This window comes from Mercurialis annua, linkage group LG2 (assembly GCF_937616625.2).
Source record: "Mercurialis annua linkage group LG2, ddMerAnnu1.2, whole genome shotgun sequence".
Classification (NCBI taxonomy): domain Eukaryota; kingdom Viridiplantae; phylum Streptophyta; class Magnoliopsida; order Malpighiales; family Euphorbiaceae; genus Mercurialis; species Mercurialis annua.
The window spans coordinates 27,262,670-27,406,848 of NC_065571.1; the positions used below are offsets into that span (position 1 = coordinate 27,262,670).

Below are 144,179 nucleotides of genomic sequence, written 5' to 3' on the forward strand. Positions count from 1 at the left end.
GTTTGTAAACGTTTGGTTTAAATCACTAAAAACATGAAACTTTTGGTTTTGTTTCGTAATGTTTGTAAACGTTTGGCTTAAATCGCTAAAAAGATGAAACGTTTGGATTTGTTTCATAACGTTTGTAAACGTTTGGCTTAAATTGCGAAAAAGTTGAAACGCTTGGATTTGTTTTGTAACGTTTGTAAACTTTTGGCTTAAATTGCTAAAAAGGTGAAACGCTTAGATTTGTTTGGTAACGTTTGGCTTAAATTGCTAAAAAGGTGAAACATTTGAATTTGTTTCATAACCTTTATAAATGTTTGGCTTAAATCGCTAAAAAGGTAAAACGTTTGGATTTGTTTCGTAACGTTTGTAAACGTTTGTGTAATATCCCGTAAAAATCCTTAAAATTTCCGATGAATTTCCGATTTCATTTTAGGATTTTTTTTAGGTTTCGTTGTTCGGTTCGGTTTAGGTTCGGCTAAAAAAAATCCTTGGGTTGTGTTTCAACCAAATGGTTCAACCACAATCATGTAAATCAGGTCTCAATCAAGACCTAAAAAACACGCAAGGTCTCGTTCGAACCTTGAGGTCTCGAATGAGACCTCATGTGTTGCTGTTGGTCTCGTACGAGACCAGCAGCGAGACCGGCTGAAATTGATGCTTAGCATCTTGACTCACGTTTCCCTCCACTTTCCAACTCGATTTTAACCTAGATTCTTCGGTATTTAAATACGCTTTCTAAATAGAAAATCTTCACCACACTTCACATAAACCCTAGCCATCACCCTCTTGCTCATTCTCTGAGAAACATAGCTGGTATCGTCCTTCAGAGTCGCTGCCTCGGTAAGTTCCTTAATTCATTGAATTTCAGTTTTGGCATTTGAACGACATTCCGTAATTTGAGTCGTTCTCCTTCGTTTCTAGATCGAAATTGATTCTGTTTGATCCCAGAGATTCTAGACTCATGTATCTACGATTCCCCATCTCGATTTCGCAAAACGGTACGTGATCGACCTCGTTTCAATCGCCGTTCGGTTTATCGTCTAAGATTGTATAAACTGTTTCTTGTGTATATAGTTTTTGCCGATCCTTTCTTTCCCTTGGACTCTTACTTTGATATGTTTGTGACTATAAATCCCTAAGTATATTAGTTGTTACTTGATTTAATCTTAGTTTGTGATTAGTCTCTCGGCCGTAGTTATCGTTTTGGCTTTGTTTCGATTCTTAATCGTTATATCATGTCTCTTTTTATCAAAAGTTGTACTCTTGCCTTATCGTGGATGATATACCTTGCATGATTCATGAATTGTTTATCTTGAGTCCTTGATTTGTTATTAATGAATTGTTGAATTTGGGGAAGCTTGAGTTTGATAGATGGTTACTGCAATTCGTAGGTTAGAGGGAATTTGGTTTTCCAAATGGAAGGAGATGGTCAAATATACATTTTGATCATTTAATTGTTTAGGCTAAATCAATTAAACCCTTAAAGTTAAACATTACCTAGTAACTTGGATTTCGTTCTGATTTATAATTAAATATTATAAACGATAGCAATTTAGAAATTTAGTTAATATAATTACTCGATTAATTATATTTGTTTTCGAATATCAAAGTGGTTAAATTACAATTTAGCCCTTGGACATATTTTATCTTAATAAGTTGTGGGTTATAATATTATATTTCATTTTGAATTATAATAACTATAATTAATTTCGAATATCAATTTGGCATGAAATTGGCTAAATTACAATTTAGCCCTTAAACGCTTTTAAAACTTATTTAATTAAGTTTTTGGTTTGTAAACCTATACTTTGTTTTAATTGTAAACAAAAGTAATTAATTTGATTTCGAATATCAAATTGGCTAAAATACAGTTTAGTCCCTAAATTGGCTAAAGTACAAATTAGTCCCTAAATTAGCTAAAGTACAGTTTTGTCCCTAAACTTTTATGAACTTAAAATGGTTAAATTTTGTTTGTAACTCGGGTTACTTGAAATTGAAGTTATTGAGTTCTGCTTTTAAAATGGATTATTATTTTATCGAATTATTTTATAAATATAAAATCGGGTTTATATTTGATAAACGTTTTGAGTCGGGTTAGATTTGGGTCACTCGACAAGTGAGATTAGCTTGTTAGTTATTGGTAACTCGGCTAACCTACTATTTGGAAACTAATTATTATTTAAAGATTATTTAAATAATATTTTCTAAATGGATTTTAAAGCATGGACTCAATAGACTTGTATTAATTGTGCGTTTCTACCTATTGGGTATTTTATTCCGACGTGTTAATTGTGCTAGTCCTATATGGTGTCTAGTACTCTCTAGAGTTAAGGTCTCACTACAAAAAGTTTGGCTTGTTAGGACGAACGAAATTTATCACGTTAAGCCCAAAATTTATCACAACAACGTTATTGTGACTACTTTGTGACAAATTTTGTTGGTCAAAACAAACAAGTCACAATAAGTCCATTTTATAGTTTGTCACCATAAATTTTCTATTGTGATAAAATTGTTTTGTCACATTCATATTTATTGTGACGAAAATGTATATCACAAGTAATCAAATGTTGTCAAAATTTGTCGTAATATACATCGGCTTCTAGTGACAAAACGCTAATATCGTGACAGAAAAATATTTATCACAATTCATATAAATTTGTCACTACATACACCGAGTTATTAGTGACATTTGATTTTATGGTGACAAAACCATATTTATCACAATTAATATACATTTGTCACTACATACGCCGAGTTATTAGTGACAAAAAGATGTGAAGTAACAAAAAATATTTATCACAAGTAATATTTCATAACGTGACGAAATTAATTGTCATAATAATCAATTTGTTGTGATAAATTTAATTTATCATAAGAAGTAATTTAACATGACGTGACAAAATTAATTGTCATTATAATTTGTTAGTTGTGATAAATTTAATTTATCACAAGAAGTAATTTAACATAACGTGATGAAATTAATTGTCAATATAATTAATTAGGTGTGATAAATTGAATTTATCACAATAATTAATTTATCGTGACGTGACGAAATTAATTATCATTATAATTTGCCAACGGTGGCAAATTTAATTTATCACAACAAGTAATTTATCATAACATGATGGAATTAATTGTCATTATAATTAGTTAGCTGTGACAAAATTAATTGTCATTATAATTGTATTTTATTATTTTCATTTGTATCGATACTAAAATAATTAAATACAGTAAATCGTTGCTAAAATCAATGAATAAAAAACAAAATCAATTCAAAAATTACATAAAATTATAAATGAATAAGTCTTCAATAATACTAAAATAACCGATCGTATGCAATCATGTAAAATATTTGCTAAAAAAAGAAACTGAATTAAGCCTAACTTTTGATATAGGTAGACGTCCATCTTCTTTCATTCCAACAATTATCATCTGCAAGAAAAAGAATACATTTATGATATACACTTTTATTTTTAAAGTGACATATTTAAGTGAATAATTTTGAAATTATAAAGGAAAATAAAAGTGTAAAGAATTAAAAAATATATTTAAGTCGTCACGTACTTAAAACTTTTGTTAGCAGTATCTCTCAAAATAAGGCTAGAACCCTTCCTAGAGACAGCCATAGTGTCACCAGTCTTCTTACCAGAGCATTGGTCCATGATAATGACATGCAAACCTTTACTCTGCGTATGTGAATTCTCTTTTCCTCCGACAAAAGAGAACATAGAGAGTTCAACAATTAACCAAAGCTGCATGTCAATCATCAAAGCAGTTCAATATGCGCAAACTAGCATAATCGAAAAAGCAAAGCAACAAAACTATCCTCCACAAAACTATCCATCACTCCTCTAAATTATTCATTAAAACTGTTGCAATTTCAACTATTAATTATGGTATTGCAACATAGCAAAAGATGAACAACCCACTAAAGGTAAGATAACAGGCTCATTGCAGAAAATCATTGAGATAAATATGGAAACAGAATCAATAAAAAATGAGAAATTAAAATTGAGCTGAGAAATTGAATCAAAAACCAAAAATCAGTTTTGATATAAGCAAGCAGATGGGCACCAATCAATGAATAATTTCAGTTCCAATGAACTGATTTATATAACATGCTGAGTAACTAAATTTGGCGTCAAATGTTAAAGCAACTCTAGTAGGGATAAAAAAAACTAAAATATGATCCAAGAGAAGTTCAGTTATAAAATAGATAACATGCTGAGTAACTAAATTCATTCTCTATATTACATAATTTCTTTTCAAAAGAATGAAAAAACCATCAACCAAAACATTTTTCTTTCCAGCACACCCACCAAACATTAAGAAGAACAAATTATTTTTGGACATCACAAATACCTTAACACCAGTATTTTGGCATAGTTGAACAGCCTCTTTGACTCCAGGTCAACAAGGGTCTTGCATCCAGTCTCAACACAAATTAGCATCTTATGCACCTATTGATAGTTTAGCATGGTGCCCAAATGAGTGCAACTTTTTATCAAAACCATGTTACATTCATAATCTATATTTCCTGGACCTCAAAATTCCATGTCTATCAATTTTGCTTTAGAAGAAATTTAATAACAGCCAAATTTTCAATTAAATAAGAAGTATGACATATGGATTTGGAAGAGCTTGAAAACTATATTTCCAACAAATAAAACTTTCAGAGAATAAGCATTAAAAGGGACCTTTTCATCATCCAGTGACACTACTTGACCATTTAGGTTAAAAATTTAAAGCATAATTCTTATAAATGCATGAGCTCATAATAACTCATTCAATCTCAAGAATCCCTCAAAGTTCATCATTTTCTTATAATCTTTTTTCCTTTTCCGCATTTAGGTTGAAAAGCGAGAAAAGCAGATTTCGACGAATTTCTGACTAAACACACTAAATTGGTAACCAAATTTTGGGAAGTTAAGAATAGTTTACAAGTTCACTAACATGATACTAGAATTTGCTTCCTTGGCAGTGTACCAAGAAATAAGCAAGACATTACAAAATTGCCAACAAACAAATGAGAGCATTGAAAGCAGCTTTCTCAAACAATATTTCTTAAGATGCAAACTATAACTTCCTGCATTTCCTATAACGCACTACGGAAAACTGCTTTTTCAGAAGGATAAAATGCTATGGTTGGAAAGAGAAAGAGATAAAAACATACCAGCATAGTGCCACTGCCATCTGCTACTTTACAGCCAGACATTAGAAATGGCTCCCTTGAATTCTTGTATACATGCAGAATCAATAATCATACTTAAATAACAAAGGCAACATTAAGCAATTGGCCAAATTTAAGGATGAGTCGCGAGGCCTACAACATTTCTTTCTCCGGTCATGCTTGATTCATCAATAGCAAGAGAGTGACCAGTGATTAGAACTCTGTCAGCAGGTACCTAAAGATGTGTTTACAAAATCAAGAAAATACGCTAGAAAAAATTGGAAGAAAAATACATTAGAAAAAAGGGAGAGCAGAAATGATTTACCTACCTGGTCACCAATGTTGAGTGGCACAACATCTCCAACAATAAGATCATATATGGAAACATCAATTCTTTTTCCACCTCTGATAACCTGCACGGACATGTTATAGTACGATTAATAAGAAGAGAAAAGATTAGAGGAAGACAATAAATTTCAAATGCATAGTTATTGTGATGTTGTGAAAATCCACCTCCATATGTATGTTTCTCTTCTCCTCATTCAAATTTTGGAACCGAAGAGACTGTTTATAATCACTAACAGCTGACGGAAAAAGGAAAAAAATGTTAAGACCGTAGACATAGAAATAGTATACACTGACTTTTTCTTATGGCTTCTTAAAGTTGGGATTACTTAATGGAGAACATAATAATAAAACTGATAAATTAATTTAGAAGTAAAAATGACGCAAAGCTTCTTTGACCATCAAATATTAAGTCAAAAAAAACTTTTACTACTACCTAAACTTTGTATCTGACTGTCATTGGACTAATCCTTAAAAACAATTTCAAAACAATAATATCCCAGTGAAACAAGAAGATCGGATTAAGTCTTTGCAAGAGGAAGGAGAGGATGGGCCTTATTGTAAAGGAGAAAAAAACAGATGTAAGATACCTTGACTCCCCAAACAAGAATAGCTTTTTCTGTTGGTGACCAAGAAAATTCTGGCTCTCCTCCACCCTTCCAAAACAGAAGGAAAAATATCAGAATCCATTGATGATATAGTAGTTGTCTTAACCAAATTGCTCTTAATAAATAAAATCTAGTAGACATTCAAACCTCATGAGTATAGACACTTCCATTTGTGTTCTGTGCAACATCTTCTATCAGTAAAGAGGATAGCTCAGGAGACAAATTCGACTTGCTGTCTGGTGGATCAATTTTTTGACCACTAACATAAGCATCGACAACACTCATATGCGAATAGGAAAAAAGAAAATGTTGCTCACTCAAACAGATGGAAGAATTTGAAAGATCTTATTTCCATCACCCTATGGCCCAAAAGAAAAACAAATTCAAGATGAACCATAACATTAACTTTCCAGCACACCCACCAAACATTAAGAAGCACAAATTATTGTGGATGTGTAAGACCTGATCTGAACTCATAGGTATATATCTAAACTAAAATCTTATAGCAGAAACATATTTACATTTCCATACCATGGCTCTAATGAAATTCAACGACATAAAAAGAAGGAAACTTATTAGCAAATTGATGCATCTCTCTACACATCTCCAACCAAACCTACACTCTACGTGCGCAACCCACATTAAAATGAGAAGTTGTGAACCTAAATAAACACTAAATCAGCGCTTTCTTTTAACTATAATCAATTTCAGTAAATATTTGACTTTTTAGGGCAAAATCTGTAATCAATTTCAGTAACAAAAAAATGAGAAACATGAAAATGAGAAACTAATTAAGCTTTCTATTTGTAATTGTATGAAAATAAGCTTACGTTAAAGGTTTAATATCAACGTCGTATCGCCTAACAACAATAAACGAGAAACGCCTTTGAAAAATGGAGATTGATTTGCAGCAATGGAGACTATTCCTGCGGATCATTATCATCTGAACAATGCATCCACAGCGGCGTTTCTGGTAGCAGTAGACCATACGTGGAATGGTAAGAGACAGAGGCTACGACGTTGCAAATTCGGAGCTCATTCGATTGTTCAATCAGTCTCGCCTCGTTTCTGCTGAATAATGGAGATTCGAAGATTCAGAAACACGGAGAGTAATTAGGGCGATTGAGAGATTTTGTGACAGAGATTGAGAGGTTAGGGCGGATGATGATGGAGGTGGAGGGTGGAAATGAAAAAAAAAAAGAGTTTTCCTTTTAGAGGAAAATTTCATTAATTAAAAAAATTAAATAAGGAAGAAGTTGGCATTAAAAAATCTGAAACTAGTTTTAAGTAAAGGCGGGTCAAATAAAAAATTTGGCATTAAAAAATCTGAAACTAGTTTTGGTTTCCCTCCTTTTTAATTTCGTTTGCCTCCTATTTTAGTTTAATTTTTTTAATTTAATTTGCCATGATTTTAACAAATCAAATCTATTTCAGATTTGTCAAGATTTCGTTTTATATCATTTGTAAATAAATTATAAATTATATATAAAAAGTAGTACATTTTAAATTTTATAAACAGTAAATTTTAAATAGAAAAATTAAGTAAAAAAAAAATTTAAATGTGTCTAAATTTCTGCGAAATTGATTTTTGAGCAAAAAACGCATAAAAACCCTAACAATTTAAAAAAAAATCGTTAATATGTTTTTCGTAGGTCAAACACGAGCCATTAAAAATTGCGGGAAAATTGTAAAACTACCTTATTGTAACGGTTTTCGTAGAGTTTGAGCATCAATAAGTAAATTTTTAACTTTTGATAAAAATTAGGAGAACTTAAAATTTATGTTAAATGTGCCTCAATTTACGCGAAATGTGTCTCGATTTATAAATACCAGAGTTGTCAATTTCTGAAAGAATTGTCTTGATTTAAAATTGAAAATCTTCAACAAACGTCTCGCATAAACTAATTATAAACTACTTATAAACTGCTGGAAAAACTAAACTAAAGAGCTATTTAATAAAAATTAAATAATAACTAGTGTATTTTGATATGGTTTTCTAAGATATAACAATGCCTTTTTATAGTGGAGGAAGCCCTGTAATAATATAACTGTTAATACAAGTCGAAGTTGTATTAGGAATTGCGTCGAGGTCGAAATAAGAGAAACAATCCAAATCCAAGTCTGATTTTGAAATTTAACCATATGTCTCGTTTGAGACATAACTTTAATTTTGAATGTCTCGTTTGCTCCTTGAAGTTTCGAACGAGAATTTGCACTCAGTAACTTTATTATGCCTAGGTCCCGTTCGAGACACTAGGGTCTCGATCGTTCGAGACCTAGCACAAATAAACCCGGGTTTCGATGCTAAGATGAAAGTTTCGTTTCAGACTTAGGCTTGATCATCAATTCCTTCTTTAAAATCCAATAGGTCTCGTTCGAGACACATATGTCTGGTTCGAGACCGGCCTTGATTTTTTCTTGGCTTTGATTTCTTCATTCGCAAGCTATTGATTTGATTCCATTCTGTCATCCCTACTCAATATCGCTCAAAATACTCGATAATCACTTAATAATCCCTGAAACACTAACACACATCATCAAGCATTACAAAACAGTGATCTTTAACATTTTATATACATTATTTATGTAACTATTTTCTATTTTTATAGTACACCGTGTAATTTCTTCAAAGTTATATCATTTTGAGAAATTGCGGAAGTATGTTGAGGAAGATGAGGCTTAATTTCCAATTTGAGCTATAACGCTTATTTTCATTATTTTTCCGTCCAAATTTCACTTTAATAAATATTGATACTCAATTAATCGATATTATTTTCTTGAATACTAATTCCCGTCAATAATTTATTTAATTTATATTTTTCGGAATTAAAATATTATTTTCCAATTTTAGGACTTAAATGTACTTTATTCCAAAAAGATTTCCTTATAACTTTCCTTATGGATTATAATATTGAAATTCTCTTATTATAATTTCAATAACAACCTTCTCGGGTCCTCTTTTATTTAATACACCCGATAAATCCTTTATTCTATCATTTTGACGATTCAAAATGAGACGCAGCGTTTGCTTCCGACATGTCCAATTTTCAGGGTATTACAGAGTCGCTGTTGAGAGAGATACGTTTAAGTAAGTTTATGCATCTCTGGCAAAATCCAATTTACGTTAAACGTGCCTCAATTTACGTTAAACGTGACTCAATTTACGTGAAATGCATCTAAATTTCTACGGAATTAATATATGAGGAATATGTCTCGATAATGTGTTTTTTGTAGTTCAAACTCCAGTCGTCAAAAATAGCGAGAAAATTTTAAAAACTAGCTTATTGAAATTACTACAAGAAAAAAGTTCATTAGCCATCAATATTTTGCGAAAGGTAAAAATTCCGGTCGCAGTTAATTATAAGAGCGGGAAGAATGGCGCTCTTTTTTTGGGCTAAACAAGTGGCTCCAACTATCACTTTTCACGTTTTTTGTTGATAATTTCATTGAGGTAATTTATATAAAATTGAGTATTTCAACCTTACAATAAAATTATCTCTGAATCCCTAATTAATCTTGCGCCACAAATGGAGAAGACGATGATTGTTATCACGGTGATGAGTACGGTGGATTTCGCGATTTCTCAGGTGACTAGTTAAACATTCCTAAGAAATCATTATCAATTTAAATTCATATGTACAAATTTCCTAAGTACTTTATCATTTCGAAACTAAAATGTTAAACCCTACAAAAATCTTAATCATACTCTTTAAGCTTAGGGAAGTTCTAAGGTTACTTTTTTTAATTGTTTTGTTAATATGTAAAGTGATGTTTATTTTGTAAAAGATAAATCAGAGTAACCACCTTAAACCTAAATTTTTATTATCTACATTTTGTATCTAATGCAGTTATGAGGATGAGCCAACAGAGCCTGAGATTGAAGTAAGGATTGAATTAACTTTGTGAATTGATTATTGCCGCATGTGTTGCTTGCTTTGAATCATCTATTATTAATTTTCTAAAATAAAATGTCTTGTGGAATGAATGGATTATAAAAGGAAGGGGCGGATGAGGATATTGAGAACAATAATAATAAAGATATTAATGGGGAACCCATTGAAACTGATGATAATGGAGCTGAGGAACCAGTGGAACGGCTTCGTAAGACATCCAAATTTATGACATGGCTGCCGGCACACCGAAGAGTGAAGAAGATGAAGAAAGGTCTTTCACTTATTTTTGATGATTTATCAGTTGGGTTTTATTGTTTCCTTAACTTTATAGATAGAAGGTTTTGCTTTACAAGGTTTTGAGTCTACTTCTATTTTTAAAGACAAAGATATTATGCTTGAACTAGTAGTAATTAACTCTTAAACTCTTAAAGTTTGGTGTTTTCAGTAGTAAACATCACGGTTAGACTATTATTATATCAGATTTTATTATAGTAAAAGTTGTGAAGTTGTATAATGTGAATCGTTATGTCTTAAGACATCCTTCAGTTAAAAATGATTTGATATTTTGTGAACCATTAAGAATACTAATGCTGTGAAAACTCCAGATTATGGAGCTTGACGTGTCTAGGAAGAAAGCAGATGCACAAGGTTGCACTACTAGAGCCGATGGTGTGAGGTGTTAGCTACTTGTCTTGTTTGAATAATTTGTGCGTGCCATCCTGATAAGATGTATTATTTAACTTTTAATTGTAATTTTGTCCATGTTCCCTGCGATAAAGATAATTCTAGACTAGCTAACTTATGATAGTGATATGCTTTCTCATTTCCTTCAGGTAAACAGAAAAATTTCTTGTTTTTAGACTCTTTTGCTTTGCTCTTTCCCTCGCTGCCACTATAGTTATTTTGGAATTTTGTTTCTTTGGGTAGGATTATAAAAACGGGCGGAGTGGTCTGAATCTGTCTCTTAATTTGTTTAGCAATCAGACTTTGTGCTGATTAGATTTTCCTTGATGCAGGCCAAATGGTACTTGTAAGCCGTTGCTGGCGGGTGTGTGGGTGCGATGTACAATGTTGCACTTTGTTATTCAGTTGGGAAAAGTTTGGCCCACAGCCATCGGCAAGCAAGAATTGTCCGAGATTGAGATTGGAAATCAGCAGTGCTACTATAAAATCGCTGAAGGGTGGAAATCCAACGCACTCAATCTCTTCAGACATAACAATTCATATCTTATGCAAATTGGTAAGTAACTATTTGCATTTGCAATATACTATGTCATCATGATGGCTTGCGTTTATTGTAATGTTGAATTGTTTCTGATTTAGATGAAAAGTTGTGACATTAAACTCTTCCTTTTAAATTTAGGTAACTGAAGAGAGGCTTGCTGACTTTGTATTTTTGTCTTGAGTACCTTTATTTGGTGATTGTTTGGCTTTAGAGCATCTTGATTTCTCTTCCAATAGGTTTAGTGGTGATCTTTCTGATGCAATTGGTTTATGTGGTAAGTTAAGTTGTTGAACACTCTGCTTATGAGGTTTATGTGGTAAGTTAAGTTCTTGTTCTTGTAGGTTGATCATGGTCCTAAACTTGCTATTAGAGATGTAGCTTTTAAGTTGCTTGGGGATTGAAATTTCAGACCAATTTTTAATGGTTTGATTTTTGGAGCACGCCAACCTCACTTAGATTTCTTGGGTGTTAAAATGTGCAAATAAGTTTCTTCTTTTAGAACTTATGCTTTAAATGATTCCCTAATAGGCTGTGTGACATTATTTATTTCGTAAGAACTAATTTTGATTGATGGTCTTCTCGCATTTAAATTATGACCTTGAAGTCCTTAAATACAAAACTGATAAGTGTACATTTTTAGTTAGTTTAACTGTTAGTTACTTTATTTTCTCATCTCAGTGTTCATTTTCCATCTGTCTTTTATTCTTTTACAAATTCTGCTTATTTTTTATTTTCTAACTGAAAGAACTTGCCTGGAATAACTCTAAAACTGCATATGAATATACATTTTTTTAATCTGCCTGTATTATTAAATTCAGTATCCTTCAGACTATTCCGCCGTAACTGCTGACGTTGCCCTTTTTCCGCTGCTGCTCTTGTTGTCATTCTTCCATCTCTACTGTTGTATCATCGATTAAAAGACCTATGCCCCAGCTCATTGCCGATTCCTAAAAACCAGGCTGCAAGGGTAAATGTTATCACCTCAATGCTAGAAAATGTTTATTTCTGCATTAAATTTTTCAAGTTTGGTGTTGGCTTGTATTTTTTTTGATAGTTGCTTCTATACCTGTAAAATCTATAAGGTTATATACCAGTTTTATGTTCGCTATATCATGCATATCCTGTATATGGTTAGGCCGACTGATCTTACTATAATTTTGCCAAAAAGAGACAAATGTCTGATTGGTTAATGAACAGTATCTGAAGCAAAAAAAATGATGGGATACATGTGTTCTTGTATTCATGGATGTGTGCTTATGCAAATGATTTCTATACTTGCATTACGTTCTTACCTCTTTATGGGTTAGTGTTAAAATGGTATTTGCGGGTGGAAATTAGAGTAAGAGAAGGAAGGGCGGTCAATATTCACATGTTTTGTGCTTGTAGACCGGGCTTACTTCTCTGCACTGTGAGGGCCTTGGACAACCTTGATTCAGTTGGTTACCATGGAATGATGCGATTTACAATTCGTATGTAAAATCATATAACAAACTGATCAGGCGCTAACCTTAGTTTTTTAACTCAATTTGTCTGTAGCGTAGCAACAAAGTTATGTTCTTCAATGATTTTTCTTTATTATTTAATTTTTTTAGTATCATACATTCTTATACGCTCTCTTTCTATTTATTTATTTTTTTTACAAATGAGAGTGGAAGTTTGAACTCGGAAATTCGGAGTTTGAACATAATATCTCGACCATTCGACTATTTTGAACTCGAGACTCGAGTCGGGTTTGTGCCTCTAATGCTTTGTTTAGTGTCATCAACTCATAAAATTAATGGTTTTAAAAACTGAAATTTCCGAAATAGAATATTTAAAGCTCTACCTCGAGTTTGTACGAATCAATTGAAAATTTAAATTATCAATTGAAAAAAGAAGCAATTTGAATGTGCAATTCATTCTTCATTAATCAATTTAATATTTTTCTTAAAGTAAAAAAAAATACCTGGGAAAATAATCAACAACAAACACAGCAATGATGGAAATGCGCGGTGGCAAAAGTACAATAAAAAAATGGCTTAATCACCAAAAAATGCCAAACCTATACGTTTTGTGTCAATTATAGCCAAACCTTTAAAAATCACCAGATTTAGCCAAACCTTATATGTTCTGTTTCTTTTTTAGCCATTTTTGAATCGAACCGGTTTTTTTGACACCGTGTCGTCCACGTCACCGCCAATTAAGCAATTGGCTGGCATGTCAGCTGAAATATTTAAATAAGGTTTGGCTATAACTGACACAAAATGCATAGGTTTGGTATTTTTTGATGAATAAAACTAATTTTAAAAGTAAATAATTAAATGATTAATTATATTATAATAAAATTCATATATATTTAAAAAATAATATTTTTATTTAAAGCTAATTAAAATTAATTAATTTTTACTAAATTTAAATAATTATAATATTTTTTTTACATATTTGAGGGATATATAATTAATTTAAATTCTAATAAAAACAAAAAATGTCATATTTATCCTAAAATTTATTTTTAAAATTCCAGTCGTCGATTCTTTAACACCGCCGCCGTTTGAGACCCAATTGTTCGTCTTCCGACGAACAATCTGAGAGTAATATACACAACAAACATACGACAGTGTTCATAAGTCAACTATACACATATAAATATAAAAATAATTATTGAATAGACTGTTTATTTATAGGACGAGTTTAATTATTTTCTCATTTTTTTTCTTTTAAAAGTGAAGCTCATTGTGGTGTAATCAATATATATCATGATGTTTATAAGCATAAACGCATATGTCATTTTACTCGGCATAGCCAAAAAATTACCTTAATTTATACATAACTATTTTATTTATTACCTAAATCCAGTCATAACAAAATCTCAACAACATTAAAAATACTAAATCAAGTTCAAAATCATCATAAACATTAAATCCTTTCACCAAATTTAATTCAATATTAATTCCTAAGTAATACGTTAATTCATTTTTTTAATTACATATTCATTAAAATTTATTATAATATAAATTTATTAGATTTAATTAGGTTTAATAAAAAATTAAAATTAATTACAATTAGTATTAAATAGGAAATATTAATTTTTTTTAAATATATAAAAATTTCATAAATGATATAATTAATTTACTAATTATTAAATTTAAAAATTGGCTTGAATTTAAAATTAGGTTTATTCACTCAAAAAATACCAAACCTATATTTTTTGTGTCAGTTATAGCCAAACCTTACTTAAATATTTCAGCTGCCATGCCAGCCAATTGCTTAGTTGGCGGTGATGTGGACGACACGGTGTCAAAAAAACCGGTTCGATTCAAAAATGGCTAAAAAAGAAACAGAACATATAAGGTTTGGCTAAATCTGGTGATTTTTAAAGTTTTGGCTATAATTGACACAAAACGTATAGTTTTGGCATTTTTTGGTGATTAAGCCTAAAAAAATTGATGCGGTAGTGTGGTGTTAATATTCAGTAAAAAAAAGTTTTGCCCTATCTTGATTTTTGTTTTAAAGAATAAAGAGTGTTTTGATAAAATAAGAAGTTAACCTAATTTGGATACTTTAATTTTACTTGCCACATATCTTTTTTATCACAATAAAATACAATTTCATGACACATTTAATCTTGTCCTCATTAATATTTTTCCAATTGCATAGTGACACAATATTTATTTATCACAATATCATTTAATTTAACTTAATTGCTACCAAACTAAATTTGTCATAATATTTTTACATATTATGATAAAATTTATTTTTATCATAGTAACTGTATTTTTAATATACAGTGATAAATTTTTTACATATTATGATAAAATTTGACACAATAAACAGTAGTGTAAAGATTGTTTTTCGAGTTATTTTTTAACATATATTTTCTGCAATTCCTTTTTGTTTTTCTATTTTGTGTTTTTTTGTGTTTCATAAGGTTGACATAAGGTTCATATTCTGTCATTATAACTTTATTTTTAAAATATGGGAACAAAACATTCGTTTTGGCAAACTACTTTGTCACAAAAACATATTTACTTTTTTTGCAGTAACAAATAAATTTGACACAATATTAATTTATTACAATATCATCTAATTTCACTTAATTGCTGCAAAAATAAATTTGTCACAATATTTTTACAAATTATGATAAAATTTATTTTAACATCATAACTTTATTTCTAATATACAGTAACAAAATGTGTTATTTTGTCACAATAAACATAATTAATTTTTATAGTGACAAAATATATCTAATTGCTGCAAAATAAAATTTGTCACCACTTTTTCAAATATTATGATAAAATTTATTTTGTCATAAAAAAAATATTTTAAATTACGGCGACAAAACATTTTTTTGTCAAAATAGTTAGTCACAACAAACATAATTAATTTTTATAGTGACAAAAATGGTTGACACAATATGTATTTGTCACAATATCATATCATTTCATTGAACTCTCATTGTGACAAAATATTTTTTTTTTGTCACAATTAACCTATTTATTATGACAAAATATAGTTTGTCACATATTTTTTTTTCATAACAAGCCAAATTTTTTGTAGTGTCTGTTTTTAATAATTTTTTTATTTGTCTAAACCCGTGTATTGTTCGTGCTTTAGAGGCGAACAAGGATTAGTTGCTTGCCGGTTATCACGTGGATTAGCAAGCTGTGAATTTGTAGTTACTATTTACCGCTTTATTAAGTAAATTGTTATTTTAATATTAAATATATATATTGTACGTATATTGCGAACTGTTTTTATATTATGGCTCTTAGTTGGAACATGCTACCTAATGGGCATCATTAGGACTGCGTGCGCACTAGTAATGATCTGGGTAAGGTATATATGGAAATGTGGTAACTCGGTGTGAGCATAGCTCTCGGGACCAAATAGAGTAACTCGGTGTAGCACAGCTCTCGGGATTCTGGATATGGTAAAAGTATGGTCAGTGGTAACTCGGCTCTCGGGACTAGGCCTATTGGATTATGTTTATTATTTAGAATTGTGGATTAGGGTTCAAACTATTATTCGTAATATCGTTATTAAATGTTTTAAACAATTTTAAAGGTTTTCCACTTGATAAATGAAATAGTTGTATAAACTCATCTCAGTATATCTGACCCCGTTGTTTTCCCAATTTTTCCCAGTGTTATGATCTGAGAGAGTCTAGTGATCTTCATCTTTACTTTTCTCGGAGGTTTCATTTATTTTAGTAAGACTATCAAACTGTTTTATTCTTAGACCGCAGCAGTTGACTCGATGTCTTTATTTTTATTACAGTTGTTTGTCGGATTGGTCCGACTGGATATATTGCTTTGGCATGTTTATACTGTTTACTCTGTTTACTTTTATGCCATATTGGGGACTCGTAGTTGAACAAGTATTTATTATATTAAATGTTGAATATTATAACTGCTAAAATTAGGCTGAAGTCTCGGTTGCCCCCGAACATTGGTTTTCTTGCAGGTTTATTATAATTGTATGTTAACCGAAAGGCTAGCTACGGGTTTTGGTACTACATTACCCATACCCTAGCGCCGGTCACGATTCATGAAAATGGGTCGTGACAGTTTGGCTTAAATCACTAAAAAGGTGAAACGTTTGGATTTGTTTCGTAAAGTTTGTAAACGTTTGGCTTAAATTGGTATAAAGGTGAAACACTTGGATTTGTTTCACAACGTTTGTAAACGTTTGGCTGAAATTGCTAAAAAGGTGAAATGTTTGGTTTTGTTTCGTAACGTTTGTAAACTTTTGGCTTAAATCGCTAAATATGTGAAACGTTTGAATTTGTTTCCTAACGTTTTAGACGTTTGGCTGAAATCGCTAAAAAGGGGAAACGTTTGGATTTGTTTCGTAACGTTTATAAACGTTTGGCTTAAATCGCTAAAAAGGTGAAACGTTTGGATTTGCTTCATAACGTTTGTAAATGTTTGTATTGAATCGCTAAAAAGGTGAAACGTTTGGATTTGTTTCGTAACGTTTGCAAATGTTTGGCTTAAATCGATAAAAAGGTGAAACGTTTGGATTTGTTTCGAAACGTTTGTAAACGTTTGGCTTAAATTGCTAAAAAGGGGAAACTTTTGGATTTGTTTCGTAACGTTTGTAAACGTTTGGCTTAAATCGCCAAAAAGGTGAAACGTTTGGATTTATTTCGTATCGTTTGTAAACGTTTGGTTTAAATCCTTAAAAACGTGAAACATTTGGATTTGTTTCGTAACGTTTGGCTTAAATTGCTTTAAAGGTGAAATGCTTGGTTTTGTTTTGTAACGTTTGTAAAGATTTCGGTTATATTGCTAAATATGGGAAACGTCTGGATTTGTTTCGTAATGTTTTTTAACGTTTGGCTTTAATCGCTAAAAAATGTGAAACGTTTTGATTTATTTCGTAACATTTGTAAATGTTTGGCTTAAATCGCTAAAAAGGTGAAACGTTTGGATTTGTTTTGTAACGTTTTAAACGTTTTGCTTAAATTGCTAAAATGGGAAAACGTTTGGATTTGTTGCGTAACGTTTGTAAACGTTTGGCTTAAATCACTAAAAAGGTGAAACATTTGGTTTTGCTTCGTAACGTTTGTAAACGTTTTGTTTATATTGCTAAAAAGGTGAAACGCTTGGATTTGTTTCGTAATGTTTGAAAAACGTTTGGATTAAATTGCTAAGAAGGTGAAACGCTTGGATTTGTTTCGTAACGTTTGTAAACGTTTTGTTTTGTTTCGCGACGAATGGATTTGTTTCGTAACATTACTAAACATTTGCCTTATATCGATAAAAAGGTGAAACGTTTAGATTTGTTAATAATTTTTCTAAACGTTTGTAAAAAGGTGAAACGTTTGGATTTATTTCGCAACGTTTATATACGTTTGTCTTAAATTGCTAAAAAGGTGAAACGCTTGATTTTGTTTCGTAACGTTTTAAACGTTTGGTTTTGTTTCGTAATGTTTGTAAGGATTTGGCTTAAATCGCAAAAAAGGTGAAACATCCATTTTTGTTTCGTAACGTTTGTAAACGTTTGGCTTTAATCGCTAAAAAAGAGAAACGTTTGGATTTGTTTCGTAACATTTGTAAACGTTTGGCTTAAATCGCTAAAAATGTGAAGTGCTTGGATTTGTTTCGTAACGGTTTTAAACGTTTGGTTTAAGTTGCTAAAAAGGAGAATCACTTTGTTTTGTTTCGTAACGTTTATAAGAATTTGGCGTAAATCGATAAAAAGGTGAAACATTTTGATTTGTTTCGTAACGTTTTAAATGTTTGGTTTTGTTTCGTAACGTTTGTAAACGTTTGGCTTAAAATCACTAAAAAGGTGAAACGTTTAGATTTATTTCTTAAAGTTTGTAAACGTTTGGCTTAAATTGCTAAAAAGGTGAAACGCTTGGATTTGTTTCGTAACGTTTGTAAACGTTTGTCTTAAACACTAAAGAGGTGAAATGTTTGGATTTGTTTTGTAATGTTTTAAACGTTTGGCTTAAATTGAAAAAATGGGGAAAAGTTTGAATTTGTTTCGTAACGTTTATAAACGTATGGCTTAAATCGCTAAAAAGGTGAAACATTTGGATTTGTTTCGTAACGTTTTTAAACGTTTGGCTTAAATTGCTAAAAAGATGAAACGCTAGGATTTGTTTCGTAACGTTTGTAAACGTTTGGCTTAAATTACTAAAAAGGTGAAACACTTGAATTTGTTTCAGAACGTTTGTAAACGTTTAGCTTAAATTGCTATATAGGTGAAACGCTTGGATTTGTTTCGTAACATTTGTAAACGTTTGGTTTAAGTTGCTAAAAAGGTTAAACGCTTGGTTTTGTTTCGTAATGTTTGTAAGGATTTGGCTTAAATCGCTAAAAATGTGAAATGTTTTGATTTGTTTCGTAATGTTTTAAATGTTTGGTTTTGTTTCGTAACGTTTGTAAATGTTTGGCTTAAATCGCTAAAAAGGTGAAACGTTTAGACTTAAATGTTTGTAAACGTTTGGCATAAATTGCTAAAATGGCGAAACATTTGGATTTGTTTCGTAACGTTGGTAAACGTTTGGATTAAATCGCTAAAAAGGTGTAAAATTTGGACTTGTTTCAGATCGTTTGTAAACGTTTGGCTTAAATCGCTAAAAAGGGGAAACGTTTGAAATTTCATAACTTTTGTAAACGTTTGGCTTAAATTGCTAAAAAGGTGAAACGCTTGGTTTTGTTTCGTAATGTTTGTAAACGTTTGGCTTAAATCACAAAAATGGTGAAACATCCATTTTTGTTTCGTAACGTTTGTAAACGTTCTACTTACATCCCTAAAAATGTGAAACGTTTATATTTGTTTCGTAACGTTTGTAAACGTTTGGCTTAAATCGCCAAAAAGGTGAAACATTTGGATTTGTTTCGTAACGTTTTTAAACGTTTGGCTTAATTGGCTAAAAAGGTGACACATTTGGATTTGTTTCCTAACCTTTATAAACGTTTGGCTTAAATCGCTAAAAAGATAAAACGTTTGGATTTGTTTTGTAACGTTCGTAAAGGTTTGATTTAAATCGCTAAAAAGGTGACATGTTTGGATTAAATTTGCTAAAAAGGTGACATGTTTGGATTTGTTTCGTAACCTTTGTAAACGTTTGGCTTAAATTGCTAAAAAGGTAAAACGTTTCTAATTGTTTCGTAACGTTTGTAATGGTTTGGTTTAAATCGCTAAAAAGGTGAAACGTTTGGATTTGTTTCATAACATTTGTAAACGTTTGACTTATATCGCTAAAAAGGTGAAAAGTTTGGATTTGTTCCGTAACGTTTGAAAACGTTTGGCTTAAATCGCAAAAAAGTGGAAACGTTTGGTTTTGTTTCGAATCGTTTGTAAACATTCGGCTTAAATTGCTAAAAAGGTGAAACGTTTGGATTTGTATTGAAACGTTTGTAAACGTTTGGCTTAAGTCGCTATAAAGAGGAAACGTTTAGATTTATTTCGTAACATTTGTAAACGTTTGGCTTAAATTGCTAAAAATGTAAAACGTTTTGACTTGTTCTGTAATGTTTTAAACATTTGGTTTAAATTGCTAAAAAGGTTAAACTTTTGGATTTGTTTCATAACGTTTGTAAACGTTTGGCTCAAATCACTAAAAAGGTGAAACGTTTGGTTTTGTTTCGTAACCTTTGTAAACGTTTGTCTTAAATCGCGAAAAAAGTGAAACAGTTGGATTTGTTTCGTAACGTTATAAACGTTTGGATTTGTTTCGAAACGTTTGAATTTGTTTCTTAACGTTTGTAAACGTTTGGTTTCAATCACTGAAAAGGTGAAACATTTGGATTTGTTTCGTAACGTTTTGCTTAAATCAATAAAAATGGGAAACGTTTGGATTTATTTCGTAACGTTTACAAACATTTGATTTTATTTCGCAATGTTTATAAACCTTTGGCTTAAATCGGTAAAATGGGAAAACGTTTGGTGTTGTTTTGCAGCGTTTGTAAATGTTTGGGTATGTTTCCTAACGTTTTAAACGTTTGGTTTTATTTCGTAACGTTTGTTAACGTTTGGCTTAAATCGTTGATAAAGTGCAACGTTTGGTTTGATTTCGTAACGTTTTTAAACGTTTGGCTTAAATCGCGAAAAAGGTGAAACGTTTGGATTTGTTTCGTAAATTTTGTAAACGTTAGGCTTATATCGCTAAAAAGGTGAAACGTTTGGATTTGTTTCGTACGTTTGTAAAAGTATGGCTTAAATCGCTAAAAAGGTGAAACGTTTGGTTTTGTTTCGTAATGTTTATAAACGTTTAGCTTAAATCACTAAAAAGGTGAGACGTTTGGTTTTGTTTCGTAACGTTGGTAAACGTTTGAATTTGTTTCGTAACGTTTGTTTCGTAAAATTTTAAACTTTTAGTTTTTTTTGTAAAGTTTTTAAACGTTTGGCTTAAATCGCTAAAAAGGTAAAACGTCTGGTTTTGTTTTGTAACGTTTGTAAACGTTTGGCTTAAAAAGCTAAAAAGGTGAAACTTTTCGTTTTGTTTCATAACGTTTGTAGACGTTTCGATTTGTTTCGTAACGTTTGTTTCGTAAAGTTTTAAACGTTTGGCTTAAATCGCTAAAAAAGTGAAACGTTTGATTTTGCTTCGTAATGTTTGTCTCGTTCGAGACCAACAAGTAACTAACGTGACCTTCATAATTTTATGAAGGGTCTCGTTCGAGACCTGAAGTTTCGAACGAGACTTTCGTTTATTTGGCTGGTCTCGTTCGAGACCAGCGTGGGATATCAAGTCCCTATTTTTTTGCCTTTTCTGTTAGCCGATTCCACCCTGATTTCTTCATTATTTAAACACGTTTCCTAAACCTAAAATCCTCACCACACTTTGAAGTAAACCTAGCCGTCATCATACTCTTGAAATTCCGAAGGAAAACGCTGTAATTCCCTTCTCAAAGTTGCTGTCTCGGTAAGTTTTTGAGTTCTTAAATCTCAATTTTAGCTGAAAACGACCTCTTCGTATTTTGATTCGTTCTTGACCGTTTCAAAACCGAAATAAGTTCCGCTTCCTTCCAACGATAGTAGACTCATTAATCTTCGAGACCGAGCTTTGTTTTCGTGAAACGGTACGTTATCTTTTCCGTATCATTCGCTGCCGTTTTACCGTTTTAAAGCTAATTTCTGTTTTGACTCTAAAACGATGCTTTCGTTTTTCAATTCGTTATCCAGCCGTTTGGAGATCGAAATCAGTTCCGTTTATTCCCCGTGATAGTAGACTAGCTCCTCTTCGATTCTACGCTTTTCATTCGCCAAACGGTACATAGATTATCTCGTTTTAATCGTCGTCGTCTTATCGCTTTATGTTTGTTCTTAACTGTTAAGGTTTTAGTATGTCACTGCCGAATTCATTCTTTTGTTCTTGACTATGATTTTGGTTATAATCTCTAGGTTGTTATTTTTTAAGCTCTTAGTAAGTTTGTTAGACCGTTTCAAGTTGTTCTTCGACGTTCTCGGAACGATTAAATCCGATGATGTTCATGAGTTGTTCATGACGTCGATGTCAAATTTTGTGTTGATTGTGTTGGTGTTAATTTCTGGATTGATGTTGTTGTTAGTATGAGCTAGAAAAACTTTGTTTCCATGTTTGGTTTTATGATTGAAGTTCTTGGTTGCTATTGATTAAGAATGACGGGTGTAGATTGGAGTTTAGGATTTGAAAATGAAGAAGACGGTGATTTGTCTATGTTTGATTGACTTGTTTTAATTCTTATTGGTTTAAGGGTCTTTTAAGCCACTAGTTTTGTTGATGTTAATTTGTTTAATCCCTTAAAGTACCTTATTAACTGTTATATATTGATTTTAATATTAATCTACGAAATTGGTTTCGACTTATTATTTTATCAATTTAAATAATATTATTATTTATAATTTGAAATTTACTTTGGGCATTAATATTTTAAATTTAAATTAATATTAAATTTATTATAGTTTATATATGATTTTATATATGACTATACTAAATGAGAATTGGGGATTTCATTTAAATTTGAAAGTTGTTAAATTAGTTATATTATTTTTAAGACCTAAAAATAATATTTGGGTTATTTTAAAAAAATAAAATTAATAATTATTATTTAATTGATAAATTGAATTTTTGGCTTAAAATGCCTTTGTGATTAAAGTTATATTTTAGCTTTATTTGGTTATTTAATTATTCGAGATATTTTTGCCGATAATTATGATTACTTGGCTTTCAAGCTATTGAGTTCATTTTGATATTTAATTTATATTGTTTTATTAAATTATAATTATAAACTTGGTTTATAATTCTGGAATATCAATTGTGTCGGTTTTGACTTGGGTCACCGACATGTGGTTTTAGCTTGGTCGTTTAATAAAACTCGGCTAACCCACTATTTGAGAAATATATTTTATTTATTAATTAAATATTATTTAATGAATATTTTCAAAGTGGATTTTAAAAATATGAACTCAATAGGTTTGATTTTTTTCGGCATTATAATTTATTTGAGGATTGTGTTTCTCTGTAATTTATCTGGTTATTTAATTGTGCTAGTCTTACGTGGTGTCTAGTAATCTTAAAGTTAGGGGTCGTTCGAATATAAACTTATTTATTATTTTAGACCCGTCGACTGCTCGTGCTTCGGAGTCTACGCAGGGTTAGCTGTTTGCCAAGATCACGTGGATTATGGATCTGGATTGAAACGAGCTGCTCGATAGGCTTGTATCGAGACTGTGTGCACCGGTAAGTACTTTGGGAAACGGCAGACTAATGTCTTGCTTACGCTGGTATATATATATGACGAGGATTTGTTCCCATCCGCTCTAGGTTTATCAGTATGCTATGCCATACTTACGCTGGGATCATTTCAATACTGATTTCCATAACCATACTATATTAGTATAAACTGTTTTGATTTAAGGGTTTTAAACTTAGTAAATGTAAATAGTATTGCGAACTCATCTCAGTATATCTGACCCTGTTGTTTTCCCAAATTTTCCAGGTTTATGATTTGAAAGCTGGTCCACTCCGATTCTTTTGATTCCTCGGAGGTTTTTATGTTATTTAAACTAGTTACTGTTTTCGAACTCTTTGACCGCAGTAGAACTAGTTTATATATTACTTTTGTTATTACAGTTTGAGATTGTCGATTTGATCGATCATTTATTATTGGCATGTTTACTCTGGAATATTTTATTATTATATTTAAGGCATGCTGTTGAGCATTCCAGATGTTTAAGTTATTTATATTAGAACTGTAATATAAATTGCTTGACTTAGGTTGGAGTCTCGGTTGCCCCCGAGCAGTTTTCTGCAGGTTTAAATGTTTATTTGTTTTCCGCAAGGTTTGCTACGGGTTTTGGTACGACCATACCCATACCCTAGCGCCGGTCACGATTCATGAAATTGGAAAGTTGGTATCAGAGCTTTAGTTTCGAACTAAGGCCAAATTTTTGCATGTTATGTGTTTATCGCTTTAAGGCATGATAAGTGTTACTGTTGTGTCATAGGATCTACTGCGGAATTAAGATTCAAGTCTTGTCTTTTGAAACGTCATCATTTGTTTTCAAAACCTTCTACCTTCACCTTTAGGAATGTTTGAGTCGGTCTTATGTGTTACTGATGTTTTATTATGCGAAGTTATGCTTTACTTTGGAATGTTATTGTTATTACTTTGGATAAATTGTTAATTTCTGAGATATTAAATTATACTTTAGGTGTTGCCATGTGGGCATTGTTTGAGATTTGTTGTTTCATTCTTAGGAATGAATACTCGTGTGCGTGCTGAGGCTGAAGCTGACGACGCTATGTCGATTGAGGTTGACCAACATGAACCAGAGGTTCAAGTTGGCAGGGGACGTGCAGGTGGAGTTCAGGCTGGCAGAGGCCGAGCTGGCAGAGGTCAGGCTGCTGGAGGCAGAGGTAGGGGACGTAGTGGTGCAGGCTTTTAGGAACCAGGTGTACCACAAGCTCCTAAAGATCCATTTGACTTCACAACGTTTCTGGCTGGGATCACTGCACTCCAGAATAATCAAGTGCAACTGCAGGCAGGACAGATCGCCATGCAGAACCAGTATGCTATGCTACGACAGATTGTGCAGCAGCAGGTACAGCAGGCTGGTGGTGTTGCAATTGGTGGCGGCGGAACCAATGACAAGGATTTGGTGTTGGCTTATGCGAGGCTAAAGTCGACTGAGTTTTCGGGCGACGGCAATGCCCTATACTTTCTGGAGGAAGTTGAGCAGAATGCTCAGAGATTGCAGGCTACTGAGAGGCAGACTCTTATGTTAGTGGAAATGTCCTTAAAGGGTCTTGCAAGTGATTAGTTTCGTAGTGCCATTCGTGCTGAAATGGCTACTATTACTTAGGCGGATTTTGTGACTCGATTCAAGAATTTTTACTTGCCTTTTTCGGTGACTGAAGGTCATAGAGACAAATTGCTGGTTTTGAAAAGGGAAGACATGTCGGTAAACGAGTACACTACTAGTTTGTGAGGCTGAGTCGTTTTGCCCCAGATCTGCAGACTGAGCAGTAGAGGGTGAACGACATGTATGTGAAAGGTTTAGGCTCAGATTTTATTAGTCTTCTGATTGAGACGAACTAGGAATTTCCTGTGGTAGTGGACAGTGCCCGTCGGATGGAGGCAAATTTACTGCACTTTGGGAAAATGACTGAGACCAAGAAGGCGAGCGGTGTTGTTCAGAGTATTGGGCAGAAGAGTGGTAGCAACAGCTATCAGTTCAAGCCTTCCAGTACAAGAGTCAGAAAGGGGGTGGTCGAAAAGGGTATCAGCCGTATTCTCATAGTTCTGGTTACAGTGGGAGTAGCTGTGGATCTGGTCGCGGTTACAGTGGTACTTCTAGTGTTCCGTTTTGTCAGAACTGCAGGCGCAGACATCCGGGACAGTGCCAAGTGGCACCAGGTAGTTGTTATGCTTGTGGCCAGCAGGGTCACTTTGCTAGGGAGTGTCCGACATTTGGACAGCATATGTCATCAGCTAGTGTTGCTCAGCCGTTCTTTCAGCAGCAGAGACCTGCTTTCACTCCTTCGGTGGGGTATTCTCAACCTGCCGCTTGGTTTGGTGGCCAGCGGGGCCGTGGTTTAGGAGGGCGTGGTTTTGGTGGCCATGGAAACGGTGGTAAAGGATCGTGTAGTTACAGTTTTTCTCAGGCACCGCAGCATGGACAGGGTCAGGCTAGAGTGTTTGCTTTGACTTCTCAGGATGCTCGTGCATCAAACGCCGTGGTGCAAGGTACTATTCCCATTTCATTTGTAGATGCTTTTGTCTTATTTGATGCGGGTGCAACCCACTCTTTTGTTTCTTCGAGTTTTGTTGCTAAGTTGGGTGTGACACCATCTAGGTTGTTAGAGCCTTTATCTGTATCTACGCCTTTGTCTGACTGTGTTGTAGTGGACGTGGTTTATCCGTCTTGTTCTGTGGTTATACATGGTAGAGATCTTAGGGCTGATTTGATTATGCTTGACGTGTTATCTTTTGATGTCATCTTGGGGATGGATTGGCTTTCACGCCATTTTGCTTCTATCGAATGTCGAGGGAAGTTGGTTGTGTGGGATTCCTGGTGATATGCCTTTTTCTTTCCAAGGGGAGAAGGCAGATGCACCTAAGAATCTAATTTCGGCGATCAAGGCCAAGCGTATGATGGGGCAAGGGTTGCTAGGCTTTCTTAGCGGTGGTTCGTGATTTAGAGGCTGACAGTGGTGATGTGCATACTGTTCCGATAGCGAATGAGTTCGTGATTTAGAGGCTGACAGTGGTGATGTGCATACTGCTCGATTGGCTTGTATCGAGACTGTGTGCACCGGTAAGTACTCTGGGAAACGGCAGACTAATGTCTTGCATACGCTGGTATATATATATGACGAGGATTTGTTCCCGTCCGCTCTGTGTTTATCAGTATGCTATGTCATACTTACGCTGGGATCATTTCAATATTGTTTTCCATAATCATACTATATTAGTATAAACTGTTTTGATTTAAGGGTTTTAAACTTAATAAATGTAAATAGTATTGCGAACTCATCTCAGTATATTTAACCCCGTTGTTTTCCCAAATTTTCTTGGTTTATGATTTGAAAGCTGGTCCACTCCGATTCTTTTTGATTCCTCGGAGGTTTTTATGTTATTTAAACTAGTTACTGTTTTTGAACTCTTAGACCGCAGCAGAACTAGTTTATATATTACTTTTGTTATTACACTTAGAGATTGTCGATTTGATCGATCGTTTATTATTGGCATGTTTACTCTAAAATATTTTATTATTATATTTAAGGCATGCTGTTGAGCATTTCAGATGTTTAAGTTATTTATATTAGAACTGTAATATAAATTGCTACACTTAGGTTGGAGTCTCGGTTGCCCCCGAGCAGTTTTCTGAAGGATTAAATGTTTATTTGTTTTCCGCAAGGCTTGCTACGGGTTTTGGTACGACCATACCCATACCCTAGCGCCGGTCACGATTCATGAAATTGGGTCGTGACAAAGTTGGTATCAGAACTTTAGTTTCGAACTAAGGCCAAAAGATGAAACACTTGGATTTATTTCGTAATGTTTGTAAACGTTTGGCTTAAATCACTAAAAAGGTGAAAAGTTCGCATTTGTTTCGTAATGTTTATAAACGTTTGGCGTAAATTGCTAAAAAGGTGAAACACTTGGATTTGTTTCGTAACGTTTGTAAACGTTTGGCTTAATTTGCTAAAAAGATGAAACGCTTTGTTTTGTTTCATAACATTTGTAAAGGTTTGGCTTAAATTGCTAAAAATGTGAAACGTTTGGATTTGTTTCGTAACGTTTTAAACGTTTGGTTTTGTTTCATAACATTGTAAACATTTGGCTTAAATCGCTAAACAGTGGAAACGTTTGGATTTGTTTTGTAACGTTTGTAAACGTTTGGCTTAAATCGCTAAAAAGGTGAAACGTTTGGATTTGTTTCGTAACGTATGTAAACGTTTGGCTTAATTCGTTAAAAAGTTGAAACGTTTGGAATTGTTTCGTAATGTTTATAAACTTTTGGCTTAAATCGCTAAATATGTGAAACGTTTGAATTTGTTTTCTAACGTTTTAAACATTTGGCTGAAATCGCAAAAAAGGTAAAACGTTTGGATTTGTTTCGTAACGTTTATAAATGTTTGGCTTAAATTGCTATAAAGGTGACACGTTTGGATTTGTTTCATAACGTTTGTAAACGTTTGTCTTAAATCGCTAAAAAGGTGAAACGATTGGATTTGTTTCGTAACGTTTGCAAACGTTTTGCTTAAATCGATAAATAGGTGAAACATTTGGATTTGTTTCGTAACGTGTGTAAATGTTTGGCTTAAAGCGCTAAATAGGTGAAAGTGTTTGGATTTCTTTCATAACATCTGTAAACGTTTGGCTTAAATCGCTAAAAAGGTGAAATATTTGGTTTTATTTCGTAACGTTTGTAAACGTTTTGCTTAAACCGCTAAAAAGGTGAAACTTTTGGATTTGTTTTTTAACGTTTGTAAACGTTTGTTTTAAATCGCTAAAAAGGTGAAATGTTTGGATTAGTTTCGTAACGTGTGTAAACGTTTGGCTTAAATCGCTAAAGAGGTGAAACATTTGGATTTAAATTGCCAAAAAGGTGAAACGCTTGGATTTGTTTCGTAGCGTTTGTAAACATTTTGCTTAAATCACTAAAAAGGTGAAACGTTTGGATTTGTTTCGTAACGTTTGTAAACGTTCGGCTTAAATAGCTAAAAAGGTGAAACGTTTGGTTTTGTTTCGTAACGTTTGTAAATGTTAGACTTAAATTGCTAAAAAGGTGAAACGTTTGGATTTGTTTAATAACGTTTGTAAAACGATTGGTTTTGTTTCGTAATATTTGCAAACCTTTGGCTTAAACCGCTAAAAATGTGAAACATTTGGATTTGTTTTTTAACGTTTTAACATTTTGGTTTTGTTTCATAATGTTTGTAAGCGTTTACCTTAAATCGCTAAAAAGGTGAAACGATTGGATTTGTTTCGTAATGTTTGTAAACGTTTTGCTTAAATAGTAAATAGGTGAAACATTTGGATTTGTTTCGTAACCTTTGTAAACGTTTGGCTTCAATCGCTAAAAAGGTGAAACGTTTGGATTTTTTTCGTAACGTTTGTAAACGTTTGGCTTAAATCGCTAATAAGGTGAAACGCTTGGATTTGTTTTGTAGCGTTTGTAAACTTTTGGCTTAAATCGCTAAAAAGATGAAACGTTTGGATTTGTTTCGTAACGTTTGTAAACGTTTGGCTTAAAGCGCTAAATAGGTGAAACTTTTGGATTTGTTTCGTAACGTCTGTAAACGTTTGGCTTAAAGAGCTAAAAAGTTAAAACGCTTGTATTTGTTTCGTAACGTTTGTAAACGTTTGGCTTAAATTGCTAAAAAGGTGAAATGCTTAGATTTGTTTCGTAACGTTTGTATACAATTGGCATAAATTGCTAAGAAGTTGAAACATTTGGATTTGTTTCATAACCTTTGTAAATGTTTGGCTTAAATCGCTAAAAAGGTAAAACGTTTGGATTTGTTTCGTAATGTTTGTAAACGTTTGTCTTAAATCCCTAAAATGGTTTGGCTTAAATTGGTAAAAAGGTGAAACGCTTGCATTTGTTTCGCAACGTTTGTAAACGTTTGGCTGAAATTGCTGAAAAGGGGAAACGTTTGGTTTTGTTTCGTAACATTTGAAAACGTTTGGCTTATATCGCTAAATATGTGAAACGTTTGAATTTGTTTCCTAACGTTTTAGATGTTTGGCTGAAATCGCGAAAAAGGTGAAACGTCTTGGTTCTGTTTCATAATGTTTGTAAGCGTTTGCCTTAAATTGCTAAAAAGGTGAAACAATTGGATTTTTTTCATAACGTTTGTAAACGTTTTGCTTAAATTGCTAAAAAGGTGAAACATTTGGATTTGTTTCGTAACCTTTGTAAACGTTCGGCTTAAATCACTAAATAGGTGAAACGTTTGGATTTCTTTCGTAACGTTTGTAAACTTTTGGCTTAAATCGCTAAAAAGGTGAAACGTTTGGATTTCTTTCGTATCGTTTGTAAACATTTGGCTTCAATCGCTAAAAGGTGAAACGTTTGGATTTGGTACGAAACGTTTATACACGTTGGGCATAAATCGCAAAAAAGGTGAAATGTTTGGATTTATTTCGTAACGTTTTAAACGTTTGGCTTAAATCACTAAAATGGGGAAACGTTTGGATTTGTTTCGTAACGTTTGTAAATGTTTCGCTTATATTGCTAGAAAGGTGAAATGTTTGGTTTTGTTTCATAACGTGTGTAAACGCTCGGCATAAATTGCTAAAGAGGTAAAACGTTTGGATTTCTTTCGTAACGTTTATAAACGTTTGGCTTAAATTGCTAAAAAGGTGAAACGCTTGGATTTTTTTCGGAACGTTTGTAAACGTTCGGCTTAAATTACTCAAAAATGTGAAACGCTTGGATTTGTTTCGGAACGTTTATAAACGTTTGGCTTAAATTGCTAAAAAGGCGAAACGCTTGGATTTGTTTCATAACATTTGTAAACGTTTGGCTTAAATTGCAAAAAAGATGAAATGCTTGGTTTTGTTTTGTAACGTTTGTAAAGGTTTGGCATAAATCGCTAAAAATGTGAAACGTTTGAATTTGTTTCGTAACGGTTTAATGTTTGGTTTTATTTCGTATCGTTTGTAAGCTTTTGGCATAAATCGCTAACAAGGTGAAACGTTGGATTTGTTTCGTAATGTTTGTAAACGTTTGGCTTAAATCTGTAAAAAGGCGGAATGTTATGATTTGTTTTGTAACGTTTGTACACGTTTGGATTAAAGTGTTAAAAAGGTAAAAAGTTTGGATTTATTTCGTAATGTTTGTAAACGTTTGGCATAAATAGATAAAAAGGTGAAACATTTGGATTTGTTTCGTATTGTTTGTAAACGTTTGGCTTAGATCGCTAAAAAGGTGAAACGTTTAGATTTGTTTCGTAATCTTTGTAGACATTTGGCTTAAATTGCTAAAAAGGTGAAACGCTTCTATTTGTTTTGTAGCGTTTATAAACATTGGCTTATATTGCTAATAAGGAGAAATGCTTGCATTTGTTTCATAACATTTGTAAACGTTTGGTTTAAATTGCTAAAAAGGTGAAACTTTTGGATTTATTTCGTAGCGTTTATAAACGTTTGGCTTAAATCGATAAAAAGGAGAAACGTTTGGATTTGTTTTGGTAACCTTTGTAAACGTTTGGTTTAAATCACTAAAAAGGTGAAACATTTGGATTTGTTTCGTAACGTTTGTAAACGTTTGGATTAAATTGCTAAAAAGGTGAAACGCTTGGATTTTTTTTTGGAACTTTTGTAAACGTTTGGCTTAAATTGCTAAAAATATGAAACACTTGGATTTGTTTCGTAACGTTTGGCTTAAATTGCTAAAAAGGTGAAACGCTTGGTTTTGTTTCGTAACGTATGTAAAGGTTTGGCATAAATCGCTAAAAATGGGAAACGTTTGGATTTGTTTCGTAACGTTTGTAAAGGTTCGGCTTAAATCCCTAAAAATGTGAAACTTGGATTTGTTTCGTAACGTTTTAAATGTTTGGTTTTATTTCGTAACATTTGTAAACGTTTGGCTTAAAGCGCTAAAATGGGAAAACGTTTGGATTTTTGTCGTAACGTTTGTAAACGTTTGGCTTAAATTGCTAAAAAGGTGAAACGCTTGGATTTGTTTAGTAACGTTTGTAAACATTTGGCTTAATTTACTAATAAGGTGAAACGCTTGGATTTGTTTCGTAACGTTTTAATAGTTTGGTTTATTTTGTAACGTTTGTAAACGTTTGGCTTATATCGCTAAAAAGGGGAAACGTTTGGATTTGTTTCATAATCTCTGTAAACGTTTGGCTTAAATTGCTAAAAAGGTGAAACACTTAGATTTGTTTGGTAACGTTTGTAACCGTTTGGCTTAATTTACTATAAAGGTGAAACGCTTGGATTTGTTTCGTAACGTTTGTAAACGTTTGGCTTAAATTGCTAAAAAGATAAAACGCTTGGATTTGTTTCGTAACGTTTGTAAACGTTTGGCTTGAATTGCTAAAAAGGTGAAACCTTTGGATTTGTTTCATAGCCTTTGTAAATGTTTGCCTTAAATCGCTAAAAAGGTGAAACATTTGGATTTTTTGCGTAAAGTTTGTAAACATTTGGCTTCAATCGCTAATAAGGTCAAACATTTGGATTTGTTTCGTAACGTTTGTAAACATTTGGCAGAAATCGCTAAAAAGGTGAAATTTTTGGATTTGTTTGATAACGTTTTAAACATTTGGCTTAAATCGATAAAAAGAGGAAATGTTTGGGTTTGTTACGTCACGTTTGTAAACGTTTGGCATAAATAGCTAAAAAGGTGAAATGTTTGGTTTTGTTTCGTAACGTTTGTAAACGTTCGTCTTAAATCGCTAAAAAGAATAACATTTGGATTTGTTTCGTAACGTTTGTAAACGTTTGGTTTAAATTGCTAAAAAGGTAAAACGCTTGAATTTGTTTCGTAACGTTTGTAAACGTTTGGCTTAAATTGCTAAAAAGGAGAAACGTTTGGATTTGTTTCGTAACGTTTGTAAACGTTTGGCTTAAATTGCTAAAAAGGTGAAACGCTTGGATTTGTTTCGGAACGTTTGTTTGGCGTAAATTGCAAAAAAGATGAAATGTTTGGTTTTCGTTTCGTAACGTTTGTAAACATTTGGCTTAGATTGTTAAAAAGGTGAAACATTTGGATTTGTTTCATAACCTTTGTAAACTTTTGGCTTAAATCTCTAAAAAGGTGAACATTTTGGATTTGTTTTGTAACGTTTTAAACGTTTGGTTTTGTTTCGTAACGTTTGTAAAGATTTGGCTTAAATCGCTAAAATGTGAAACTTGGAGTTGTTTCATAACGTTTTAAACATTTGGTTTTATTTCGTAGCATTTGTAAACGTTTGGCATAAATCACTAAAATGGGGAAACGTTTGGATTTGTGTCGTAACGTTTGTAAAAGTTTGGTTTAAATTGCTAAAAGGTGAAACGTTTGGATTTGTTTAGTAACGTTTGTAAACGTTTGGCTTAATTTACTAATAAGGTGAAACGCTTGAATTTGTTTCGTAATGTTTTAATCGTTTGGTTTTATTTCGTAACGTTTGTATTCGTTTGGCTTAAATTGCTAAAAAGGTGAAACACTTGGATTTGTTTGGTAATGTTTGTAAGCGTTTGGCTTAATTTATTAAAAAGGTGAAACGCATGGATTTGTTTCGTAACGTTTGTAAAGGTTTGGCTTAAATTGCTAAAAAGATGAAACCTTTGGATTTGTTTCTTAACCTTTGTAAATGTTTGCCTTATATCGCTAAAAAGGTGAAACGTTTGGATTTGTTTCGTAAAGTTTGTAAACGTTTGGCTTAAATCGCCAAAAAGGTTAATCATTTGGATTTGTTTCGTAACGTTTGTAAATGTTTGGCAGAAATCGCTAAAAAGGTGAAATGTTTGGATTTGTTTGATAACGTTTTAAACGTTTGGTTGAAATCGATAAAATGGGGAAATCTTTGGATTTGTTACGTAACGTCTGTAAACGTTTGGTATAAATTGCTAAAAAGGTTAAATGTTTGGTTTTGTTTCGTAACGTTTGTAAACGTTCGACTTAAATTGCTAAAAAGGTGAAACGCTTGGATTTGTTTCGTAACGTTTGTAAACGTTTGGCTTAAATTGCTAAAAAGGTGAAACGCTTGGATTTGTTTTGTAACGTTTGTAAACGTTTGACTTAAATTGCTAAAAAGGTGAAACGCTTGGATTTGTTTTGGAACGTTTGTTAACGTTTGGCGTAAATTGCAAAAAAGGGGAAACGTTTGGTTTTGTTTCGTAAGTTTGTAAACATTTGGCTTAAATTGCTAAAAATGTGAAACGTTTAGATTTGATTCATAACCTTTGTAAACGTTTGGCTTAAATCTCAAAAAAGTTGAAAAGTTTGGATTTTTCATAACGTTTGTAAAGGTTTGGCTTAAATTGCTAAAGCGGTGAAACGCTTTCTTTTGTTTCGGAACGTTTGTAAACGCTTGTCTTAAATTGCTGAAAAGGTGAAACGCTTGATTGGTTTCGTAACGTTTGTAAACGTTTGGCTTAAATTGCTAAAAAGGGGAAATGCTTGGTTTTGTTTCGTAATGTTTGTAAAGGTTTGGCTTAAATTGCTAAAAAGGGGAAACGTTTGGATTTGTTTCGTAACATTTGTAAACGTATGGCTTAAGTCAGTATAAAGGCGAAACATTTGGATATATTTCGTAACGTTTGTTAACATTTGGCTTAAATCGCTAAAAAAGTGAAACGTTTGGATTTGCTTCTTAACATTTGTAAACATTTGGCATAAATCGCTAAAAAGGCAAAACGTTTGGATTTATTTCGTATCGTTTGTAAAAATTTGGCTTAAATCGCTAAAAAGGTGAAACGTTTAGATTTGTTTCGTATTGTTTGTAAACGTTTGCTTTAAATCGCAAAAAGGGTGAAACATTGGATTTGTTTCGTAGCTTCTGTAAACGTTTGTCGTACATTGCTAATAAGGAGAAACACTTGGATTTGTTTCGTACCGTTTGTAAACATTTGGCTTATATTTTTAAAAAGGTGAAACGTTTTGATTTGTTTCGTAGCGTTTGGCTTAAATGGCTAAAAAAAGGTGAAACGTTTGGATTTTTTGTAGCGTTTGTAAACGTTTTTCTTAAATCGCAAAAAAGGTGAAACATTTGGATTTGTTTCGTAGCATTTGTAAACGTTTGGCTTAAATTCCTAATAAGGGGTAACGCTTGGATTTGTTTCATAACGTTTGTAAACGTTTGGCTTAAATTTCCAAAAAGGTGAAACGTTTGGATTTGTTTCGTATCGTTTATAAACGTTTGGCTTAAATCGCTAAAAAGGAGAAACGTTTGGATTTTTTTCGTAATGTTTGTAAACATTTGGTTTAAATCGCTAAAAAGGGGAAACGTTTGGATTTGTTTCGTAACGTTTGTAAACGTTTGGCTTAAATTGCTAAAAAGGTGAAACACTTGGATTTCTTTCGGAACATTTGTAAACGTTTTGCTTAAATTGCTAAAAAAGTGAAACGCTTGGATTTGTTTCGTAACGTTTGTAAACGTTTGGCTTAAATTGCTAAAAAGGTGAAACACTTGGTTTTATTTCGTAACGTTTGTAAAGGTTTGGCACAAATTGCTAAAAATGTGAAACGTTTTTATTTGTTTCGTAACGTTTGTAAAGGTTTGGCTTAAATCGCTAAAAATATGTAACTTGGATTATTTTCGTAATGTTTTAAACATTTGGTTTTATTTCGTAACATTTGTAAACGTTTGGCTTAAATCGCTAAAATGGGGAAACGTTTGGATTTGTGTCGTAACGTTTGTAAACGTTTGGCTTAAATTGTGAAAAAGGTGAAATGCTTGGATTTGTTTAGAAACGTTTGTAAATGTTTGGCTTAATTTACTAATAAGGTTAAACGCTTGGATTTGTTTCGTAACATTTTAATTGTTTTGTTTTATTTCGTAACGTTTGTAAATATTTGGCTTATATTGTTAAAAAGGGGAAACTTTTGGATTCGTTTCATAACCTTTGTAAACTTTTGGCTTAAATTGCTAAAAAGATGAAACACTTGGATTTGTTTCGTAACGTTTGTAAACATTTCGCTTAATTTACTAAAAAGGTGAAACGCTTGGATTTGTTTCGTAACATTTGTAAATATTTGACTTAAATTGCTAAAAAGGTAAAACGCTTGGATTTGTTTCGTAACGTTTGTAAACGTTTGGCTTAAATTGCTAAAAAGGTGAAACCTTTGGATTTGTTTCATAACCTTTGTAAACGTTCAGCTTAAATCGCTAATGTCACGACCCATTTTTATGAATCGTGATCGGCGCTAGGATATGGGTAATGTAGTACCAACACCCGTAGCTAGCCTTTCTTATATCATACAATTCGATTAAACTTGCAGAAAACCAATGCTTGGGGGCAACCGAGACTTCAGCCTAATTCTAACAGTTATTATATTCAACAGTTAATATAACATACTTATTCAATTCCGAGTCTAAAATAGATATAGCATAAACCAATGTAAATAATGTGTCATGCCAAAGCAATATATCCAGTCGAACCAATCCGACAAACAACTATAATAAACATAAAGACGTCTAGTCAACTACTGCGGTCTAAGAATAAAATAGTTTGATAGTTCTACTAAAATAAATGGAACCTCCGTGGAAAAGTAAATGCGGAGATCACCAGACTCTCTCAGATCATAACCCTGGGAAAAATTTGGAAAACAACGGGGTCAAATATACTTAGATGAGTTTATACTACTATCTACATTTATTAAACGGAAAACCTTTAAAACCGTTTAAAACATTTAATAACGATATTAGGAATAATAGTTGGAACCCTAATCCACAATTCTAAATAAATAATATAATCCAATAGGTCTGGTCCCGAGAGCTGAGCTACACCGAGTTACCACTGACCACACTTTTTCCATATCCAGAGTCCCGAGAGCTGTGCTACACCGAGTTACTCTATTTGGTCCCGAGAGCAATGCTCACACCGAGTTACCACATTTCCATATATACCTTATTACCGGTGCGCACGCAGTCCTAATGATGCCCATTAGGTAGCATGTTCCAACTAGAAGCCATAATATAAAAACGGTTCGCAATATACGTACAGTATACATATTTATTATTAAAATAACAATTTACTTAATAAAGCGGTAAATAGTAAGTACAAACTCATTGCTTGCTAATCCACGTGATAACCGGCAAGCAACTAATCCTGGTTCGCCTCTGAAGCACGAACAGTAGACGGGTCTAGACAAATAAAATAATTATTAAAAACAGACCCTAACTCTAGAGAGTACTAGACACCACATAGGACTAGCACAAATAACACGTCGGAATAAAACAAGTCAGAACACAAAAAAATACCCAATAGGTAATAAAGCCCAATTAATAAAAGTTTATTGAGTTCTCGCATAAAATTCGATTTACAAATATTATTTAATAATCTTTAAATAATAATTAATTTCCAAATAGTGAGTTAGCCGAGTTACCAATAACTACCAAGCTAACCTTACTTGTCGGGTGATCCAAGTCTAACCTGACTCAAAACGTTTATCAAATATAAACCCGAGTTTATATTTATAAAATAATTCGATAAAATAATAATCTATTTTAAAAGCAGAATTCAATAACTTCGATTGCAAGTAACCCAAGTTACAACCCAAGAACCTAACCATTTTAAGTTTATAAAAGTTTAGGGACTAAACTGTACTTTAGCCAATTAGGGACTAAACTGTACTTTAGCCAATTAGGGACTAAATTGTACTTTAGCCAATTTGATATTTGAAATCAAATTAATTACTTTTGTTTATAATTAAAACAAAATATAAAGTTACTAACCAAAAACTTAATTAAATAAGTTTTAAAACGTTTAAGAACTAAATTGTAATTTAGCCAATTTATACCAAATCGAAATTCGAAATTAAATATAATTACCCGAGTAATTATATTAGCTTAATTTATAAATAACTATAGTTTTAAATATTTAAATTATAAATCAAAATAAAATCCAAGTTATTAGTTAAAGTTTAACATTAAGGATTTATTTGATTTGAGCTAAACATTTAGGTGATCAAAATTAGCAATTAACCATCTTCTCTATTTTAAAACCCAACAACCCGCCTAACACAACAATTCACCAACCACCATTTTTGTTACTGAACCTAATCTTAAACAAAAACAACATAAAATCACAAACCACTTAGAGCGTGATCATATGGCATAGATACAACCCATAAACTCAACTGAGGCAAACCACCAAACATTAAAAATGTTAACAGCAATAAGAATTTAGAATCGGCAATAACGAATCAAGGACCGGAACGATGGTACAAACTCAATCCGTAAGCTTTAGCTATTAACCACTACTCATACCAATGGATTCATAGCCATTAAACAAGAAACATCATGGACAAAAGAAAAAGAAATAATCGGCAGTAACTCAAAGAAACGAAACAGAGTATATATATCAACTAAAAACGATAACCATACGGCGATTGAAACGGGATCGATAGCGTACCGTTTAGCGTAAACGAGATAGGAGAAAGTAGGGAATTGGGTCTAGAACGTCTGAGATCAAGCGGAATCAATTTCGATCTAGAAACGAGAGAGAACGATCAAAAATACGGAATGCCGCTCAAAACCAAAACTGAAATCTGAATACAAACTTACCGATGATTTTCCTTGAACTTTGAGAGGGATTTTGATCAACGAATTCTCAGCGAAAACGGAAAAGAATGATTGCTATGGTTTCTTTGTTGAATGGAGAGTGAATTAGGGTTGTGATTTTGGTATTTAAGTAGGTCGATTAGGTTAAAAACGAAAAACAAAACTGCCCCCTCCCTCGGTGTATTAATTCTCGAACGAGACCAGCAAATTTGAGGCTGGGTCTCATACGAGACCTTGAAGTCTCGTACGAGACTTCACCATTTCGAATCAGGTCTCTTTTGAGACCTGATTCGAAAGGTGTGGTTCAACCCTTTTGGTTGAACCACAACCCGAACCGAAGTATCTTTAATTCAAAATAGTCACAAATCGAACCACAAAACCAGAAAAATTACCGGAAAGATTAAAAATAATAATTTAAAATTTTACGGGATATTACATAAAAAGGTGAAACGTTTGGATTTGTTTCGTAACGTTTGTAAACGTCTGGCTTCAATCGCTAAAAAGGTTAAACGTTTGGATTTGTTTCGTAATGTTTGTAAACGTTTAGCAGAAATCGCTAAAAAGGTGAAATGTTTTGATTTGTTTGATAACGTTTTAAACGTTGGGCTTAAATCGATAACATGGAAAAATGTTTGGATTTGTTACGTAACGTTTGCAAATGTTTGGCATAAATTGCTAAAAAGGTGAAATGTTTTGTTTTATTTTGTAACGTCTGTAAACGTTTGGCTTAATTCGCTAAAAAGGAGAAACATTTTGATTTGTTTTGTAACGTTTGTAAACGTTTGGCTTAAATTGTTAAAAAGGTGAAACACTTGGATTTGTTTCGTAACGTTTGTAAATGTTTGGCTTAAATTGCTAAAAAGGTGAAACGCTTGTATTTGTTTTGTAACGTTTGTAAACGTTTGGCTTAAATTGCTAAAAAGGGGAAACGCTTGGATTTGTTTTGGAACGTTTGTTAACGTTTGGCGTAAATTGCAAAAAAGGTGAAACGTTTGGTTTGTTTCGTAACGTTTGTTAACATTTCGCCTAAATTGCTAAAAAAGGTGAAACGTTTGGATTTGTTTCATAACCTTTGTAAACCTTTGGCTTAAATCTCTAAAAAGGTGAAAAGTTTGGATTTTTTCATAACGTTTGTAAACGTTTGGCATAAATTGCTAAAAAGGTTAAACGCTTGATTGGTTTCGTAACGTTTGTAAACGTTTGGCTTAAATTGCTAAAAAGGTGAAACGCTTGATTGGATTCGTAACGTTTGTAAACGTTTGGCTTAAACTGCTAAAAATGGGAAATGCTTGGTTTTTTTCGTAACATTTGTAAAGGTTTGTCTTAAATCGCTAAAAAAGTGAAACGTTTGGATTTGTTTCGTAACGTTTTAAACATTTGGTTTTGTTTCGTAACGTTTGTAAACTTTTCGTTTAAATCGCTAAAAAGGGGAAACATTTGCATTTATTTTGTAACGTTTGTAAACGATTTGGATTTGTTTTGTTACTTTTGTAAACGTTTGGCTTAAATCGCTAAAAAGGGAAAACGTTTGGATTTGTTTTGTAATGTTTGTAAACGTTTGGCATAAATCGCTAAAAAGGGGAAACGTTTGGATTTGTTTCGTATCGTTTGGAAACTTTTGGCTTAAATCGCTAAAAATGCGAAACGTTTTGATTTGTTTCGTATAGTTTGTAAACGTTTGGCTTAGATCGCAAAAAAGGTAAACATTTGGATTTGTTTCGTAGCGTTTGTAAACGTTTGGCTTAAATTGCTAATAAGGAGAAACGATTGGATTTGTTTCATAACGTTTGTAAACGTTTGGCTTAAATTGCTAAAAAGGGAAAACGTTTAGATTTGTTTCGTAGCGTTTGTAAACGTTTGGCTTAAATGGCTAAAAAGATTAAACTTTTGGATTTGTTTTCTACTGTTTGTAAACGTTTGGCTTAAAACTCTAAAAAGGTGAAACGTTTGGATTTGTTTCGTAACGTTTGTAAACGTTCTGCTTAAATTGCTAAAAAGGTGAAACGCTTGGATTTGTTTTGGAATGTTTGTAAACGTTTGGCTTAAATTGGTAAAAAGGTGAAACGCTTGGATTTATTTCGTAATGTTTGTAAACGTTTGGCTTATATAGCAAAAAAGGTGAAACGCTTTGTTTTGTTTCGTAACGTTTTTAAAGAATTGGCTTAAATAGTTAAAATGTGAAATGTTTGGATTTGTTTTGTAGCGTTTTAAAAGTTTGGTGTTGTTTTGTAACATTTGCAAACGTTTGGCTTAAATCGCTAAAAAGGGGTAACGTTTGGATTTGTTTCGTAACGTTTGTAAACGTTTGGCTTTGTAATATCCCGTAAAATTTTACATTTATTTTTCGATAATTTCCGACAATTTTCCGGTTGTTTTAAAGTAACTTCAATGATAGCGGTTTGATTCGAGTTGATTCGGGATTGGGGTTGATCTAGGTTCAACCATTTTAATTTTTATTTTTAAAAAACAAAAAAAAATAATGGAAGACAAATTCTCGTTCGAGAATTTTATGATTCTCGAACGAGAATCTTGTTGGGGGCCTGGTCTCGAACTTGAACGGGAATCGGGCCTGAAAGGCTATTCCCGTTCGAAACTTCTTCCACCCTTGCGTGGGGGCAGTTTCGTCACTTATTCTAACCTACTCCGACCTACTTAAATACGTAACTTTTAACATAATCTCTTCTCCATTCTACAAACAAACCCTAACCCCCATTCCCTTACTCATTCTCTGAAAAACGAAGCTGCAATCTTCATTCAAAGTGGCTGTCCCGGTAAGCTTCCATAACTCCATTAATTTCAGTTTTTGGTTTTGAGCGACATTTCGTATTTTTGATCGTTCTCTTTTGTTTCTAGATCGAAATTGATTCCATTCGATCCCAGAGATTCTAGACTCGCGTACCTTCGATCCCCCACCTCGTTTTCGCAAAACGGTACGTGAACAATCTCTTTCTAATCGCCGTACGGTGTACCGTTTTAAGATGCTATACACTGTTCTTGAATAATCATGGTTGCTGCCGAATCATTTTCTCTTTTGCCATGTTTTGTTGATTGATTTAAGGATATAATCTCTTAGTATGTTAGTCGTATATCGTTTCGAGCTATTGGTTGCGGTTTGAATCCATTATTTCGGACCCATCAACATTTGGCTATTCTCGGTTTCGTTTGCTAATTACTGTGTTTGTAATGCTAGAGTATATTGATTTAATCTTGATTAATAATGGTTTGATAAGGGTTGTGAGGATTCAAATTGTAAGATTGGTGTTGCATGCTTCTAAGTTAATTTGAATCCTTGATTTGGAGTTCCTGCAAATTGGTTGAATGGCTTGGGCGGGGAGTGTTCATTGTTTTGAAATGGAGATGATGGTTAAATGTCCTTTTTGGTTACCTGATTGTTTTGTTTAAATCAAACAAATCCTTAATGTTTAACTTTAACTTATAGCTTGGAATTTATTTTGATTTATAAATTAATTATTTAAAACGATAATTATTTATAAATTAAGCTAATATAATTACTCGAGTAATTATATTTAATTTCAAAATTTGATTTGGTATAAATTGGCTAAATTACAATTTAATCCCTAAACGTTTTAAAACTTAGTTAATTAAGTTTTTGATTAGTAACGTTATATTTTGTATTAATTATAAACAAAAGTAATTAATTTTTTTCTAAATATCAAAGATGGCTAAAGTACAGTTTAGACCCTAATTGGCTAAATTACAGTTTAGTCCCTAATTGGCTAAAGTATAATTTAGTCCCTAAACTTTTATAAGATTTATTTAATTAAATTTTTTGGGTTGTAACTTGGGTTACTTGAAATTGAAGTTATTGAGTTCCGCTTTTAAAATGGATTATTATTTATTGAATTATTTTCTAAATATAAACTCGGGTTTATATTGATAAATGTTTTGAGTCGGGTTAGACTTGGGTCACCCGACAAGTGAGGTTAGCTTGGTAGTTATTGGTAACTCGGCTAACCCACTATTTGAAAATTAATTATTATTTAAAGAATATTAAATAATATTTATTAATTGGATTTTAAAGCGAGAACTCAATAAACTTGTACTAATTGGGCGCATGTACCTGTTGGGTATTTTTGTGTTAATTTGGTTTATTTAATTCCGACGTGTTAGTTGTGCTAGTCCTATGTGGTGTCTAGTACTCTCTAGAGTTAGGGTCTGTTTTTAATAATTATTTTATTTGTCTAGACCCGTCTATTGTTCGTGCTCCATAGACGAACCAGGATTAGTTGCTTAACGGTATTCACGTGGATTAGCAAGCAGTGAGTTTGTACTTACTATTTACCGCTTTATTAAGTAAATTGTTATTTTAATATTAAATATATATACTGTACGTATATTTCGAACCGTTTTTATATTATGGCTTCTAGTTAGAACATGCTACCTAATGGGCATCCTTAGGACTGTGTGCGCACCGGTAATGATCTGGGTAAGGTAATTATGGTAATGTGGTAACTCGGTGTGAGCATAACTCTCGAGACCAAGTAGAGTAACTCGGTGTAGCTCAGCTCTCGGGACTCTGGTATAAGTGTGGTCAGTGGTAACTCGGTGTAGCTCAGCTCTCGGGACCCGACCTATTGGATTATGTTTATTATTTAGAATTGTGGATTAGGGTTCCAACTATTATTCGTAATATCGTTATTAAATGTTTTAAACAGTTTTAAAGGTTTTCCACTTAATAAATGTAGATAGTGGTATAAACTCATCTCAGTATATCTGACCCCGTTGTTTTCCCAATTTTTCCCAGGGTTATGATCTGAGAGAGTCTGGTGATCTCCGCATTTACTTTTCCTCGGAGGTTCCATTTATTTTTGATAAACTGTCAAACTATTTTATTCTTAGACCGCAGTAGTTGACTAGACGTCTTTATTTTATTTTAGTTGTTGTCGGATTTGTCCGACTGGATTATTATTGCTTTGGCATGTTATAATACTATTCAGAATTATTTATGTTAAACCGAATTAATATTATTATTGGAAAGCATGTTATTTTAATTGTTGAATATTATAACTGCTAGATTTAGGCTGAAGTCTCGGTTGCCCCCGAGCATTGGTTTTCTGCAGGTTTACGTCATTATATGCTAATTGAAAGGCTAGCTACGGGTTTTGGTACTACATTACCCATACCCTAGCGCCGGTCGCGATTCATGAAAATGGGTCGTGACAAACTTGGTATCATAGCTTTGGTTTCAAACCAAGGCCATTTGCTTGCTATGTGTTTACTCTGTTAAGTAAGGTTGTGTCTTAGGAACTACTGCAGATATAGGTTTCTGTCATGTCTTTAAAAACGTCATCTTCTGATTTTTAAAATATTCTGCCTACACAAATAGGATTGCGTCGAGTCAGTCATTATATGTTGATTTGATGTTGTTAAATGTTAATTTTATTTCACTTGGGTGAATGCTTTATTGCTGTTGATTTCTCGGGAAATCCTAATTTGTTACTTGTTTTGTTTCATACTTGGGTATGAATTACGTGTATCTAAATTGTTGTTGTTCAATCTTAGAATATGGACAACGTTGTTCGTACTCGTGCTCGTGCTGCGGCAGAGCAAGAAGCTGTGGCTGATGATGCGATTTCCATGGAAGCCGATTAGAACGTACCACCAGTTCCGGCCAATGCTGGACGTGGTAGAGGTAGAGGTGCTGGCAGAGGTAGAGGTAGAGACAGAGGAGCTGGTGCTGGTAGAGGTGGAGCTAGAGGACGTGGTGCAGCAGGTGTTCAGGCACCGAATGTGCAGCAGGCACCAGGGGTGCAACATGCACCGAATATGCAAGCGTTCGACTTCACTACTTTCTTGGCTGGCATTGTCGAAATGCAGAACAACCAAGCTCTTGTGCAGAATCAGTGTACTGTACTGGGTCAGTTAGCGCAGCAACAGCAACCTCAGGCTGGTGCTGTAGCTGGTATGGGTGGACTTGCTGGTGTTGGTCACATTCCGACAGACAAAGAGATGGTGATGACCTACACGAAGTTGAATCCGACTTCCTTTGATGGTACTGGGGATGCTCTTGACTTTTTGGAAGAGTTTGAGTACAATAGTCAGAAAATTCAAGCTACTGATCGTCAATCAGTGATGGTTGTGGAGATGTCGTTGAAGGGTCCAGCTAAGGACTGGTTTCGCGATAACATCAGGCCAGAGATGGCTACATTGTCTTGGGCTGATTTTGTGACAAGGTTCAGAGGTTATTATCTACCCTTCTCTGTTACTGAGAATTTCAGAGAAAAGCTGCTAAGTTTGAAGAAAGGGGATAGATCAGTGACATACTATACTACAGAGTTTGTCCGTTTGGGGCGGTTTGCTACAGATCTACAGGGTGATCGTGGGCGAGTGAACGACGGCTATATCAGGGGTTTAGGCTCGGAATTTCTTCCTTTGCTAATAGGGGCAGACATGGAGTTTGCTCGGGTAGTGGATAGTGCTCGACGGATGGAGAATTTGTTGATTCAGTTTGGGACGATCTCTGACCCTTTCCAGAATCAGAAGGGAAAGAGTGATACTCCTAGTGGGGGGCAACAAGCCCCAGTGCAGCATGGTAGTGGGAATTACTACAGTGGCTCTTCTCAGGCCAATAAGGGGAGTCGCCGTACTCATAACAAAGCGAGGCATAGTGCTAGGAGTGCTCCGTACAGTTCTAGTAGCAGTGGGAGTAACTGTGGTTCAGGACGCGGGTACAGTGGTGGATCGAACATTCTGTTCTGCCAGAATTGCAGACCCACGCACTATGGTCAGTGTTAGTTAGCTCCTGCATGTTGTTTCTCTTGTGGCCAGCCGGGTCATTTGTCCAGGGAGTGTCCGACATCTGCGCAGCAGATGTCTAACTCCAGTGTGGCGCAGTCGTCTTACCAGCAGCAGAGACCTGCGTTTACACAGTCTATAGGGTACTCTCAACCTGCAGCATTTTTGGTGGCCAGCGGGGCCGTGGTTCTGGTGGCAGAGGTTTTGGTGGCCGTGTTAACGGTAGTAGAGGTTCCAACAGTTATGGTACTGGGCAGAGTTCGCAGCAGCAGCCGCAGGGTCAGGCCAGAGTGTTTGCTCTTACTCCTCAGGATGCGCGTGCATCAAATGTTGTGGTCCAAGGTACCATTCCAATTTCTTTTACTGATGCTTTGGTATTATTTGATGCAGGTGCAACCCATTCGTTTGTGTCTACATGTTTTGCTAGGAAATTGGGTATGGCACCATCTGTTTTGAGTGAACCTCTAGCTGTGTCTACACCTATGTCTGAAGGTGTAGTAGTGGACATCGTTTATCCTTCTTGTCCAGTGGTTATTCAGGGTAGAGAATTATGTGCTGATTTGATTGTACTTGACGTTCTTTCTTTTGATGTCATCTTGGGGATGGATTGGCTGTCGCGCCATTATGCTTCTATTGACTGTCGAGGGAAGTCAGTCGAGTTCAGGATTCCAGGTGATCTACCTTTCTCCTTTCAAGGAGAGAAGGCGGAGACACCTAAGAATCCGATTTCCGCCATCAAGGCGAAGCGGATGTTAGGAAAGGGTTGCCAGGGTTTTCTTGCTGTGGTTCGTGATTTGGAGACTAGTAGTGGTGATATGCATAGTGTTCCGATAGTGAATGAGTTCACTGATGTGTTTCCAGAGGAATTGCCTGGATTACCACCTGATCGTGATTTCGAGTTTTGCATTGATGTGGTTTCTGGTACAGCTCCGATTTCGATATCGCCGTATCGGATGGCTCCTACAGAGATGAAGGAGTTGAAGGACCAGTTACAAGAATTGTTGGATAGCGGGTTCATCAAACCGAGTACTTCTCCATGGGGTGCTCCAGTTCTGTTTGTGAAAAAGAAAGACGGTTCCTTTCGACTGTGTATCGACTACAGACAGTTGAACAAGGCTACTGTCAAGAACAGATATCCTCTTCCTCGCATCAATGATTTGTTTGACCAGTTGCAGGGTGCGAAGTGTTTTTCCAAGATTGATTTGACGTCTGGGTATCATCAACTTCGGATCCGTGATGTAGATATGCCTAAGACTGCTTTTCGGACTCGTTATGGACATTTTGAGTTTCTGGTTATGTCCTTTGGTCTGACTAACGCACCAGCAGCGTTAATAGATATGATGAACAGAGTGTTCAAGCCGTTTTTGGATCAATTTGTTATTGTCTTCATTGATGACATTTTGATCTATTCTCGGAGTGAGGAGGAGCATGCTTACCATTTGAGGACTATACTACAGACGTTGCGTGAGCATCAGTTGTATGCTAAGTTCTCAAAATGTGAGTTCTGGTTGAATCAGGTTACCTTTCTAGGACACGTGGTGTCGAAAGATGGGATCAAGGTTGATCCGAAGAAGATTGAGGCGGTTATGGATTGGCAGAGGCCGAGGTCAGTTACCGAGATCAGAAGTTTTCTGGGTTTAGCTGGCTACTATCGTCGGTCCGTGCAAGATTTCTCCAGAATATCTGCACCGTTGACTAAACTGACACAGAAGGGTGTTAAGTTTGAGTGGACTGACAAGTGCGAGGCGAGCTTTGAGAAGCTCAAGGAGATTTTAACTACAGCTTCGGTTTTGGCATTGTCTTCTGGCATTGATGGTTTCACAGTGTATTGTGATGCGTCTCAGATTGGTTTGGGTTGCGTTCTGATGCAACATGGGCAGGTGATTGCCTATGCTTCCAGACAGTTGAAGAAGCATGAGGTGAATTACCCTACTCATGATTTAGAGTTGGCAGCTGTGGTTTTTGCGCTGCAAAATCTGAAGACATTATTTGTATGGTGCTACTTGTGAGATTTTCACTGATCACAAGAGTTTGAAGTATATCTTTGATCAGAGAGAGTTGAACTTGAGACAGAGGAGGTGGTTAGAGTTGCTGAAAGACTACGACTGTACTATTCAGTACCATCCTGGTAAGGCTAATGTGGTAGCCGATGCGTTGAGTCGCAAGTCTTCGGGCAACTTGGCTCATATTTCTGAGATTGGGCGTAGACCCATGGTTAGAGAGTGGCACAGTTTGATAGCTTCAGGCTATGGTTTTTAGGTTTCTCAGGCCGGTTGTTTGTTGGCACAGTTACAAGTGCAACCTGTTTTGATTGAACGGATCAAAGCTTTACAAGCTGAGGATCCACAGTTGAAACAGATTATTGAGGAGATTCAGCAGGACGGTAATTCTGAGTTTACTTTTGTGGATGGTGTTCTGAGACATGGTTCGAGATTGTGTGTTCCGGATTCAGATGGGTTGAGGGACCAGATTCTGGAAGAAGCGCACAAATCTGCTTATAGTGTTCATCCGGGTTCTAGTAAGATGTACCATGATCTTAAGGGTACCTACTGGTGGAGCGGGATGAAAAAGGATGTCGCGGAGTATGTTTCTAAGTGTCTGACGTGCCAGCAGTTGAAGCTGGAGCATCAGAGACCTTTTGGCTATCTGCAGCCACTACCTATTCCAGAGTGGAAGTGGGAGCGGATGGCCATGGATTTTGTGGTTGGTTTACCACGTACTCGACAGGGGTACGATTCCATCTGGGTTATAGTTGACCGTATGACCAAGTCAGCTCATTTCCTTCCGATTAAGGTTTCGTATACTGCTTCGAGGTTGGCTTAGTTGTACATCGACAGGATTGTCAGTTTGCATGGTGTACCGGTTTCTATTGTTTCAGACAGAGATTCTGTGTTTACTTCGAGGTTCTGGAAAGCGTTACAGGAATCCTTGGGTTCTCGGTTGGATTTCAGTACAGCTTTTCATCCTCAAACTAACGGTCAGTTTGAGAGGACTATTCCGACGTTGGAGGATATGCTCAGGATGTGTGTTCTTGATTTTCAGGGTAGCTGGGATACTCATTTGCCGTTGATTGAGTTTTCTTATAACAACAGTTACCACGCGAGTATCGAGATGGCGCCGTATGAGGCTTTGTACGGGCGCAAGTGTAGATCTCCTATCTGTTGGGAGGAGGTTGGAGAGCGTAAATTCTCGGGAGCGGAGATTATTCAGATTACCTCAAAGAAGGTACCGTTGATCAAACAGAGGTTAGAGACTGCTTTTAGTCGGCATAAGAGTTATGCTGATCTGAAGAGGAAAGACATTGAGTTTCACGTTGGTGATTTCGTGTTTCTTCGGGTTTCGCCTATGAAAGGCGTGGTTTTTTTTGGTGTCAAGGGAAAGTTGGCACCGAGGTATATTGGTCCTTATGAGATTTCAGAGAGGATTGGAGCTGTGGCTTATCGTCTGGTTTTTCCGCCAGACATGTCGTTAGTACATCCTGTGTTTCATGTTTCTATGTTGAGGAAGTGCATTTCTAATCCTTCGCACGTGATTGTGCCTCAGAGTGTTGAGATTGACCAAGAGCTGGCCTATGAGGAACAGCCAGTTGAGATTGTTGATACGCAAGTGCGTAAATTGCGGAACAAGGAGATTACGATGGTCAAAGTTCTCTGGCGCAATCATTCTGTAGAGGAGTGTACTTGGGAGACCGAGTCGGATATGCGGAATCGCTATCCTTTCCTTTTTCCGTGAGGTACGATATCTTGATTTTTGGGACTTTTATGATTTTTACTTGTGTTACGTGTTGTTATGGTGGTAATTGCTTATCTTGTTAAATTCGAGGACGAATTATTAATTAGTTGGGAATAATGTAATATCCCGTAAAATTTTACATTTATTTTTCGATAATTTCCGACAATTTTTCGGTCGTTTTGAACTTCGATGATAGCGGTTTGATTCGAGTTGTTTCGGGATTGGGGTTGATCTAGGTTCAACCATTTTAATTTTAATTTTAAAAAAACAAAAAAAAATAATGGAAGACAAATTCCCGTTCGAGAATTTTATGATTCTCGAACGAGAATCTTGTTGGGGGCATGGTCTCGTTCGAGACCTGGCCATTTTCGAACGGGAATCAGGCCTGAAAGGCTATTCCCGTTCGAAACTTCTTCCACCCTTGCGTGGGGGTAGTTTCGTCACTTATTCTAACCTACTCCGACCTACTTAAATACGTAACTTTTAACATAATCTCTTCTCCATTCTACAAACAAACCCTAGCCCCCATTCCCTTACTCATTCTCTGAAAAACGAAGCTGCAATCTTCATTCAAAGTGGCTGTCCCGGTAAGCTTCCATAACTCCATTAATTTCAGTTTTTGGTTTTGAGCGACATTCCGTATTTTTGATCGTTCTCTTTCGTTATTAGATCGAAATTGATTCCGTTCGATCTCGGAGATTCTAGACTCGCGTACCTTCGATCCCCCACCTCGTTTTCGCAAAACGGTACGTAAACGATCTCTTTCTAATCGCCGTACGGTGTACCGTTTTGAGATGTTATACACTGTTCTTGAATAATCATGGTTGCTGCCGAATCATTTCCTCTTTTGCCATGTTTTGTTGATTGATTTAAGGATATAATCTCTTAGTATGTTAGTTGTATATCGTTTCGAGCTATTGGTTGCGGTTTGAATCCATTATTTTGGACCCATCAACATTTGGCTATTCTCGGTTTCGTTTGCTAATTATTGTGTTTGTAATGCTAGAGTATATTGATTTAATCTTGATTAATAATGGTTTGATAAGGGTTGTGAGGATTCAAATTGTAAGATTGGTGTTGCATGCTTCTAAGTTAATTTGAATCCTTGATTCGTAACGTTTTAAACGTTTTGTTTTGTTTCATAACGTTTGTAAACTTTTGGCTTAAAACCTAAAAAGGGGAAACGTTTGGATTTGTTTCGTAACGTTTGTAAACGTTTGGCTTAAATCGGTATAAAGGCGAAATGTTTGGATATGTTTCGTACTGTTTGTAAACGTTTGGCTTAAATCGCTAAAAAGATGAAACGTTTGGATTTGTTTCGTAACGTTTGTAAACGTTTGGCATACATCGCTAAGAAGGGGAAACGTTTGGATTTGTTTCGTATCATTTGTAAACGTTTGGCCTAAATCGCTAAAAACATGAAACGTTTGGATTTGTTTCGTATCGTTTGTAAATATTTGGATTAAATCGCAAAAAAGGTGATCGTTTATAAACATTTGGCTTAAATCGCAAAAAAGGTGAAACCTTTGGATTTGTTTCGTAGCGTTTGTAAACATTTGGCTTAAATTGATAATAAGGAGAAACGCTTGGATTTTTTTTGTAACGTTTGTAAACGTTTGGCTTAAATTGCTAAAAAGGCGAAACGTTTTGATTTGTTTCGTAGCGTTTATAAACGTTTGCCTTAAATGGCTAAAAAGGGGAAACGTTTGGATTTGCTTTGTACCGTTTGTAAACGTTTGGTTTATATCGCCATAAAGGTGAAACGTTTGGATTTGTTTTGTAACGTTTGTAAAAGTTTGGCTTAAATTGCTAAAAAGTTGAAACGCTTGGATTTGTTTTGTAACGTTTGTAAACGTTTGACTTAAATTGGTAAAAAGGTGAAACGCTTGGATTTGTTTCGTAACGTTTTTAAATGTTTGGCTTATATTGCAAAAAAGGTGAATACCTTGGTTTTGTTTCGTAACGTTTTTAAAGAATTGGCTTAAATAGCTAAAATGTGAAATGTTTGGATTTGTTTTGTAACGTTTGTAAACGTTTGGCCTAAATCGCTAAAAAGGGGTAACGTTTGGATTTGTTTCGTAACGTTTGTAAACGTTTGGCTTGAATCGTTAAAAAAGCAAAATGTTTGGATTTGTTTCGTAACGGTTGTAAGCGTTTAGCTTAAATCGCTAAAAAGGTGAAATATTTGGATTTGTTTCGTAACGGTTGTAAGCGTTTGACTTATATTGCTAAAAAGGGGAAACGTTTGGATTTGTTTCGCAACGTTTTTAAATGTTTGGCTTAAATTGCTAAAAAGGAGAAACGCCTGGATTTGCTTCGTAACATTTGTAAACGTTTGGCTTAAATTGCAAAAAAGGAGAAACGTTTGAATTTGTTTCGTAATATTTTTAAACGTTTGTCTTAAATTGCTAAAAAATGAAACGCTTGGATTTGTTTCGTAACGTTTGTAAACGTTTGTCTTAAATTGTAAAAAGGTGAAATGCTTGGTTTTGTTTCGTAAAGTTTGTAAAGATTTTGGCTTAAATAGGTAAAAATGTGGAATGTTTGGATTTGTTTCGTAACGTTTTAAACGTTTGGTTTTGTTTTGTAACGTTTGTAAACGTTTGGCTTAAATCGCTAAAAGGCAAAACGTTTGGATTTGTTTCGTAACGTTTGTAAACGTTTGAATTAAGTCGCTAAAAAGGTGAAACGTTTGGATTTGTTTCGTAACGGTTGTAAACGTTTAGCTTAAATCCTAAAAAGATGAAATGTTTGGATTTGTTTCGTGTCGTTTGTACACGTTTGGCTTGAATTGCTAAAAAGGTGAAACGCTTTGATTTGTTTCATAACGTTTGTAAATGTTTGGCTTAAATTGCTTAATAGGGAAACGTTTGGATTAGTTTCGTATCGTTTGTAAGCGTTTGGCTTATATCGCTAAAAAGGGGAAACGCTTAGATTTGTTTCGTAACCTTTGTAAACATTTGGCTTAAATTGCTAAAAAGGTGAAACGCTTCTATTTCTTTCGTAGCGTTTGTAAACGTTGGCTTAAATTGCTAATAAGAAAAAACGATTGGATTTGTTTCGTAACGTTTGTAAACGTTTGGCTTAAATTGCTAAAAAGGTGAAACGTTTGGATTTGTTTCGTAGCGTTTATAAACGTTTGGCTTAAATCGCTAAAAAGGAGAAACGTTTGGATTTGTTTCATAATGTTTGTAAATGTTTGGGTAAAATCAATAAAAAGGAGAAACGCTTGGATTTGTTTCGGAACGTTTGTAAACGTTTGGCTTAAATTGCTAAAAAGGTGAAACGCTTGGATTTGTTTTGAAACGTTTGTAAACGTTTGGCTTAAATTGCTAAAAAGGTGAAACACTTGATTTTGTTTCGCAACGTTTGTAAAGGTTTGGCATAAATCGCTAAAAATGTGAAACGTTTGGATTTAATTCGTAACGTTTTAAACGTTTGGTTTTTTTCGTAGCGTTTGTAAAGGTTTGACTTATATCGCTACAAATGTGAAACTTGGATTTGTTTCGTAACGTTTTAAACATTCAGTTTTATTTCGTAACATTTGTAAACGTTTGGCTCAAATCGCTAAAATGGGGAAACGGTTGGATTTGCGTCGTAACGTTTGTAAACGTTTGGCTTAAATTGCTAAAAAGGAGAAACGTTTGGATTTGTTTCGTAATGTTTTTAAACGTTTGGCTTAAATTGCTAAAAAAGTGAAAATCTTGGATTTGTTTCGTAACGTTTGTAAACGTTTGGCTTAAATTGTAAAAAAGGTGAAACGCTTGATTTTGTTTTGTAACATTTGTAAAGATTTGGCTTAAATAGCTAAAAATGTGAAATGTTTGGATTTGTTTGATAACGTTTTAAACGTTTGGTTTTGTTTTGTAACGTATGTAAATGTTTGGCTTAAATCGCTAAAAAGACAAAACGTTTGGATTTGTTTCGTAACGTTTGTAAATGTTTGGCTTAAATCGCTAAAAAGGGGAAACGTTTAAATTTGTTTCGTAATGGTTGTAAACGTTTGGCTTAAATCCTAAAAAGGTGAAATGTTTGGATTTGTTTTGTGTCGTTTGTAAACGTTTGGCTTAAATTGCTAAAAGGGTGAAACGCTTTGATTTGTTTAGTAACGTTTGTAAACGTTTGGCTTAAATTGATAAAGAGGTGAAACGTTTGGATTTGTTTCGTAGCATTTATAAATGTTTGACTTAAATCTCTAAAGAGGGGAAACACTTGGATTTGTTTCGTAACATTTGTAAACATTTGGCTTAAATTTCTAAAAAGGTGAAAAGCTTGGATTTGTTTCATTACGTTTGTAAACGTTTGGCTTGAATTGCTAAAAAGGTGAAACACTTGGTTTTGTTTCGTAACGTTTGTAAAGGTTTGGCTTAAATCCCTTAAAATGTGAAACGTTTGGATTAGTTTCGTAACTTTTGTAAACGTTTGGCTTCAATCGCTAAAAAGGTGAAACATTTGGATTTGTTTCGTAACGTTTGTAAACATTTGGCTTAAATCGCTAAAATGGAGAAATATTTGGATTTGTTTCGTAACGTTTATAAACGTTTGGCTGAAATAGCTAAAAAGGTGAAACATTTGAATTTATTTCGTTACGTTTGTAAATGTTTTGCTGAAATCGCTAAAAAGGTGAAACATTTGAATTCATTTCATAACGTTTGTAAACGTTTTGCTTAAATCGCTAAAAAGTTGAAACGTTTGGATTTGTTTCGTAACTTTTTTAAAAGTTCTACTTAAATTGCTAAAAATTTGAAACACTTGGATTTGTTTCGTAACGTTTTTAACGTTTGGCTTAAATTGCTAAAAAGGTGAAACACTTGGATTTGTTTTGTAATGTTTGTAAACGTTTGACTTAAATTGCTAAAAAGGTGATACGTTTGGATTTGTTACGTAACGTTTGGAAACGTTTGGCTTAAATTGCTAAAAAGGTGAAACATTTGGATTTGTTTCATAGAATTTGTAATAGTTTAGCTTAAATCGCTTAAACAGTGAAACGTCTGGATTTGTTTTGTAACGTTTATAAAAGTTTGGCTTAAATTGCTAAAACGTTATACGCTTGGATTTATTTCGTAATGTTTGTAAATGTTTGGTTTATTTTTGTAACGTTTGTAAACGTTCGGCTTAAATCGCTGAAAAGGTGAAACGTTAGATTTTGTTTCGTATCGTTTGTGAACGTTTGGCCTAAATTGCTAAAAAGGGGAAACGTTTGGTTTTGTTTCGTAACGTTTGTAAAGTTTAGCTTAAATCGCTAAAAAGGTGAAACGTTTGGTTTTATTTCGTAACGTTTGTAAATGTTTGGCTTAAATTGCTAAAAAGGTGAACCTTTTGTTTTTGTTTCGTAACGTTTGTAAATGTTTGGCTTGAATTGCTAAAAATATGAAAAGTTTGGTTTTGTTCCGTAAAGTTTGTAAATGTTTGGCTTAAATTGCTAAAAAGGTTAAACGCTTTGATTTTTTTCGTAAAGCTTGTAAACGTTTGGTTTTGTGTAACGTTTGTAATCGTTTGGCTTAAATATCTAAAAAGGTGACACGTTTGGTTTTGTTTCGTAATTTTTGTAAACGTTTGGCTTGAATCGCTAAAAAGGTGAAATATTTGGATTTGTTTCGTATCGTTTGTAAACATATGTCATAAATTGTTAAACAGGTGAAACGCTTGGATTTATTTCGTAACGTTTGTAAACGTTTGGCTTATATCGCTAAAAAAGTGTAATGTTTGGATTTGTTTCGAAACGTTTGTAAACGTTTGGCTTAAATCGCTAAAAAGGTGAAACGTTTGGTTTTGTTTCGTAACGTTTATTAACATTTGGCTTAAATCGCTAAAATTGTGAAACGTTTGTTTTTGTTCCGTTTACAAACATAAAGAAAAAAAACCAAACGTTACGAAAGACTCAAAGATAAGCGAAACAAATCCAAACGTTTGGATTTGTTTCGTAACATTGGAAACGTTTGGTTTGTTTCGTAAATTAGTAAATATTTGGCTTAAATCGCTATAAAGGTAAACGTTTGGCTTCAATTTACATGTTTAGCTTAAATTGCTAAAAAGGTAAAACAGTTGGATTTGTTTCGTAACGTGTGTAAACGTTTGACTTAAATCGCTAAAATGGTGAAAGGTTTGGATTGGTTTCGTAACGTTTGTAAACATTTGATTTCAATAGCTACAAAGGTGAAGCATTTGGATTTGTTTCATAACGTTTGTAAACGCTTGACTTGGATTTGTTTCGTAACGTTTGTAAACGTTTGGCTTAAATCGCTAAGAAGGGGAAACGTTTGGATTTGTTTCGTAACGTTTTAAACGTTTGGCTTAAATCGCTAAAATGGAGAAACTTTTTAGATTTGTTTCGTAACGTTTGTAAACAATTGGCTTAAATAGCTAAAAAGGTGAAATGTTTGGTTTTCTTTCGTAACGTTTGTAAAGGTTTGGATTTGTTTCATAACGTTTATAAACGTTTGGCTTCAATCACTAGAAAGGGGAAACGTTTGGATTTGTTTCGTCATGTTTATGAACGTTTGGCTTAAATTTTTAAAAAGGGGAAACGCTTGGATTTGTTTCGTAACCTTTGTAAACGTTTGGCTTAAATTGCTAAAAAGGAGAAACGTTTGGATTTGTTTCGTAATGTTTATAAACATTTGGTTTTGTTTCTTAACGTTTGTAAACGTTTCGAAATAAATCCAAGCGTTTCACCTTTTAAGCAATTGAATTTGAACGTTTAATAAATGTTACAAAACAAATCCAAACGTTTCACATTTTTGGTGATTTAAGCCAAACAAACACGTTACGAAACAAATCCAAACGTTTCCCCATTTTAGCGATTTAAGCCAAACGTTTACAAAGGTTATGAAACAAAACCAAACGTTCCCCCTGTTTAGCGATTTAAGCCAAACGTTTACAAACATTACGAAACAAAACCAAACGTTTCACATTTTTAGCGATTTAAGCCAAACGTTTCAAAACGTTACGAAACAAATCCGAATGTTTCACCTTTTTAGCGATTTAAGCCAAACATTTACAAACTTTACGAAACAAATCCAAACGTTTTACCTTTTTAGAGATTTCAGCCAAACGTTTACAAACGTTACGAAACAAATCCAAACGTTTCACCTTTTTAGCGATTGAAGCCAAACGTTTACAAACGTTAGGAAACAAATCCGAACGTTTCTCCTTTTTGGCAATTGATGCCAAACGTTTCCAAACGTTACGAAAGAAATCGAAACGTTTCGCCTTTTTAGCAATTTAAGCAAAACGTTTAGAAACGTTACAAAACAAATCCAAATATTTCCCATTTTTAGCGATTTAAGCCAAACATTTAAAATGTTTCACATTTTTAGCGATTTAGATTAATTTAGTTTATTTTAGTTTAATTAATTTTAATAACTAGTTAATTATAATTAATTTACGTTTACGAAAAGGTGAATCAAAACCAAACGTTTCACATTTTTAGCGATTTAAGCCAAACATTTACAAACGTTAGGAAACAAATCCAAACGTTTCACCTTTTTAGCGATTTAAGCCAAACGTTTACAAACGTTATGAAATAAAATTACGAAACAAATCCAAACGTTTCACCTTTTTAGCAATTTAAGCCAAGTGTTTTCAAACGTTACGAAACAAATTCAAATGTTTTACCTTTATAGAGATTTATGTCAAACGTTTACAAACATTACGTTACAAATCCAAACGTTTCACCTTTTTAGTGATTGAAGCCAAGCGTTTCACCGATTTAGCTATTTAAGTCAAACACGTTTACAAAAGCTTCGAAACAAATCCAAACGTTTCACCTTTTTAGCGATTTAAGCCAAACGTTTACAAACGTTACAAAACAAAACCAAATGTATACAAACGTTACGAAACAAATCCAAGTGTTTCACCTTTTTAGCGATTTATGCCAAACATTTATAAACGTTACTAAACAAATCCAAACTTTTCACCTTATTTGTGATTTAAGCCAAACATTTAAAAACATTACGAAACAAAACCAAACGTTTATCCTTTTTAGCGATTTAAGGCAAACGTTTACAAACGTTACAAAACAAATCCAAACATTTCCCTTTTTTAGCAATTTAAGCCAAACATTTTCCCTTTTTAGCGATTTAAGCCAAACTTTTACAAACGTTACGAAACAAATCCAAATGTTTATAACGTTATGAAACAAATCCAATCGTTTCACCTTTTTAGTAATATAAGCCAAACGTTTACAAACGTTACGAAACAAATCAAAACGTTTCACATTTTTATCGATTTAAGCCAAAAGTTTACAAACGTAACGAAACAAAACCAAACGTTTCACCTTTTTAGCGATATAAGCCTAACATTTGGTTTTGTTTCTTAACGTTTGTAAACGTTCGACATAAATCGCTAAAAAGGTGAAACTTTTGGATTTGTTTGGTAACGTTTGTAAACGTTTGGCTTAAATCGCTAAAAAGGTGAAACGTTTGGATTTTTTTCGTAATGTTTGTAAACGTTTTGTGTAAATCGCTAAAAAGGTGAAACGTTTACTAACGTTACAAAACAAAACCAAACGTATACAAACGTTACTAAACAAATCCAAGTGTTTCACCTTTTTAGCGATTTATGCCAAACGTTTATAAACGTTACGAAACAAATCCAAACTTTTCACCTTTTTAGCGATTTAAGCCAAACGTTTAAAAACCTTACGAAACAAAACCAAACATTTATCCTTTTTAGCAATTTAAGGCAAACGTTTATAAACGTTACAAAACAAATCCAATCGTTTCCCCTTTTAGCGATTTAAGCCAAACATTTACAAACGTTACGAAACAAAACCAAACGTTTCACCTTTTTAGCGATTGAAACCAAACGTTTACGAACGTTACGAAACCAATCCAAAAGTTTCACCTTTTTAGCGATTAAAGCCAACATTTACAAATGTTACGTAACAAATACAAACGTTTCACCTTTTTAGCGATTTAACCCAAACGTTAACAAAAATTACGAAACAAATTCAAACGTTTCACCTTTTTAGTGATTTAAACCAAACATTTATAAATGTTACGAAACAAAACCAAACGTTTCACCTTTTCATTAATTTAAGCCAAATGTTTACAAACGTTACGAAACAAATCGAAACCTTTCACATTTTTAGCGATTTAAGCCAAACATTTATAGACGTAACGAAACAAAACCAAATGTTTCACCTTTTTAGCGATTTAAGCCTAACGTTTGTTTTTGTTTCGTAACGATTGTAAACGTTCGATTTAAATCGCTAAAAAGGTGAAACGTTTGGATTTGTTTGGTAACGTTTGTTAATGTTTGTCTTAAATCGCTAAAAAGGTGAAACGTTTGGATTTGTTTCCTAACGTTTGTAAGCGTTTGGCTTAAATCGCTAAAAACATAAAACTTTTGAATTTTTTTCGCAATGTTTGTAAACGTTTGGATTAAATTGCTAAAAAGGCAAAACGCTTGGATTTGTTTCGTAACGTTTAAAAACGTTTGATTTTGTTTTTTAACGTTTGTAAACGATTGGCTTAAATCGCTAAAAAGGTGAACCGTTTGGTTTTGTTTCGTAACGTTTGTAAACATTTGGCTTAAATTGCTAAAATGGTGAAACGTTTGGATTTGTTGTTTGAAAACGTTTGGCTTAAATTACAAAAAAGGTGAAACGCTTTGATGTTTCATAATTTTTGTAAACGTTTGTCTTATATCGCTAAAAAGGTGAAATGTTTGGATTTGTTTCGTAACGTTTGTAAACGTTTGGCTTAAATTGCTAAAAAGGTTAAACTTTTGGATTTGTTTCGTAACGTCTGTAAACGTTTGGCATAAATCGCTAAAAATGTCAAACGATTGGATTTGTTTTGTAACGTTTGTGAATGTTTGGCTTAAATTGCTAAAAAGATAAAGCGTTAGGATTTGTTTTGTATTGTTTGTAGACTTTTGGCTTAAATTGCTAAAAACGTGAAACGTTTGTATTTGTTTCGTAAGGTTTGTAAACGTTTAACTTAAATTGCTAAAAAGGTTAAACGCTTGGATTTGTTTCATAATGTTTATAAACGTTTGGTCTTGTTTCGTAATGTTTGTAAACGTTTGGCTTAAATCGCAAAAAAGGTGAAACGTTTTGCTTTGTTTCGTAAGGTTTTAAACGTTTGGTTTTGTTTCAGAATGTTTCTAAATGTTTGGCTTAAATCGCTAAAAAGGTGAAACGTTTGGATTTGTTTCGTAACGTTTGTAAGCGCTTGGCCATTTATAAATGTTTGTAGACGTTTGGCTTAAATTGCTAAAAAGGTGAAATGTTTGGTTTTGTTTCGTAACGTTTGGCTTAAATCGCTAAAAAGATAAAACGTTTGGATTTGTTTCGTAGCGTTTGTAAATGTTTTGACATTCATAAATGTTTGTAAGCGTTTGGCTTAAATTGCTAAAAGGGTTAAACGCTTGGATTTTTTTCGAAACGTTTATATACGTTTGGTTTTGTTTTGTTACATTTGTAAACGTTTGGCTTAACTTGCTAAAAAGATGAAACGTTTGGATTTGTTTCGTAATTTTGTTTCTAACGTTGTGAATGTTTGGCTTAAATTGCTAAAAAGGTAAAACATTTGGATTTATTTCGTAACGTTTGTAAACGTTTGGCTTAAATTGCTAAAAAGATGAAACGTTGGGATTTGTTTCGTAGCGTTTGTAAACGTTTGGCTTAAATTGCTAAAAAGGCGAAACGTTTGGTTTTGCTTTGTAGCGTTTGTAAATGTTCGGCTTAAATCGCAAAAAATGTGAAACGTTTGTTTTTGTTCTGTTTACAAACGTTGGGAAATAAAACCAAACGTAATGAAAGACTCAAAGATAAGCGAAACCAATCCAAACGTTTGGATTTGTTTCGTAACGTATGGATTTATTTCGTAACGTTTTAAACGTTTGGTTTTATTTTGTAACGTTTGTGAACGTTTGGCTTAAATCACTAAAAAGGGGAAACTTTTGGATTTGTTTCGTAACGTTTGTAAACGTTTGGCTTGAATCGCTAAAAAGGCAAAACGTTTGGATTTGTTTCTTAACGTTTGTAAACGTTTGGCTTCAATCGCTAAAAAGGTGAAACGTTTGGATTTGTTTCATAACGGTTGTAAACGTTTGGCTTAAATCGCTAAAAAGGTGAAACGTTTGGATTTGTTTCGTATCGTTTGTAAACGTTTGGCTTATATCGCTAAAAATGTTTGGATTTGTTTCGTAACGTTTTTAAACGTTTGGCTTAAATTGCTAAAATGGGGAAACAGTTTAATTTGTTCCGTAACGTTTGTAAACGTTTTGCTTAAATTGCTAAAAAGGAGAAACGCTTGGATTTGCTTCGTAACGTTTGTAAACGTTTGGCTTAAATTGCTAAAAAGGAGAAACGTTTGGATTTGTTTCGTAATGTTTTTAAACGTTTGGCTTAAATTGCTAAAAAAAGTGAAACACTTGGTTTTGTTTCGTAACGTTTGTAAACGTTTGACTTAAATTGTAAAAAAGGTGAAACGCTTTGTTTTGTTTCGTAACATTTGTAAAGATTTGGCTTAAATAGCTAAAACTGTTAAATGTTTGGATTTATTTCGTAACATTTTAAACGTTTGTTTTTGTTTTGAAACGTTTGTAAACGTTTTGCTTAAATCGCTAAAAAGACAAAACGTTTGTATTTGTTTCGTAACGTTTGTATACGGTTTGCTTAAATTGCTAAAAACGTGAAATGTTTGGATTTGTTTCGTGTCGTTTGTAAACGTTTGGCCTAAATTGCTAAAAGGGTGAAACGCTTTGATTTCTTTCGTAACGTTTGTAAACGTTCGGGCTTAAATTGCTAAAAAGGTGAAACGTTTGGATTTGTTTCGTAGCATTTATAAATGTTTAGCTTAAATCGCTAAAAAGGGGACACATTTGGATTTTTTTTCGTACAATTTGTAAACGATTGGCTTAAATCACTAAATAAGTGAAACATTTTGATTGTTTCGTAATGCTTTTAAACGTTTGGCTTAAATTGCTAAAAAGGTGAAACACTTGGATTTGTTTCGTAACGTTTGTATACGTTTGGCTTAAATTGCTAAAAAGGTGAAAAGCTTGGATTTGTTTCCTTACGTTTGTAAATGTTTGGCATAAATTGCTAAAAAGGTGAAACGCTTGGTTTTGTTTCGTAATGTTTGTAAAGGTTTAGCTTAAGTCGCTAAAAATGTGAAACGTTTGGATTTGTTTCGTAACTTTTGTAAACGTTTGGCTTCAATCGCTAAAAAGGTGAAACATTTGGATTTATTTCGTAAAGTTTGTAAACGTTTTGCTTAAATCGCTAAAAAGGTGAAACGTTTGGATTTGTTTCATAACTTTTTAAAACGTTTGGCTTAAATTTTTAAAAAGGTGAAACACTTGGATTTGTTTCGTAACGTTTGTAAACGTTTGCCTTAAATTGCTAAAAAGGTGAAACACTTTGATTTGTTTTGTAACGTTTGTAAACGTTTGACTTAAATTGCTAAAAAGGTGAAACGTTTGGAATTGTTTCGTAACGTTTGGAAACGTTTGTCTTGAATTGCTAAAAAGGAAAAACATTTGGATTTTTTTCGTAGCGTTTGTAAACGTTTGATTTAAACCGCTAAAAAGGTGAAACGTTTGGATTTGTTTCGTAATGATTGTAAACGTTTGGCCTAAATTGCTAAAAAGGTTAAACGCTTTGATTTCTTTCGTAACGTTTGTAAACGTTTGGCTTAAATTGCTAAAAAGGTAAAACGTTTGGATTTGTTTCGTATCATTTATAAATGTTTAGCTTGAATCGCTAAAAAGGGGACACATTTGGATTTTTTTCGTACAATTTGTAAACGATTGGCTTAAATCACTAAATAAGTGAAACATTTTGATTTGTTTCGTAATGTTTTTAAACGTTTGGCTTAAATTTCTAAAAAGGTGAAACACTTGGATTTGTTTCGTAACGTTTGTATACGTATGGCTAAATTGCTAAAAAGGTGAAAAGCTTGGATTTGTTTCCTTACGTTTGTAAACGTTTGGCATTAATTGCTAAAAAGGTGAAACGCTTGGTTTTGTTTCGTAAAGTTTGTAAAGGTTTGGCTTAAATCGCTAAAAATGTTAAACGTTTGGATTTGTTTCGTAAATTTTGTAAACGTTTGGCTTCAATCGCTAAAAAGGTGAAACATTTGGATTTGTTTCGTAACGTTTGCAAACGTTTGGCTTAAATCGCTAAAATGGGGAAACGTTTGGATTTATTTCGTAACGTTTGTAAACGTTTGGCTGAAATCGCTAAAAAGGTGAAACATTTGGATTTATTTCGTAACGTTTGTAAACGTTTTGCTTAAATCGCTAAAAAGGTGAAACGTTTGGATTTGTTTCGTAACTTTTTAAAACATTTGGCTTAAATTTTTAAAAAGGTGAAACACTTGGATTTGTTTCGTAATGTTTGGCTTAAATTGCTAAAAAGGTGAAACACTTTGATTTGTTTTGTAACGTTTGTAAACGTTTGACTTAAATTGCTAAAAAGGTGAAACGTTTGGATTTGTTTCGTAACGTTTGGAAACGTTTGGCTTAAATTGCTAAAAAGGAAAAACGTTTGGATTTGTTTCGTAGCGTTTGTAAACGTTTGGCTTAAATCGCTAAAAAGGTGAAACGTTTGGATTTGTTTCGTAACGATTGTAAACGTTTGGCTTAAATAGTTAAAAAGGGGAAACGTTTGGATTTGTTTCGTATCGTTTTTAAACGTTTAGCTTATATCGCTAAAAAGGTGAAACATATGGATTTGTTTCGTAACGTTTTTAAACGTTTGGCTTAAATTGCTAAAAAGGTGAAACATTTTTATTTTTTTCATAACGCTTGTAAACGTTTGGCTTAAATTGCTAAAAAGCAGAAAGGCTTGGATTTGCTTCGTATCGTTTGTAAACGTTTGGCTTAAATTGCTAAAAAGAAGAAACGTTTGGATTTGTTTCGTAACATTTTAAACGTTTGGATTTGTTTGTAAACGTTTGGCATAAATTGCTAAAAAAGTGAAACTCTTGGTTTTGATTCGTAATGTTTGTAAACGTTTGGCTTAAATTGTAAAAAATATGAAACGCTTGGTTTTGTTTCGTAACATTTGTAAAGATTTGGCTTAAATAGCTAAAAATGTGAAATGTTTGGATTTATTTCGTAACATTTTAAACGTTTGGTTTTATTTTGAAACGTTTGTAAACGTTTGGCTTAAATCACTAAAAAGACAAAACGTTTGGATTTGTTTCGTAACGTTTATAAACATTTGGCTTAATTCGCTAAAAAGGGGAAACGTTTGGATTTGTTTGGTAACGGTTGTAAACGTTTGGCTTAAATCCTAAAAAGGTAAAATGTTTGGATTTGTTTCGTGTTGTTTGTAAACATTTCGCTTAAATTGCTAAAAAAAGTGAAACGCTTTGATTTGTTTCGTAACGTTTGTAAACGTTTGGCTTAAATTGCTAAAAAGGGGAAACATTTGGATTTATTTCGTAACATTTGTAAACGTTTTGCTTAAATCGCTAAAAAGGTGAAACATTTGGATTTGTTTCATAATTTTTTTAAATGTTTGGGTTAAATTTTTAAAAAGGTGAAACACTTTGATTTGTTTTGTAACGTTTGTAAACGTTTGGCTTAAATTGCTAAAAAGGTGAAATATTTGGATTTTTTTTGTAAAGTTTGTAAGCGTTTGGCTTAAATTGCTAAAAGGGTTAAACGCTTGGATTTTTTTCGTAACGTTTGTATACGTTTGGTTTTGTTTTCTTACATTTGTAAACGTTTGGCTTAAATATCTAAATAGGTGACATATTTGGTTTTGCTTCGTAACGTTTGTAAACGTTAGGTGAAATGTTTGGATTTGTTTCGTATCGTTTGTAAACGTTTGTCTTAAATTGCTAAAAAGGCGAAACGTTTGTCTTTGTTTCGTAACGTTCGTAAATGTTTGGCTTAAATCGCTAAAAAGGAGAAACGTTTGGATTTGTTTCATAACGTCTGTAAACGTTTGGCTTAAATCAATAAAAATGTGAAACGATTGGATTTTTTCCGTAACGTTTGTAAAAGTTTGGTCTTGTTTTGTAATGTTTGTAAACGTTTGCTTTAATTCGCTAAAAAAGTGAAACATTTGGTTTTTTTCGTAACGTTTTAAACGTTTGGTTTTGTTTCGTAACGTTTGTAAACGTTCGGCTTAAATCGTTAAAAAGGTTAAACGTTTGGATTTGTTTTGTAACGTTTGTAAACGCTTGGCTTAAATCGCTAAAAAGGTGAAACGTTTGGATTTGTTTCATAACGTTTGTAAACATTTGGCTTAAATCGCTAAAAAGATGAAACGTTTGGTTTTGTTTCGTAACGTTTGTAAACGTTTCGCTTAAATCGCTTGCTTAATAGGTGAAACATTTGGATTTTCTTTTGTAACGTTTTTAAACGTTTGGCTTAAATCACTAAAAACGTAAAACTTTTGAATTTGTTTTGCAACGTTTGGCTTAAATTGCTAAAAAGGAAAAACGCTTTGATTTCTTTCGTAACGTTTATAAACGTTTGGTTTTATTTTGAAACTTTTGTTAACGATTGGCTTAAATCGCTAAAAAGATGAACCGTTTGGTTTTGTTTCGTAACGTTTGTAAACATTTGGCTTAAATCTTGAAAATTGTGAAACATTTGGATTTGTTTTGTAGCGTTTGTAAACGTTTGGCTTAAATCGCTAAAAAGGTGAAATGTTTGGATTTGTTTCGTATTGTTTGTAACGTTTGGCTTAAATTGCTAAAAAGGTGAAACATTTGAATTCGTTTCGTAAGGTGTGTAAACGTTTGGCTTAAATCGCTAAAAAGGTGAAACGTTATGATTTGTTTCGTAACGTCTGTAATCATTTGGCTTAAATTGCTAAAAATGTGAAACAATTGGATTTATTTCGTAACGTTTGTAAAGATTTGGCTTAAATTGCTAAAAAGATCAAACGTTTGATTTGTTTCGTATCGTTTGTAGACGTTTGGCTTAAATTGCTAAAAATATGAAACGTTTGAATTTGTTTCGTAACGTTTGTAAATGTTTAACTTAAATTGCTAAAAAGGTTAAATGTTTGGTCTTGTTTTGTAATTTTTGTAAACGTTTTTTTTAAATCGCTAAAAAGGTGAAACGTTTATTTTTTTATTTTAACGTTTTAAACGTTTGGTTTTGTTTTGTAACGTTTTAAACAGTTGGTTTTGTTTCGGATTGTTTGTAAACATTTGGTTTTGTTTCGTAACCTTTGTAGACGTTTGGCTTAAATTGCTTAAAAGGTGAAATGTTTGGTTTTGTTTCGTAACGTTTGGCTTAAATTGCTAAAAAGATGAAACATTTTGATTTGTTTCGTAGCGTTTGTTAATGTTTAGATATTCATAAATATTTGTAAACGTTTGACTTAAATTACTTAAAAGGTGAAACGTTTGGTTTTATTTCGTAACGTTTGTAAACGTTTGGCTTAAATCGCTAAAAAGATGAAACACTTGGCTTCAATCGCTAAAAAGGTAAAATGTTTGGATTTTTTTCGTAACATTTGTAAACGTTTGGCTTAAATTGCTAAAAAGATGAAACGTTTGGATTGCTAACGTAATATTTGTAAACGTTTGACTTAAATCGCTATAAAGGTGAAACATTAGGATTTTTTTCGTAACGTTTATAAATGTTTGGCTTAAATTGCTAAGAAGGTGAAATGTTTGGTTTTGTTTCGTAAAGTTTGTAAACATTTGGCTTAAATTGCTAAAAAGATGAAACGTTTGGATTGGTTTCGTAATTTTGTAAATGTTTGGCTTAAATTGCTAAAAAGGTGAAACATTTGGATTTGTTTCGTAACGTTTGTAAACGTTTGGCTTAAATTGCTAAAATGGTGAAACATTTGGATTTGTTTCGTAGCGTTTGTAAACATTTGGCTTAAATCACTAAAAAGGTGAAACGTTTGGTTTTGTTTCGTAGCGCTTGTAAATGTTCGGCTTAAATCACAAAAATCGTTACGAAACAAAACCAAACATAATGAAAGACTCAAAGATAAGCAAAACAAATCCAAACGTTTGGATTTGTTTTGTAACGTTTGAAACGTTTGGTTTTGTTTCATAAATTTGTAAAAGTTTGGCTTAAATCGCTATAAAGGTAAACGTTTGGCTTCAATTTAAACGTTTGGCTTAAATTTCTAAAAAAGGTGAAACGTTTGGATTTATTTCGGTACGTTTGTAAAAGTTTGGCTTTAATAGCTAAAATGTTGAAACGTTTGGATTGGTTTCATATCGTTTATAAACGTTTGGCTTCAATCGCTAAAAGGGTGAAACGTTTGGATTTGTTTCGTAACGTTTGTAAACGTCTGGCTTGGATTTAATCGTAAAGTTTGTAAACTGCCACGACCCAAATTCCACCCTAATCCATGTCACGACCGACGCTAGGGAATGGGGAATGGTTGTTTCGAAACCCGCAGCAAGCCTAGAACATCTAGAAATTTTTCGCAAATATTATTAAAAGATAGCACCTCGCGTACGATCCGTTTTCGGAAAATACCGTTAAAACGTTTCTATTTTAACGCAAACACATTTCCTAAAACACACATATAAGCGAAATCTGGTTTTCAGAAGTACTGGTTGGATAACCACGTTATCTTTACCCTCACTTCCTTCTGAAAACCTAGCGTGGTAGGTACTAGAAACCAGGAACTTATAACCCGCTTACCTTAACATGTAGGCATCCCCGTTCCAAACCACACGCCACAGTTAATATGTTTAATAAAATAAGGCGGACACCAATGCATCACGCAAAGATGGTATTAAACATATTAAAATACACAGCAGACCGGTTACACATAGTCGGCGTATATAAAACATACTGTTTTTGACCCTCTCAAAAACACACGAGGCTAACTCAGTAACTATATACAATATGCCACTAAGAAGCCACCCAAAGGTACACACATGCACTAGATCCTATCAGAGTATCTAAACAAAGGATTAATGGCATGGCTCCTGGCATAGTACTTATACTATTACAGCATTGTAAGAGTACAAGACTTATGTACAATACCCAAGAACAAGAGCTCCCCTGAATTAGGAACGTGGAAGCTCGAATGACATCAAAACTCATTTACAGATAAATATTTCTGAGTGAATACACAGTTTACAGATAAATACCAAAATCGCATAATATATATAAAACAGTTATATATATATATATATAATATGACCAATCTGTCGATCCATATGAAACCCTAATTCACAACTATCCTAACAGACATACTCTTATCACGAGCTTATAGATAACAGAATAAGGATCGTGAACTGAATCACTGCCGTCCAATTCTGTATCCTTGGTACCTGGACCGTAATCATTAAACTGCCATCGCGGTTTATCCTGCGACCGTAAATGTATTACTGCCGTCTCAGGGTTTATCCGTGAAGTCAGGGCATTTACTTTCCCAATGACTTAACACGACAGACATACCTCTATTCCTCGACAGAAGTATATATAGAAATCGGTGTTGGTGATCACGCAACCCTATTGCCGCCCAATAGGTAGCTCGTTCCAATGGATCTTCCTTGGCTAGTTTATACTATTGCGATTATGGGTTTAAAACAGTTGAATAGTAATATTCAAAATTAAACATGTAAACTTACAGTACTGCTAAGTCACTACTTAGCACCGCCGTATGTATGATAGACTCTTTGGAGTCCTGGTCTGACTGCTAGACAGCTAGTCGAATCAAACATATAAAATACATAAAACAAACACATCAATTCCTATTTCTGATATAAACTTCTAGGTCCCGAAACTTAGGTTTAGCCTAACATGTAACACATAACACGTATGGTCATTTTCTTATTAAAAACCATTTGCATCGCGTTCATCTCGAGGAAACGTTTAGACTTTGCTCTTGAAGTCCTTTTAGGTATAGCAATACCTAAATAAAATCATTTACTAGTATCGACTTGATTGCCAAAACAATTCACAGTCGAATACTAATTATTTAACAACATCGTTTGCTCAATCTTTTAAACCGGTTAAACGTCGACTTTAACGCTTTTAAAGTCCTTTTTAAACGTTTAACTTTACATTTAAAATCTCATTTTAAAAGTCTTTAGCTTAGCTTTAAAAACTCTTTTCACTTTCTTTCAAAAGAAGTTATCGTTTTTAAACGTTTTTCTTCTACGAAACTACGTCAAACGGAGAGGGCAAAAAGCCTCATAAGAATCACCCCTCCTTCGGTGTCAGACTGGTTCACTTTCGTGCACCTTGGGTGCACGTTCATGCACCTCTGGCTAGTGCACGATGGTGCACCATTTTCCACGGTCATGCACCCTGGATGGTGCACATTCGTGCACCCTATGTGCACGTCCGTGCACCAACATGCACAGCTCCTGGGAAATTCAATTCCCAGTGCATTCCGACGTGTTCCAACCTCGTTTTTCCGCTCCTAACACGTATACACAATCTAATATATCAAAATTCACATTCGAAACGTACAAAAAATACGTATATGTTCGATTCGATACAGTAACCGTTTATAAACGAATATATATATTCGAAATATATTAAAATAAACGTTTAATATAGGTTTAATAGCTCAATTACTTGAGTAATCATCGAAGAAACGGAGTTAGAATCGAAAAACAGACGAATCGCCGCGAAACCTAATTTGTCGTCGCTGCAGAGAGCTAAGCAGCTCTAACTCATTTGCTTAAATAAGCAAATGAGTTTCTGCGTCATAAATCTCACCCTAAATAACATATATATATATATATATATATATATATATATATGTATATATATATATATATATATGTATATATATATATATATATATGTATATATATATAAATGGTCAAAGTGTGTTTTAGTATGTAATACCCCGTATTTTATAAGCCACGTGTAAAGCTTTTAATAGCCGGGAATACGTAAATTAAATTTAAGCGTAAATTTAATTTATAAGTATCCCTAAAAGTATATCGTAATAATAAGAGTTTAAAATTCAAATCGAGGATTTAAATTTTAATAAAGGGATATGAACGGGACTAATAGAAAAGAAAATACGACTGAAGTCGTAAGATAAAAATATATTGATAATTAATATATCAATATACCACTCTAATTGGAGAGTTGAATATTTCGGATAAAACCCCGAAATTAAAATGTCGAAACTCGGAAGTCTGGACGTGTTATTAACGAATATAAGTTAAGATATATATATATATATATATATATATATATATATATATATATATATATATATATATATATATATATATATATATATTATTAATAAAAAATAAGAAGGATAAGAGAAAGTGAGAGGCGGTTAAGAGTGGGGGAGAAGAAATGAAAAATGATTTCTTTAATCCTTAAACTTTTACTTTAATTAGTTTAAATTATAAACTAATTAGGTATTATTCGTTAGTTCAAATTAAAATAAAATAATTTATAAGTTCCGAGTGAATAATTTTGGTGTTATTATTCGCGAAATAATTTGACGAAGTTACCGTCAAAATTTTATGAAATTTGGACGTAGAAAGTTTAATCAAGTGGGACTGATTTGGACCTAATAAATCTTCAGAGATTTATTAAAGATAAAATATAAGTCGGATAAGAATAAAAATTATATTTTTATTCTTTTTATATTTTATTAGATTTATGGGTAATTTTTCACGAAACTCGGAAGTCGTTTCCGTTTGAGCTACGGACGACTAGTTTAGAAGTTGGTTTAAAGTGCATGATTGAGCTAGTACTGAAACGCACTTTGACCACTTCTATATATATAACATTTGGGTTCAATTTTTGTACCCAGAAATCATTTGCTTCATTTAAGCAAATGAGGTTGAGCTGCTTAGCTCTCTGCAGCGTGCGAACCTTAGGGTTTCGCGTCGATCCGTCCGTTTCTCGATTCTAACTCCATTTCTTCGACGATTACTCAAGTAATCGAGGTACTAAACTCGTATTAAACGTTTATTTTAATATATTTCGATATATTTCGAATATATATTCGTTTATAAACGGTTACCGTATCGAACGATCGATTTAAACGTCCAAATTGTAATTGAATGGTGTATATGTGAAATAGGACATGAGAATAGCGTTTTTGGATGTTTTAAGCAAGACGGAAAGTCCCGGAATTTCAATTCCGGGGCTGTGCGGAAGCACAGCCCACTGTGCGACCGCACAGCACAGTGTGCGGGCGCACACTGTGCCGCGCACACTGTGCCGCGCGGGCGCACAGTGTGCGGGCGCACATTGTGCCGCGCGGCCGCACAGTGTGCGGGCGCACACTGTGCCGCGCGTGCGGCCGCGCGGCTGCATAGTGTGCGGGTGCACACTAAGCTGTGCGGGCGCACAGCAACCCCGACGGGTTGTCGGGGTTCGTTTCTTTCGGGCTTCTAGGGGGACTTTCCGGGGGCGATTCCGACGTGCTTTCGCCTAATAACCCGAGGTGTTTTCCAACCGAACCTAAAACATTTTTAATAAATGTTTTTAATCAAAGTTAGATATTTTAAAACAATAACTTGTGTTAAAAGAAAGTGAAATGTTTTAAAGCCTAAGCCAAAGACTTTTAAAATGAGATTTTAAAAGTAAAGTTAAACGTTTAAAAAGGACTTTAAAAGAGTTAAAGTCGACGTTTAACCGGTTTAAAAGATTTAGCAAATGATGTTGCTAAATAATTAGTATATGGCTGTGAATTGTTTTGGCAATCAAGTCTATACTATTAAATTATTTTAATTAAGATATTGCTATATCTTAAATGACTTCTAGAGTGAAGTCTAAACGTTTTCTCGAGGTGAGAATGGTTTAAATAGTTTTAAAGAGAAAGAGACCATACGTGCTGTGTGTTATGTGAATTGAATGATTTGATTAAACCTAGGTTTCAGGGCCTAGATGTTTATACCAGAAATAGATATTGATGTATTGTCTTGTGTATTTTGTATGTTTGATCCGACTAGCTGTCCAGCAGTCAGACCAGGACTCTAGGGAGTCTGTCACACATACGGCGGGGCTAAGTAGTAACTTAGCAGTACTGTGAATTTACGTGTTTACTTTTGAATATCAGTATTCAACTGTTTTAAATCCATAATCGCAATAGTATAAACTAGCCAAGAGAGGTCCATTGGAACGAGCTACCTATTGGGCGACAATAGGGTTGCGTGATCACCAACACCAATTTTTAGATGTACTTCTGTCGAGGTATAGAGGTATGCATGTCGTGTAAGTCATTGGGAAAGTAGATGCCCTGACTTCACGGGTAAACCCTGAGACGGCAGTAATACAGTTACGGTCGCGGAATAAACCGCGAAGGCAGTTTCTGATTACGGTCCAGGTACCAGATATACAGAATTGGACGGCAGTGATTCAGTTCACGGTCTTTATTCTGTTGTCCATAAGCTCGTAAGATGAGTGTGTCTGTTAGGACATTTGTGAACTAGGGTTTCATATGGATCGACGTAATTGGTCATATTTTATATATAACTGTTTTATATATATAATGCGATTTTGGTATTTATCTGTAAACTGTTTACTCACTCAGAAATATTTATATTTCTGACCCCGTTGTTGTTATCCCATTTTCAGGAAATGAACTTTGAGGTCAGTCGAGCTTCCACATCCCTTCCTCAGGAAAGCTCTTCTTTGGTAATGTACATAGGATTTTGTACTCTTAGTATGCTGCAATAGTATAAGTGTGGTGTGCCAGCAGCCGTGCCACTAGTCCTCTGTTCAGACACTCTGATAGGATCTAGTGCACATGTGTACCATTCGGGTGTCTGCTTAGTGGCATATCGTGTCTAGTTACCGAGTCCGCCTCGTGTGTTTTTGCGAGGGTCAAAAACAGTAGGTTTTATATTCGCCGGCTATGTGCAACCGGTCCGCTGTGTATTTTAATATGTTTAATACCACCGTTGCGAGACGCAGAGGTGTCCGCTTATTTTTAAACATATTAACTGTGGCGTGTGGTTTGGAACGGGGTTGCCAATGTGTTAAGGCAAGCGAAAGATAAGTCCCTGGTTTCCAGTACCTACCACGCCAGGTTTTCAAAAGGAAGCGAGGGTTGGGATAACGAGGTTATCCAACCAGTACTTCTGAAACCAGATTTCGCATATATGTGTATTTTCAGAAATCGGGTTACGCTAAAAGAGAAAAGTTTTAACGGTATTTTCTGAAAACGGATCGTACGCGAGGTGCGATCTTTTAATAATATTTGCGAAAAATTTCTAGAGGTTCTAGGCTTGCTACGGGTTTCGGAACAACCATTCCCATTCCCTAGCGCCGGTCGTGACTTGGATTAGGATGGAATTCGGGTCGTGACAAAGTTGGTATCAGAGCAACGTTTTAAGTACTCGACTATCCAAAGTACTGTTGCTGATACTGATAAGTAAGTTGTGTTAGGATTGGTAAGGATTCTTAGTAGACTATTGCAGCAACATAGGATTCGAGTCATGTCTTGATCAGTTTTCAGTTGTTGAAAACATTCAGCTATAAGTAGCAATTCGTATACTTGTGTTGTGTATATGTGATGTTTGATCAGGAACATATGAAATGTTCTTGTGTTTGAAACATGATGCTAATGAGGAAACATGTGAGATGTTTCTGTGTTCGAGACGCGCTATTAGAGTAATACGCAATGGTCAGATCAATTGACCAGTATTCAAAGAAGATGATTCTGTTCGAATACAGAACAAGGCGAAGATTCCAGAAGAATCGTTTGTTCGAGAAATTAGTTAGATTTTCTCTGAACTATACGTGTGATTGCTACGTGTTTTGTTTTATATGTGTTTATAAGGTGTTATCTGTTATATAAAAACGTGTTTTTCTATAACTGTTATATCGGCTACTTGCGTTATGGCCACATGTGTTTCAGCATGTCTGGGCCTAGTCGAGCGTTGTCGCATGTTGTGCCTGATTGACATGGTTTGCCTAGTCGGCCAGTTATGCCTGACTTGCCTAATCCATTAGAAGCTGGAGTGTCTGCTTCTGTTTATGACATGGATAATTAGATTGATGTTATCAGATTAGAGGATCTGGAGAGACCAATGGGAGACATAGAGGTTATTGACGACAGTTATGATTCAGTGTCTGAATCTACTGTTATACCAGCCTATAAAGGGTTCAGGCTGGAGCACTTTTTAGGAGAAGTGAACCATTTGAGAAGTATCGAGAAAGAGATAGTTAAACTCCGACCCAGACGAGGAAAGGTCCGATGATTCGAGAGGCACTACCGCCTCGACAATCATCTTCAGGTAATATTTAGATATGTGTCTTATGTTTAAGTTAAGTACGTTTATGTGTTTTAGTATGTGATACTAAAACTAGAAAACATAAAGTACAGATAGAGAATATCCTTAAATAAGAACACACATAACTAATGAATAATAACTGTTATTAAACAGCCTGATAATGAATAATAACATAAAATGTTAAATAAAGAATGATAAATCCTAATGTGAGGATTAGGAAACCTTGAAATGACACAGAGAAGTAGTTTGAAAAGAAACTTGTTAAAGTTTTGTTTAACAGTTGAACGTATAATTGTGCTCAGATGCATTAAAGGTGCATGTTGCGAAAATCACTATAGAAGAAGCATACCTGAATTTTATATATATGATATATATTACATAAAATGATTTTGATTAGGGCATGCATCATATATATTGATATATCAGTATATCAATGAAAAGTGAATTAAAATAGCAACTCCTTGGGGATGAGAGATGTCATCACCCTGAAGCACAATTGTATGAAAAAAGTTTTGAACCGTGAATTTGAGAATTCACAATTTGTTTGAAAAGTGAGATTAAAAAAGGCCTGCAGGCAGGACAAATTGTAATTGTCTCAGATGAGATAAATTATATTTGTCTATCAAATTGATTTGAAATTGTTGAGCGTCAGTGTATGCGAGACAAAACTGTATTTGTTCAAACGAAAACTCTGTGATAGTGACAAGGTAGATGGAAAAAAGGGATAAAAGAATAACGGTTTTTATTATAGGAATAAATAATAAAGACCTAAATTCTAGTGTTTCATACCGAGACATTAGAGATTAATGAAAGTACGGGAAGAGTAGAGTGAGTGAGAATTTATATTCTTACTCAGGAATAGACTGATATAAGTCCAGTAATGAACTTTTATAGTAAGTAAAAGTTCGAGAGTAGACGATAGAAATTGTCGCGATTAAGATAAGAGAGAGTAGGATCTAATTGAACACGACTCGGTTTGTTTGACTTCAAGTAACTATATGTGAACAAAGTTATACGTACGTGTTTAATTAAACGGATTGGGGATCAGTCTTACAGACAGAGCAGATGTCAGTAATGGACATATCTCTTGAATCCATACGAGTGGTAGATAAACCATAATTCATAAGTCTGAGAGGTGTAAACCTCAGCACTTAAACTATAAACAACAACGGAACATCTAAGAGAAAGATTATGAAAGGAAGTATGAGTATTCTCAGAACCAAGTAGATACACTACTAGTTCTGATATAAGCGAAGAGGATTAATGAATATGTTAACGATTGGCGGAGTTGGTTAAGTCGTGTTAACAGATATTCATTAAGAAAATGATTAACAAATCATAAAACGAATAAATAATATACTTAAAAAGTATATCAAACCTTGAACCAACATTAGATAAAAAAAATGTTATCAAGGTGTAATGGAAATGGAGACAGTGAATTGGACGAGTGAGTTTCAGATGTAGTTTGGAAACTAGTAGGGCATAGTAAAACCCTAATAACTTATGATCGAACCGTTAGATCGGTTTGATATTGGGATATGATGGTCCCATGACGGTTATCTAAGTTTTAGCCGTTGCGATCGTCGAACGGAGAGTTACACGATGCTCGATGATGAAGATATTGTTGCGGAACTTGCATGACTTTTTGGCAGTAAGCCAAAAGTGCAAGTGACAACGATAAGAAGTATAAACTTTAATTAACTTGGAATTATCAACAAAAGCTCCATATATGTATATAAATGAATTTGAAAACTGTGATGAGACAGTAGTTTCAAAGATGAAAATTCTGAGAACCGAGCCTTATGACTATGAGGTCTAGGCTGCCTGGTAACGGAAGATACATGTAGTGTACATGTATATTGAATGTCAGGCCAGAAATGTGTAAAGTATGGACGATTAAAAGTGAAAAAAAAATGTTTAATAAACATTTTTTTTCAAAATGAAATGTTTTAAAAATGGAGCTTAAGTTGATAATCAGTTAATTAAATGCGAAAGTAACAGCTATAGTACAGTTATGATAACTGTTAGCTGTGAACAACGAAACTAGATGTAAAAAGAGGTTAAGAAGTCTAATTAGCCTTGGAGAAACCGAAAACTAGTAACATGAGTACAGTTTTGCGGTGATTGTGGAGCAAGTAGAGAAGATGTTTCACGGGAGACAGTTAGGTTATAACCTACACTTACACCCATACAACCACATCATTAATTAGAGGAAACCAGTTATTCAATCTGTAACAAGAAGTTACTATAGATTGATAAGGGGGAACAGACATTCTATACAAGATATAGAGTTCATAATGAAATGTAAAGGATGTTAAGAATGAGTTGTCTGTTAGTGAACGAGAAGTTCAAACAGATGAAGAGGGTAAGGTTAAAGACTAAAATACTTAACCAACATTACCCTAAAGTGATTAAAAGATACGAAAGATTGATAATAAGATTAAAAATCTTAATTATAATAAGGTACAATAAAATGTACAACCAATAATAAACAGCGAACTAGAAAGTTCAAGAAATAAAAAGAAAGTGAATTCAAAGGTGATATCATAAGACTTAATAATAAGTTGATATCCCAGAAGTGAATTCAAAGCTTGTACTGTCTATAAAGAAGTACAACGAAAAGAGAAAGTAATAAGATGTATTAAGGGTATAAAGCTATAAGAATACAAGTTTGGCTAGTAGTCAACTTCAAGGACGTTTTCGAAAACCGAAAAGAGGTCGGATTGAGTTCGACTCTTCACAAAAGTTGTAGATTGGATGTCAAAATATGGGAATTTGAAATAATATTTGGAAAAAGACTGGTTTAAATGCTTGGTTCATTGGCTTCAATAACAGCCATGACATCAGTTTTGCAGTCTTTCAAAATTAGCTCAAAGAGGCAACTTTGAGGTTAATTTCCGATACCTTCGAGAAAGAATCTTAACTCGAAGTCTAAACGGAAGTTGTAGAACACATTGCTGACTATTGGAATACCAAATTTATTTTGTACACAAACGCTTCATGATAAGCGATCCGGGTAGCCAAAATAGGCCCAAAAAAAGAAGTAACATAAGGGAATAACTCGAGATTAATGAATACCAAGATTTCTGATAACAAAAGTCGAGGATTTAGGCTGAGAACCTATAAATGAAAATCCAGAGAGGTGATATAATTGTGATTGAGAGATATAAGACGCAGTTACAGGAGAACTGCAAGAGGCTAATGTAAGCTTTCGTATACTAGTAAAGAAACGTATACTGTCTATTAGAACAAGTAAATACGAGATGAAAAGTTAAAATACAAGAAGATAGTGCACTGCTGTGCAATTGTGTCATAGACGACAACAGTTATGCAATAGACAACGACGGTAATGTTTATGCTATGAAAGCATAGAGCATGATTTAGAAAAAGTATTTTTGGCTGTATAAGTAAAAGAAAAAGTGTATGTAAATTCGAGGACGAATTTATATAAGGGGGAGAGAATGTAATACCCCGTATTTTATAAGCCACGTGTAAAGCTTTTAATAGCCGGGAATACGTAAATTAAATTTAAGCGTAAATTTAATTTATAAGTATCCCTAAAAGTATATCGTAATAATAAGAGTTTAAAATTCAAATCGAGGATTTAAATTTTAATAAAGGGATATGAACGGGACTAATAGAAAATAAAATACGACTGAAGTCGTAAGATAAAAATATATTGATAATTAATATATCAATATACCACTCTAATTGGAGAGTTTAATATTTCGGATAAAACCCCGAAATTAAAATGTCGAAACTCGGAAGTCTCGACGTGTTATTAACGAATATAAGTTAACATATATATATATATATATATATATATATATATATATATATATATATATATATATATATATATATATATATATTTATATATATATATGTATATATATATATATATATATATATGTATATATATATATATATATATATATTATTAATAAAAAATAAGAAGGATAAGAGAAAGTGAGAGGCGGTTAAGAGTGGGGGAGAAGAAATGAAAAATGATTTCTTTAATCCTTAAATTTTTACTTTAATTAGTTTTAGTTATAAACTAATTAGGTATTATTCGTTAGTCCAAATTAAAATAAAATAATTTATAAGTTCCGAGTGAATAATTTTGGTGTTATTATTTGCGAAATAATTTGACGAAGTTACCGTCAAAATTTTATGAAATTTGGACTTAAAAAGTTTAATCAAGTGGGACTGATTTGGACCTAATAAATCGTCAGAGATTTATTAAAGATAAAATATAAGTCGGATAAGAATAAAAATTATATTTTTATTCTTTTTATATTTTATTAGATTTATGGGTAATTTTTCACGAAACTCGGAAGTCGTTTCCATTTGAGCTACGGACGACTAGTTTAGAAGTTGGTTTAAAGTGCATGATTGAGCTAGTACTGAAACGCACTTTGACCACTTCTATATATATAACATTTGGGTTCAATTTTTGTACCCAGAAATCATTTGCTTCATTTAAGCAAATGAGGTTGAGCTGCTTAGCTCTCTGCAGCGTGCGAACCTTAGGGTTTCACGGCGATCCGTCCGTTTCTCGATTCTAACTCCATTTCTTCGACGATTACTCAAGTAATCGAGGTACTAAACTCGTATTAAACGTTTATTTTAATATATTTCGATATATTTCGAATATATATTCGTTTATAAACGGTTACCGTATCGAACGATCGATTTAAATGTCCAAATTGTAATTGAATGGTGTATATGTGAAATAGGACATGAGAATAGCGTTTTTGGATGTTTTAAGCAAGACGGAAAGTCCCGGAATTTCAATTCCGGGGCTGTGCGGAAGCACAGCCCACTGTGCGCATGCACAGTGAGCTGTGCCACCGCACAGCACAGTGTGCGGGCGCACACTGTGCTGTGCGGGCGCACACTGTGCCGCGCGGCCGCACAGTGTGCGGGCGCACACTGTGCCGCGCGGCCGCACAGCATAGTGTGCGGGTGCACACTAAGCTGTGCGGGCGCACAGCAACCCCGACGGGTTGTCGGGGTTCGTTTCTTTCGGGCCTCTAGGGGGACTTTCCGGGGGCGATTCCGACGTGCTTTCGCCTAATAACCCGAGGTGTTTTCCAACCGAACCTAAAACATTTTTAATAAATGTTTTTAATCAAAGTTAGATATTTTAAAACAATAACTTGTGTTAAAAGAAAGTGAAATGTTTTAAAGCCTAAGCCAAAGACTTTTAAAATGAGATTTTAAAAGTAAAGTTAAACGTTTAAAAAGGACTTTAAAAGAGTTAAAGTCGACGTTTAACCGGTTTAAAAGATTTAGCAAATGATGTTGCTAAATAATTAGTATATGGCTGTGAATTGTTTTGGCAATCAAGTCTATACTATTAAATGATTTTAATTAAGATATTGCTATATCTTAAATGACTTCTAGAGTGAAGTCTAAACGTTTTCTCGAGGTGAGAATGGTTTAAATAGTTTTCAAGAGAAAGAGACCATACGTGCTGTGTGTTATGTGAATTGAATGATTTGATTAAACCTAGGTTTCAGGGCCTAGATGTTTATACCAGAAATAGATATTGATGTATTGTCTTGTGTATTTTGTATGTTTGATCCGACTAGCTGTCCAGCAGTCAGACCAGGACTCCAGGGAGTCTGTCACACATACGGCGGGGCTAAGTAGTAACTTAGCAGTACTGTGAGTTTACGTGTTTACTTTTGAATATCAGTATTCAACTGTTTTAAATCCATAATCGCAATAGTATAAACTAGCCAAGAGAGGTCCATTGGAACGAGCTACCTATTGGGCGACAATAGGGTTGCGTGGTCACCAACACCAATTTTTAGATGTACTTCTGTTGAGGTATAGAGGTATGCATGTCGTGTAAGTCATTGGGAAAGTAGATGCCCTGACTTCACGGGTAAACCCTGAGACGGCAGTAATACAGTTACGGTCGCGGAATAAATCGCGAAGGCAGTTTCTGATTACGGTCCAGGTACCAGAGATACAGAATTGGACGGCAGTGATTCAGTTCACGGTCTTTATTCTGTTGTCCATAAGCTCGTAAGATGAGTGTGTCTGTTAGGACATTTGTGAACTAGGGTTTCATATGGATCGACGTAATTGGTCATATTTTATATATAACTGTTTTATATATATAATGCGATTTTGGTATTTATCTGTAAACTGTTTACTCACTCAGAAATATTTATATTTCTGACCCCGTTGTTGTTATCCCATTTTCAGGAAATGAACTTTGAGGTCAGTCGAGCTTCCACATCCCTTCCTCAGGAAAGCTCTTCTTTGGTAATGTACATAGGATTTTGTACTCTTAGTATGCTGCAATAGTATAAGTGTGGTGTGCCAGCAGCCGTGCCACTAGTCCTCTGTTCAGACACTCTGATAGGATCTAGTGCACATGTGTACCTTTCGGGTGTCTGCTTAGTGGCATATCGTGTCTAGTTACCGAGTCCGCCTCGTGTGTTTTTGTGAGGGTCAAAAACAGTAGGTTTTATATTCGCCGGCTATGTGCAACCGGTCCGCTGTGTATTTTAATATGTTTAATACCACCGTTGCGAGACGCAGAGGTGTCCGCTTATTTTTAAACATATTAACTGTGGCGTGTGGTTTGGAACGGGGCTGCCAATGTGTTAAGGCAAGCGAAAGATAAGTCCCTGGTTTCCAGTACCTACCACGCCAGGTTTTCAGAAGGAAGCGAGGGTTGGGATAACGAGGTTATCCAACCAGTACTTCTGAAACCAGATTTCGCATATATGTGTATTTTCAGAAATCGGGTTACGCTAAAAGAGAAAAGTTTTAACGGTATTTTCTGAAAACGGATCGTACGCGAGGTGCGATCTTTTAATAATATTTGCGAAAAATTTCTAGAGGTTCTAGGCTTGCTACGGGTTTCGGAACAACCATTCCCATTCCCTAGCGCCGGTCGTGACTTGGATTAGGATGGAATTCGGGTCGTGACATAGTACTAGCTCAATCATGCACTTTAAACCAACTTCTAAACTAGTCCTCCGTAGCCCCAACGAAAACGACTTTCACATTTCGTGAAAATTTATCCAAAAATCAAGTAAAATCTAAAAAGAACATCCGACTTATATTTTATTGGCAGAAGGTACAAAAAGGCCCTCGAGTTTTTCTGTAATAAGCAAATGAGTTTCTGGGTCATAAATCTCACCCTAAATAACATATATATATATATATATATATATATATATATATATATATATACATATATATATATATATATATATACATATATATACATATATATATATATAACTAACGTATATAACGTATAAACTAGTCGTCCGTAGCCCAAATGGAAACGACTTTCAAATTTCGTGAAAATGTACCCAAAAATCAAATAAAATATAAAAAGAATAAAAATATAATTTTTATTCTCATCCGACTTATATTTTATTTATAATAAATCATTTTCGATTTATTAGGCCTATATTGGCCGCGTTTGATAAAATTTCTACTCCCAACTTTTATCAAATTTTCATGATAACATTTTTAAATTATTTCGCTAATATTAACACCAAAAATATTCGCACAGGACTTATGACTTATTCTGCACCCAATTCATAAGTTTATATTATCCCCGTTAACTATAAAAATTACCAAATTTAATTTTCTAAAATTTAAATTTGAAATCATATTGACACAATATACTTTTAGGGATGCTTATAAAGTAAGTTTATTTTTAAATTTAATTGACCTACTCCCGTCTAATAAAATATTAGACACGTGGCAATATTTTATCCCTTAAAATTACGGGATATTACATTCTCTCCCCCTTATATAAATTCGTCCTCGAATTTACTTATACTTCTTCTTTTACTTATATAACCAAAGAATACTCTTTCTAAATCATTTTTGATGCTTTCATAGCACAAACATTACCGCTGTTTTCTGTTGCACAACATAAACATTACTGCTGTCATTTATGGAATAACTGTTGTCATCTATGGTACAGTTGTACACAACTTACTGACTACCTTTCGTCTATCAACTTTTCTACTTCTGCTTTACTTGTCCTTATAGACAGTATACTTTCCTTTACCAATATACGAATGCTTATATTAGCATCTTGCAGTTCTCCTCTAAATGTGTCTTATATCTCTCAATCACTTTTTATCTCATCCAACTACACTTTCACTTATAGGTTCTCAACCTATAACCTTGACTTCTGTTATCATAAATCTTGGTGCTCCTTTACCTCGGGTTATTCACTTATGTTACTTCTCTCCGAGCCTACTTCGGCTATCCGGATCGCTTATCCCGAAGCGTCCGTTTACCAAATAAATTTGGTATTCTGATAGTCGGCAATGCGTTGTACAACTTCCGTTTAGACTTCGAGTTGAGGTTCTATCTCGAAGGTATTGAAAATCGACCTCAAAATTGCCTCTTCGAGCTAATTTTGGATGACTGCGAAACTGCCGTCATAGCTGTTTTCAAAGCCAATGAACCAAGCATTTAAAGCAGTTTTTTTCCAAATATTATTTCATATTCTTATATTTTGACATCCAATCTACAACTTCCGTGAAAAGTCGAACTCAATCCGACCTCTTTTTTGTTTCTGAAATCGTCGTTGAAGTTGGATGCTAGCCATACTTGTATTCTTTACGGACAATACAAACTTTGAACTCATATCTGGGATATCAACTTATTACTAAGTTTTATGATATCACCTTTGAATTCACTTTTATTTTGCTCCTTGAACTTTCTAGTTCAATGTTTATTATTGGTTGTACCTTTTATAATTAAGAATTATTTTTAATCTTATTATAAATTTTTTATATCTTTTAATCGTTTTAGGGTAATATTGGTTAAGTATTTTAATCTCCGACCTTACCCTCTTCATCTATTTGAATTTCTTGTTCACTAACAGACTACTCATCCTTCACCTTCAACATGAATCTTTACCTTGTATAGAATGTCTGTTACTCCTTATCAATCTGTAGTAACTTCATGTTACAGATTGAATTACTGGTTTCCTCTACACTAATGGTGTTGTCGTAGAGATGTAGGTGTAGGTGTAGGTTATAACCTAATTATCTCACCGTGAAACACCTTCTCACTTACTCCACAATCACCGCAAAACTATACTTCTGACACTAGTTTTCGGTACCTCCAAGGTTAATTATAATCCTTTTCACACACACATACTCTCCTTGTTCACAGCTAATCGCTATCATAACTGTACTATAGCTGTTACTATCATATTTAATTAACTGACTACCAACTCTAGCTCTATTTTCAAAACATTTCACTTTGAAAACAAAATGTTCATTAAACATTTTCCACTTTTGGCCAGCCATACTTTACACATTTCTGGCCTGACATTTAAAATACATGTACACTACATGTATATTCCGTTACCAACCAGCCAAGACCCCACAGTCATAAGACTCGGTTCTCGAATTTGCATCTTTTCAAACTACTGTCTTAACAAAGTTTTTAAATTCATTTATATACATATATGGAGCTTATGTTGATAATTCCAAGTTAATCAAAGTTTACACTTCTTATCGTCGTCACTTGCACTTTTGGCTTACTGCCAAAATTCAAGCAAGTTCACAACAATACCTTCATCATCGAGCATCTTCTAACGCTCCGTTCGACGATTGAAAAGGATAAATCTTAGATAACCGTCTTGAGACTATCATATCCCAATATCAAACCGATCTAACGGTTCAATCACAAGTTATTAGTGTTTTACTATACCCTGTCAGTTTACAGACAACATGTAAAACTCACTTGTCCAATTCACTATGTCCATCTTCGTTACACCTTGATAACATTTTCATCTAATGTTGGTTCAAGGTTTGATATACTTTTTAAGTATATTATTTATTTGTTTTATGATTTGTTAATCATTTTCTTAATGAATATGTTAACACGACTTAACCTACTCGGTTCTGAGAAAACTCACACATCTTTCACCATCTTTCTTTTAGATGTTTCATTGTTGTTTATCATTTGAGTGCTGAGGTTTACACCTCTCAGACTTATGAATTTTGGTTTATCTAACAACTCGTGTGGACTTAAGAGATATGTCCAAAATTGACATCTGCTCTGTCTGTAAGACTGATCTCCAATCCATTTAATTAAACACGTATGTATGACATTGTTCACATATAGTTACTTGAAGTCAAACAAACTGAGTCGTGTTTAATTAGATCCTACTCTCTTATCTTAATCGCGACAATTTATATTATCTACTCTCGAACTTTAATTCACTATAAAAGTTCATCACTAGACTTATATCAGTATATACCTGAGTAAGAATATAGATTCTCACTTCCTCTACTCTTCCCATGCTTTCATTAATCTCTAATGTCTCGGTATGAAACGTTAGAATTTGGGTCTTTATTATTTATTCTTTTATAATGATACCTATTATTCTTTATTCCTTTTTCTCATCTACCTTGTCACTATCACAGAGTTTTCATTTGAACAAATACAGTTTTGTCTTGCTTACACTTACGCTTAACAATACAAATCAGTTTGTCATACAAATACAATTTATCTTATCTAAGACAATTATAATTTGTCTTGCCTGCAGGCCTTTTTAATATCACTTTTCAAACAAATTGTGAATTCACAATTCACGGTTCAAAATATTCTTTGTACAATTGTGCTTCAGGGTGAAGACATCTTTCATCCCCAGGGAGTTGCTATTTCAATTCACTTTTCTTTGATATACTGATATATCAAGATATAAGATGCATGCTCTAGTAAAAATCAGTTTATGTATATATATGTAATATATATAAAATTCAGGTATGCTTCTTCTATAGTGATTTTCGCAACATGAACCTTTGATGCATTTGAGCACAATTATATGTTCAAACTGTAAAACAAAACTTTAACAAATTTCTTTTCAAACTACTTCTCTGTGTCATTTCAAAATTTTCCTAATCCTCACATTAGGATTTGTTGTTCTTTATTTATCATTTATATTATTATTCATCGTCAGGCTGTTTATGAACAGTTATTGTTCATTAATATGTGTGTTCTTGTTTAAGGACATATTCTTTATTTGTACTTTATGCTTTCTAGTTTTAGTATCTCATACTAAAACATAAACGTACCTACTTAAACGTAAGACACATATCTAAATGATACCTGAGGATGAATGTCGAGGCAGTAGTGCCTCTCGAATCATCAGACCTTTTTCTTGTTTGCATCGGAGTTTAACTATCCCTTTCTGGATACTTCTCATATGGTTCACCTCTCCTAAAAACTGCTCCAGCCCGAACCCTGTATAAGTTGATGCAACAGTAGATTCAGACACTGAATCATAACTATCGTAAATAACATCTATGTCTCCCATTGATCTCTCCAGATCCTCTAATCTGATAACATCAATCTAATTATCCATGTCATAAACAAAAGCAGACTCTCCAGCTTCTAATGGATTAGGCAAGCCCGGCATAACTGGCTGATCAGGCAACCATGTGGATCAGGCGCAACACGTAGCTGAGCTCAACTAGGCTGAAACATGCTAAAACACATGTCGCCATAATGCGAGTACCCGTTATAACTGTTATAGAAAACACAGTTTCATATAACACACAACACCTTATTAACACATATAGACAAAACACATAGCAACCACACACATAGTTCAGAGAAAATCTAACTATTTTCTCGAATAAACGATTCTTCTAGAATCTTTGCCTCATTCTGTATTTGAACATAATCAACTTCTTTGAATACTGTTCAATTGATTTGACCACCGTGTACTACTCTAATAGTGCGTCTCGAACACAGAACATCTCACATGTTCCCTCGTTAGTGACGTGTTTCAAACACAAGAACATCTCATATGTTCCTGATCAAACATCACATATACAACACAGGTATACAGATTGTTACTTATAGTTGATTGATTTCAACAACTGAAAACTAATCAAGACATGACTCGAATCCTATGCTGCTGTGATAGTCTACTAGAAATCCTCGCAATTCTTAACACAACTTACTTAACAGTATCAGCAACAGTACTTCGAATGGTCAGTACTTAAAACGTTGCTCTGATACTAACTTTGTCACAACCCGAATTCCACCCAAATCCAAGTCACGACCGGCGCTAGGGAATGTGAATGGTTGTTCTGAAACTCGTAGCAAGCCTAGAACCTCTAGAAATGTTTTGCAAATATTATTAAAAGATCGCACCTCGCGTACGATCCGTTTTCAGAAAATACCGTTAAAATGTTTCTCTATTAACGCAAACACATTCTGAAAACACACATATAAGCAAAATCTGATTTTCAGAAGTACTGGTTGGATAACCACGTTTTCTTAACCCTCGCTTCGTTATGAAAACCTGGCGTGGTAGGTACTGGCAATAAAGGACTTATAACCCGCTTGCCTTAACACATAGGAAGCCCCGTTCCGAACCACATGCCATTGTTAATATGTTTGATAAAATAAGGCGGACACCTTTGCGTCTCGCAATGGTGGTATTAAACATATTGAAATTCACAGCGGACCGATTACAGATAGCCGGCGTATATAAAACATACTGTTTTTAATCCTCTAAAAAACACACGAGACCGACTCGGTAACTATATACAATATGCCACTAAGCAGCCACCCAAAGGTACACACATGCACTAGATCCTATGAGAGTATCTAAACAAAGAATTAATGGCACGGCTGCTGACATATTACTTATACTATTACAACATTCTAAGAGTACAAGACTTATGTACAATAACCAAGAAGAAGATCTCCCCTGAATTAGGAACATGGAAGCTCGACTAACCTCAAAGCTCATTGCCTGAAAATGGGAAACAACAACGGTGTCAGAAATATAAATATTTCTGAGTGAGTAGACAATTTACAGATAAATACCAAAATCGCATAATATATATAAAACAGTTATATATATATAACATATGACCAATTTGTCGATCCATATGAAACCCTAATTCACAACTGTCCTAACAGACATACTCTTATCACGAGCTTATAGATAACAGAATAAGGACCGTGAACTAAATAACTGCTGTCCAATTCTGTATCCTCGGTACCTGGATCGTAATCATGAAACTGCCATCGCTGTTTATCACACGACCGTAAATGTATTACTTCCGTCTCAGGGTTTACCCGTGAAGTCAGGGCATTTACTTTCCCAATGACTTAACACGACAGACATACCTCTATTCCTCGACAGAAGTACATCTAGAAATCGTTATTGGTGATCACACAACCCTATTGCCACCCAATAGGTAGCTCGTTCAAATGGATCTCCCTTGGCTAGTTTATACTATTGCGATTATGGGTTTAAAACAATTGAATACTGATATTCAAAAGTAAACATGTAAACTCACAGTACTGCTAAGTCACTACTTAGCACCGCCGTATGTATGACAGACTCTCTGGTATAAACACATTAATAGCTAGTCGAATCAAACATACAAAATACACAAAACAAACACATCAATACCTATTTCTGATATAAACATTTAGGTCCCGAAATCTAGGTTTAGCCAAACATGTAACACATAACACGTATAGTCTTTTTCTTATAAAAAACCATTTGCATCGTTTTTCTCTCGAGAAAACGTTAAGACTTTGCTCTAGAAGTCCTTTTAGGTATAATAATACCTAAATAAAATCATTTACTAGTATCGACTTGATTGTCAAAACAATTCACAGTCGAATATTAATTATTTAGCAACATCGTTTGATAAATCTTTTAACCGGTTAAACGTCGACTTTCAATCTTTTAAAGTCCATTTTAAACGTTTAACTTTACTTTCAAAATCTCTTTTTAAAAGTCTTTAGCTTAGGTTTAAGAACTCTTTTCACTTTCTTTCAAAATAAGTTATCGTTTTTAAACATTTTTGTTCGACGAAACTACGTAATACGGATAGGGCAAAAAGCCCCAAATGAATCCCCCCTCCTTCGGTGTCGGGCTGGTGCACGTTCGTGCACCCCTGGCTAGTGCACGATTGTTTTTTTTCTCCTAACACGTATACACAATCCAATCTATTCAAATTCACATTCGAAACAAAATGTATACGTTCGATTCGATATGGTCACCGTTTATAAACGAATATATATTCGAAGTATATCAAAATATATTAAAATAAACGTTTAATACGGGTTTAATACCTCGATTACTTGAGTAATCGTTGAAGAAACAGAGTTAGAATCGAGAAACGGACGAATCGCCACGAAACCTAATTTCGCCGTCGCTGCAGAGAGCTAAGCAGCTCTAACTCATTTGCTTAAATAAGTAAATAAGTTTCTAGGTCATAAATCTCACCCTAAAAAACATATATATATAAATGGCCAAAGTGCGTTTTAGTACTAGTTCAATAATACACTTTAAACCAACTTCTAAACTAGTCCTTCGTAGCCCCAATGAAAACGACTTTCAATTTTAGTGAAAATTTATCCAAAAATCAAGTAAAATCTAAAAAGAATAAAAATATAATTTTAATTCTCAGCCGACTTATATTTTATTGGCAGAAGGTACAAAAAAGCCCTCGAATTTTTCTTAAATAAGCAAATGAGTTTCTGGGTCATAAATCTCACCCTAGATAACATATATATATATGCGTTTCAGTACTAGCTCAATCATGCACTTTAAACCAACTTCTAAACTAGTCGTTCGTAGCCCAAACGGAAACGACTTTCAAATTTCGTGAAAATGTACCCAAAAATCAAATAAAATATAAAAAAAAAATTATTCTCATCTGACTTATATTTTATTTATACTAAATCATTTTCGATTTATTAGGCCTGTATTGGCCGCGCTTGATAAAATTTATACTCTCAAATTTTATCAAATTTTCATGATAACCTTTTAAAATTATTTCGCGAATATTGACACCAAAAATATTCGCACGGGACTTATGAATTATTCTGCACCCAATTCATAAGTTTATATTATCCCCGTTAACTATATAAATAACCAAATTTAATTTTCTAAAATTTAAATTTGAAATCCTATTGCCACAATATACTTTAAGGGATGCTTATAAAGTAAATTTATCTTTAAATTTAATTTACCTACTCCCGTCTAATAAAATATTAGATACGTGGCAATATTTTATCCCTTAAAATTACGGGATATTACATAAACGTTTGGCTTAAATCGCTAAGAAGGTGAAACGTTTGGATTTGTTTCGTAACATTTCAAACGTTTGGCTTTATTCGCTAAAATAGAGAAACGTTTGTATTTCTTTCGTAAAGTTTGACTAAAATCATTAAAAAGGCGAAACGTTTGGTTTGGTTTCCCAGCGTTTGTAAACGTTTGGCTTAAATCACTAAAAATGTTAAATGTTTGGATTTGTTTCGTAACATTTGTAAACGTTTAGATTTGCTTCGTAACGTTTGTAAACGTTTGACTTCAATCACTAAAAAGGTGAAACGTTTGGATTTATTTCGTAGCGTTTATAAACGTTTGGCTTAAATTACTAAAAAGGTGAAACGCTTGGATTTGTTTCGTAGCCTTTGTAAACGTTTGCCTTAAATCGCTAAAAAGGTGAAACATTTGGATTTGTTTCATAACGTTTGTAAACGTTTGGTTTTTATTTTATAACGTTCGTAAACGTTACGAAACAAATCCAAGCGTTTCACCTTTTTAGCAATTTACAAATGTTACGAAACAAATACAAACGTTTCACCTTTTTCACTATTTATGCCAAACAAACACGTTACGAAACAAATGCAAATGTTTCCCCATTTTAGCGATTTAAGCCAAACATAAAGGTTAGGAAACAAAACCAAACGTTTCTCCTTTTTAGCTATTTAAGCCAAAGGTTGACAAATGTTATGAAACAAAACCAAACGTTTTACATTTTTTGCGGTTTAAGCGAAATGTTTAAAATGTTACGAAACAAATCCTAACGTTTCACCTTTTTAGCTATTTAAGCCAAACGTTTACAAATATTACGAAACAAATTCAAACGTTTTACCTTTTTAGACATTCAAGCGAAACGTTTACAAACATTACGAAACAAATCCAAATGTTTCACCTTTTTAGCGATTTAAGCCAAACGTTTACAAACATTACGAAACAAATCCAAACGTTTCCCCTTTTTATTGATTTAAGCCAAACATTTACTAATGTTACAAAACAAATCCAAATGTTTACCATTTTTAGCGATTTAAGACAAACGTTTAAAACATTCCACCTTTTTCGCGATTTAGATTAATTTAGTTTAATAAATATTAATAACTAGTTAATTATAATAGTCTACGTTTCCGAAATGGTGAAACAAAACCAAACGTTTCACATTTTTAACGATTTAAGCCAAACGTTTACAAAAGTTACGAAACAAATCCAAATGTTTCACCTTTTTAACAATTTAAGCCAAACGTTTACAAACGTTACGAAACAAAATTACAAAACAAGTGCACATGTTTCACCTTTTTAGCAATTTAAGCCAAACGTTTACAAACATTACAAAACAAATCCAAACGTTTCCCCATTTTAGCGCTTTAAGCCAAACGTTTACAAACGTTATGAAACTAATCCAAATGTTTCACCTTTATAGTGATTTAAGCCAAACATTTACAAACAATACGTTACAAATCCAAACGTTTTACCTTTATAGTAATTTAAGCCAACTGTTTTCAAACATTACGAAACAAATTCAAATGTATCACCTTTTTAGCGATTGAAGGCAAGTGTTTCGCCTTTTTAGCGATTTAAGCCGAACACGTTTACAAACGTTACGAAATAAATCCAAATGTGTCCCCTTCTTTGCGAATTAAGCCAAACGTTTACAAACATTACGAAAAAAAACCAAACGTTGAAAACGTTATGAAACTAAACCAAACGTTTCACCTATTTAGAGATTTAAGCCAAACCTTTACAAACGTTACAAAACAAAACAAAACGTTTACAAACGATACGAAACATATCCAAGTGTTTCACCTTTTTAGCGATTTAAGCCAAACGTTTATAAACGTTTGGCTTAAATCGCTAAAATGGAGAAACGTTTGGCTAAAATTGTTAAAAAGGTGAAACGTTTGGTTTTATTTCATAGCGTTTGTAAACGTTTGGCTTAAATCGCTAAAAATGTGAAACGTTTGGATTTGTTTCGTAACATTTTTATAATGTTTGGATTTGTTTCGTAACGTTTGTAAACGTTTGACTTCAATCACTAAAAAGGTAAAACGTTTGGATTTGTTTCGTAGCGTTTATAAACGTTTGGCTTAAATTGCTAAAAATGTGAAATACATGGATTTGTTTCGTAGCCTTTGTGAACATTTGGCTTAAATCGCTAAAAAGGTGAAACATTTGGATTTGTTTCGTAACGTTTGTAAACGTTTGTTTTTTGTTTTGTAACGTTTGTAAACATTACGAAACAAATCCAAGCGTTTCACCTTTTTTGCAATTCAATCTGAACGTTTACAAATGTTACGAAACAAATCCAAACGTTTCACCTTTTTCGTGATTTATGCCAAACAAACACGTTACGTAACAAATCCAAATGTTTCCTCATTTTAGCCAATCGTTTACTATGGTTATGAAACAAAACCAAACGTGTCCCCTTTTTAGCGATTTAAGCCAAACGTTTACAGACATTACCAAACAAAACCATAAGTTTCACATTATTAGCGATTTAAGCCAAACGATTACAAACGTTACGAAACAAATCTTAAACAAAATTTAATTACCCGAATCTTAGCTCTTCTCTTTCTAGTTTATTATTACGTAGGTGTCTTTCTCGGTTGAGGGATGGGATAAATGCCTATATCGCTTTTTAATGTCATTGTCATGTTGTTGCTATTGCTATATTAAAGAATATAATCTCAAAAAGTTGCTTTAGTCGCATTCTTTATAATTATCTGTTTTACCTTTTTAGCTATTTAAGCCAAACGTTTACAAATATTATGAAATAAATCCAAACGTTTTACCTTATTATAGATTTAAGCCAAACATTTACAAACTTTACGAAACAAATCAATACGTTTCACCTTTTTAGCGATTGAAGACAAACGTTACGAAAAAATCCAAACGTTTCCCCTTTTTAGCGATTTAAGCCAAACGTTTACAAACATTACGAAACAAATCCAAATGTTTAACCTTTCTAGTGAATATAAGCCAAACGTTTACAAATGATACAAAACAAATCCAAATGTTTCCCATTTTTAGCGATTTAAGCCAAATGTTTAAAACGTTTCCCATTTTTAGAGATTTAGATTAATTTAGTTTAATTAATATCAGTAACTAGTTATTTATAATAGTCTACGTTTACGAAAAGGTGAAACAAAATCAAACGTCTCACATTTTTAGCGATTTAAGCCAAACGTTTACAAAAGTTACGAAACAAATCTAAATGTTTCACCTTTTTAGCAATTTATGCCAAACGTTTACAAATGTTACGAACCAAAATTACGAAACAAATCAAAACATTTCACCTTTTTAGCAATTTAAGCCAAACGTTTACAAACATTACGAAACAAATCCAAACGTTTCCCCATTTTAGCAGTTTAAGCCAAACGTTTAAAACGTTACAAAACAAATCCAAATGTTTCACCTTTATAGCAATTTAAGTCAAATGTTTACAAACTTTACGTTACAAATCCAAACGTTTTGCCTTTCTAGAAATTTAAGCCAAACGTTTACAAACGTTACGAAACAAATTCAAACGTATCACCTTTTTAGCGACTCAAGCCAAGCGTTTCGCCTTTTTAGTGATTTAAGCCAAACACGTTTACGAATGTTACAAAACAATTCCAAACGTTTCCCCTTTTTAGCGATTTAAGCCAAACGTTTACAAATATTACAAAACAAAACCAAATATTTAAAACGTTACGAAATAAAACCAAACGTTTCATCTTTTTAGAGATTTTAGCCAAACGTTTACAAACGTTACAAAACAAAACAAAACGTTTACAAACGATACGAAACAGATCCAAGTGTTTCACCTTTTTAGAGATTTAAGCCAAATGTTTATAAACGTTACGAAACAAATCCAAATGTTTCACCTTTCTAGCGATTTAAGCCAAACATTTAAAAACGTTACAAAACAAATCCAAACGTTTGACCTTTTTAGCGATTTAAGCCAAACGTTAACAAACAAAACCAAATGTTTCACCTTTTTAGCGATTGAAGCCAAACATTTAAAAATTATAAGAAACAAATCCAAACGTTTAACGTTTTTAGTGAATGAAGCCAAACGTTTACAAACGTCACAAAACAAAATTAAATGTTTCACCTTTTTAGCGATTGAAGCCAAATGTTTACAAACCATATGAAACGAATCCAAACGTTTCACTTTTTTAGCGACTTAACCCAAACGTTGACAAACGTTACGAAAAAAATTCAAACATTTCACCTTTTTAGCAATTTTGAACCAAACATTTACAAACTCTACGAAACAAAACCAAACGTTTCCCCTCTTTAGCGATTTAAGCCAACCATCTACAAACGTTACGAAACAAATCCAAACGTTTAAAACATTACGAAACAAATCCAAACGTTTCACCATTTTAGCAATTTAAGTCAAACGTTTACAAACGTAATGAAACAAATCCAAACGTTTCACATTTTTAGAGATGTAAGCAAAATGTTTACAAACGTTACGAAACAAATCCAAACGTTTCACCTGTTTAGCGATTTAATCCAAACATTTATAAACGTTACGAAACAAATCCAAATGTTTCACCCTTTTAGGGATTTAAGCCGAATGTTTACTAACGCTACGAAACAAAATGAAACGTTTATTCTTTTTAGCGATTTAAGTCAAACGTTTACAAACGTTTCACCTTTTTAGCGATTTAACTCAAACGTTTACAAACGTTACGAAACAAATTCAAACGTTTCACCTGTTTAGTGATTTTGAACCAAACGTTTACAAACGTTATGAAAGAAAACCAAACGTTTCACCTTTTTAGCAATTTTATCCAAACGTTTACAAACGTTACGAAACCAATCCAAACGCTTAAAACGTTACGAAACAAATCCAAACATTTCACCTTTTTACTAATTTAAGCCAAACGTTTACAAACTTTCCGACACAAATCCAAATGTTTTACCTTTTTAGCGACTGAAGGCAAGCGTTTCACCTTTTTAGCGATTTAAGCCGAACACGTTTACAAACGTTTCGTTTTGTTTTGTAATGTTTGTAAATGTTTGACTTAAATCGCAAAAAAGGTGAAACGTTTGGTTTTGTTTTGTAACGTTTGTAAACGTTTGGCTTAAATCGCTAAAAAGGAGAAACATTTGGATTTGTTTCGTAATGTTTGTAAACGTTTGGCTTAAATTGCTAAAAAGGTGAAACGCTTGAATTTGTTTCGTAACATTTGCAAACGTTTGGCTTAAATCGCTAAAAAGGGGAAACGTTTAGATTTGTTTCTTAACGTTTTAAATGTTTGGCTTAACGCTAAAAAGGGAAATATTTGGTTTTGTTTTGTAACGTGAGTAAACGTTTGGTTTAAATTGCTAAAAATGGGAAACGTTTTGATTTGTTTCGTAACTTTTGTAAACGTTTGGCTTAAATTGCTAAAAAGATAAAACGTTTGTATTTGTTTCGTAACTTTTGTAAGCGTTTGGCTTAAATTTCTAAAAAGGTGAAACGTTTGGATTTGTTTCGTAACGTTTGTAAACATTTGACTTAAATTGCTAAAAAGGTTAAACGCTCTGATTTGTTTCGTAAACTTTGTAAACGTTTGGTCTTGTTTCGTAATATTTGTAAACGTTTGGCTTAAATTGCAAAAAATGCGAAACGTTTGGTTTTAGTTCATAACCATTGTAAACGTTTGACTTAAATCGCTAAAAAGGTGAAACGTTTCGTTTTGATTCGTAATGTTTTATACGTTTGGTTTTGTTTCGTAACGTTTGTAAACGTTTGGCTTAAATCGCTAGAAAGGTGAAACGTTTGGATTTGTTTCTTAACGTTTGTTAACGTTCGGCCATTTATCAACGTTTGTAAACGTTTAGAATAAATTGCTAAAAAGGTGAAACATTTGGTTTTGTTTCGTAACGTTTGTAAACGTTTGACTTAAATCGCTAAAAAGGTGAAACGCTTGGCTTCAATCGCTAAAAAGGTGAAACGCTTGGATTTATTTCAAAACGTTTGTAAACGTTTGGCATAAATTGCTAAAAAGGGGAAACGTTTGGTTAGTAACGTAACATTTGTAAACGTTTGGCTTAAATCGCTATAAATTGAAACGTTAGGTTTTGTTTCGTAACATTTGTAAATGTTTGGCTTAAATTGCTAAAAAAATGAAACATTTGGATTTGTTTCGTAATTTTGTTTGTAACGTTTGTAAACGTTTGGCTAAAATGTTAAAAAGGTGTAACGTTGGATTTGTTTCGTAACGTTTGTAAACGTTTGGCTTAAATTGCTAAAAAGGTGTAACGTTGGATTTGTTTTGTAACGTTTATAAACGTTTGGCATAAATCGCTAAAAAGGGGACACGTTTGGTTTTGTTTCGTAATGTTTGTAAACGTTCGGCTTAAATCGCTAAAAATGTGAAACGTTTGTTTTTGTTTCGTTTACAAATGTTAGGAAACAAAACCAAACGTCACGAATGACTCAAAGATAAGCCAAACAAATCCAAACGTTTGGATTTGTTTCGTGACGTTGGAAATGTTTTGATTTTGTTTCGTAAATTTTTAAACGTTTGGCTTAAATCGCAAAAAAGGTAAACTTTTGGCTTCAATTTAAACGTTTGTATTGAATTGCTAAAAAGGTGAAATGTTTGGATTCAGTTAGTAACATTTGTAAGCGTTTGGTTTAAATTGCTGAAATGGTGAAACTATTGGAATTGTTTCATAACGTTTGTAAATGTTTGGCTTAAAATCGCTAAAATGGTGAAACGTTTGGATTGGTTTCGTAACGTTTGTAAACGTTTGGATTTGTTTCGTAACGTTTGTAAACATTTGTCTTGGATTTATTTCGTAACGTTTGTCAACGTTTGGCTTAAATCGCTAAGAAGGTGAAATGTTTGGATTTGTTTCGTATCGTTTTAAACGTTTGGCTTAAATCGCTAAAATAGAGAAACGTTTGGATTTGTTTCGTAGCGTTTGTAAACGTTTGGCTTAAATTGCTAAAAAGGGGATATGTTGACTTAAATCGCTAAAAATCTGAAACGTTTGGATTTGTTTCGTAACGTTGGTAAACGTTTGGAATTGTTTCGTAACGTTTGTAAACGTTTGTCTTCAATCACTAAAAAGGTGAAACGTTTGGATTTGTTTCGTAACGTTAACAAACGTTTGTCTTAAATTGTTAAAAAGGTGAAACGCTTGGTTTTGTTTCGTAACCTTTGTAAACGTTTAGCTTAAATCGCTAAAAAGGTGAAACTTTTAGATTTGTTTTGTAACGTTTGTAAACTTTTGGTTTTGTTCGTAATGTATGTAAACGTTACGAAACAAATCCAAGTGTTTCACCTTTTTAGAAATTTAATCTGAACGTTTACAAATGTTACGAAAAAATCCAACCGTTTTACGTTTTTAGCAATTTAAGCCACACAACGTTTACAAAGGTTATGAAACAAAACCAAACGTTTCCGCTTTTACGCAATTTACGACAAAATTTACAAACATCACGAAACAAAACCAAACGTTTCATATTTTTAGCGATTTAAGCAAAACGTTTAAAAACGTTTCCCCTTTTTAGCGATTTAATCCAAAAGTTTACAAACGTTACGAAACAAATCCAAACGTTTTACCCTTTTAGCGATTTAAGCCAAACGTTTACAAATGTTACGAAACAAATCCAAATGTTTCACCTTTTATCGATTTAAGGCAAACGTTTGGCGATTAAAGCGATTAAAGCCAAATGTTTACAAACGTTACGAAACAAATTCAAAGGTTTCATCTTTTTAGCGATTTAAGCCAAACGTTTACAAACGTTATGAAACAAAATTATGAAACAAATCCAAAACGTTTCCCCTTATTAGCAATTTAAGCCAAACGTTTACAAACGTTATGAAACAAATCCAAACGTTTCCCCATTTTAGCGATTTAAGCCAAATGTTTCCAAACGTTACGAGACAAATCTAAATGTTTCATCAATATAGCGATTTAAGCCAAACGTTTACAACGTTACGTTACAAATCCAAACGTTTCACTTTTTTAGCAATTTAAGCCAGACGTTTACAAACGCTATGAAGCAAAATCCAAACGTTTCACCTTTTTAGCGATTGAAGCCAAGCGTTTCACCTTTTTAACGATTTAAGCCAAACGTTTACAAACGTTATGAAACAAATCCAAACGTCTCACCTTTTTAGCAATTTAAGCCAAATGTTTACAAACATTACGAAGCAAAACCAAACGTTTAAAACGTTACGAAACAAAACCAAACGTTTCACCTTTTTAGCGATTTAAGCCAAACGTTTACAAACGTTGCAAAATAAAACCAATTGTTTACAAACTTTATGAAACAAATCCAAGCCTTTAACCTTTTTAGTGATTTAAGCCAAACGTTTATAAATTTTACGAAACGAATCCAAACGTTTCCCCTTTTAGCGATTTAAGCCAAACGTTTACAAACGTTACGCAACAAAACCAAACGTTTCTCCTTTTTAGCAATTTAAGCCAAACGTTTACAAACGTTACGAAACAAATCCAAACGTTTCACCTTTTTAGCAATTTAAGCCAAACGTTTACAAACGTTACGAAACAAAACCAAATGTTTCAACTTTTTCGCGATTGAAGCCAAATATTACGAAACAAATCCAAACGTTTCACCTTTTTCGCGATTGAAGCCAAACGTTTACAAAAGTTACGAAACAAAACCAAACGTTCAGATTAAATTGCAAAACAGATGAAACGCTTGAATTTGTTTTGTAACGTTTGTAAACGTTTGGCTTAAATTTCTAAAAAGGTGAAATGTTTGGTTTTGTTTCATTAGTTTGTAAATGTTTCTAAACATTTGGATTTGCTTTGTAACGTTTGTAAACATTTGGATTTGTTCGTAAACAAGGTTAAATGCTTGGATTTGTTTTGTAACGTTTGTAAACGTTTGGCTTAAATTCCTAAAAATGTGAAACGCTTGAATTTGTTTCGGAGTGTTTGTAAACGTTTGGCTTAGATCGCTAAAAAGGTGAAACGCTTGTATTTGTTTCGTAATGTTTGTAAACGTTTGGCTTAAATTGCTAAAAAGGTGAAACGCTTGGACTTGTTTCGTAACGTTTGTAAACGTTTGGCTTAAATCGCTAAATAGGTGAAATGCTTGGATTTGTTTTCGTAACGTTTGTAAACGTTTGGCTTAAATCTAAAAAAGGGAAACATTTGGATTTGTTGTGTAACGTTTGTAAACGTTTGGCTTAAATTGCTAAAAAGGTGAAACGCTTGGATTTGTTTCGGAACGTTTGTAAACGTTTGGCTTAGATCGCTAAAAAGGTGAAATGATTGGATTTTTTTCGTAACGTTTGTAAACTTTTTGCTTAAATCAAAAAAAGTGAAACGTTTGGATTTGTTTGGTAACTTTTGTAAACGTTTGGCTTAAATCGCTAAAAAGGGGAAACGTTTGGATTTGTTTCGTAACGTTTGTAAATGTTTGGCTTAAATAGCTAAAATGGAGAAACGTTTGGATTTAGTTTGTATACGTTTACAAACGTTAAGAAACAAATCCAAATGTTTCCCCATTTTAGCAATTTAAGCCAAAGGTTTATAAACGTTATGAAACAAAACCAAACGTTTACATATGTTACAAAACAAATACAAATGTATACAAACGTTACGAAACAAATCCAAACGTTTTCCCATTTTAGAGATTTAAGCCAAACGTTTACAAACGTTAAGAAACAAATCCAAACGTTTCTCCTTTTTTGCGATTGCAGCCAAACGTTTATAAACATTACGAAACAAATCCAAACGTTTCCCCTTTTTCGCGATTTAAGCCAAACGTTTACAAACGTTACGAAACAAATCCAAGTGTTTCGCCTTTTTAGCAATATAAGCCTAACGTTTACAAGCGGTACGAAACAATTCCTAACGTTTCCCCTTGTTAGCGATTTAAGTCAAACTTTTACAATCGTTACGAAACAAATCCAAATGTTTCCCCATTTTAGCGATTTAAGCCAAACGTTTAAAACGTTTCGAAACATATCCAAATGTTTCCCCTTTTTAGTGATTAAAGCCAAACATTTACAAACGTTGCGAAACAAATCCAAACGTTTCACCTTTTTAGCGATTAAAGTCAAACGTTTACAAATGTTACGAAACAAATCCAAACGTTTCACTTTTTTAGCAATTTATGCCAAACGTATACAAACGTTACGAAACAAATCCAAACGTTTCCCCTTTTTTAGCGATTTAAGCCAAACGTTTACAAACGTTACTAAACAAAACCAACATTTCAACTTTTTAGTGATTGAAGCCAAATGTTATGAAACAAATCCAAACGTTTCACCTTTTTAGCGATTGAAGCCAAACTTTTACAAAAGTTACGAAACAAAACCAAACGTTCGGATTAAATTGCAAAACAGGTGAAACGCTTGAATTTGTTTTGTAACGTTTGTAAATGTTTGGCTTAAATTTCTAAAAAGGTGAAATGTTTGGTTTTGTTTCATTAGTTTGTAAATGTTTCTAAACATTTGGATTTTTTTGTAACGTTTGTAAACATTTGGATTTGTTCGTAAACAAGGTTAAACGCTTGTATTTGTTTTGTAATGTTTGTAAACGTTTGGCTTAAATTCCTAAATATGTGAAACGCTTGGATTTGTTTCGGAGTGTTTGTAAACGTTTGGCTTAGATCGCTAAAAAGGTGAAACGCTTGGATTTGTTTCGTAATGTTTGTAAACGTTTGTCCTAAATTGCTAAAAAGGTGAAACACTTGGACTTGTTTCGTAACGTTTGTAAACGTTTGGCTTATATTGCTAAAACGGTGAAATGCTTGGATTTGTTTTCGTAACGTTTGTAAACGTTTGGCTTACATCTAAAAAAGGGAAATGTTTGGATTTGTTTTGTAACGTTTGTAAACGTTTGCTTAAATTGCTAAAAAGGTGAAATGCTTGGATTTGTTTCGGAACGTTTGTAAACATTTGGCTTAGATCGCTAAAAAGGTGAAATGATTGGATTTTTTCGTAACGTTTGTAAACTTTTTGCTTAAATCTAAAAAAGTGAAACGTTTGGATTTGTTTGGTAACTTTTGTAAACGTTTGGCTTAAATCGCTAAAAAAGGGAAACGTTTGGATTTGTTTCGTAACGTTTGTAAACGTTTGGCTTAAATAGCTAAAATGGAGAAACGTTTGGATTTAGTTTGTATACGTTTACAAACGTTAAGAAACAAATCCAAATGTTTCCCCATTTTAGAAATTTAAGCCAAACGTTTATAAACGTTTGAAACAAAACCAAACGTTTACATACGTTACAAAACAAATACAAATGTATACAAACGTTACGAAACAAATCCAAACGTTTTCCCATTTTAGAGATTTAAGCCAAACGTTTACAAACGTTAAGAAACAAATCCAAACGTTTCACCTTTTTTGCGATTGAAGCCAAACGTTTATAAACATTACGAAACAAATCCAAACGTTTCCCCTTTTTAGCGATTTAAGCCAAACGTTTACAAACATTACGAAACAAATCCAAGTGTTTCGCCTTTTTAGCAATATAAGCCTAACGTTTACAAGCGGCACGAAACAATTCCAAACGTTTCCCCTTGTTAGCGATTTAAGTCAAACGTTTACAAACGTTACGAAACAAATCCAAATGTTTCCCCATTTTAGCGATTTAAGCCAAACGTTTAAAACGTTTCGAAACATATCCAAATGTTTCCCCTTTTTAGTGATTAAAGCCAAACATTTACAAACGTTGCGAAACAAATCCAAACGTTTCACCTTTTTAGCGATTAAAGTCAAACGTTTACAAATGTTACGAAACAAATCCAAACGTTTCACTTTTTTAGCAATTTATGCCAAACGTATACAAACGTTACGAAACAAATCCAAACGTTTCCCCTTTTTAGCGATTTAAGACAAACGTTTACAAACGTTACTAAATAAAACCAAACATTTCAACTTTTTAGTGATTGAAGCCAAATATTATGAAACAAATCCAAACGTTTCACCTTTTAAGCGATTGAAGCCAAACTTTTACAAAAGTTACGAAACAAAACCAAACGTTCGGATTAAATTGCAAAACAGGTGAAACGCTTGAATTTGTTTTGTAACGTTTGTAAATGTTTGGCTTAAATTTCTAAAAAGGTGAAATGTTTGGTTTTTTTTTCCTTAGTTTGTAAATGTTTCTAAACATTTGGATTTTTTTGTAACGTTTATAAACATTTGGATTTGTTCGTAAACAAGGTTAAACGCTTGTATTTGTTTTGTAATGTTTATAAACGTTTGGCTTAAATTCCTAAAAATTTGAAACGCTTGGATTTGTTTCGGAGTGTTTGTAAACGTTTGGCTTAGATCGCTAAAAAGGTGAAACGCTTGGATTTGTTTCGTAATGCTTGTAAACGTTTGGCTTAAATTGCTAAACAGGTGAAACGCTTGGACTTGTTTTGTAACGTTTGTAAACGTTTGGCTTATATTGCTAAAAAGGTGAAATGCTTGGATTTGTTTTCGTAGCGTTTGTAAACGTTTGGCTTAAATCTAAAAAAAGGAAACGTTTGGATTTGTTTTGTAATGTTTGTAAACGTTTGCTTAAATTGCTAAAAAGGTGAAACGCTTGGATTTGTTTCGGAACGTTTGTAAACGTTTGGCTTAAATTGCTAAAAAGGTGAAATGATTGGATTTTTTTTCGTAACGTTTGTAAACTTTTTGCTTAAATCTAAAAAAGTGAAACGTTTGGATTTGTTTGGTAACTTTTGTAAACGTTTGGCTTAAATCGCTAAAAAGGGGAAACGTTTGGATTTGTTTCTTAATGTTTGTAAACGTTTGGCTTAAATAGCTAAAATGGAGAAACATTTGGATTTAGTTTGTATACGTTTACAAACGTTAAGAAACAAATCCAAATGTTTCCCCATTTTAGCAATTTAAGCCAAACGTTTATAAACGTTATGAAACAATACCAAACGTTTACATACGTTACAAAACAAATACAAATGTATACAAACGTTACGAAACAAATCCAAATGTTTTCCCATTTTAGAGATTTAAGCCAAATGTTTACAAACGTTAAGAAACAAATCCAAACGTTTCACCTTTTTTGCGATTGAAGCCAAACGTTTACAAACATTACGAAACAAATCCAAACGTTTCCCCTTTTTAGCGATTTAAGCCAAACGTTTACAAACGTTACGAAACAAATCCAAGTGTTTCGCCTTTTTAGCAATATAAGCCTAACGTTTACAAGCGGTATGAAACAATTCCAAACGTTTCCCCTTGTTAGCGATTTAAGTCAAACGTTTACAAACGTTACGAAACAAATCCAAATGTTTCCCCATTTTAGCGATTTAAGCCAAATGTTTAATACGTTTCGAAACAAATCCAAATGTTTCCCCTTTTTAGCGATTAAAGCCAAACATTTACAAACCGTTGCGAAACAAATCCAAACGTTTCACCTTTTTAGCGATTAAAGTCAAACGTTTACAAATGTTACGAAACAAATCCAAACGTTTCACTTTTTTAGCAATTTATGCCAAACGTATACAAACGTTACGAAACAAATCCAAACGTTTCCCCTTTTTAGCAATTTAAGCCAAACGTTTACAAACGTTACTAAACAAAACCAAACATTTCAACTTTTTAGTGATTGAAGCCAAATGTTATGAAACAAATCCAAACGTTTCACCTTTTTAGCGATTGAAGCCAAACTTTTACAAAAGTTACGAAACAAAACCAAACGTTCGGATTAAATTGCAAAACAGGTGAAACGCTTGAATTTGTTTTGTAACGTTTGTAAATGTTTGGCTTAAATTTCTAAAAAGGTGAAATGTTTGGTTTTGTTTCATTAGTTTGTAAATGTTTCTAAACATTTCGATTTTTTTTTTGTAACGTTTGTAAACATTTGGATTTGTTCGTAAACAAGGTTAAACGCTTGTATTTGTTTTGTAATGTTTGTAAACGTTTGGCTTAAATTCCTAAAAATGTGAAACGCTTGGATTTATTTCGGAGTGTTTGTAAACGTTTGGCTTAGATCGCTAAAAAGGTGAGACGCTTGGATTTGTTTCGTAATGTTTGTAAACGTTTGGCCTAAATTGCTAAAAAGGTGAAACGCTTGGACTTGTTTCGTAACGTTTGTAAACGTTTGGCTTATATTGCTAAAACGGTGAAATGTTTGGATTTGTTTTCGTAACGTTTGTAAACGTTTGGCTTACATCTAAAAAAGGGAAATGTTTGGATTTGTTTTGTAACGTTTGTAAACGTTTGCTTAAATTGCTGAAAAGGTGAAATCCTTGGATTTGTTTCGGAACGTTTGTAAACGTTTGGCTTAGATCGCTAAAAAGGTGAATTGATTGGATTTTTTTCGTAACGTTTGTAAACTTTTTGCTTAAATCTAAAAAAGTGAAACGTTTGGATTTGTTTGGTAACTTTTGTAAACGTTTGGCTTAAATCGCTAAAAAGGGGAAACGTTTGGATTTGTTTCGTAACGTTTGTAAACGTTTGGCTTAAATAGCTAAAATGGAGAAACGTTTGGATTTAGTTTGTATACGTTTACAAACGTTAAGAAACAAATCCAAATGTTTCCCCATTTTAGCAATTTAAGCCAAAAGTTTATAAACGTTATGAAACAAAACCAAACGTTTACATACGTTACAAAACAAATACAAATGTATACAAACGTTACGAAAGAAATCCAAACGTTTTCCCATTTTAGAGATTTAAGCCAAACGTTTACAAACGTTAAGAAACAAATCCAAACGTTTCACCTTTTTTGCGATTGAAGCCAAACGTTTATAAATATTACGAAACAAATCCAAACGTTTCCCTTTTTTAGCGATTTAAGCCAAACGTTTACAAACGTTACGAAACAAATCCAAGTGTTTCGCCTTTTTAGCAATATAAGCCTAACGTTTACAAGCGGTACGAAACAATTCCAAACGTTTCCCCTTGTTAGCGATTTAAGTCAAACGTTTACAAACGTTACGAAACAAATCCAAATGTTTCCCCATTTTAGCGATTTAAGCCAAACGTTTAAAACGTTTCGAAACAAATCCAAATGTTTCCCCTTTTTAGCGATTAAAGCCAAACATTTACAAACGTTGCGAAACAAATCCAAACGTTTCACCTTTTTAGCGATTAAAGTCAAACGTTTATAAATGTTACGAAACAAATCCAAACGTTTCACTTTTTTAGCAATTTATGCCAAACGTATACAAACGTTACGAAACAAATCCAGACGTTTCCCCTTTTTAGCGATTTAAGCCAAACGTTTACAAACGTTACTAAACAAAACCAAACATTTCAACTTTTTAGTGATTGAAGCCAAATGTTATGAAACAAATCCAAACGTTTGACCTTTTTAGCAATTGAAGCCAAACTTTTACAAAAGTTACGAAACAAAACCAAACGTTCGGATTAAAATGCAAAACAGGTGAAACGCTTGAATTTGTTTTGTAACGTTTGTAAATGTTTGGCTTAAATTTCTAAAAAGGTGAAATGTTTGGTTTTGTTTCATTAGTTTGTAAATATTTCTAAACATTTGGATTTTTTTTGTAACGTTTGTAAACATTTGGATTTGTTCGTAAACAAGGTTAAACGCTTGTATTTGTTTTGTAATGTTTGTAAACGTTTGGCCTAAATTCCTAAAAATGTGAAACGCTTGGATTTGCTTCGGAGTGTTTGTAAACGTTTGGCTTAGATCGCTAAAAAGGTGAAACGCTTGGATTTGTTTCGTAATGTTTGCAAACGTTTGGCTTAAATTGCTAAAAAGGTGAAACGCTTGGACTTGTTTCGTAACGTTTCTAAACGTTTGGCTTATATTGCTAAAAAGGTGAAATGCTTGGATTTGTTTTCGTAACGTTTGTAAACGTTTGGCTTAAATCTAAAAAAGGGAAACGTTTGGATTTGTTTTGTAACGTTTGTAAACGTTTGCTTAAATTGCTAAAAAGGTGAAACGCTTGGATTTGTTTCGGAATGTTTGTAAACGTTTGGCTTAAATTGCTAAAAAGGTGAAATGATTGGATTTTTTTCGTAACGTTTGTAAACTTTTTGCTTAAATCTAAAAAAGTGAAACGTTTGGATTTGTTTGGTAACTTTTGTAAACGTTTGGTTTAAATCGCTAAAAAGGGGAAATGTTTGGATTTGTTTCATAACGTTTGTAAACGTTTGGCTTAATTAGCTAAAGTGAAGAAACATTTGGATTTAGTTTGTATACGTTTACAAACGTTAAGAAACAAATCCAAATGTTTCCCCATTTTAGCAATTTAAGCCAAACGTTTATAAACGTTATAAAACAAAACCAAACGTTTACATACGTTACAAAATAAATACAAATGTATACAAACGTTACGAAACAAATCCAAACGTTTTCCCATTTTAGAGATTTAAGCCAAACGTTTACAAACGTTAAGAAACAAATCCAAACGTTTCACCTTTTTTGCGATTGAAGCCAAACGTTTATAAACATTACGAAACAAATCCAAACGTTTCCCCTTTTTAGCGATTTAAGCCAAACGTTTACAAACGTTATGAAACAAATCCAAGTGTTTCGCCTTTTTAGCAATATAAGCCTAACGTTTACAAGCGGTACGAAACAATTCCAAACGTTTCCCCTTGTTAGCGATTTAAGTCAAACGTTTACAAACGTTACGAAACAAATCCAAATGTTTCCCCATTTTAGCGATTTAAGCCAAACGTTTAAAACGTTTCGAAACAAATCCAAATGTTTCCCCTTTTTAGCGATTAAAGCCAAACATTTACAAACGTTGCGAAACAAATCCAAACGTTTCACCTTTTTAGCGATTAAAGTCAAACGTTTACAAATGTTACGAAACAAATCCAAACGTTTCACTTTTTTAGCAATTTATGCCAAATTTATACAAAAGTTACGAAACAAATCCAAACGTTTCCCCTTTTTAGCGATTTAAGCCAAACGTTTACAAACGTTACTAAACAAAACCAAACATTTCAACTTTTTAGTGATTGAAGCCAAATGTTATGAAACCAATCCAAACGTTTGACCTTTTTAGCGATTGAAGCCAAACTTTTACAAAAGTTACGAAACAAAACCAAACGTTCGGATTAAATTGCAAAACAGGTGAAACGCTTGAATTGTTTTGTAACGTTTGTAAATGTTTGGCTTAAATTTCTAAAAAGGTGAAATGTTTGGTTTTGTTTCATTAGTTTGTAAATGTTTCTAAACATTTGGATTTTTTTTGTAACGTTTGTAAACATTTGGATTTGTTCGTAAACAAGGTTAAACGCTTGTATTTGTTTTGTAATGTTTGTAAACGTTTGGCTTAAATTCCTAAAAATATGAAACGCTTGGATTTGTTTCGGAGTGTTTGTAAACGTTTGGCTTAGATCGCTAAAAAGGTGAAACGCTTGGATTTGTTTCGTAATGTTTGTAAACGTTTGGCATAAATTGCTAAAAAGGGGAAACGCTTGGACTTGTTTCGTAACGTTTGTAAACGTTTGGCTTATATTGGTAAAAAGGTGAAATGCTTGGATTTGTTTTCGTAACGTTTGTAAACGTTTGGCTTAAATCTAAAAAAGGGAAACGTTTGGATTTTTTTTGTAACGTTTGTAAACGTTTGCTTAAATTGCTAAAAAGGTGAAACGCTTGGATTTGTTTCGGGACGTTTGTAAACGTTTGGCTTAAATTGCTAAAAAGGTGAAATGATTGGATTTTTTTTCGTAACTTTTGTAAACTTTTTGCTTAAATCTAAAAAAGTGAAACGTTTGGATTTGTTTGGTAACTTTTGTAAACGTTTGGCTTAAATCGCTAAAAAGGGGAAACGTTTGGATTTGTTTCGTAACGTTTGTAAACGTTTGGCTTAAATAGCTAAAATGGAGAAACGTTTGGATTTAGTTTGTATACGTTTACAAACGTTAAGAAACAAATCCAAATGTTTCCCCATTTTAGCAATTTAAGCCAAACGTTTATAAACGTTATGAAACAATACCAAACGTTTACATATGTTACATAACAAATACAAATGTATACAAACGTTACGAAACAAATCCAAATGTTTTCCCATTTTAGAGATTTAAGCCAAACGTTTACAAACGTTAAGAAACAAATCCAAACATTTCACTTTTTTGCGATTGAAGCCAAACGTTTACAAACATTACGAAATAAATCCAAACGTTTCCCCTTTTTAGCGATTTAAGCCAAACGTTTACAAACGTTACGAAACAAATCCAAGTGTTTCGCCTTTTTAGCAATATAAGCCTAACGTTTACAAGCGGTATGAAACAATTCCAAACGTTTCCCCTTGTTAGCGATTTAAGTCAAACATTTACAAATGATACGAAACAAATCCAAATGTTTCCCCATTTTAGCGATTTAAGCCAAACGTTTAATACGTTTCGAAACAAATCCAAATGTTTCCCCTTTTTAGCGATTAAAGCCAAACATTTACAAACCGTTGCGAAACAAATCCAAACGTTTCACCTTTTTAGCGAATAAAGTCAAACATTTACAAATGTTACCAAACAAATCCAAACGTTTCACCTTTTTAGCAATTTATGCCAAACGTATACAAACGTTATGAAACAAATCCAAACATTTAAAACGTTACGAAACAAATCAAAATGTTTCACATTTTTAGCGATTTAAGCCAAACGTTTACAAACATTACGAAACAAAACCAATCGTTTCTAAACGTTATGAAACAAATTTAAACATTTCACCTTTTTAGCAATTTCAGCCAAACGTTTACAAACGTTATGGAACAAATCCAAACGTTTCCCCTTTTTAGCGATTTAAGCCGAACGTTTACAAACGTTACGAAATAAAACCAAACGTTTCACCTTTTTATCTCTTTAAGCTAAACGTTTTCAAATGTTAGGAAACAAAACCAAACGTTTCACTTTTTTAGCGATTTAAGCCAAACGTTTATAACCGTTGCGAAACAAATCCAAACAATTCACCTTTTTAGCGATTAAAGCCAAACGTTTACAAATGTTACGAAACAAATCCAAACGTTTCCCCTTTTTAGCAATTTATGCCAAACGTATACATACATTACGAAACAAATCCAAACGTTTCCACTTTTTAGCGATTTAAGCCAAACATTTACAAACGTTACTAAACAAAACCAAACATAAAACGTTACGAAACAAATCAAAATGTTTCACATTTTTAGCGATTTAAGCCAAACGTTTACAAACATTACGAAACAAAACCAATCGTTTACTAACGTTATGAAACAAATCTAAACATTTCACCTTTCAAGCAATTTAAGCCAAACGTTTACAAATGTTACAAAACAAATCCAAACGTTTCCCCTTTTTAGCGATTTAAGCCGAACGTTTACAAACGTTACGAAATAAAACCAAACGTTTCACCTTTTTATCTCTTTAAGCCAAACGTTTTCAAATGTTACGAAACAAAACCAAACGTTTCACCTTTTTAGCGATTTAAGCGAAACATTTATAACCGTTGCGAAACAAATCCAAACGAATCACCTTTTTAGCGATTTAAGCCAAAACATTTACAAATGTTACGAAAAAAATCCAAACGTTTCACCTTTTTGGCGATTTAAGCCAAACATTTACAAAGGTTATGAAACAAATCCAAATGTTTCACTTTTTTAGCAATATAAGCCAAACGTTTACAAACGTTACGAAACAAATCCAAGCGTTACACCTTTTTAAAGATTTAAGCCAAACGTTTACAAAAGTTACGAAATAAATCTAAACGTTTCACCTTATTAGCAATTTAAAACCAAACATTTCACCTTTTTAGCGATTTAAGCCAAACGTTTACAAACGTTACGAAACAAATCCAAACGTTTCACCTTTATAGTGATTTAAGCCAAACGTATACAAACGTTACGAAACAAATCCAAATGTTTAACCTTTTTAGCGATTAAAGGCAAACGTTTACAAACATTACGAAACAAATCCAAAAGTTTAAAACGTTACGAAGCACTTTTTAGCAATTTAAGCCAAACGTTTACAAACGTTACAAAGCAAATCCAAACGTTTCACCTTTTCAGCGATTTAAGTCGAACGTTTACAAACGTTACGAAACAAAACCAAATTTTCACCTTTATAGCGATTTAAGCCAAACGTTTACATACGTTACGAAACAAATCCAAACATTTCCCCATTTTAGCAATGTAAGCCAAACGTTTAAAACGTTACGAAACAAATCAAAATGTTTCACTTTTTTAGCAATTTAAGCCAAACGTTTACAAACATTACGAAAAAAATCCAAACGTTTCTCCTTTTTAGCGATTTAAGCCAAACATTTACAAACATTACGAATCTAATCCAAACGTTTAAAACGTTACGAAACCCTTTTTAGCAATTTAAGCCACACTTTTACAAACGTTACGAAACAAATCCAAACGTTTCACCATTTCAACGATTTAAAACAAACGTTTGCAAACTTTACGAAACAAATCCAAACGTTTAACCTTTTTAGCGATTTAAGCCAAACGTTTACAAATTTTACGAAACAAAACCAAACGTTTCACCTTTTTAGCGATTTAAGGAAAACAATTAGAGACGTTACGAAACAAATCATAACGTTTTACCTTCTTAACGATTTAAGCTAAACGATTACAGACGTTACGAAACAAATCCAAACGTTTCACCTTTTTAGCGATTTAAGCCAAATGTTTAAAAACGTTACGAAACAAATCCAAACATTTCACCTTTTTAGCGATTTAAGCCAAATGTTTACAAACGTTACGAAACTAATCCAAACGTTACGAAACAAAACTAAACGTTTGAAAACGTTACGAAACACATCAAAGGGTTTCACGTTTTTAGCAATTTAAGAAAAACGTTTACAAACGTTACGAAACAAATCCAAACGTTTCACCTTTTTAGCGATTTAAGCCTAACGTTTACAAACGTTACGAAACAAAACCAAATTTTCACCTTTTTAGTGATTAAAGCCAAATGTTTACATATGTTACGAAACATATCCAAACGTTTCCCCGTTTTTAGCAATTTAAGCCAAACGTTTAAAACGTTACGAAACAAATCCAAACGTTTCCCCTATTTAGCGATTTTAGCCAAACGTTTAAAAATTTTACGAAACAAATCAAAATGTTTCCCCATTTTAGGTATTTAAGACAAACGCTTACAAATGTTACGAAGCAAATCCAAACGTTTCCCCTTTTTAGTGATTTAAGCCAAACGTTTACAAACGTTACGAAACAAAACCAAATTTTCACCTTTTTAGCGATTTAAGCCAAACGTTTACATACGTTACGAAACAAATCCAAACATTTCCCCATTTTAGCAATGTAAGCCAAACGTTTAAAACGTTACGAAACAAATCAAAATGTTTCACTTTTTTAGCAATTTAAGCCAAACGTTTACAAACGTTACGAAATAAATCCAAACGTTTCTCCTTTTTAGCGATTTAAGCCAAACGTTTACAAACATTACGAAACTAATCCAAACGTTTAAAACGTTACGAAACCCTTTTTAGCAATTTAAGCCACACGTTTACAAACGTTACGAAACAAATCCAAACGTTTCACCTTTTCAACGATTTAAAACAAACGTTTGCAAACTTTACGAAACAAATCCAAACGTTTCACCTTTTTAGAGATTTAAGCCAAACGTTTGCAAATTTTACGAAACAAAACCAAACGTTTCACCTTTTTAGCGATTTAAGCAAAACAATTAGAGACGTTACGAAACAAATCATAACGTTTTACCTTTTTAACGATTTAAGCTAAACGATTACAAACGTTACGAAACAAATCCAAATGTTTCACCTTTTTAGCGATTTAAGCCAAGTGTTTACAAACGTTACGAAACAAATCCAAACATTTCACCTTTTTAGCGATTTAAGCCAAATGTTTACAAACGTTACGAAACTAATCCAAACGTTACGAATCAAAACTAAACGTTTGCAAAGGTTACGAAACACATCCAAGTGTTTCACGTGTTTAGCAATTTAAGAAAAACGTTTACAAACGTTACGAAACAAATCCAAACGTTTCACCTTTTTAGCGATTTAAGCCTAACGTTTACAAACGTTACGAAACAAAACCAAATTTTCACCTTTTTAGTGATTTAAGCCAAACGTTTACATACGTTATGAAACATATCCAAACGTTTCCCCATTTTTAGCAATTTAAGCCAAACGTTTAAAACGTTACGAAACAAATCCAAACGTTTCCCCTATTTAGCGATTTAAGCCAAACGTTTACAAATTTTACGAAACAAATGAAAATGTTTCCCCATTTTAGGTATTTAAGAAAAATGCTTACAAATGTTACGAAACAAATCCAAACGTTTCCCCTTTGTAGTGATTTAAGCCAAACGTTTACAAACGTTACGAAACAAAACCAAATTTTCACCTTTTTAGCTATTTAAGCCAAACATTTACATACGTTACGAAACAAATCCAAACATTTCCCCATTTTAGCAATGTAAGCCAAACGTTGAAAACGTTATGAAACAAATCAAAATGTTTCACTTTTTTAGCAATTTAAGCCAAACGTTTACAAACGTTACGAAAAAAATCCAAACGTTTCTCCTTTTTCACGATTTAAGCCAAACGTTTACAAACATTACGAAACTAATCCAACGTTTAAAACGTTACGAAACCCTTTTTAGCGATTTAAGCCACACGTTTACAAACGTTACGAAACGAATCCAAACGTTTCACCTTTTCAACGATTTAAAACAAACGTTTGCAAACTTTACGAAACAAATCCAAACGTTTCACCTTTTTAGCGATTTAAGCCAAACGTTTACAAATTTTACGAAACAAAACCAAACGTTTCACCTTTTTAGCGATTTAAGCAAAACAATTATAGACGTTACGAAACAAATCATAACGTTTTACCTTTTTAACGATTTAAGCTAAACTATTACAAACGTTACGAAACAAATCCAAACGTTTCACCTTTTTAGCGATTTAAGCCAAATGTTTACAAACGTTACGAAACAAATCCAAACATTTCACCTTTTTAGAGATTTAAGCCAAATGTTTACAAACGTTACGAAACTAATCCAATTGTTACGAAACAAAACTAAACGTTTGCAAACGTTACGAAACACATCCAAGCGTTTCACCTTTTTAGCAATTTAAGAAAAACTTTTACAAACGTTACGTAACAAATCCAAACGTTTCACCTTTTTAGCGATTTAAGCCTAACGTTTACGAACGTTACGAAACAAAACCAAATTTTCACCTTTTTAGTGATTTAAGCCAAACGTTTGCATACGTTATGAAACATATCCAAACGTTTCCCCATTTTTAGCAATTTAAGCCAAACGTTTAAAACATTATGAAACAAATCCAAATGTTTCCCCTATTTAGTGATTTAAGCCAAACGTTTACAAATTTTACGAAACAAATCAAAATGTTTCCCCATTTTAGGTATTTAAGACAAACGCTTACAAATGTTACGAAACAAATCCAAACGTTTCCCTTTTTTAGTGATTTAAGCCAAACGTTTACAAACGTTACGAAACAAATCCAAATGTTTCACCTTTTTAGCGATTTATGTCAAACGTTTACAAACGTTACGAAACAAATCCAAACATTACAAAATAAAACCAAACGTTTACAAACGTTACGAAACAAATACAAGTGTTTCACCTTTTTACCAATTTAAGCGAAACCATTACAAACGTTACGAAACAAATCCAAGCATTTCACCTTTTAAGCAATTTAAGCAAAACATTTACAAACGTTAAGAAACAAATCCAAACGTTTCACCTTTTTATCGTTTAAGCCGAACGTTTACAAACGTTACGAAACAAATCCAAACATTTACAAACATTACAGAACAAAAACAAACTTTTCACATTTTTAGCAATTTAAGCCAAACGTTTTCAAACGTTACGAAACAAATCCAAACTTTTTACCTTTTTAGCGATTGAAGCCAAACGTTTACAAGCGTTAAGAAACAAATCCAAACGTTTCCTCATTTTATCGATTTAAGCCAAATGTTTATGAACGTTGCGAAACAAAACCAAACGTTTATATAAGTTACAAAACAAATCCAAATGTTTAAAAACGTTACGAAACATATCCAAACGTTTCCCCATTTTAGAGATTTAAGCCAAACATTTACAAACGTTATGAAACAAATCCAAACATTTCACCTTTTTAGCGATTTGAGCTAAACGTTTACATAAGTTACAAAACAAATCCAAATGTTTAAAAACGTTATGAAACATATCCAAACTTTTCCCCATTTTAATGATTTAAGACAAACGTTACGAAACAAATCCAAACGTTTCACCTTTTTTGCGATTGAAGCCAAACGTTTACAAACATTACTAAACAAATCAAAAGGTTTCCCCTTTTTAGCAATTGAAGCCAAACGTTTAAAAACGTTACGAAACAAAACCAAGCATTTTTCCTTTTTAGCAATATAAGCCAAACGTTTACAAGCGGTAAAAAACAAATCCAAACGTTTCTCCTTTTTAGCGATTTAAGCCAAACGTTTATAAACATTACGAAATCAATCCAAACGTTTCACCTTTTTACCAATTTAAAACCAAACGTTTCTCCTTTTTAGTGATTTAAGCCAAACGTTTACAAACGTTACGAAACAAATCCAAACGTTTCACATTTTCGGCGATTTAAGCCAAACTTTTCACCTTTTTAGCGATTTAGGCCAAACGTTTACACGTTACGAAAAAAATACAAACGTTTCCTCTTTTTAGCGATTTACGCCAAACGTTTACAAATGTTACGAAAGAAATCCAAACGTTTCACCTTTTTAGCGATTTAAGCCAAACGTTTACAAATGTTACCAAACTAATCCAAATGTTTAAAAGGTTATGAAACACTTTTTAACAATTTAAGCCAAACGTTTACAAATGTTACGAACGAAATCCAAACGTTTCACCTTTTCAATGCTTTAAAACAAACGTTTGCAAACGTTACGAAACAAATCCAAACGTTTCAACTTTTTAGCAATTTAAGCAAAACGTTTACAAACGTTACAAAACAAAACCAAAAGTTTCACCTTTTTTGCGATTTAAGCAAAACAATTACAGACGTTACGAAACAAATCAAAACGTCTTACCTTTTTAACAATTTAAGCCAAATGTTACGAAACATATCCAAACGTTTCACTGTATTAGCGATTTAAGCCAAATGTTTAAAAACGTTACGAAACAAATCCAGGCATTTCTCCTTTTTAGCGATTTAATCAAAACGTTTAAAAACATTACGAAACAAATCCAAACATTTCACCTTTTTCGCGATTTATGTCAATTGTTTACAAACATTATGAAAAAATCGAAACGTTTCACCTTTTTGGCAATTTAAGCCAAACGTTACGAATCCAAACAGGACATCTCACCTTTTTTGCGATTTAAGCCAAACATTTACAAACATTACGAAACAAAACCAAACGTTTAAAACGTTACGAAACAAATCCAAGTGTTTCACCTTATTAGCAATTTTAGCCAAACGTTTAGAAACGTTGTGAAACAACTCCAAACATTTCCCCTTTTTAGCAATTTAAGCCAAACGTTTACAAACGTTATGAAAAAAATCCAAACATTTCAACTATTTAGCGATTTCAGCCAAATGTTCACAAACGTTATGAAACAAATCCAAACATTACGAAACAAAACCAAGCGTTTACAAACGTTACAAAACAAATCTAAACGTTTCCCCTTTTTAGCAATTTAAGCCAAACGTTTACAAAGTTACGAAACACATCCATGCGTTTAACCTTTTTAGCTATTTAAGCAAAACGTTTACAAATGATACGAAACAAATCCAAACGTTACACCTTTTTATAGATTTAAGACGAAAGTTTACAAACCTTACGAAACAAAACCAAATTTTCACCTTTTTAGTGATTTAAGCCAAACATTTACATACGTTACGAAACAAATCCAAAGGTTTTCCCATTTTAGCAATTTAAGCCAAACGATTAAAACGTTACGAAAAAAATTCGAATGTTTCATATTTTTAGCGATTTAAGCCAAACGTTTGCAAATGTTACGAAACAAATCAAATTGTTTCCCCACTATAGCTATTTAAGACAAACGTTTAGAAATGTTACGAAATAAATCCAAACGTTTCACCCTTTTACCGATTTAAGCCAAACGTTTACAAACGTTACGGAACAAATCCAAATGTTTCACCTTTTTAGCGATTTAAGTCAAACGTTTACAAACATTACGAAACAAATCCAAACGTTACAAAACAAAACCAAACGTTACGAAACAAATCCAAGCGTTTCACCTTTTTACAAATTTAAGCAAAACGTTTACAAACGTTACGAAACAAATCCAAGCGTTTCACCTTTTTAGCATTTTAAGCAAAACGTTGATAATCGTTAAAAAACCAAGTCCAAACATTTCACCTTTTTAGCGATTAAGCCGAACGTTTACAAACGATACGAAACAAAACCAAACGTTTCACCTTTTTAGTGATTTAAGCCAAACGTTTATATACGTGACGAAACAAATCCAAACGTTTCCCCATTTTAGCAATTTAAGCCAAACGTTTAAAACGTTACGAAACAAATCCAAACGTTTCACCTTTTTATTGATATAAGCCAAACGTTTACAAATATAACGAAACAAATCAAAACGGTTCCCCATTTTAGCAATTTAAGACAAACGTTTACACACGTTACAAAAGAAATCCAAACATTTCACCTTTTTAGCGATTTAAGCCAATCATTTACAAACGTTTACAAACGTTACGAAAGAAATCCAAACGTTTACAAACATTACGGAACAAAAACAAACTTTTCACATTTTTAGCAATTTTAGAAAAACGTTTACAAACGATTCGAAAAAAATCCAAACGTTTCACCTTTTTATCGATTAAGCCGAACGTTACAAACGTTACGAAACAAAACCAAACGTTTCACCTTTTTTAAGATTGAAGCCAAACGTTTACATACGTTACGAAACAAATCCTAATGTTTTCCCATTTTCGCAATTTAAGCCAAACGTTTGAAACGTTACGAAACAAATCCAAACGTTTCACCTTTTTAGCGATTTAAGCCAAACGTTTACAAATGTTACGAAACAAATCAAAACGGTTCCCCATTTTAGCGATTTAAGACAAACATTTACAAACTTTACGAAACAAAACCAAACATTTCACCTTTTTAGCGATTTAAGCTAAACGCATACAAACGTTACGAAACAATTCCAAATGTTTCTCCCTTTTAGCGATTTAAGCCAAACGTTTACAAACGTTACAAAACAAATCCAAACGTTTCACCTTTTTAGCGATTTAAGCCAAACGTTTACAAACGTTACGAAACAAATCCAAACATTTACAAACATTACGGAACAAAAACAAACTTTTCACATTTTTAGCAATTTAAGCCAAACGTTTACAAACGTTACGAAACAAATCCAAACGTTTCACCTTTTTAGTGATTGAAGCCAAACGTTTAGAAGCGTTAAGAAACAAATCCAAACGTTTCCCCATTTTGTCGATTTAAGCCAAATGTTTATGAACGCTACGAAACAAAACCAAACGTTTACATAGGTTACAAAACAAATCCAAACGTTTACAAACTTTACAAAACATATCCAAAAGTTTCCCCATTTTAGAGATTTAAGTTAAACATTTACAAACGTTACGAAACAAATCCAAATATTTCACCTTTTTAGCGATTTAAGCTAAACGTTTACAAACGTTACGAAACAAATCCAAACATTTCACCCTTTTTGTGATTGAAGCCAAACGTTTACAAACATAACAAAACAAATCAAAACGTTTCACCTTTTTAGCAATTCAAGCCAAACGCTTATAAACGTTACGAAATAAAACCAAGCATTTTTCCTTTTTAGCAATATATGCCAAACGTTTACAAGCGGTACAAAACAAATCCAAACGTTTCGCCTTTTCAGTGATTTAAGCCAAACGTTTACAAACGTTACGAAATCAATCCAAGCGTTTCACCTTTTTAGCAATTTAGATCCAAATGTTTCTCCTTTTTAGTGATTTAAGCCAAACGTTTACAAACGTTACGAAACAAATCCAAAGGTTTCACACTTTCAGCGATTTAAGCCAAACGTTTCACCTTTTTAGAGATTTAAGACAAACATTTACAAGTTACGAAAAAAATACAAACGTTTCCCCTTTTTAGCGATTTACGCCAAACGTTTACAAACGTTACGAAAGAAATCCAAACGTTTCACCTTTTTAGCGATTTAAGCCAAACGTTTACAAACGTTACCAAACTAATCTGAACGTTTAAAACGTTATGAAACCCTTTTTAGCAATTTAAGCCAAACGTTTACAAAAGTTACGAACGAAATCCAAACTTTTCACATTTTTAACAATTTAAAACAAACATTTGCAAATGTTACGAAACAAATCCAAACGTTTCAACTTTTTAGCGATATAAGCCAAACGTCTACAAACATTACGAAACAAAACCAAACGTTTCACCTTTTTAGCGATTTAAGCAAAACAATTACAGACGTTACGAAACAAATTAAAACGTTTTACTTTTTTAACGATTTAAGCCAAACGATTACAAACGTTGCGAAACATATCCAAACGTTTCACCGTTTTAGCGATTTAAGCCAAATGTTTAAAAATGTTACGAAACAAATCCAGGCATTTCACCTTTTTAGCGATTAAATCAAAACGTTTAAAACGTTACGAAACAAATCTAAACATTTCACCTTTTTCGCGATTTATGTTAAACGTTTACAGACGTTAGGAAAAAAGCGAAACGTTTCCCCTTTTTGGCGATTTAAGCCAAACGTTACGAAACCAAACAGAAAATTTCACCAGTTTTGCGAATTAAGCCAAACATTTACAAACATTACGAAACAAAACCAAACGTTTAAAACGTTACGAAACGAATCCAAGCGTTTCACCTTATTAGAAATTTTAGCCAAACATTTAGAAACGTTGCGAAACAAATCCAAACATTTCACCTTTTTAGCAATTTAAGCGAAACGTTTACAAACGTTACGAAACAAATCCAAACGTTTTACCTTTTTAGCGATTTAAGCCAAATGTTTACAAACGTTATGAAGCAAATCCAAATTTTACGAAACAAAACCAAACGTTTACAAACGTTACAAAACAAATACAAACGTTTCCTCTTTTAGCAATTTAAGCCAAACGTTTAAAAACGTTACTAAACACATCCGAGCATTTCACCTTTTTAGCAATTTAAGCAAAACGTTTACTAATGTTACGAAAGAAATCCAAACGTTTCACCTTTTTAGAGATTTAAGCCGAACATTTACAAACGTTACGAAACAAAACCAAATTTTCAACTTTTTAGTGATTTAAGCCAAACGTTTACATACGTTACGAAAAAAATCCAAACGTTTTCCCATTTTAGCAATTTAAGCCAAACGTTTAAAACGTTACGAAACATATCCAAACGCTTCCCCTTTTTAGGCGATTTAAGCCAAACGTTTACAAATGTTACGAAAAAAATCAAATTGTTTCCCCATTTTAGCTATTTAAGACAAACGTTTACAAACGTTACGAAACAAATCCAAACGTTTCACCTTTTTAGCGATTTAAGCCAAACGTTTACAAATGTTACGAAATAAATCCAATCGTTTCACCTTTTTAGCGATTTAAGTCAAACGTTTACAGACGTTATAAAACAAATCCAAACGTTACAAAACAAAACCAAACGTTTACAAACGTTACGAAACAAATCCAAGCTTTTCAACTTTTTACCAATATAAGCCAAACGTTTACAAACGTTACGAAACAAATCCAAGCGTTTCACCTTTTTAGCAATTTCAGAAAAACGTTGACAACCGTTAAAAAACAAAACCAAACATTTCACCTTTTTACCGATTAAGCCGAACGTTTACAAACGTTATAAAACAAAACCAAACGTTTCACCTTTTTAGCGATTTATGCCAAACGTTTATATATGTGACAAAACAAATCCAAACATTTCCCCATTTTAGAAATTTAAGCCAAACGTTTAAAACGTTACGAAACAAATCCAAACGTTTCACCTTTTTAGCGATTTAAGCCAAATGTTTACAAATGTAACGAAACAAATCAAAACGGTTCCCCATTTTAGCGATTTAAGACAAACTTTTAGAAACGTTACGAAACAAATCGAAACATTTCACCTTTTTAGCAATTTAAGCCAAATGTTTACAAATCTTACATAACAAATCCAAACGTTTCCCCATTTTAGCGATTTAAGACAAACGTTTACAAACGTTACGAAACAAATCGAAACGTTTTACATTTTTTGCGATAGAAGCCAAACGTTTATTAACATTACGAAAAAAATCAAAACGTTTCACCTTTTAAGCAATTTAAGCCAAACATTTACAAATGTTACGAAACAAAACCAAACGTTTTACCTTTTTAGCAATATAAGCCAAACGTTTACAAGCGGTACGAAACAAATCCAAACGTTTCACCTTTTTAGCGATTTAAGTCAAACGTTTACAAATGTTACGAAACAAATCCAAACGTTTCACCTTTTTGGCAATTTATGCCAAACATTTACAATGGTTACGAAACAAATTTAAACGTTTCCCCTTTTTAGCAATTTAAGCCAAACGTTTACAAACGTTACTAATCAAAACCAAATGTTTAAAACGTTAAGAAACAAATCGAAATGCTTCACATTTTTAGTGATTTAAGCCAAACGTTTACAAACATTACGAAACAAAACCAATCATTTACAAAAGTTACAAAAGAAATCCAAAATATTAACCTTTTTTGCAATTTTAGCCAAACGTTTACAAACGTTACCAAAATAATCCAAAAGTTTCCCCTTTTTAGTGATTTAAGTCGAACGTTTACAAGCGTTACGAAACAAAACCAAACGTTTTACCTTTTTGGATATTTAAGCCATACGTTTTCAAACGTTACAAAACAAAACCAAACGTTTCACCTTTTTAGCGATTTAAGCCGAAAATTTACTTACGTTACGAAACAAATCCAAGCTTTTCACCTTTTTAGCAATTTAAACCAAACGTTTACAAACGTTACGAAACAAATCCAAACTCTTCACGTTTTTAGCATTTTAAATCCAAACATTTACCCTTTATAGAGATTTAAGTCAAACGTTTACAAACAATACGAAACAAATCCAAATGTTTCACCTTTTTAGCGATGTAAGCCAAACGTATACAAACGTTACGAAACAAATCCAAACGTTTCACCTTTTTATCGATTTAAGCCAAACGTTTACTAACGTTACGAAACTAATTCAAACCTTTAAAACATTACGAAACCCCTTTTAGCAATTTAAGATAAACGTTTACAAACATTACAAAACAAATCCAACCGTTTCACCTTTTTAGCGATTTAAAACAAACGTTTACAAACGTTACGAAACAAATCTAAACGTTTCACCTTTTTAGCGATTTAAGCCAAACGTTTACAAACTTTACGAAACAAATCAAACGTTTGATCTTTTTAGAGATTTAAGTAAAACAATTACAGACGTTACGAAATAAATTCAAACGTTTCACCTTTTTAAGGATTTAAGCAAAACGTTTACAAATGTTACGAAACAAATCCAAGCATTTTCCCTTTTTTAGCGATTTAAGCGAAACAATTACAAACGTTACGAAACAAATCCAAATGTTTCACCTTTTTAGCGATTTAATCCAAACATTTACAAATGTTATGAAACAAATCCAAACGTTTCCCCTTTTTAGCGATTTACGCCAAACGTTTACAAATGTTACGAAACAAAACCAAACGTTTCCCTTTTTTAGTGATTTAAGCCAAACGTTTGCAAAGGTTACGAAACAAAACATGACGTTTCACCTTTTTTGCAATTTAAGCCAAATGTTTACAAACATTACGAAACAAAACCAAACGTTTAAAACACTACGAAACAAATCCAAGAAATTCACCTTTTTAGCAATTTTAGCCAAGCGTTTATAAAAGTTGCGAAACAAATCCAAATGTTTCACGTTTTTAGCGATTTCAGCCAAACTTTTACAAACGTTATGAAAGAAATCCAAACGTTACACCTTTTTAGCAATTTAAGCCAAACGTTTACAAACGTTAAGAAACAAATCTAAACGTTACGAAACAAAACCAAACATTTACAAACATTACGAAACAAATCCAAGCGTTTCATCTTTTTAGCAATTTATTCCAAACGTTTACAAACATTACGAAACAAATCCAAGCATTTCATCTTTTTAGCAATTTAAGCAAATCGTTTACAAACGTTACGAAACAAAACCAAACGTTTACAAACGTTATGAAACAAATCCAAGCGTTTCACCTTTTTAGCAATTTAAGCCAAACGTTTAGAAACGTTATGAAACAAATCCAATCATTTCACCTTTTTAGCAATTTAAGCAAAACGTTTACAAAAATTACGAAACAATTCCAAACGTTTCACCTTTTTAGCGATTTAAGCCGAACGTTTACAAACGTTACGAAATAAAGCCAAATGTTTCACCTTTTTAGCGCTATAAGACAAATGTTTACATACGTTACGAAAAAATCCAAACGTTTCTCCATTTTAGCGATTTAAGCCAAACGTTTAAAACGTTACGAAACAAATTCAAACGTTTCACCTTTTTAGCGATTTAAGCCAAACGTTTACAAACGTTACGAAACAATCAAAACGTTTCACCATTTTAGCGATTTAAGCCAAACGTTTACAAACGTTACGAAACAATCAAAACGTTTCCCCATTTTAACAATTTAAGGCAAATGTTTACAAACGTTACGAAGGAAACCCAAACGTTTCACATTTTTAGCGATTTAAGCCAAACGTTTACAAATGTTACGAAACAAATCCAAATGTTTCCTCCTTTAAGCGATTTAATCCAAACGTTTACAAAGGTTACGAAACAAATCCAAACATTTCACCTATTTAGCGATTTAAGCTAAATGTTTACAAACGTTACGAAATAAATCCAAACATTTCCCCATTTTAGCGATTTAAGACAAACGTTTACAAACGTTACGAAACAAATCCAAACGTTTTGCCTTTTTGCGATTGAAGCCAAGCATTTACAAACATTACGAAACAAATCAAAACGTTTCCCCTTTTTAGCGATTTAAGCCAAACGTTACAAAACAAAACCAAGCGTGTCACCTTTTATAAGCCAAGTGTTTACAAGCGGTACGAAACAAATCCAATTGTTTCACCTTATTAGCGATTTAAGGCAAACGTTTATAAATATTATGAAACAAATCCTAACATTTCCCTATTTTTAGCGATTTAAGCCAAACATTTAAGATGTTATGAAACAAATCCAAACGTTTCATCTTTTTAGCAATATAAGCCAAATGTTTACAAACGTTACGAAACAAATCCAAGAGTATCACTTTTTTAGCGATTAAAGCCAAACGTTTACAAATATTACGAAACCATTTAAAAAGTTTCACCTTTTTAGCAATTCATGTCAACCTTTTACAATAATTACAAAACAAATTTAAATGTTTCCCCTTTTTAGTGATTTAAGCCTTACAAACGTTTGTAAACAAAACAAAACGTTTAAAACGTTACGAAACAAATCCAAACTTTCACATTTTTAGCGATTTAAGTCAAACGTTTATAAACATTACGAAACAAAACCAATCGTTTACAAATGTTATGAAACAAATCCAAACGTTTCACCTCTTTTGCAATCTAAGCCAAATGTTTGCAAACATTAAAAAAAATCCAAATGTATCCCCTTTTTAGCGATTTAAGCCGAACGTTTAGAAACATTACAAACAAAACCAAACGTTTCACCTTTTTAGCTATTTAAACCAAACGTTTTCAAACGTTACGAAACAAAACAAAACTTTTCATATTTTTAGCGATTTAAGCCGAAAGTTTAATTACGTTACGAAACAAATCCAAATGTTTCACCTTTTTAACGATTTAAGCCAAATATGACAAACTCTACGAAACAAATCCACGTGTTTCACCTTTTTAGAAATTTAAACCAAATATTTTCAAATGTTACAAAACAAATCCAAACGTTTCACCTTTTTCGCAATTTAAATCCAAACGTAGCGATTTAAGCCAAATGTTTACAAACGTTACGAAACAAATCCAAACGTTGCACCTTTTTAGCGATTTAAACTAAACGTATATAAACGTTATGAAACAAATCTAAACTTTTAACGATTTAACCCAAACGTTTAAAATGTTACGAAACAAATCCAAACATTTCACCTTTTTAGCAATTTAAGCCAAACGTTTACAAACGTTATGAAACAAATCCAAACGTTTCACCTTTTTAGCGATTAAAGCCAAACGTTTACAAATGTTACGAAATAAATCCAAACGTTTCACCTATTTAGCAATTAATGCCAAACGTTTACAATAGTTATGAAAAAAATTTAAACGTTTCCCCTTTTTAGCGATTTAAGCTAACCGTTTACAAACATTACTAAGCAAAACCAAACGTTTAAAACATTACGAAATAAATCTAAACGCTTCAGATTTTTAGTGATTTAAGCCAAACGTTTACAAACATTACGAAACAAAACCAATCGTTTACAAACGTTACGAAACAAATCCAAACGTTTCACCTATTTTCAATTTTAGCCAAATATTTAAAAACGTTTCTAAAAAATCCAAATGTTTGCCCTTTTTTGCAATTTAAGCCGAACGTTTACAAACTTTACGAAATAAAACCAAAAATTTCACCTTTTTAGCTATTTAAGTCAAATGTTTTCAAACGTTACCAAACAAAACCAAACGTTTCACCTTATAAGTGATTTAAGCCGAAAGTTTACTTACGTTACGAAACAAATCCAAACGTTTCACCTTTTTAGCGATTTAAGCCAAATATTCCAAACACTACGAAACAAATCCAAGTGCTTCACCTTTTTAACAATTTCAACCAAACGTTTACAAATTTTACGAAAAAATCCAAACGTTTCACCTTTTTAGCAATTTAAATCCAAACGTTTCCCCTTTGTAGAGATATAAGCCAAACGTTAACAAACGGTACGAAACAAATCCAAACGTTTGCCCTTTTTAGCGATTTAAGCCAAATGTATACAAACTTTACGAAACAAATCCAAACGTTGCACCTTTTTAGCGATTTAAGCCAAACGTTTACAAACGTTACAAAACTAATTCAAACCTTTAAAACATTACGAAACCCTTTTTAGCAATTTAAGATAAACATTTACAAACGTTACGAAACAAATCCAACCGTTTCACCCTTTTAGCGATTTAAAACAAACATTTACAAACGTTACGAAACAAATCCAAACGTTTCACCTTTTTATCGATTTAACCCAAACGTTTACAAACTTTACGAAACAAAACCAAACGTTTGACCTTTTTAGCGATTTAAGTAAAACAATTACAGACGTTACGAAACAAATTCAAATGTTTCACCTTTTTAAGGATTTAAGCCAAACGTTTACAAATGTTACGAAACAAATACAAGCGCTTCCCCTTTTTAGCGATTTAAGCAAAACAATTACAATCGTTACGAAACAAATCCAAACGTTTCACCTATTTAGCGATTTATGCCAAACGTATACAAATGATATGAAACAAATCCAAGCGTTTCACCTTTTTAGCGATTTATGGCAAACGTTTAAAAATGTTGCGAAACAAATCCAAACGTTTCCCCTTTTTAGCTATATATGCCAAACGTTTACAAACGTTACGAAACAAAACAAAACGTTTCCCTTTTTTCAGCGATTTAAGCCAATGCAAAGGTTACGAAACAAAACATGACGTTTCACCTTTTTTGCGATTTAAGCAGAACGTTTACAAAAATTACAAAACAAATCCAAACGTTACGAAACAAAACCAAACATTTACAAACATTACGAAATAAATCCAAACGTTTCATCTTTTTAGCAATTTATTCCAAATGTTCACAAACGTTACTAAACAAATCCAAGCATTTCATCTTTTTAGCAATTTAAGTAAATCGTTTACAAAGGTTACGAAACAAATCCAAACGTTACGAAATAAAACCAAACGTTTACAAACATTACGAAACAAATCCAAGCGCTTCACCTTTTTAGCAATTTAAGCCTAACGTTTAGAAACGTTACGAAACAAATCAGAGTGTTTCATCTTTTTAGCCATCAAAGCAAAACGTTTACAAACGTTACGAAACAAATCCAAACGTTTCACCTTTTTAGCGATTTAAGCCGAACGTTTACAAACGTTACGAAACAAAGCCAAATATTTCGCCTTTTTAGAGATATAAGACAAATGTTTACATACATTACAAAAAAAATCCAAACATTTCCCCATTTTAGCGATTTAAGCCAAACATTTAAAACGTTACGAAACAATTCAAACGTTTCATCTTTTTAGCGATTTAAGCCAAACGTTTACAAACGTTACGAAACAAATCAAAATGTTTCCCCATTTTAACAATTTAAGGCAAATGTTTACGAACGTTACGAAACAAACCTAAACCTTTCACATTTTTAGCGATTTAAGCCAAAGGTTTACAAATATTACGAAACAAATCCAAATGTTTCCTCCTTTAAGCGATTTAATCCAAACGTTTACAAAGGTTGCGAAACAAATCCAAACATTTCACCTATTTAGCGATTTAAGCTAAATGTTTACAAACGTTACAAAACTAATCCAAACGTTTCCCCATTTTCGCGATTTAAGACAAACGTTTACAAAAGTTATGAAACAAATCCAAACGTTTCACCTTTTTTGCGATTGAAGCCAAACGTTTACAAACATTACGAAACAAATCAAAACGTTTCACCTTATTAGCGATTTAAGGCAAACGTTTATAAATGTTACAAAACAAATCCTAACATTTCCCTATTTTTAGCGATTTAAGCCAAACATTTAAAATGTTATGAAACAAATCCAAACATTTCATCTTTTTAGCAATATAAGCCAAATGTTTACAAACGTTACAAAACAAAAACAAGTGTATCACCTTTTTAGCGAGTAAAGCCAAACGTTTATAAATATTACGAAACAAATTTAAATGTTTCCCCTTTTTAGCGATTTAAGCCAAACGTTTTCAAACGTTTGTAAAAAAAAATATTTAAAACGTTTCGTAACAAATCCAAACGTTTACAAACATTACGAAACAAAACCAATCGTTTACAAATGTTATGAAAAAAATCCAAACGTTTCACCTTTTTTGCAATATAAGCCAAACTTTCACAAACTTTACAAAAAAATCCAAATGTATACCCTTTTCAGCGATTTAAGCCGAACGTTTACAAACGTTACGAAACAAAACCAAACGTTTCACCTTTTTAGCTATTTAAACCAAACGTTTTCAAACGTTGCGAAACAAAACAAAACTTTTCACATTTTTAGCGATTTAAGCCGAAAGTTTACTTACGTTACGAAACAAATCCAAACGTTTCACCTTTTTAGCGATTTAAGCCAAATATGACAAACACTACGAAACAAATCCAAGTGTTTCACCTTTTTAGAAATTTAAACCAAACGTTTCACCTTTTTAGCAATTTAAATCCAAACGTTTCCCCTGTATAGCGCTTTAAGCCAAACATTTACAAACGTTATGAAACAAATCCAAACGTTGCACCTTTTCAGCGATTTAAACTAAATGTATACAAACATTACGAAACAAATCCAAACGTTTAACCATTTTAGCGATTTAAGGCAAACATTTAAAATGTTACGAAACAAATCCAAACGTTTCACCTTTTTCGCAATTTAAGTCACACGTTTACAAACGTTAGGAAACAAATCCAAACGTTTCCCCTTTTTAGCGATTAAAGCCAAACATTTACAAATGTTACGAAACAAATCCAAACGTTTCACCTATTTAGCAATTTATGCCAAACGTTTACAATAGTTACGAAACAAATTTAAACGTTTCCCTTTTTAGCGATTTAAGCTAACCGTTTACAAACATTACTAAGCAAAACAAAACGTTTAAAACGTTACGAAACAAATCCAAACGCTTCACATTTTTAGTGATTTAAGCCAAACGTTTACAAACATTACAAAACAAAACCAATCGTTTACAAACGTTACGAAACAAATCCAAACGTTTCCCCTTTTTGCAATTTTAGCCAAACGTTTACAAACGTTACGAAAGAATCCAAACTTGTGCCCTTTTTTGCAATTTAAGCCGATTGTTTAAAAACGTTATAAAAAAAACCAAACGTTTCACCTTTTTAACTATTTAAGCCAAACGTTCTCAAACGTTACGAAACAAAACAGGACGTTTCACCTTTTTTGCGATTTAAGCCAAACATTTAAAACGTTACGAAACAAATTCAAACATTTAAAATGTTACGAAAAAAACCCAAGCGTTTAACCTTTTTAGAAATTTTAGCCAAACATTTATAAACGTCGCGAAACAAATCCAAACGTTGCACCTTTTTAGCTATTCAAGCCAAACGTTTACAAAAGTTACGAAACAAATCCAAACGTTTCCCGTTTTTAGAGATTTAAGCGAAATGTTTACAAACGTTACGAAACAAATCGAAACGTTATGAAACAAAACCAAAAACAAAAGCAAACGTTGACAAACGTTACGAAACAAATCCAAGCGTTTCACCTTTTTAGCAATTTAAGCCAAACGTTTAGAAACGTTACGAAACAAATCCAAGCGTTTCACCTTTTTAGCAATTTAAGCAAAACATTTACAAATGTTACGAAACAAATCCAAACGTTTCACCTTTTTAGCGATTTCAGCCGAACGTTTACAAATGTTACGAAACAAATCAAAACGTTACGAAACAAAACCAAAACGTTTACAAACGTTACGAAACAAATCGAAGCGTTTCACCTTTTTAGGAATTTAAGCCAAACGTCTATAAACGTTACGAAATAAATTCAAGCGTTTCACCTTTATAGCAATTTAAGCCAAACGTTTACAAATGTTACGAAACAAATCCAAATGTTTCAACCTTTTAGCAATATAAGCCAAACGTTTACATACGTTACGAATCAAATCCTAACGTTTCCCTATTTTAGCGATTTAAGCCAAGCGTTTGAAACGTTAAGAAACAAATTCAAATGTTTCACCTTTTTAGCGATTTAAGCCAAATGTTTACAAACGTTACGAAACAAATCAAAACGATTCCCCATTTTAGCGATTTAAGACAAACATTTACAAACGTTACGAAACAAATCCAAATGTTTCACATTTTTAGCGATTTAAGCCAAACGTTTACAAACGAAATAAAATAAATCCAAATGTTTCCCCATTTTAGCGATTTAAGCCAAACGTTTACAAACGTTAGGAAACAAATCCAAACATTTCACCTTTTTAGCGATTTAAGCTAAACGTTTACAAACGTTACGAAACAAATCCCAACGTTTCCCCATTTTGGCGATTTAAGACAAACGTTACGAAACAAATCCAAACTTTTCACCTTTTTTGCGATTGAAGCCAAACGTTTACAAACATTACGAAACAAATCAAAATGTTTCACCTTTTTAGCGAATTAAGCCAAACGTTTACAAACGTTACGAAACAAAACCATGCGTTTCACCTTTATAGCAATATAAGCCAAACGTTTACAAGCGGTACGAAACAAATCCAAACGTTTCGCTTTATTAGCGATTTAAGTCAAACGTTTATAAAAGTTACGAAACAAATCCTAACGTTCCCCCATTTTAGCGATTTAAGCCAAACGTTTAAAATGTTACGAAACAAATTCAAATGTTTCACCTTTTTAAGGATTTAAGCCAAACGTTTACAAATGTTACGAAATAAATCCAAGCGTTTCCCCTTTTTAGCGATTTAAGCAAAACAATTACAATCGTTACGAAATAAATCAAAACGTTTCACCTATTTAGCGAATTAAGCCAAACGGTTTACAAATGTTACGAAACAAATCCAAATGTTTCCTCCTTTAAGCGATTTAATCCAAACGTTTACAAAGGTTGCGAAACAAATCCAAACATTTCACCTATTTAGCGATTTAAGCTAAATGTTTACAAACGTTACGGAACTAATCCAAACGTTTCCCCATTTTCGCGATTTAAGACAAATGTTTACAAACGTTACGAAACAAATCCAAACGTTTCACCTTTTTTGCGATTGAAGCCAAACGTTTACAAACATTACGAAACAAATCAAAACGTTTCACCTTATTAGCGATTTAAGGCAAACGTTTATAAATGTTACAAAACAAATCCTAATGTTTCCCTATTTTTAGCGATTTAAGCCAAACATTTAAAATGTTATGAAACAAATCCAAACATTTCATCTTTTTAGCAATATAAGCCAAATGTTTACAAACATTACGAAACAAATCCAAGTGTATCACCTTTTTAGCGATTAAAGCCAAACGTTTACAAATATTACGAAACAAATCAAAATGTTTCACCTTTTTAGAAATTTATGTCAAACGTTTACAATAGTTACGAAACAAATTTAACTGATTCCCCTTATTAGCGATTTAAGCCAAACGTTTTCAAACGTTTGTAAAAAAAAATATTTAAAACGTTTCGAAACAAATCCAAACATTTAGCATTTTTAGCGATTTAAGTCAAACGTTTACAAACATTACGAAACAAAACCAATCGTTTAAAAATGTTATGAAACAAATCCAAACGTTTCACCTTTTTTGCAATTTAAGCCAAATGTTCACAAACGTTACAAAAAAATCCAAATGTATACCCTTTTTAGCGATTTAATCCGAACGTTTACAAACGTTACGAAACAAAACCAAACGTTTCACCTTTTTAGCTATTTAAACCAAACGTTTTCAAACATTACGAAACAAAACCAAACTTTTCACATTTTTAGCGATTTAAGCCGAAAGTTTACTTACGATACGAAACAAATCCAAACGTTTCACCTTTTTAGCGATTTAAGCCAAATATGACAAACACTACGAAACAAATCCAAGTGTTTCACCTTTTCAGAAATTTAAACCAAACGTTTACAAACATTATGAAACAAATCCAAACGTTTCACCTTTTTAGCAATTTAAATCCAAACGTTTCCCCTGTATAGCGCTTTAAGCAAAAAATTTACAAACGTTACGAAACAAATCCAAACGTTGCACCTTTTCAGCGATTTAAACTAAACGTATACAAACATTACGAAACAAATCCAAACGTTTAACCATTTTAGCGATTTAAGGCAAACATTTAAAATATTACGAAACAAATCCAAACGTTTCACCTTTTTAGCAATTTAAGTCAAACGTTTACAAACGTTAGGAAACAAATCCAAACTTTTCACCTTTTTAGCGATTAAAGCCAAACATTTACAAATGTTACGAAACAAATCCAAATGTTTCACCTATTTAGCAATTTATGCCAAGCGTTTACAATAGTTACGAAACAAATTTAAACGTTTCCCTTTTTAGCGATTTAAGATAACTGTTTACAAACATTACTAAGCAAAACAAAACGTTTAAAACATTACGAAAAAAATCCAAACTTGTGCCCTTTTTTGCGATTTAAGCCGAACGTTTAAAAACGTTCTAAAATAAAATAAAACGTTTCACCTTTTTAACTATTTAAGCCAAACTTTCTCAAACGTTACGAAACAAAACCAAACGTTTCACCTTTTTTGCGATTTAAGGCAAACATTTAAAATGTTACGAAACAAATTCAAACATTTAAAATGTTACGAAAAAAACCCAAGCGTTTAACCTTTATAAAAATTTTAGCCAAACATTTATAAACGTTGCGAAACAAATCCAAACGTTGCACCTTTTTAGCTATTTAAGCCAAACGTTTACAAAAGTTACGAAACAAATCCAAACGTTTCCCCTTTTTAGAGATTTAAGCCAAATGTTTACAAACATTACGAAACAAATCCAAACGTTACGAAACAAAACCAAAAACAAAAGCAAACGTTGACAAACGTTACGAAACAAATCCAAGCGTTTCACCTTTTTAGCAATTTAAGCCAAACGTTTAGAAACGTTACGAAACAAATCCAAGCGTTTCACCTTTTTAGCAATTTAAGCAAAACGTTTACAAATGTTACGAAACAAATCCAAACGTTTCACCTTTTTAGCCATTTCAGCCGAACGTTTACAAACGTTGCGAAACAAATCAAAACGTTACGAAACAAAACCAAAACGTTTACAAACGTTACGAAACAAATCCAAGCGTTTCACCTTTTTAGCAATTTAAGCCAAATGTTTATAAACGTTACGAAATAAATTCAAGCGTTTCACCTTTATAGCAATTTAAGTCAAACGTATACAAATGTTACGAAACAAATCCAAATGTTTCAACTTTTTAGCAATATAAGCCAAACGTTTACATACGTTACGAAACAAATCCTAATGTTTCCCTATTTTAGCGATTTAAGCCAAGCGCTTAAAACGTTACGAAACAAATTCAAATGTTTCACCTTTTTAGCGATTTAAGCCAAATGTTTACAAACGTTACGAAACAAATCAAACGTTTCCCCATTTTAGCGATTTAAGACAAACATTTATAAACGTTACGAAACAAATCCAAATGTTTCACATTTTTAGCGATTTAAGCCAAACGTTTACAAACGATACAAAATAAATCCAAATGTTTCCCCATTTTAGCGATTTAAGCCAAACGTTTACAAACGTTAGGAAACAAATCCAAACATTTCACCTTTTTAGCGATTTAAGCTAAACGTTTACAAACGTTAAGAAACAAATCCAAACGTTTCCCCATTTTGGCGATTTAAGACAAACGTTACGATACAAATCCAAACTTTTCACCTTTTTTGCGATTGAAGCCAAACGTTTACAAACATTACGAAACAAATCAAAATGTTTCACCTTTTTAGCGAATTAAGCCAAACGTTTACAAACGTTACGAAACAAAACCAAGCGTTTCACCTTTATAGCAATATAAGCCAAACGTTTACAAGCGGTACGAAACAAATCCAAACGTTTCGCTTTATTCGCGATTTAAGTCAAACGTGTATAAAAGTTACGAAACAAATCCTAACGTTTCCCCATTTTAGCGATTTAAGCCAAACGTTTAAAATGTTACGAAACAAATTCAAATGTTTCACCTTTTTAAGGATTTAAGCCAAACGTTTACAAATGTTATGAAATAAATCCAAGCGTTTCCCCTTTTTAGCGATTTAAGCAAAACAATTACAATAGTTACGAAATAAATCAAAACGTTTCACCTATTTAGCGATTTAAGCCAAACGGATACAAATGTTATGAAACAAATCCAAGCGTTTCACCTTTTTAGCGATTTATGGCAAACGTTTAAAAATGTTGCGAAACAAATCCAAACGTTTCCCCTTTTTAGATATTTATGCCAAACGTTTACAAACGTTAAGAAACAAAACCAAACGTTTCCCTTTTTTCAGCGATTTAAGCCAATGCAAAGGTTACGAAACAAAACATGACGTTTCACCTTTTTTGCAATTTAAGCAGAACGTTTACAAAAATTACGAAACAAAATCAAACGTTTAAAACGTTACGAAACAAATCCAAGTAATTCACCTTTTTAGCAATTTTAGCCAAACGTTTATAAACGTTGCGAAACAAATCCAAACGTTTCACCTTTTTAGCGATTTCAGCCAAACGTTTACAAACGTTACGAAAGAAATCCAAATGTTACACCTTTTTAGCAATTTAAGCCAAACGTTTACAAACATTACGAAACAAATCCAAACGTTATGAAACAAAACCAAACATTTACAAACATTACGAAATAAATCCAAACGTTTCATCTTTTTAGCAATTTATTCCAAACGTTTACAAACGTTACAAAACAAATCCAAGCATTTCATCTTTTTAGCAAATTAAGTAAATCGTTTACAAAGGTTACGAAACAAATCCAAACGTTACGAAACAAAACCAAACGTTTACAAACGTTACGAAACAAATCCAAGCGTTTCACCTTTTTAGTAATTTAAGCCTAACGTTTAGAAACGTTACGAAACAAATCCAAGCGTTTCACCTTTTTAGCAATTAAAGTAAAACGTTTACAAACGGTACGAAACAAATCCAAACGTTTCCCCATTTTAGCGATTTAAGCCAAACGTTTAAAACGTTACGAAACAAATTCAAACTTTTCACCTTTTTAGCGATTTAAGCCAAACGTTTACAAACGTTACGAAACAAATCAGAATGTTTCCCCATTTTAACGATTTAAGGCAAATGTTTACGAACGTTACGAGACGAACCCAAACGTTTCACATTTTTAGCGATTTAAGCCAAAGGTTTACAAATGTTACGAAACAAATCCAAATGTTTCCTCCTTTAAGCGATTTAATCCAAACGTTTACAAAGGTTGCGAAACAAATCCAAACATTTCACCTATTTAGCGATTTAAGCTAAATGTTTACAAACGTTACGGAACTAATCCAAACGCTTCCCCATTTTCGCGATTTAAGACAAACGTTTACAAATGTTACGAAAGAAATACAAACGTTTCACCCATTTTGCGATTGAAGCCAAATGTTTACAGACATTACGAAACAAATCAAAACCTTTCACCTTATTAGCTATTTAAGGCAAATGTTTATAAATGTTACAAAACAAATCCTAATGTTTCCCTATTTTTAGCGATTTAAGCCAAACATTTAAAATGTTATGAAACAAATACAAACATTTCATCTTTTTAGCAATATAAGCCAAATGTTTACAAACGTTACGAAACAAATCCAAGTGTATCATCTTTTTAGCGATTAAAGCCAAACGTTTACAAATATTACGAAACAAATCAAAATGTTTCACCTTTTTAGAAATTTATGTCAAACGTTTACAATAGTTACGAAACAAATTTAAACGTTTCCCCCTTTTTAGCGATTTAAGCCAAACGTTTTCAAACGTTTGTAAAAAAACGTTTAAAACGTTTCGAATCAAATCCAAACGTTTCGCATTTTTAGCGATTTAAGTCTAACGTTTACAAACATTACGAAACAAATCGTTTACAAATGTTATGAAACAAATTCAAACGTTTCACCTTTTTTGCAATTTAAGCCAAACGTTCACAAACGTTACAAAAAAATCCAAATATATACCCTTTTTAGCGATTTAAGCCGAACGTTTACAAACGTTACGAAACAAAACCAAACGTTTCACCTTTTTAGCTATTTAAACCAAACGTTTTCAAACGTTACGAAACAAAACCAAACTTTTCACATTTTTAAACGATTTAAGCCGAAAGTTTACTTACGTTACGAAACAAATCCAAACGTTTCACCTTTTTAGCAATTTAAGCCAAATATGACAAACACTACGAAACAAATCCAAGTGTTTCACCTTTTTAGAAATTTAAACCAAACGTTTACAAACGTTACGAAACAACTCCAAACGTTTCACCTTTTTAGCAATTTAAATCCAAACGTTTCCCTTGTATAGAGCTTTAAGCCAAACATTTACAAACGTTACGAAACAAATCCAAACGTTGCACCTTTTTAGCGATTTAAACTAAACGTATACAAACATTACGAAACAAATCCAAACGTTTAACCATTTTAGCGATTTAAGGCAAACATTTAAAATGCTACGAAACAAATCCAAACGTTTCACCTTTTTAGCAGTTTAAGTCAAACATTTACAAACGTTAGGAAACAAATCCAAACGTTTCACCTTTTTAGCGATTAAAGCCAAACATTTACGAATGTTACGAAACAAATCCAAACGTTTCACCTATTTAGCAATTTATGCCAAACGTTTACAATAGTTACGAAACAAATTTAAACGTTTCCCCTTTTAGCGATTTAAGCTAACCGTTTACAAACATTACTAAGCAAAACAAAACGTTTAAACGTTATGAAACAAATCCAAACGCTTCACATTTTTAGTGATTTAAGCCAAACGTTTACAAACATTACAAAACAAAACCAATCGTTTGCAAACGTTACGAAACAAATACAAACGTTACGAAAAAATCCAAACTTGTGCCCTTTTTTGCGATTTAAGCCGAACGTTTAAAAACGTTATAAAACAAAACCAAACGTTTCACCTTTTTAACTACTTAAGTCAAACGTTCTCAAACGTTACGAAACAAAACACGACGTTTCCCCTTTTTTGCGATTTAAGCCAAACATTTAAAACGTTACGAAACAAATTCAAACATTTAAAATGTTATGAAAAAAAATCCAAGCGTTTAACCGTTTTAGAAATTTTAGCCAAACATTTATAAACGTTGCGAAACAAATCCAAACGTTTCACCTTTTTAGCGATTTAAGCCAAACGTTTACAAAAGTTACGAAACAAATCCAAACGTTTCCCCTTTTTAGAGATTTAAGCCAAATGTTTACAAACGTTACGAAACAAATCCAAACGTTACGAAACAAAACCAAAAACAAAACCAAACGTTTACAAACGTTACGAAACAAATCCAAGCGTTTCACCTTTTTAACAATTTAAGCCAAACGTTTATAAATGTTACGAAACAAATCCAAGAGTTTCACCTTTTTAGCAATTTAAGCAAAAACGTTTATAAATGTAACGAAACAAATCCAAACGTTTCACCTTTTTAGCGATTTCACCCGAACGTTTACAAACGTTACGAAATAAATCCAAACGTTTCACCTTTTTAGCAATTTAAGCCAAACGTTTATAAACGTTACGAAATAAATTCAAGAGTTTCACCTTTATTGCAATTTAAGCCAAACGTTTACAAACGTTACGAAAAAAATCCAAATGTTTCGCCTTTTTAGCAATATAAGCCAAACGTTTACATACTTTACAAAACAAATCCTAACGTTTCCCTATTTTAGAGATTTAAGCCAAGCGTTTAAAACGTTACGAAACAAATTCAAATGTTTCACCTTTTTAGCGATTTAAGCCAAACGTTTATAAACGTTACAAAACAAATCAAAACGTTTCCCCATTTTAGCGATTTAAGACAAACATTTACAAACGTTACGAAACAAATCCAAAATGTTTCACATTTTTAGCGATTTAATCCAAACGTTTACAAACGATACAAAATAAATCCAAATGTTTCCCCATTTTAGCGATTTAAGCCAAATGTTTACAAACGTTACGAAACAAATCCAAACGTTTCCCCATTTTAGCGATTTAAGCCAAACGTTTAAAACGTTACGAAACAAATTCAAACTTTTCACCTTTTTAGTGATTTAAGCCAAACGTTTACAAACGTTACGAAACAAATCAGAATGTTTCCCCATTTTAACGATTTAAGGCAAATGTTTACGAACGTTACGAAACGAACCCAAACGTTTCACATTTTTAGCGATTTAAGCCAAAGGTTTACAAATGTTACGAAACAAATCCAAATGTTTCCTCCTTTAAGCGATTTAATCCAAACGTTTACAAAGGTTGCGAAACAAATCCAAACATTTCACCTATTTAGCGATTTAAGCTAAATGTTTACAAACGTTACGGAACTAATCCAAACGTTTCCCCATTTTCGCGATTTAAGACAAACGTTTACAAATGTTACGAAAGAAATACAAACGTTTCACCCATTTTGCGATTGAAGCCAAACGTTTACAGACATTACGAAACAAATCAAAACCTTTCACCTTATTAGCTATTTAAGGCAAATGTTTATAAATGTTACAAAACAAATCCTAATGTTTTCCTATTTTTAGCGATTTAAGCCAAACATTTAAAATGTTATGGAACAAATACAAACATTTCATCTTTTTATAAATATAAGCCAAATGTTTACAAACGTTACGAAACAAATCCAAGTGTATCATCTTTTTAGCGATTAAAGCCAAACGTTTACAAATATTACGAAACAAATCAAAATGTTTCACCTTTTTAGAAATTTATGTCAAACGTTTACAATAGTTACGAAACAAATTTAAACGTTTCCCCTTTTTGGCGATTTAAGCCAAACGTTTTCAAATGTTTTTAAAAAAAACGTTTCGAATCAAATCCAAACGTTTCGCATTTTTAGCGATTTAAGTCAAACGTTTACAAACATTACGAAACAAATCGTTTACAAATGTTATGAAACAAATCCAAACGTTTCACCTTTTTTGCAATTTAAGCCAAACGTTCACAAACGTTACAAAAAAATCCAAATGTATACCCTTTTTAGCGATTTAAGCCGAACGTTTACAAACGTTACGAAACAAAACCAAACGTTTCACCTTTTTAGCTATTTAAACCAAACGTTTTCAAACGTTACGAAACAAAACCAAACTTTTCACATTTTTAAACGATTTAAGCCGAAAGTTTACTTACGTTACGAAACAAATCCAAACGTTTCACCTTTTTAGCGATTTAAGCCAAATATGACAAACACTACGAAACAAATCCAAGTGTTTCACCTTTTTAGAAATTTAAACCAAACGTTTACAAACGTTACGAAACAACTCCAAACGTTTCACCTTTTTAGCAATTTAAATCCAAACGTTTCCCCTGTATAGCGCTTTAAGCCAAACATTTACAAACGTTACGAAACAAATCCAAACGTTGCACCTTTTTAGCGATTTAAACTAAACGTATACAAACATTGCGAAACAAATCCAAACGTTTAACCATTTTAGCGATTTAAGGCAAACATTTAAAATGCTACGAAACAAATCCAAACGTTTCACCTTTTTAGCAATTTAAGTCAAACATTTACAAACGTTAGGAAACAAATCCAAACGTTTCACCTTTTTAGCGATTAAAGCCAAACATTTACGAATGTTACGAAACAAATCCAAACGTTTCACCTATTTAGCATTTTATGCCAAACGTTTACAATAGTTACGAAACAAATTTAAACGTTTCCCCTTTTAGCGATTTAAGCTAACCGTTTACAAATATTACTAAGCAAAACAAAACGTTTAAAACGTTATGAAACAAATCCAAACGCTTCACATTTTTAGTGATTTAAGCCAAACGTTTACAAACATTACAAAACAAAACCAATCGTTTGCAAACGTTACGAAACAAATACAAACGTTACGAAAAAATCCAAACTTGTGCCCTTTTTTGCGATTTAAGCCGAACGTTTAAAAACGTTATAAAACAAAACCAAACGTTTCACCTTTTTAACTATTTAAGTCAAACGTTCTCAAACGTTACGAAACAAAACAGGACGTTTCCCCTTTTTTGCGATTTAAGCCAAAAATTTAAAACGTTACGAAACAAATTCAAACATTTAAAATGTTATGAAAAAAATCCAAGCGTTTAACCGTTTTAGAAATTTTAGCCAAACATTTATAAACGTTGCGAAACAAATCCAAACGTTTCACCTTTTTAGCGATTTAAGCCAAACGTTTACAAAAGTTACGAAACAAATCCAAACGTTTCACCTTTTTAGAGATTTAAGCCAAATGTTTACAAACGTTACGAAACAAATCCAAACGTTACGAAACAAAACCAAACGTTTACAAACGTTACAAAACAAATCCAAGCGTTTCACATTTTTAGCAATTTAAGCCAAACGTTTATAAATGTTACGAAACAAATCCAAGAGTTTCACCTTTTTAGCAATTTAAGCAAAACATTTATAAATGTAACGAAACAAATCTAAACGTTTCACCTTTTTAGCGATTTCACCCGAACGTTTACAAACGTTACGAAACAAATCCAAACGTTTCACCTTTTTCGCAATTTAAGCCAAACGTTTATAAACGTTACGAAATAAATTCAAGAGTTTCACCTTTATTGCAATTTAAGCCAAACGTTTACAAACGTTACGAAACAAATCCAAATGTTTCACCTTTTTAGCAATATAAGCCAAACGTTTACATACTTTACAAAACAAATCCTAACGTTTCCCTATTTTAGAGATTTAAGCCAAGCGTTTAAAACGTTACGAAACAAATTCAAATGTTTCACCTTTTTAGCGATTTAAGCCAAACGTTTATAAACGTTACAAAACAAATCAAAACGTTTCCCCATTTTAGCGATTTAAGACAAACATTTACAAACGTTACGAAACAAATCCAAAATGTTTCACATTTTTAGCGATTTAATCCAAACGTTTACAAACGATACAAAATAAATCCAAATGTTTCCCCATTTTAGCGATTTAAGCCAAACGTTTGCAAACGTTAGGAAACAAATCCAAACATTTCACCTTTTTAGCGATTTAAGCTAAACGTTTACAAACGTTACGAAACAAATCCAAACGTTTACCCATTTTGGCAATTTAAGACAAACGTTACGAAACAAAGCCAAACTTTTCATGTTTTTTGCGATTGAAGCCAAACGTTTACAAACATTACGAAACAAATCAAAATGTTTTACCTTTTTAGCGAATTAAGCCAAACGTTTACAAACATTACGAAACAAAACCAAGCGTTTCACCTTTATAGCAATATAAGCCAAACGTTTACAAGCGGTACGAAACAAATCCAAACGTTTCGCTTTATTAGCGATTTAAGTCAAACGTTTATAAAAGTTACGAAACAAATCCTAACGTTTCCCCATATTAGCGATTTAAGCCAAACGTTTAAAATGTTACGAAACAAATCCAAAAACGTTTCCCCTTTTTAACAATTTATGCCAAACATTTATAAACGTTATGAAACAAATCCAAGTGTTTCACCTTTTTAGCGATTAAAGCCAAACATTTACAATTGTTAGGAAACAAATCCAAACATTTCCCCTTTTTAGCAATTTATGCCAAACGTTTACAATAGCTATGAAACAAATTTAAACGTTTCTCATTTTTAGAGATTTAAGCCAAACGTTTGCAAACGTTACTAAACAAAACCAAACGTTTAACATTTTTAGTGATTTAAACCAAACGTTTACAAACATTACGAATCAAAATCAATCGTTTACAAACGTTACGAAACAAATCCAAACGTTTCACATTTTTAGCGATTTAAGCCAAACGTTTACTAACATTACGAAACAAAACCAATCGTATAGAAACGTTACGAAACAAATCCAAACGTTTCACCTTTTTTTACAATTTAAGTCAAACGTTTGCAAATGTTACGAAAAAAATCCAAACTTGTCCTCTTTTTAGCGATTTAAGCCGAACGTTTACAAACGTGACGAAACAAAACCAAACGTTTCATCTTTTTAGCTATTTAAGCGAAACGTTTTCAAACGTTACAAAACAAAACCAAGCGTTTCACCTTTTTAGCGATTTAATACGAAAGATTACTTACGTTACGAAACATATCCAAACGTTTCACATTTTTAGCGATTTAAGCCAAATATTACAAACGCTAAAAAACAAATCCAAGTATTTCACCTTTTTAGAAATTTAAACCAAATGTTTACAAACGTTACAAAAAAAATCCAAACGCTTCGCATTTTTAGCAATTTAAATCCAATCGTTTCCCCTTTATAGCGATTTAATCCAAACGTTTACAAACATTACGAAACAACTCCAAACGTTTCAACTTTTTAGCGATTTAAGCCAAACGTATACAAACATTACGAAACAAATCCAAATGTTTCACCTTTTTAGCGATTTAAGCCAAACGTTTACAAACGTTAGTAAACAAATCCAAACGTTTCACCTTTTTAGCGATTTAAGCAAAACGTTTACAAAAGTTACAAAACAAATCCAACCGTTTCACCTTTTTATCGATTAAAAACAAATGTTTACAAAAGTTACGAAACAAATCCAAACGTTTCACCTTTTTAGCGATTAAAGCCAAACGTTTAAAAACTTTACGAAACAAAACCGAACGTTTCACCTTTTTAGCGATTTACGCAAAACAATTACAGACGTTTCAAAACAAATCCAAACGTTACGAAACAAATCCAAACATTTCACCTTATTAATGATTTAAGCCAAAGGTTTACAAATGTTACGAAACAAATCCAAGCGTTTCACCTTTTAGGGATTTAAGCAAAACAATTACAGACGTTACGAAACAAATCCAAACGTTTTACCTTTTTAGTGATTTAAGTCAAACGTTTGCAAATGCTACGAAACAAATCCAAGCGTTTCACCTTTTTAGCGATTTATGTCAAACATTTAAAAACGTTACGAAACAAATCGAAACTTTTGCCCTTTTTAGCGATTTATGCCAAACGTTTACAAACGTTACGAAACAAAACCAAACGTTTCCTCTTTTTAGCGATTTAAGCCAAACATTTACAAAGGTTACGAAACAAAACAGGACGTTTCACCTTTTTTGCGATTTAAGCCAAACGTTTACAAACATTACGAAATAAAAACAAACGTTTAAAATGTTACGAAACAAATCCAAGCGTTTCACCTTTTTAGCAATTTTAGCCAAACGATTAGAAACGTTGCAAAACAAATCCAAACGTTTCACCATTTTAGCGATATAAGCCAAACGTTTACAAACGTTACGAAACAAATCCAAACGTTTAACCTTTTTAGCAATTTAAGCCAAACGTTACGAAACAAATCCAAATGTTTAACCTTTTTAGCAATAAAAGGCAAACGTTTACAAATGTTACTAAACAAATCTAAACGTTTCACCTTTTTAGCATTTTATGCCAAATGTTTACAATAGTTACGAAACAAATTTAAACGTTTCTCCTTTTTAGCGATTTAAGCCAAACGTTTACAAACGTTACTAAACAAAATCAAATGTTTAAAAAGTTATGAAACAAATCCAAAAGTTTCCCATTTTTAGCGATTTAAGCCAAACGTCTACAAACATTACGAAATAAAACCAATCGTTTACAAACGTTACGAAACAAATCCAAACGTTTCTCCTTTTTTTACAATTTAAGCTAAACGTTTACAAACTTTATGAAAAAAAATCCAAATGTTTCCCATTTTTAGCGGTTTAAGCCGAACGTTTACAAACGTGACGAAACAAAACGAAAGTTTCACCTTTTAAACTATTTAAGCCAAACCTGTTCAAACGTTACGAAATAAAACCAAACGTTTCACCTTTTTAGCGATTTAAGCCGAAAGTTTACGTACGTTACGAAACAAATCCAAATGTTTCACCTTTTTAGCGATTTTAGCCAAATATTACGAACGCTACGAAACAAATCCAAGTGTTTCACCTTTTTAGCAATTTAAACCAAATGTTTACTAATGTTACGAAAAAAATCCAAACTCTTCGCCTTTTTAGCAATTTAAATCCAAACGTTTCCCCTTTATAGCGATTTAACCCAAACGTTTACAAACGTTACGAAACAAATCCAAACGTTTCAGCTTTTTAGCGATTAAAGCCAAACGTATACAAACATTACGATACAAATCCAAACGTTTCACCTTTTTAGCGATTTAAGCCAAACGTTTACAAACGTTACTAAACAAATCCATACGTTTCACCTTTTTAGCGATTTAAGCAAAACGTTTAAAACATTGCGAAACCCTTTTTAGAAATTTAAGCTAAACGTTTACAAACGTTACGAAACAAATCCAACAGTTTCACCTTTTTAGGGATTAAAAACAAACGTTTACAAAAGTTACGAAACAAATCCAAACGTTTCACCTTTTTAGCAATTTAAGCCATACGTTTGCAAACGTTATGAAACAAAACCGAACGTTTCACCTTTTTAGCGATTTACGCAAAACAATTACAGACGTTACGAAACTAATCCAAACGTTACGAAACAAATCCAAACGTTTCACCTTATTAACGATTTAAGTCAAACGTTTACAAAATGTTACGAAACAAATCCAAGCGTTTCCCCTTTTTAGGGATTTAAGCAAAACAATTACAGATGTTACGAAACAAATCCAAATGTATTACCTTTTTATCGATTTAAGGCAAACGTTTACAAATGCTATGAAACAAATCCAAGCGTTTCACATTTTTAGCGATTTATGACAAACGTTTAAAAACGTTACGAAACAAATCCAAACGTTTCCCCTTTTAGAGATTTATGCGAAAGGTTTATAAACGTTACGAAACAAAACCAAATGTTTCCCCTTTTTAGCAATTTAAGCCAAACATTTACAAAGGTTATGAAACAAAACATGACGTTTCACTTTTTTTGCAATTTAAGCCAAACGTTTACAAACATTACGAAACAAAACCAAATGTTTAAAATGTTACGAAACAACTCCAAGCGTTTCACCTTTTTAGCAATTTTAGCCAAACGTTTAGAAACGTTGCAAAACAAATCCAAACGTTTCACCATTTTAGCGATATAAGCCAAACGTTTACAAACGTTGCGAAACAAATCCAAACGTTTAACCTTCTTAGCGATTTTAAGGCAAACGTTTATAAAGGTTACGAAAAAAATTCAAACGTTACGAAATAAAACCAAACGTTTACAAACGTTATGAAACAAATCCAAGCGTTTCACCTTTTTAGCAATTTAAGCAAAACGTTTACAAATTTACGAAACAAATCCAAACGTTTCACCTTTTTAGCTATTTAAGCCGAACGTTTAGAAACGTTACGAAACAAAACCAAATGTTTCACCATTTTAGCGATATAAGCCAAACGTTTACATACGTTACGAAACAAATCCAAACGTTTCCCCATTTTAGCGATTTAAGCCAAACGCTTAAAACGTTAAGAAACAAATCCAAACGTTTCACCTTTTTAGCAATTTATGCCAAATATTTACAAATGTTACGAAACAAATCAAAACGTTTCCCCATTTTAGCAATTTAAGACAAACGTTTACAAACGTTACGAAACAAATCCGAACGGTTCACATTTTTAGTGATTTAAGCCAAATGTTTACAAACGTTACGAAACAAATCCAAATGTTTCCCCCTTTTAGCGATTTAAGCTAAACGTTTACAAACGTAATGAAACAAATCCAAACGTTTCCCCTTTTTAGCGATTTAAGCCAAACGTTCACAAACTTTACGAAAGAAATCCAAACGTTTACAAACATTACGTAATAAAAACAAACTTTTCACATTTTTAGCAATTTAATCCAAACGTTTGCAAACATTACAAAACAAATTCAAACGTTTCACATTTTTAGCGATCGAAGCCAAACGCTTACAAGCATTAAGAAACAAGTCCAAACGTTTCTCCATTTTAGCGATTTAAGCCAAACGTTTATAAACGTTAAGAAACAAAACCAAACGTTTACATACGTTACAAAACAAATCCAAATGTTTACAAACATATACGTTTCCCCATTTTAGCGATTTAAGGCAAACGTTTACAAACGATACGAAACAAATTCAAACGTTTCACCTTTTTAGCGATTTAAGCTAAACGTTTGCAAACGTTACGAAACAAAACCAAATGTTTCCCCATTTTAGCGATTTAAGACAAACGTTTACAAACATTACGAAACAAATCCAAATGTTTACAAACGTTACGAAACAAATCCAAACGTTTCCCCATTTAAGCGATTTAAACCAAACGTTTACAAACGTTGCGAAACAAATCCAAACGTTTCACCTTTTTTGCGATTGAAGCCAAATGTTTACAAACATTACGAAACAATTCCAAATGTTTCACCTTTTTAGCGATTTCAGCCAAACATTTACAAACGTTACGAGACAAAATCAATAGTTTACAAACGTTAGGAAACAAATCCAAACGTTTCCCCTTTGTAGCAATTTAAGCCAAACGTTTACAAACGTTACAAAAAAAATCAAAATGTTTCCCCTTTTTAGAGATTTAAGCCGAACATTTACATACGTTATGAAACAAAACAAAATGTTTCACCTTTTTAGGTATTTAAGACAAACGTTTGCAAACTTCACGAAACAAAACCAAACGTTTCCCCTTTTTAGCGATTTATGCCGAAAGTTTACTTACGTTATGAAACAAATCCAAACATTTCACCTTTTTAGCGATTTAAGCCATATGTTTACAAACATTGCGAAACAAATCCTAACGTTTCCCCATTTTAGCGATTTAAGCCAAGCGTTTAAAATGTTACGAAACAAATCCAAACGTTTCACCTTTTTAGCAATTTAAGCCAAATGTTTACTAACGTTACGAAACAAATACAAACGTTTCACCTTTTTAGCGATTAAAGCCAGACGTTTACAAATGTTACAAAACAAATCTAAACGTTTCGCCTTTTTCGCAATATATGCCAAACGTTTACAATCGCTACGAAAAAAATTTAAACTTGTCCCCTTTTCGCGATTTAAGCCAAACATTTACAAACGTTACTAAACAAAACAAAACGTTTAAAACGTTACGAAACAGATTCAAACGTTTTACATTTTTAGCTATTTAAGCCAAATGTTTACAAACATTACGAAACAAAACCAATCGTTTACAAAACATTACGAAACAAATCCAAACTTTTCCCCTTTTAGCAATTTAAGCCAAACGTTTACAAACATTACAAAAAAATCCAAACGTTTCACCTTTTTAGCTATTTAAGCCGAACGTTTACCTTTTTAGCAATTTAAGTCAAACGTTTACAAACGCTACGAAACAAATCCAAGTGTTTTAACTTTTTAGCAATTTAAACCAAACGTTTACAAATGTTACGAAACAAAACTAAATGTTTCACCTTTTCACCGATTTAAGCGAAACATTCACTAACGTTGCAAAACAAATCCAAACGTTTCACCTTTTTAGCAATTTAAGCCAAACTTTTACAAACGTTAAGAAAAAAATCCAAACGTTTCACCTTTTTAGCAATTTAAATCCAAACGTTTCACCTTTTTAGCGATTTATGCCAAACTTTTACAAACGTTACGAAACAAATCCAAATGTTTCCCCTTTCTGGCGATTTAAGCCAAACATTTCACCTTTTTAGCGATTTAAGCCAAACGTTTACAAACGTTCCGAAAAAAATCCAAACATTTCACTTTTTAAGCTATTTAAGCCAAACGTTTACAAACATTACGAAACTAATCCAAACGTTTAAAACGCTGCGGAATCTATTTTAGCAAGTTATGCCAAACGTTTACAAACATTAGGAAACAAATAAAACCGTTTCAGCTTTTAGCGATTTAAAACAAACGTTTACAAGCGTTACGAAACAAATCCAAACGTTTCACCTTTTTATCGATTTAAGCCAAACGTTAACAAACATTACGAAACAAAAACCAAACGTTTCACCTTTTTAGCGATTTAAGCAAAACAATTACAGACATTACGAAACAAATCCAAATGTTTCACCTTTTTAACGATTTTGGCTAAAACAATTACAGACA

The 144,179-nt window shown here is 33.0% G+C and overlaps 1 long non-coding RNA gene across 1 annotated transcript; it reads right to left on the reverse strand.

The window, feature by feature from the left end:
• Nucleotides 1-3,277: 3,277 nt before the first annotated feature.
• Nucleotides 3,278-3,926, reverse strand: LOC126667298 (uncharacterized). Its single transcript, XR_007638139.2, has 2 exons — nucleotides 3,553-3,926; nucleotides 3,278-3,420 (listed from the first exon to the last, which is right to left on the reverse strand). It is a non-coding gene; the product is annotated as an uncharacterized LOC126667298 (long non-coding RNA).
• Nucleotides 3,927-144,179: the final 140,253 nt, after the last annotated feature.